Here is a 144179-nt window from a genome sequence, read left to right on the forward strand (position 1 = left end):
GGAAGGCAATTTCGAACGTTTTTCTGTTCTTGAATACGTATTTGCTCTAGTAACATGACAAAACCACAGTGTCGTCGCGAGGAAGTGTCACTGCCTTGAACTATGGGGGTATGACTGCGGTGAACCCAATGTTTTGAATAGTTAAGATGGCTTCAGGTCTGTAATGTAATGCCATCTCCCCACCTTTTTTTTCCCTTCATGATGAGCACTTGTTCATCTTCGCTCTTTCCATATTTTCAGAGGTGGTGGTTAGGACCACAACAAGAAAAGTATGTAAACATGGGCCCTAAAGTGCATACCTCAAGAGCTATGAGAACTTGCTCGGTAGAAGAGATATGTTTCACTGAAGAGAAGATAAAGCAGTGCTCGTGGCTTTTAAGTTACGCTATTTACAACCCATGTACGAATATACTGAACATTTCGTTCTGGTTCTGGTCCATATTACTTTCTATCGAAGTAGGGAAACCAGTTTGCAGTAGAAAATGAATGTCTCTGAGTACTATTGGACTTAACTTCTCAGGTCATCAGTCCCCTAGAACTTATAACTACTTAATCCTAACTAACCTAAGGACATCACACACATCCGTGCCCGAGGCAGGATTCGAACCTGCGACCGTAGTGGCAGTAGAAAAGATGTGTTTCACATTATTGAATCTCTTAAGGTATGAGTTTCAGAACGCACGTTTACTAGATCTCTTTTTCCTGTTTTTGTCGTCTGGAGGTTTGTCGGTGGATTCTGGTTGACTCACTGTATAGAAACTGCTGCGGCGCAGCTTTATCTGTAGTTCTATTAGAATCAAATTTACTACCCTTGTTGAGAACTTTAGAAGTACTGCCTGCTCTGAAGCGGCGTTTAACGGTTTTTAGCTGAGAAAAACTGTTAAAAGCCTTGTAATAGTATACGTGTCAACAAGGTGCATGAAATTAAGTGTCTCAACACTGTAAAAAGGATTTATTTTGTTACGTCTAGCTGTGAATACCAAATTAAAAAGGAAGAACACTGAATGAAATAGATGTGCTGTATTATCACTTCGAGTACTTTACTACCAATTCAGCCCTAGCTCACAGTTACAAGAAATGAACGCACGAAAACGATCACAGTTTGTCCTAATTCTTCCACATTTACAGCTCTTTCTATGTAGTAGGAATCTTGAGATTTCTGTTCTCGACCTGTTATTTAAGGAACCGCATTCCATGATTGTGCAGACATATACTTGGGGGATGACAGCATTTTGATCGTTATGGAATGTAGCTATTGATGATGCCATGTGAGGTTCGAAATCGATCGCACTGAATGAACGTCAACTGCCTGGAATTAATTTAGAAATAAAAAGAATAAAAAATTATTCTACGCAACAATAAATATGAGGGCTGACAAACGAAGACTGCGACTGGTTGTTTTTTACAAATTTTTACTACTCCTTTCAATGTTTACATGATCTTTTTCAGAGTACTGCCCTCTTACTTGAATTCACTTTCTAAGGCGTCTCTGCCAGTCCTCGAACACATGGTGCAGGCCTCTGTTGGTCGGGTCCTTGAGACTCACTTCACTTTTCTTGAGCACTGCTACAGAGCTCTCATGTCGAATACCCTGATCATTTGCCTTTAGCGAAGGGAAGAAAGAAAGAACACATGGTGCAAGATCGGGGCTCTTAGGAAGATGCGGTACGCAGGTAATGTTGAACTGAGTCAGAAAATGGAAGAGCTGATTTGCGACACGAGGCAGAGCATTGTCATGATGAAGTCACCATCACATTCCCTGCAGCGGTAACAACTTCCGCCAACATACTGTACTGGCTCGTTTTCCTTCAGGATCGTAATGACGCAGCCATGACTCATACCGGTGATAATCGATTCCATCAGCAAAGGGACTTAGCGCCTCATTGTCTCCATTCGCAAAACCTTTTGTTTGGGAGTCAACAGATGTGGCGTCTAACGGAGATGAACACAGGCCATATGGAGATAATCATGTATAATAGTAAAGACACTGAGACGTGGGACTTAGGGAAAGCAGGAAAGGTGTGGACGGGGCCTTTTAAGAATCTTAATAACTGTAACCCTACCCCCATGAACCATGGACCTTGCCGTTGGTGGGGAGCCTTGCGTGCCTCAACGATACAGATGGCCGTACCGTAGGTGCAACCACAACGGAGGGGTATCTGTTGAGAGGCCAGACAAACGTGTGGTTCCTGAAGAGGGGCAGCAGCCTTTTCAGTAGTTGCAGGGGCAACAGTCTGGATGATTGACTGATCTGGCCTTGCTGTGCTGGTACTGCGAAAGGCTGAAAGCAAGGGGAAATTACAGCCGTAATTTTTCCCGAGGGCATGCAGCTTTACAGTATGGTTAAATGATGACGGCGTCCTCTTGGGTAAAATATTCCGGAGGTAAAATAGTCCCCCATTCTGATCTCCGGGCGGGGACTACTCAGAAAACTGGCGTTCTACGGATCGGAGCGTGGAATGTCAGATCCCTTAATCGGGCAGGTAGGTTACAAAATTTAACAAGGGAAATGGACAGGTTGATGTTAGATATAGTGGGAATTAGTGAAGTTCGGTGGCAGGAGGAACAAGACTTTTGGTCAGGTGAATACAGGGTTATAAATACAAAGTGCGGGTAAGCTACTACAAACAGCATAGTCAACGCATTATTGTGGCCAAGTGAAAGGTGGCTACACTGAGCCACAGCGCCAGAGATCGCGCTAGAGAGTGTAAGGCGTATGTACTCGTTGGCAGCGATGACGAGGCATTGTAGAATCTTTGACCAGAGCAGTTGCGCTCGAGGCGCAGTTCAGTCAGTCTGGAGCAGTCTGTCAGTAGTAGTAGCGGAGTGCAGTCTGTCAGTAGTGGTAGCCCAGAGCAGTCGGCGGGCGTCGGCACCGCAATGGTCGAGATTCAGGACGAGGTATATTATTAAGCAGCATTGCGCTCAGCTAGTATTGTAAATTAACTGTAACTAATTTGTGCAAGAATCCCCCCAATAATAATTTGGTTTTCAAAGCAATTTTTAACAAAAGAATCATTTGATTCCCTTGCGTTTCCTTAAACAAAATTTTCAGTTAACTTCAAAAAAAATAATTATTGCGATGCATTTCCTCCAAGCTGTGGCGCAGAATAAGAGCAGAAATTTGACATGCAGTTATACTAAGGTAAGAAATTAATTCTGATTTTTGCACAGGGCCAAAGACCGACATTTCGGTTTAATTGAGTTTTGATTATCACTACAGTTTCATTGTCATGGGATTATCTTTCATTATTTAATGGGAACTTATACTTGGGTCAGATTGCTATTTTTATTTAATTGTCTTTGTCATTAAATTTCTCTGGGGAGCTTACACTTAGCACTTGGCCCCATTTCTAATAAATATTCTTCATTGAAATTTCCGTGGGGAGGTTACACTTGGCGACACCCGGTCCAGGATCGTATTTCGTAGAGAATCTTTTGAAAAACAGTCAGATATTTGCTCTTATTTATTTAATATAATTAGGGTTTGGCGCAACGCTTTTACTAATCTTGTGACTTTCTTTCCTCAGATCATCGGCAATTCTTTGCTCTGTTGTATTTGTGTGTTGTTTTTGCATTGTGCTTATTTCTTTTGTGAATAATTGTGACTGTAGCAAAAATGCCGCGAAAGACTGTGAATAGTGTATCGCGAGGTATTTTGAACGAAATTACCGAATTAAACAATGTGACAGATAGTAATTGTGACACGCAGTGTAATGATGACAATCCTGCGTTCACCGACAATCAGTGCGTTCCAACCACTCATGATGATTTTTGTCTTAATGAAGAACAAACGAACTCGGTTATGTCGTCTGTTGATTTGACGACAATCGATGACGCGGGACGCTCTATTGTAATGAGCGCTGCCCAGCCTAACACAGCCGGTTTACTAAATTCACGTGACGAACAGACAAATTTGTCTAATGAAAATGGACAGTGTACTGAAAGTACGACGGATCCATTTAATTCAGAAATAGTGACCGGCAGTGTACATTCGACTGGCAAACCTTTTTGTAAATCTCAGAATAACCAAATGGTTACAGAAGACGTGACAATTGCAGGTACGCCACTAGACATCACAAAGAATACAGTAGCGAATTCTGACATGGATCGGATCATAGCATTAATGATACAACTTAACGAGAACAATTCTAAAGAACAGAATGAAAATTTCAAACAGCTTAGTGAACAGGCCAGACAACAGAGAGAAGATTTCAGACAACTTAGTGAACAGGTCAAACAACAGAACGAAAAACAAGACAGTCTTAAAGAAGATCTCAAACAACAACTTAGTGAACAGAACGAACAGTTAAATGAAAAATTAGACAACAATTCTAGGCAGCTTAGTGAACAAATTAGAGCTGTTGCCGCGCAATGTCATGACACTGAAGTACAGTTACGCGAGGAAATTGAGGCGTGTTCAAGAAAAAGTAGCGAAGAAATTAGGTCTGTTGCTCTGGAATTAAAAGAAATGCAAACAGCCACAACAGAAACACTTAGAGCGGAAATCAGTACAGTCACTAAACAATGCTCTGAAAACGCTACACAATTACGCGACGAGTTTAAAGCAATGACTGTAGAACTTTCGCGCACAATGGACGCAAAGATAGACGCGAAATTCGAGCAACAGAACACTCAGATTAACGAACGTCTTAGTCTTCACATAGAAAACAGTGATACGCGTTTCCGCAAATTTATTGAGGATCAAAATAAAGTCAAACGGCAAGTCATGGAAACAATCACTGCACAGAGACAAGAAGACAAACGTAAGATGTTTGCGAAAGCAAAAACATACGTGGACAACAATATTGCTACAGTATCGGACAAAATTAATACCATTGAACAGTTGAACGCGGAATTACGTGATGAGATTTCTGACCTTAAATCAAAAACTGATACACACACAGCAGATATTCAGACAGTGACAGACAGATTCGAACAATTAGAACTAACACAGGATTCCGATGTCGTCAAAGCTGACGTTAGAAAACTGAACGAAACTACACGTAAATTGCAAAACCAGATTAATGCCACTGACACTAAAACCGATGATCAGGTAAAAATACTGACTGAAAAATATGATGAATTGGCCAGTCGTATTGACGTTATTGAAACTAATAATGATAGCAAATCAGACGATACTTCACCGGTTTCATTTAATCAAACACCTGAATTTCAAAATTTGCAGCAGACAATTAATGAGATCGATTCGTCTAATAACACGTTGTGTAGAAAGTTGTCAAGTTTACAACAAGAAGTAACAGAGATGAAAAGTATTTCAGTTAATAACACATCACAGCAGACGCCACTTTGCGAACATTTGTCAGACTCGCGCAACGCGTATCATTTGGGTAATCTACAGAGAGTACGTGACTTAGATTCCGAACAACCACAGTTCAACAGATTCTCTTACAATCCTGAACCTGTTCCATCACACAGAGAGGACAATTTCGATTACAAACATTTTCTGTCAGTAAGAAAATTTAAAGTGTTTAAAAATGATAGAACACAGATTCATCCGCTAGATTGGATACAACAATTTAGTTTTGCTTTTCCACCGACTTGGCCTGTAACGCACAAACTTGAATTTATTTGCAGCTTTTTGGAAGGCGAACCGGCAACTCGTATGAGGCCGATCGCGAGACAATGTTATTCAGTAGAAGAGTTTCAGAATGCCTTTCTATCTGCGTATTGGTCGAAGACGACACAGCGTGGAATTAAAGATCAGTTAATTAGCTTACCAAATTATGAGAACTCCAATTTTCCCAGTGTCACTCAATTCTTTGAGCACATGGTGCAACAAAATCAGTATTTAAGTGAACCCTATAGTGAATCTGCACTCATTCAATTATGTATCTCTAAATTGCCACGATCATTAAGAGTGTCACTTTTAACAGGTCAACAAAAAGAAAATATTTCGGCATTCAGGGATTTGCTGCAGCTTTTAGAAGTGCAGCAATCAGATTATTCTTTCGTAAACAAAAATTTTTCATATAACAACCAAGGCCAACAGACGTACAGCAATTATGATCAGACACGTAATTTTAATAGGAAAAGTAACAGACGTTTTAGGAATGACAACCACCAAAGCTTTAATAACAGACAAAATTATAATTATCAATATCGTCAAAATTTTGAGCAACAGGAATCACATTTTGGTAACAATAGACGTTTTCCACCGCAACAGCATGAAAGTCAACCGGTTAACATACCTAACCAACAATGGAATGCACAAGGTCAACCAGGCTTGAATGTTTCGCCGCGTGAACGTATAGTCCCTGGTACAACAAATATTAAAGCACGGCAGCAAGGAAATAACTACGTACACAGAAGACAGTATTTCAATTCCTATCGCAATGCACCGTATAGGGATGACTATCATGACAGACGTAAAAACGATGAGCACAATTATCAGCGTACGTACAATAACAGTCGATCTTACCAACAGCAAAATCATCCGCAAGAACACATTCTCATGAATGAACCCGACAGTAGGTATCATCCAGAGCGTAACACGTCTGGAAGAAGTAATAGAACAGTTCAAATAGTAGAAATGCCACGGAATCCTCCTGATAATAGTAACACGTCAGATAGAATTTGACTAGATACTGTAAAGATCACATCTTCCAATAACACAAGCAGTACTTTAGACACGCAGAATGTTGTTCACGTAAATGTAATTACTTTTGACGATATCAGAGACACTCTTTTGCAGGAAAGACCAGTTGTTCAGAAAACTATTTCACATCCTATCATCGAAATTAAAATTGGTTCATCGAAATTTTCAGCAGTAATCGATTCCGGATCACCTATGTCAGTTATAAATGAGGAGACTTTCAACGAGTGCAACAAAGAGAATACTTATCCCACATTACCATTAGGCAAAACGAAAGTAAAAGGAGCAGTATCGAGTAAAGGAGTGGATGTGAAATTACAGACGCATTTATCATTTTGTATTGGAGGTCATACTTTTCACTCAAATTTTTGGATTGTTCCTTTATTGACAACAGACGTAATGTTAGGTACTAATTTTCTCGTACAATACGATGCAGTGGTTGATTTTCAGAATTCTTATTTAATGTTAAAGGACGAAAATGTGCAATTGGCTTTAGAATTTCAGCATTCCTTATCTGCAGAAGAACAAACAATTAACTGCACAGAGGTCATTTCCGCAACAAGTAACATAGACTGTAGTTCCACATTGTTCACGGATACGTACGTACACAACTATAATACTCCAGACGAAGCTGACTACGACGTAATGGAGATGATTTCTGATAAAGTTAAACAAAGCAGTGCAAATACAGACGACGAACGAACGCAATTACACAAAATTCTTTTACAGCAAGCTCCAGTTTTTGACAACATTCCTGGTACTATGTCCGGATTTATGTATGAATTTCAAGTCAAACAGCACGACACATTTAAAGCAAAGCATTATCCCATTCCATATATCCACCGAGAACAAGTTAAAAAAGAGTTGCAGGATATGCTTGACCAAGGTATTATTGAACCAGCAGTTAGTCCGTACATAAACCCGCTACGTATTGTTAAGAAAAAAGATGGCTCACTTCGCCTCGTACTTGATTCACGTCACATTAATGATATTATTATTAATGAAACAGATCGACCACAGACATTAGAGGAACTTTTACAGAAATTTCACGATACAGCTATTTATTCCACATTAGATCTGAAATCGGGATTTTGGCAAATTCAACTTCATCCGAATTGCAGAAAGTCCACAGCTTTTCTCTGTTTCGGCGACTGTTATCAATTTTGCAAAGTACCATTCGGCTTAACCCTTTCTTCTGCAGCTTTTATTCGCGGTTTGAACACAATACTTCCGACAGAACTTAAAGACAGAATCACGACGTACGTAGATGACATTCTTATCGCAGAAGCTAACTGGACTGAACACAATATGAGTCTTGAACGACTCTTGCAAACTTTCCATGCACAAGGACTCACAGTTAATCTCAGTAAATCGCATTTTGGTAAAACTTCTATAAAATTTCTTGGACACGTAATTTCAGCAGAAGGCATTGCGCCTGATCCAGAAAAACTTCAAGCTCTACGTGACACTGTTCCTACGACGAAGAAACAATTACGCAGTTTTTTGGGCTTAATTAACTTTTTTCGCAAATTTATTCATCATTCTGCTTTAGACACGCCTAGATTATGCCAATTAACAGGTAAAAACACTATTTGGTCATGGGATAAGCAAGCACACTCTGAATTTATGAACCTGAAACATGCTTTGTTGAATGCTCCACTTTTATCGCACCCAGATCTTACTAGAAATTTTTACATTGCCACCGACAGTTCCAACACAGCTTTAGGCGTATACATTTTTCAGGAAATTGAAGAAGATGGTTGTACAGTAATCAAAAACATTGCATTTGCAAGCCGCATTTTGTCACCTGCTGAACGAAATTATTCTGTTACAGAACTGGAAACGTTATGTGTTGTATGGGCTTTTACCAGATTTAGGCATTTTCTTTATGGAAGACATACCACCGTATACACAGACCACAGAGCGATACAATTTTTTACTTTCAGCTAAATTTACTCACGACAGACTAAGCAGATGGAAGCTATATTTACAGGAATTTAATTTTACAATTGTCCACATTCCCGGCACACAAAATGTTATAGCAGACGCACTTTCGCGTTCTCTCAGCAACAATCAGCAAGACGTAGCAAATAACTTCTGCAAAGCAAATTTCAGCATTATGTACATTCAGCAAGTTGCATTTGAAAATTTTATTTCATCGTCATTACAGGACATAGCACGAGAGCAAAGCAAAGACAATGTGTGGAAAGAAATTAAACACCTTTGGCAGAATAAGAATAATGTTACGATTAGAAACCACTACACTGTACGCAATGACATTCTGTTTCGCCGCTCTCATCCTGACAGCAATAATAGGTTATTATGCATTCCTGACGAACTGGTTAATAAATTAATTTGGTACACGCATTTAAGCTACGCACATTACGGAGCCAGAAAATGTTTTCTTATACTGAGACAGAACTGTTATTTTACAAACATGGAAAAACGTATACGACGAGTTTTAGCGTCATGTAAAATTTGCCAGAAAGCTAAGTCTGACACCACTTCACATATTCCTCCATTATACCCCATTGTACCTGTTAAATTAAGACATATGGCTGCAGTAGACATTTTTGGTCAAATTCCGAGAACTAACAGAGGTTTTTGCTACATTTTTGTCGCTGTTGAACTCACTTCAAAATTTGTTACTTTCACTCCGTTACGCAAAGCTACTGCTAAAACTGTTTCGAAAGCATTTGTAAAACATTTTCTATTTCATGTAGGGCATGTGATGAAAGTAATTTCTGACAATGGACCACAATTTCGTTCTGCTATATGGACACGCATGTTACGAGCTAGAAACATTTCTCCGATTTATATATCCAAGTACCACGCTTCTTCGAACCCTTGTGAACGATTAATGAAAGAAATTGGTAAACTGTGTAGAATATACTGCCACAAAAGAAATGTTAATTGGGACACACACATACACTCATTCCAAGATGTAATTAATTCCATTCCAAATGAATCCACTATGCTATCTCCGTCTGTAATACTGAAAAACGTTGAACCACCAAACAAAATTAAAGAATTAGTAACATTTCCTACATCTCGTCGATTACGACACCTCGAAATAATTGACATTGCGCTGAACAACATCAAACGTGCCGCAGAGCGCCGGACAAGACAGCAAAAACAGGTTTGTAGACGCCGAGACTTTCACGTTGGACAGAAGATATTAGTACGTACACACTATTTATCCAGCAAATTAAAAGGTAAGTGCAGTAAATTTTGACTTCTATACGCAGGTCCATATCGGATTCGCAGCATTCCTCACCCTAATGTTGTACACGTCGAAACTCTGAGAACCAGGAAATCGAAAGGCAACCACCATTGGTCAAACATAAAACCCTTTATTGAGTGAACATACTTTATGATTTATCACGCCGTAATGCTATTTGATAAATTTTATGAACATTTCTGCAATTATATTCACATGACTAATTATTGATGATTATCGTATTTTTTTCTTGGCAAGTGCCCGGCAAGGTAAGGTTAGCAGGTCGCATTTCTTGTCGTTACACATCAGACTGTGCACATTTTTCATTTTTTTTTGTGTATGACTGTTTTCCTGTTTTGTTTGTATACATTATGAAATAGCTAAGGTATAACACACCAGTTGATTTTGACATTTTTGCCCTATGATATCTCAACATTATGACTATTTTATTTTTTTTTTGCTGCTGCATTGTGATATTTTCTGTACATTTTTGCCTTTGAACACTGTCTATGCTTTTGACATATTACGTTTGCTGTCATGTTATGCTGTATGCTTAATTGTGTCACCATTAACCAGTCATTATCTAATGGGTATATGATTTAAATACAAGACATTAATCTTTGTTCATCAGTTTCAGAAAGAAATGATGCGTAAAAGAAATAAATAAAACAGAAATGGGAATTTCACCTACGGAATAGATGAAAGAATATACAAAACCTTATGAGGACGAGTAAATGGATTAGGATTAACAAGCATTAACAAGAATATACTATACACATCGCAGAATAGCAGTCTTAACTAATTTTTTTCTTTCAGAATACAAGGCGATTGATGCAAGCTGTCAGACAGAACTACACATCTTAGTTTTAAGTGATGAAATATGCTAGAGATAAGGAATAGTTGTGTGATGAATAATGAAGTGATTTTTGCAGATGATAATGAATGCTGATGAAGAATAATGATGAAGAATATGCTAATATGAATAATGAAGTTTTTTTTCTTTACAGGTGATGATAATGAAGTTATGATAATATGGATAATGAAGTTTTTCTTTACAGATGAGGATAATGTTGAAGTTATGAATTTATGCTATGTAGTTGTTTAAGTATTTGTTGCAGTTTGCTTTGACAGCAGGTGTTATATTGCGTAGTAGGATGACTGAAGGTTTTGGAAAGGACAGCTATGGAACACATTTTTATACACATTTCACTTCCTGTTAATTCGAAGTTCACTACTTTTCAGCATTGCGTTTCTTCTTTCAGCTCAATAATCCATTTTGTATTTTTTCCAGGAGAAGCTTTTCATGATACTTACTAAACTTGTTACTTATTATACCTGTTCTAGTACTTGCATTTTATTTTTTTACCCATTTGTGTCTATCATTTATAAATGTGATCACATATACTGCTTTGTTGCATAACCTTGCTACAGCTGACTCATGACGAATGACGTTACACATTTTTCATTTATAGGAACAACCTAGAAGCAATTTTTTCTCTTATTTCTTCTTGCTTTCCCTTATAATTACCCAAAGCAATGCATTGCTAGCACAAAAACAAAATGTATTAACAGTCCCATATAATGTCACTAGTTTATGATAATTCTGAACAATACTGATCAGCTCTGAATAGTATGTCACTTGAATAATGACTTCTTAATGATACAAAAAAAATATATATATATAAAAAAGTATATAATGCTTTGTAACTGGCTAATAACTGCCACTGTTTATTGTAATGAGACTACTTATAATGCCCATGATTATTAATGCTATGATTGTAATTAACTGATTTTTTTAATAATGACTTCTTAATGATCTGAATAATACTGAATGATGAACAATGTTTAATACTATTCAATACTTGCTGGCCACTGAGTGCCAATAATTAGTGTCACTTAATGAAATATGTATTAATTATGCCATTAATTAGTTCTAGTTTTCAATAATGATTTTAGTAAATGGCCACTGAGTGCCAATAATTAATGTAATTAAGACTTCTGATGAACATTATACTGTCATACTAAACATGGTTTGTAACTGGACAAAGACTGTCGCTGTTTATTGTAATACGACTACTCATGATGGCAATAATTTAATGTTATGAACATTATTCTGTAATACTAAAATACATGGTACAGAAATATTCAATAGCTAGGCTATGGATGCCGCAAACTACTTATGTAATCATTAATCAAGACTTGTGTGTTAGTTAATGTCCTTCACCTTCTGACCTAACTACCTGAAATTATTGTAACATCCATTTGTCTTGTCCATCCTCATTATCATGGAGCACTATATTTGGTTTTTGCACTAATTCTACGTTGGTGTGCCTCTTAAGAGCGTGGTGTTGACACGACATGCTGTCCACCACCGTAAACGATGAAGACGTTATTACGGTCCCACTGTTTGGTGTACCTGGTGTACTGCCAAATGATAGCATGGAATATTACTACGACGTTTCAGTGTCTTGATACGTTGATAAATGCTTCTGAACTGCAGATTGTATCACTTGGTGTTGTGATTCTGTGGAAAGATGTGGACTTTCAGTGCAGCTGTGTGCAAACTAAAGTGCTACAACCATGATGCAATCCTTTCCTTTCCTATCCTAATAGTGAAAATCATTTTAGCTAACATCATTTATGTTCATGGCCTATACATTTCTTTTCGATTTGTTGAACTCCAGTACAAGTACACTTATGTCACCTGTCGACATGATTTTTTGCCATCATGTTTATTTATTGTGAAAATACTAAAGACTTTTTTCGATTTGTTCTGAAGTGCAGTATATGTGCACTCTTGTCATCTATATTGTATATACTTTTTGTGATTTGATGATTTTTTTACCCTTGCGTTTATTTGTTATGAAAATGTTCAAAAGTTTCCAGTGCATGTGCACTTATGTGTTAATATGTTTTCTACTGAACTTCAGTGCCTGTGCACTTTTCTCATTTTTCAATATGATTTGTGCTTATTCTGTATACCTTTTATGATTTCGTGATATGTTTTATGTCATTTGTTACTCATTGTATATACATTTCGCCATATGCTGATATGTTCTGAACTGCAGTGCATGTGCAATCATGTCACTTGTCAAAATGCTATTTTGCCGTTCTATTTATTTGGTCTGAAAATGCTACAGAATCTTACATTGCGTGTGCACTTTGTTATCTGTCAAATAATTTGTATATATATTTTTCTGATATGTTTTGTACTCACATTTTGTACTACAAGTGAATATTTTGTAAATTGTAAAAGTTAATTAGTTAAAAAAAATTGTTACGATGGCAAGTCCAAATGACTCACCATCGCTGCCAAATTTTTGCCCCCCCAGTGGAGGGTTATGTAAGGCGTATGTACTCGTTGGCAGCGATGACGAGGCATTGTAGAATCTTTGACCAGAGCAGTTGCGCTCGAGGCGCAGTTCAGTCAGTCTGGAGCAGTCCGTCAGTAGTAGTAGCGGAGTGCAGTCTGTCAGTAGTGGTAGCCCAGAGCAGTCGGCGGGCGTCGGCACCGCAGTGGTCGAGATTCAGGACGAGGTATATTATTAAGCAGCATTGCGCTCAGCTAGTATTGTAAATTAACTGTAACTAATTTGTGCAAGAATCCCCCCAATAATAATTTGGTTTTCAAAGCAATTTTTAACAAAAGAATCATTTGATTCCCTTGCGTTTCCTTAAACAAAATTTTCAGTTAACTTCAAAAAAAATAATTATTGCGATGCATTTCCTCCAAGCTGTGGCGCAGAATAAGAGCAGAAATTTGACATGCAGTTATACTAAGGTAAGAAATTAATTCTGATTTTTGCACAGGGCCAAAGAACGACATTTCGGTTTGATTGAGTTTTGATTATCACTATAGTTTCATTGTCATGGGATTATCTTTCATTATTTAATGGGAACTTATACTTGGGTCAGATTGCTATTTTTATTTAATTGTCTTTGTCATTAAATTTCTCTGGGGAGCTTACACTTAGCACTTGGCCCCATTTCTAATAAATATTGTCACTGAAATTCCCGTGGGGAGGTTACACTAGTATTGTTCCGCTGCCTCCACAGGCAGTGATTATTGAGATGTCGTAGTGGGCAGTGCTTGTCGAGGACTCGTAGTAGTCAGTTCGTGTTGAGATGTGCTAGTGGGCAAGGCTTATCGAGATGTTGTAGTAAGGAGTGCTTGTTCCACGTTTTATGCAGTTGTTTGATGGGATAGACAGCAGATGGTTCAAATGGAAATACTGTAATGATCAGAGTGCTTTTCGTCAATATATATGAAGGTAAAATATTCTGTGTTTTTTTTTCATTATTTCAGTGTCTTAAATAATGCGTCATTACAGGTTCAGTCAACAAAGCATCTGGCTTGTCTTCTTGTATTAGAGTGTAATTCTGGTTTTCTTGAGTAATTATGGTATTTCTATTTTCTTTAATTAATTCAGTATAAATGATATTTAAAATTTCTTGTGTTGTTGAAGAAGAACCGTGCCAGATGCATACGTTGAATCATACTTCCACACACAGAACAGTTATACTTGTGCTTTGGTTTCGTAGGTTTTATAGTTGCTGGGGACTTAATTAATTAATTGTGTTAATGAAAATTTTCATTTCAGTCTTTGTTGTAGTTCTATGCAGTCAGATTGCGTACAAATACTAGTCAGGGCCAACCGTTTACGAGACTTCGTAATCGGACAGACAGCTACTAAAGCAAAAAATTAAAATTATTTTCATTGTATTTTAATTAAGCCCCCATGCACGTGGCGACCGCTGCTTCGGATCGTCCCTTGGAATCTTCTGATTGTAAAAATAGTAGACAGTAGTATTGTTGTAGTAATTTGTAGTTTAGTAATTGTACTCTATTTGCATGAGTAGATTTGGTAATTGTCATTCTTTTAATGGTATATTGGCAGAATTTAATTTTCATTGTCTTGTCTACAGGTTTGACAATTAGTGCAATTATTTCAATTGTTCGATTAATCGTGTTTGAGGGAAACATTTCGTGTGAATGGTATTGTTGGAGATAGTGTCATTGTGTGTAATTTTCATATAGTGACGAGTTTTGTATGTTTTGTAAATGATTACGCGATCGATGAAAAAGGTAAAAATGATGGATAGTGAGAATGACGAAATTGTTGACATGGCGAACTCGCCAACACAGGACAACAGTATGATGGATAATGAAGTTGAAAACAATTTAAGAAGTCGGGAAAATAGTCCGGAACCATTTCAAAATTTTTCTCAATCAGGAAATTCACAGAATACGAGATTAACGATAGAAGATTCTGAAATAGTATCGAACACAGATAGCTTTACAGCTATGACGAAGGAAACTGGTTTTGCGGGAAATGTTAGGGGCGAAAGGAGTTTCGAATCAGTTACTATGGAGCAATTGATGAGTGCTATATTAAAAATGGAAACACGGTTTGGATCTGAATTAAAAACACAGATGGGAACAATGGAATCACTGGGATCACAAATAGGAACAATTAAAACAGAGATGGGAACTTTGAGATCTGAATTAAAAACAGATAGGGGAACAATGGAGCAGTTTCGATCTGAATTTAAAACAGAGATGGGAACTTTGGAAACATGGTTAGATTCACGAATAGGGACATGTTTCAAAAATATGAAAGATGAGTTAAAGAAAGAAATCAGAGAAAAAGTACAACCGATTTTGAATTCTCACAATAATAGATTAATTGCAGTAGAGATTAGACAAAGGGAACAAGATAGAGAACAGGAAGAAAGAGATCGCGTGATAGTACAAAAATTTTCAGAGTTAAATTTACAACATGCACACGATAAGGAAGAAATATTTGAGAGAATCGAGGAATTCGTACCAAATGACAGAATAAATAACTTAACGCAACAGTGTGAACAGTTAACTACTAAATGTGACAATACTGAAACCCGAGTCGCGACACTTACGGAAGACGTAAATAAACAGAAAGAAAAAATAGGTGACTTATCGGAAAGAGTTGAGGAGATTTCAGATAAATTGACAAGTCTTAGTTTAAATGGGGATAGAGATTCAGATGATACAGCTCCATTACCATTTGCAGAAACCGAAGAGTACCAGAACATAAATAAGCATGTTGAAAATCAGGGAAAATTTAATGAACGCGTTAAAAGGGAAGTTGAGGCATTACGAAAGCAAGTCAAACAAATTGAAGGCGAAATCATAGGAAAAGACAGCAGAAGAAATTTAGAATCACAGATAGCAGAGGGCTTTGAAGAAGATAATTTGTTTCATTTACGGGACGCAACAAGAGAGCGCAAGGCGCGCGAACTTGACAATAATCAACATTCAAACTGGGACAGACGCGGTAGGTCTTTGTCGCCACGAGGCGAAAACTTTGACTATAAACACTCTTTGACTGTTCGGAAATTTAAGATCTTCCGCAATTCTAAGAATGACATACATCCATGTGCATGGTTAGATCAATTTATGTATGCACTCTCACCAAATTGGCCACTAAGTCACAAACTGGAATTTATGTGTGAATATTTAGAAAACGAACCGGCGACGCGGATGCGTGCACTCATTAGAGATTGTAATAATCTGAATGATTTTTATCATGCATTTCTATCGGCATATTGGTCCGAAAACACACAAGACAGAGTCATAGTCTGATTATGCAGCGTAATTTTAAACAGTCTGAGTTCCGCACGCCGGCAGAATACTTTGAACACATGATTCGAAAGAATCAGTTCCTGTCCAACCCTTATAGCCCGACTGAATTAATTCGCATTTGTTTAACTAAGCTGCCACAATCCATAAGACAAATTGCTTTAGCTGGAAGATGTAAAGACGACATTGAGACTTTTAAGACTTTGTTACAAGAACTTGAGTATGACAACGACGACGGGACTTCTTGTAACTTTTTCAGTAACAGTAATTACGATAGATGTTCAGAGAAAAGGGATAGTGATCGGAACGGGCGTTATATGGGTAACTTTGAGAATGACAGACGTAACAGACAAGACAGTAGATACCAGCCTTAAGACAATAACAGACGTTCTAACAGAAATTACACAGACAATTATAATAACGGTAATTCGTACCGGAATGATCAATCATACGGAAACAGTAATCGGTATCATCAAGACAGAAATTATCCATACAGTAATAGAAATTCTTACTACAGAAATAACCAGGGTAGTAGGTCTAACAGTAATTTCAGAAGTGACGGTCGAAATTATACAAGAAGTAGTTATGCAGACAGACAGGAAAACAGAAATTTTAATAACAGACACAACCAAGAATTTGCATCTAACAGACAGGAAGGACCTAATTGGCATCCTCCGCGTGACAGAAATTCAGAGAGACAAGTGGAAATAGTAGAAATTGATCCGCGAAATGACGGGAATAATCAAAGACGTGACGCAAACAATCGACCATGACTTGCAGCTTCGGCTTCTGGCAGCGATATAGACGGTTCAAAAAGTAATGACACTTCGACTTTACACTACGTACGCCTGGAAGACATGAGAGACATTTTGCTAGACGAAAAGGAAAATAATGTAGACGCATTTTTACATCCTGTTGTTGAAGTATGTGTGGGTAAGATTAAGTTCACTGCAGTTTTAGATTCTGGGAGCCCATTGAACGTCATTAGTGAATCAGTTTTTCGTATATGTGAAAGAACTATTGCCTGTCCTGTGTTACCTATTTCTAAAACTACAATTCGAGGTGCGATTTCTGGAAAAGGTGTGGAAGTTAAACAACAGCCCAACCTAAATTTCATTTGTCAATGATACGAATTGTCTGCTAATTTTATTATTGTTCCATTACTCAGTACACAGATTATATTAGGTATGGAGTTTCTTAACACACATAAGGCAATTTTGAACTTTAAAGAAGGAAGTATGAATTTGACTGTTGCCGGAATGCCGAAATGTCTGAAATTTTTCGAGTGTTTAGCAAGATCTGAATCAGATACAAAATGTTTAAGGTTTCTTACTTCTGATGTTTTCGTTGAGCATTATGACGACAGTGTGTTTATTCACGACAATGACAATAGATACAGAGACACGATGGAGGATGTAATTAGTAGCGAAGGATTAATTAATGAAAAGGTTAAGAAAGCTTGAAACGTCCCCTTTGAATAATTTTACACGACTGTGCTTAACCTGACACACAATATTTTTTAGCGCAACGCAATCTGACTTTCAAAAATCCCTACAAAAGAATGGCCCTGACTAACATTAAACTATACCTTTCACAAATCACTATATCACTTACCTCACAAAAATCTTCGTTACTCCCACTACTGCAATACAGCAAGCGCCACTACTGCCAGCTAAATAAAAGATTCAAACTATGGAAGGCACTAACTACTGATAGGGATAGCAAATGAAAGATATTAATAGAGAACAAACAATGTATTTACCTTGATATCATCATATATAAATATAGCAGTTCATGACAAATTTCAAAACTCCGCCATCTCTCTCCCCACATCCACCACTGCTGGCGGCTCACCTCCAACTGCGCAACGCTACGCGCTGTTCACAGCCAGCTGCCTAACACTACAATGGCGAGTATTACAACAATGAAAAGCAGCCACAGACTGCACACAGCACAGCCAGTGATTTTCATACTGAGGTGGCGTTACCAATAAAAAAACCTAAACAGCCTACTTACATAGCCCCCATGCTACCCACAAAAAATTTTACAAATTTTGTTGGGCACTGGCCAATACATATTTGTTAAAAATTTTTTTTCACAATTACAATAACAAAGAAATCAAATGCACACACTTATTGATACAATGTTGGTCAAAAGCTAAAATTTTCTCACAGTCCATAAAGACAGTCCTGATCGTTGAATTGCAGTGTTTTTCTCAAAGACTGAGCAGTAAAAGACAATGCACACAGACGTAGTGGATTTCCATGCAGTCTTGAAGAAGTAGTGTTGTCCTTCCAACGGAAAGACAGTGCTGACTCTTGACATGCTGACAGGTAATGGGCCACAACAGAGAAAACCCACAATAGAGTCAGTCGAAGTTTTGAAGTGTTTTGGTGGGTCATCACAGAGCAGACCCACTGTAGTCCTGGTAGAGATTACGGTATTGGTGGGCCACCAGAGGCTCAGACCCACTGCAGTCCTTGTAGAGATAATGGTACTGGTGAGTCAGCAAAGGTGCAGCCCCAATGTAGTCCTTGTAGAGATGGCCAGCAGCCATCTGTTGCGACTGTGCAGGTGCACAATCACCATCAAAGAGTCTTGCGGAGAATATAGCAAGTCCATAACCACCACTTGTGCACTCACAAAGTTTTTGGAATTGTCCTTAGAACCAGCAATGCTGTTATCCAGTCCCTTGCTGAATTATTAACACACATACAAACACTAACAGTCCCTACTTCTCACATATTGTCCATATACTATGACCAACAGAAACGTGTGCAGTGAAATGTAACTTACAAGTTAATAATATGATGAACTGGTGACAAGTACAATTTTATAACATAAGAACACAATAACAAAGGTACAAAACACATCATTCAAGAACATAACAATACAGATAACATTTGTAGTACAGGCTTTGCAACAGAATAGAAATAAACATATACATCAATGTTACAGGAATTATGAGATAAGTAGATAAATAAAATAATGAGAATAGTTTTCGAAACATTAATTTCACACATGAGAAGTACCAGAAAAATTCTACAACATAAATCTTATCAGATAAACATATTAATACAGGAAAAACATAAATACACAAGGGAACACAAACACATAGTGGGATAACACAAGGAAAGGACAGGGTTCATTTTCAGTGAAACTTTTGGTACTGCAGTATTTTGCGAACAAAACCTTTTTTGTTCTTGGAGATCTCCCACCGTTCTTCATTATTTCCAAAAGTCCTATCTATACCTGCTTTCTGTACTTTACAAGTATAGCTTCTCAATGCATTGCTTCCAATTCATCATAGTTAGTTTCTTATATATTCTACCCCCTCTTAAGCTAACTTAAATCTACTGAGCTCAGATGCTAAACTAAGGGACGAGGCAATGCAGCAGCAGCAATTAACATAAACAGCAATGACAAAAAAGTGCAGATTTGCAAAGGAAGCAGCATTTTATAAATTAGCGAAGCAATTGCAATATTACAACTAATATAAGGCAATGTGCAGCAAACAAGAAAAATAAATCTGGCTTAGCAGAGTAACACAAATTAAAATTCAGTAGCACTATGCCTGGCAAACAGCAGCAGAAAATGAAATACCTAAACATGACATAGCTCAAGCAGAAAAAATAGTACACTAAAGATAACAATGCAGATAAGGGAAATGTATAATCACATCTTAATGTCTAAGTATTTAAAGTGGTGCACCACAAGAATTTATTCTACCAAAAAAAATTACCCAGTAGTTGAAAAGAAAATTCGGTATGCAATTCCTGTGAAGGGAAATATCTTTTTATGCTCCTTCGTTTTTTTGAATAGATCGTAAAATTATTTACTGGATCTGTAGGCATAAAATATTTATATTAGTACATCTATTAAATTTTATTTTAACCAATGCTGCAGTGCAGCTAGAAACTAGATATTAAACAAAATGAGTTAATAAATACACAAAGCAAGCCATATGGCATTTCTCTCAACTAGCACGACAAGACAATAGCCGTGAAATGTTGCGATGCTTTCTACAAAGGAACGTCAATAGTGAGGATAATGGCCTCCCCTTTTTTTTTCTACCACCTAATGGCTTTTTCTGAAGGCGGCTGGCACACCTGGCCGCTCTGCTGGGTGCCCACGACGCATTACGTGCAGGTGGTCACTGAACTTTCTTACCGAAATATTTACGACACCAGTTTCCGCTACAGTGACAGTCTCATATAAATATATTTCACAGGTCAAGAATTTGGGTTACAAATCTGTAGAAACAAAATCCTATAAATATAACAGCATCCAAAAAAATTTTCGTCAGCATTGTGATACATTCACGCATATACACAAATTTCATAACTCTTAAAGTACGATTCTTGGTTTCCAACATCCTTTTTCACAAGTCAAGAGTCCCTAACCGCTACTCATTACTCCTTAGCTTATTACACATATATATATTCGTCGACGCTTCTTTAATATTTCACCATAACATATAAGTAGCATAATCAAATTTCTCATATAGCATCAGCTTCTTGACCATAAACATACCTCAGCAGCATAATACACATCGTCGTCGTGATAATAACATCATAAAACCTCAGCCAAATCTCAAAATCGTCGTAGCTTCCTGAATATTTTAAAACCTAAAAAAAATTCTCTGCTCATTTCAAAAGTGTCATCTACCTCAAACGTACTTTAAAAATCATGATCCCATACCAAATACACCATTCAAAGCTCTCATAGTATCACAATGGTTCCGAAAATATATGAACAGTTCACAAAGTACAGACAAAATACAATTTCATAAGTGTGAAATTACCCAACTGTGAAATTGCGTGAACATGTGTCACTGATGTAGTAAAAAAAGTTTATCTCTCAGTTAAATGATCAGATAGCTGTGTAATTATGTGTTAGAGAAATATGGTACCGATGTGTAAAGTTGTATAAGCAAATACCATATTAGCTAGGGTTCCTTGTGGTTGCCACACACATGGTACACAAAGTAAGCGTGTACCCCCCTGAGGATAAATGAATAATACCCTCAGGTGTTACAGATTACAGCAATGGAATGAAATGTATCACGGAAAACCCTTGTATCATTGCACTTCAAATATCTTAAAAAAATAAATGTTTTAAGTGCGAAATTAATCACTCAAATACGTGTACTGTAGCGCTAAACTGTGCGTCTTGTCGCAACATAATCTCTGTGGAAGTGTCGTAGTTATCGTCCTCCGAAAGCTAAGTTCTGCAGAAGTCAATGCACTTGCCTCATGATAAACAAAAGTGAAATGCTTTGTGTATAGATATCGTAGTTATTATGCTTATTGTTGTGATGAAGAAAGTACTGTACAGTAACGTATTGTTGTGCCATGAAAAAGGCTGTCTCATTGTTGCTATACCACAAAAGTTACTACTAAAACATGTTTTACTTTCCAGAAGAATTCAGAAAAACTGTGCATATATAAAACAGATACACCGCAAAAGCAACAAGGTAAATTGTGTCACACATTAGTAGCGTCGTGATATAGTCGTGTAGCTGTCAAATAAACTAACCACTGTGTCACCTGGTATCTCTCAGAAAGCACCTTGAATCCATAATGTATTTGCAAGTAAACCAAAATGTTGCATTAAAATCTCATTAGCAGTACTGGTAAATGTTCTAAGTATGTGAGCCTTATAGTCGTTACGTAATCGTGCAACAAACAAGCAAGAATGTACACACACAATAACACTGTGTCGTCTGTTCGCTATAACAATGCATTCGTAATTTCTGCTTAAATAAGATCTCTTGGTTCTTGACTGGATATTTAACTTCAAACATTGTTGCTTGTTAACAGATTCTAAATCTGACATGCATACTAGTAATGTAAAGTGAAAAATTTTATGGCAAGGACTAAGTTAAAAAGCAGATCATCTCTCAATAAACGGTTTTACATGTGAAATGTGGTGTAAACCTTTACTCTTCGACTTTCAACTGAAAAGCAATTGTCATGTTTTATACATCGGTAAAGAATGCTAAAATTTTTCTCAAGGCTAGCGTCGTATGTTATTTTTCTCGGAGCCAGCGGGCGCACGCGGCTGCCTGCTGTGCGAGTCATTGTCTGTCCCTTTGTTGGCGCGCGTCGTTATTGGCATTAGGAGACCTAACTTCTACAAATTCACTCTGACGAGAATGCCCTGCCCTGTTTAAATCCCGCCAGTTCTGATGCAATTCAGGTCTGTTGTTACGAATATATCGTCTGTCGTCATGTCGGTAGGTTCCGTAGTTTCTTCCTTGTCCGTCACGTGGTGGAGAATTTCTCCCTGAATCGTAACTGTGCGCCGAACTGTTGCGTCTAAAGTTATTCTGTCTCTCGTAATAATAATTGTTTTGGTTCCCATATTGTCTGTTTATGTAGTTATCTCTGTCATATTCATTACTGCGGAAATGCGATCTTTCTCTGTAACTATTATTCTGCCAACGGTTGTCATACGGGGGATGTCTGTTTTGGTCACGATTTGCGTTGTAAGAATAGCCTTGTCGTGTCCAGTTATTGTTTCTGTCGTCACGGAATTGTGACGTATGTGACCTGTAGTGTTTGTTTTCCTGTTTTCGCATCCGGCGACTGTCTGTGTCAATTTCTAATTCTTGTAGGAGTCCCTGGAAAGCTTCAGTGTCGTCTTTGCAACGTCCTGCTAAAATAATATGTCGTAAATGTTCAGGCAATTTGAGTAAGCAAATGCGAATGAGTTCTGAGGGGCTGTATGGGTTTGAAAGATACTGATTCTTGTGCAACATGTCTTCAAAATATTTCACAAGACTGGAGAAATCAGATTGTTCGAAATGTTTCATCATTATGATGCCATGTTTTACTCGGTCTTGTGTGGCTTGAGACCAATATGCTGAGAGGAAGGCATGGTAAAATTCTCCTTCACTGTGGCAATCTTGAATGACCGATCGCATTCTTACAGCTGGTTCATTCTCTAAGTAGCCACACATAAATTCTAATCTGTGTTCTAACGACCAGTTGGGAGGAAAACAATGAGAGAATTGATGGAGCCATGCTTGTGGATGAATGTCATTGCCAGAATTCTTAAATGTTTTGAATTTACGTGTAGTAATGAACAGCTTATAGTCAAAGTCATCATGTCGGCGAGTCGCATATCGGTCATTGTTATGTTGTGTCGGCCGTTCCATCTCAAAATTCGATGCACATTGCCAATTTCTTTCATAACTTCCGATATGCCCTGTGTTATTATTTTGCGTCTTTTCCGTATTTCTAAGTCCCTCTTCCCGTGTTGGGGCGCGAGTGTCCTCTGAAATACGTAATTCTTGTATTACCTGTGTCAGCTGATCTTGTACTTCCCGGATTTCTCTTTGGTGTTGCGTATTAATTTGATTCTGATTTTGTTTGAATTTCCTAATTTGTTCATACTCTTCTGTGTCAGTGAAGGCTACGGGTCTTGTGTCATTCAGATCATCATCTACCTTTGTAGATAAGTTAGTGACCTGATCCGAAAGTTCGGATACTTTCTCCGATAGTGAACACATTTCCTCAGTGTGTATTTCTGAACCAAGTTTCAGAGTATCTACTGTGTCCTTTAAGTTTTCCTGAGTTTTTGCAAGTTGCGTAACCGAATCGGTAGATGCAACTGAGTCAAATTTTGCTTGCAAGGTCTCATGATTTTCATGAACAATAGTTTGCACTTCTTTTATGGCTGCTTCGTGATTCTGTAGTGCATTTTCATGCCGCGAAAAAATAGGTTGAAAATGCTCACAAATTTGTGTTTTTACGTCATTACATACTTTTTGACATTTAGATTCAATGTTATGTAACTCAGTAGTTAAATCTTCACGTGTTTGTTCAAGCGTGGTGTGAAGATTTTGTTCCATTGCGTCTAACTGTTTCTGTGTTTGTCTCTGGTATTGTTCCATTGAGTCTAACTGTTGCAGTGTTTGTCTCTGATTTTGTTCCATTGTGTCTAACTTTTGAAGATTTTGTCCCATTTGTCTCTGATTTTGTTCCATTTGTTGCATTAATTGCAATAATAATGTATTAGTGTCTGGAATCTGTTTCTCTATGCTTTTTGGCAGTGCATTTTCACCGTCAACATTCACATTTTGATAAGCAGAAAATGTGTCTTGACTCATTTGAGAAAACGGTGATGACCCAGAACCTGAATCTACAGTATTTGCGAAATTGTGTCCTGTCATTTCGGATTCCTGAGGCGAGCTGTTGCCGACCGACCGATCGATAATGCTTCCCTGCTCACTATTTGTTTCACTGTCTACGCCATTGTTTGCCGCCCGCTCTATTTCCCTATGCACAATTACCAAATTATTAATTTGAACATTAGTTAATTCATTACTCGGTGGCGCTAACACACTGCTTTCGTTTTCACTGTCATTTCGCAGTTTACTTTGGAGCCTAGTATTACGTTTTTCACACGCCATTATTGTCACAGTATTTCACACGACAACACAGAAAAACACAATTTGAAGAGCAAAAATAAGAGAACACATTAACATAACACTGAAAATAATATCTAGTTAATTGCAGCTGCGAAATACTTGGTGCAAATTTACATGCGTGCCACACCTGTTTTACTGTACAACAATGAAAGACTGCAACTACAAAGGAGATTCTCTCTACAATTACGCGCTAGCAATAAACAAAATCTACACTAATTACACAAACTACAAGAAAAAATCAGAAGATTCCAGTGAGGTATCCTCGGCTAAGGGTCGACATATGAAACGTCCCCTTTGAATAATTTTACACGACTGTGCTTAACCTGACACACAATATCTTTTAGCGCAACGCAATCTGACTTTCAAAAATCCCTACAAAAGAATGGCCCTGACTAACATTAAACTATACCTTTCACAAATCACTATATCACTTACCTCACAAAAATCTTCGTTACTCCCACTACTGCAATACAGCAAGCGCCACTACTGCCAGCTAAATAAAAGATTCAAACTATGGAAGGCACTAACTACTGATAGGGATAGCAAATGAAAGATATTAATAGAGAACAAACAATGTATTTACCTTGATATCATCATATATAAATATAGCAGTTCATGACAAATTTCAAAACTCCGCCATCTCTCTCCCCACATCCACCACTGCTGGCGGCTCACCTCCAACTGCGCAACGCTACGCGCTGTTCACAGCCAGCTGCCTAACACTACAATGGCGAGTATTACAACAATGAAAAGCAGCCACAGACTGCACACAGCACAGCCAGTGATTTTCATACTGAGGTGGCGTTACCAATAAAAAAACCTAAACAGCCTACTTACATAAGCTGAAGTGCCAGATGACGTTGCAAGAGAAGAGCTGCACCATATTTTGACTTCACATGCTACAGTGTTTAGTCATCACACAGGAACTATACAAGGCTTACAATATTTATTTAATGTTAAAGAACACACACCATTTCGCGGGAAAACGTACGCTATTCCTTTGGCTTACAGAGACAAGGTTAAGAAGGAACTTCAATACATGTTAGATCAGGGCATTATTGAGCCAGCAGTCAGCCCTTATACCAGCCCATTACATGTCGTTCTTAAAAAGGATGGGTCAATTCGTTTGGTTCTGGATTCCAGACAGATAAATAATATTATTATTCCTGAAACTGACCGTCCACAAAATTTAGATGAACTTCTTCAACATTTCCATGGAATTAAAGTTTTATCCACGATTGATATGCGCGCAAGTTTTTGGCAAATAGAACTCCACCCTGATTGTAGAAAATATACTGCCTTTTTAGCCTTTGGTAACTGTTACGAGTTTCGGAAATTACCGTTTGGACTTACTGTATCTTCAGCAGCATTCATTCGTAGCTTAAATGAAATTTTACCTGTTTATCTTCGTGACAATATTACTTCATATGTTGACGATATTCTTATTGCTAAACGTTCTTGGAGTGAGCATAACAAAATTGTGGATTCATTATTACGTATTTTTGCACGAGTTGGCATGACAGTGAACTTGGAAAAATCTTAATTTGGTCGTTCTCAGGTGAAATTTCTCGGTCACATTATTTCTACAGAAGGTATTCTTCCTGATCCAGAGAAACTAGACGCTATTCGTAATTATGCTGTTCCTACCACAAAACGTGATGTTCGTAGTTTCCTTGGTGTCTGTAATTTTCTTAGACGCTTTGTTAGATTGGACAATTTGGCCACACCTCGTTTATGTGAACTATCTGGAAAAAATTCTAATTGGTGTTGGGATGAGGAAGCTCAGTCAGAATTTGAACAACTTCGTGATGCTTTAGTTGCTGCTCCACTTCTTTCGCATCCGGATTTATCTAAAGATTTTTGTTTGGCGACGGACTCATCATACAAAGGCCTAGGTGCACATTTATTTCAAGAGATAGAAGAAAACGGTGTTGTAGTACAGAAGACTATTGCATTTGGAAGTCGTGTTCTCTCTACATCCGAAAAGAATTATTCGATTACGGAACTTGAAGCTTTGGCTGTTGTTTGGGCTTTCACAAAATTTCGCACATTTTTGTTCGGTAGACATACTAAGGTTTACACTGATCATCGTGCTTTGGAATTTCTTATGTCGACAAAATTAACTCATCGCAGATTGTCACTATGGGCGTTGTACCTACAGGAATTTGATTTTAGTATTGTTTACATACAGGGATCTTCAAATATTGTTGCTGATGCTTTATCACGTGCACCTATGGGTTTGAAACAAAGTGCTGAAGAGGACTGCAAAGAAAACCATTATTGTTTGATGTACATTCAAGGTGTTGCGTTTGAGAACTTTATTTCGTCTTCGCTCCAGGACATCGCTAAGGAGCAAAATAAGGATCCAATCTGGAAGGACATTAAGGAGAAGTGGAGGAGAAAGGAAAGCGTAGCGATCAGACAGTATTATTTAGTTCACAATGATATTCTTTTCAAACGAAAATCGGTCGACAACTCTGTTTGGTTAGTTTGTATTCCTGATGAGTGGGTCAATAAATTGATTTGGTACACACATTTCAGTTATGCGCACTTTGGTCCCAGAAAATGCTTTCCAAAATTACGAGAAAATTGCTACTTCAGTAATATGGAAAAACGTATTCGTTCTGTTCTTGCCAAATGCAAATTATGTCAAAAGGCTAAGCCGCCAACTGTTTCTCACAGAGCACCGTTGTTTCCTATCATTCCAGCGAAATTAAAGGACATGGCTGCAGTCGATTTGTTCGGTCCAGTGGTTCGTTCTACTAATGGTTTTGCGTACATTTTCGTAGCAGTGGAATTAACATCAAAATATGTGTGTTTTACACCTTTACGCAAAGCAACAGCTCGTTCAGTATCTAATGCTTTCATCAAACATTTTCTTAAAGAAGTTGGTCATGTTGATAAGGTTATATCAGATAATGGATCACAGTTTCGTTCTAAAATTTGGCTTCGTACTCTACGGCGTCGTAAGATTAAACCAATTTTCATTTCACTTTTTCACCCTCAATCTAATGCTTCAGAGAGATGGATGAAAGAAATCAATAAATTGTGTCGACTTTATTGTCATCAGAATCACAGTACGTGGGATCAGTACCTTCATATTTTTCAAAACATTCTGAATGAACTTCCTAATGACTCAACTTCTTTACCGCCTCTATTGATATTAAAAAATAAAGTACCAACAAATCGCATTTCTGAAATCGTTCCTTTTCCGCCTTCACGGAAACTGCGGCATTCTGAGGTTGTCAACCTGGCTCTGCAAAATATTGCATCTGCGGCTGCAAGAAGAGAGAAATCAGCTAAACGTCCTGGTCGTTTAAAAATTTTGTCAGTTGGTCAAAAGGTGTTAATTAAGTCTCATCGTTTGTCTCACAAAGGAAAAGGCTTGTGTCGCAAATTTTTTCTGCTTTATAACGGTCCATACAGAATTCGCAAAATTATTCATGATAACACTGTTGAAATAGAAACTCTTAAATCTCGGCGCTCTAAGGGAATACATCACATATCTAACGTTAAAATTTTTGTGGAATGACATACTTGTGAGAAACTAACAGCTACGTAAACACACGGAGAGTACAAGGATACCGCGCTGTGTTTTGGCGGCGGCACATACTCAAAGCAACGGTCAGTCTGCGCGCCGCACAAGGCAGTCGTTGACCGCAAACAATCACTTTCTACGTCACGCGTCGACAGCTGATCGAGCGCTCAGTGCGAATGCACTGACAGACGTAAACAAATACACAGTCTAATTTCTCCGACTAAATTCTGTATGAAGCTATGGTGACTTTATAAATTATGTTATTAACGTTCAGTATTCTTCAGGATACGGTTATGTAAAATATTTAAGACCTTCAGGTAAATTCTGTGTGGGTCCGATGTTAAGACGACTTGCTATGGAGAAAATTTCAAGAAGAATGTAATTTCAAAGAAAAAAGTAATAAACTAAAAAGGGTAACTATTAATTGAGTTTATTTTTCAGGTAACATATTTCCACTTAGGTACGTACTTTAGACGTAATTTGCTGCTTGCGATTACGTGACTCATACTTTGTGCTAAATTTCATGTTCTATGAATTTACTTGTGAAGCGACGTGCTTGTGTACATTTGTTGATTTTGACAATTATTGATTGATGAACAGTGTTGTTACTTATGTATATTATGCATCGCTTGGATGCTATGCCTTTTCACTGATGTCATATTTTTTTTATTATGTGCCTGCTGTGCTTATTTATTTAAATTGTAATTGTCAACTGATTAATTGTGCTGATTGTGGTTATGTATGTAGGTTATACTTTGTGATTTATCTGCTTGCGCCTTCATGTTTACTTATTAAGATTACGTATGAACATTTATTTGCTTATGCTGATATGATGCTAATGACTTGTTTATTACGTAAGATATATGTTTGCTGCTGTGCGTATGGATTGCATATTTACACACTTCTGTTTTGTTGTCATAAGTACTCTTCAGTTTAAAATATAGCAATGCTGATGTACTGTGTACGAACATAGAGTTTAGGTTACTCTGTGGTATTAATTATAGATTGTTCGCTTGGCAGAGCCTCGTTGTAGGGATTGTGCTACGTCGATTTGTTGACATTCTGTTCTCTACTGGTATATTTACTCGCTATTGCTTGTTTTGCTTATGCTCAGTGCCTTATATATTTAAGATAAGAAAATGAACTGCAGTAATTCGACGAACGACATTAGTACAAGAAACTGCATAGAAGTCACATGAGCTGGAGGTTTTATGGAAGCTGTATAAATTTATGCTAATAGGAAGGAAGCTAACGACATGACATACCAACACTAGGTTACACCATTGACAGTTATTACACTGCATTTTTCGTGAGTAATTGAAATAGGAAGTGACACTTGACACAAGAAATACTCCACATGTTTGCTTCTGTTTGCCATAATTTTTGAAGTGGTGTACACACTGTGAAATATTATGATCATTCACACTCCGTAATCGTACTTAATTACTGAGAGTTATTCGAACTAAGTCCGTTAGAGGTCATGTAGGCATTTCTTTTATTCAATGATGGACAAGGAACCAAAATGTATCTTATAATTTATAATGAGTAGAAAATTTGGGTCAGATGGATTACACAGAGGTTGTGTGTGGACACTGTGTCTTCGGATTGTATGGGATGCTGAATTGAAGTTTGCACTAGGATTTTGTCTGTACTTGTTCGAGAAGACTGACTAGAGGAAAGAGTTGTTGTGAAAGTGAAATGATATTGGCGATAAGGTTTATATGTGTCGACGTATTGAAGTGGTATTATTGAGGTATTGAGATTGTGTGAAGTTGAGATTGTGTGAAGTTGATGATTATTGGAGTTTTCGTGGACAAGAGGTAAGGTAAATGAGGTTTATATGTATCGACGTATTGAAGATGTATTATTGATGATATTGATGATAAGGTTTATATGTAGACGTAAAAGGTATTATTGAAGTATTGAGATTATGCGATGCTGATGATTATTGGAGTTTTGGTGGATAAGAGGTAAAGTAAGTGAGGAGCATATTTTTTTTTTGTTGGTCTATATGGAACAAGGAGGATGAAGATGGCAGACTACAACAATCAAGTAGAAAGAAGATTGTCTACACACACACTTTGTTAAATCACTAAGCAGTATATACTTTTTTTTTGGAGAGAGGAAGTAATTGCATATCTTGGCTCACTGACAGTTGTTCAGCAACCGTACATTTTGATCTGGCTTGGCAAACATTGGTCTTGACATGATGACTATGACGTTGACTAACTATTATTGACTGTTATACATTGCTGCCACTACTACTTGATACACATGATGAACATAAAATTTTGACAGAATTGCATTTACACGGTTAACACTATTCAATTACACAGTAGCACTAATGTGGATGAAAGATGAGTGAGTGTGTTTTGTGTGTTTTCTTTTCCCTATCCCAAATTGGTACCATGCTATCTCCTAAATATTATTTTACTTGTTGTTGTGGCTTGCACTGACACTCATAAACATTATAGGTTTACTGTTATTTGTGTACTGTAATAGTTAATATGACACCTACCTGATATCATTTGTGCGTTTATTATGATTTGTATGTTTAGTGTAAGAGCATTGATAATAATTTTGTTAATTGTGTGTGCGGTCAAACTATTGTTCATGACTGAACTGTCTCATTAGTGATAGTGAATATTATGGACTGTTACCTGCACTTGTTCAACATAATGGGTGCCACTTGGAAATGTTTAATTTGTGCTAATGAACTTTGATTAACTGACTGATTAGTGATAGGGAAATTATGGACTGTTATTTGCACTTTTTCTACATGATTGGTGCCACTAGGACATGTTTAATTTCTGCTGATGAACAGTGTGATTAGTGATAGTGAATATTATGGACTGCGGTCAGCACCTGTTCAACATTACTGGGTGCCACTGATGGACTGCTTCTACTGAAATGATGTCACTTGTTGATGTCTGCACCTGCTCAACATTGCTGGTGCCACTAATGGAACTGCTTATACTGAAATGGTGTTACTTGTTGATGTCTGCACCTGCTCAACATTGCTGGGTGCCACTGATGGACTGCTTCTACTGAAATGATGTCACCTGTTGATATCTGCACCGGTTCAACATTGCTGGTGCCACTGATGGAACTGCTTATACTGAAATGGTGTTACTTGTTGATGTCTGCACCTACTCAACATTGCTGGGTGCCACTGATGGACTGCTTCTACTGAAATGATGTCTCTTGTTGGTGTCTGCACCTGCTCAACATTGCTGGGTGCCACTGATGGACTGCTTCTACTGAAAAGATGTCACCTGTTGATGTCTGCACCTGCTCAACATTGCTGGGTGCCACTGATGGACTGTTTCTACTGAAAAAATGTCACTTGTTGGTTTTTGCACCTGTTTACCATTGCTGGGTGCTACTGCTGGAACTGTCAACTGCTTATTCTTGAGCTATGGAAAGCGTTTATGTGAATATTTGTATAAACTTATTTTTTGTGTATTACTGTTTGTGAAAAGTTATGAGACTCTTACCTGCACATATTCGTCATTGCTGACGCTATTGATTGAACTGTTTAACCACATAATACTTGTGTAAACTGTTATGTAAAGTCACATGTATGAAAGAATTTGTATTGCTTACTGTATTTTATATATTAGGTTATTGAAAGGTCAGTGCAAAGCCAAAATTTTATCTAGTTATATGATATTTACGCATTAATATTATCTTTTATTTTTGTCTGTATTTTTTTGACGAATTTGGTGGTATTTTCACCACCAATGCTGGCAAAAATACCATCAAATTCTAGCCCGTGGAGGAAGGGCATATGAAAGGTGGCTACACTGAGCCACAGCGCCAGAGATCGCGCTAGAGAGTATTGTTCCGCCGCCTCCACAGGCAGTGATTATTGAGATGTCGTAGTGGGCAGTGCTTGTCGAGGACTCGTAATAGTCAGTTCGTGTTGAGATGTGCTAGTGGGCAAGGCTTATCGAGATGTTGTAGTAAGGAGTGCTTGTTCCATGTTTTATGCAGTTGTTTGATGGGATAGACAGCAGATGGTTCAAATGGAAATACTGTAATGATCAGAGTGCTTTTCGTCAATATATATGAAGGTAAAATATTCTGTGTTTTTTTTTTCATTATTTCAGTGTCTTAAATAATGCGTCATTACAGGTTCAGTCAACAAAGCATCTGGCTTGTCTTCTTGTATTAGAGTGTAATTCTGGTTTTCTTGAGTAATTGTGGTATTTCTATTTTCTTTAATTAATTCAGTATAAATGATATTTAAAATTTCTTGTGTTATTGAAGAAGAACCGTGCCAGATGCATACGTTGAATCATACTTCCACACACAGAACAGTTATACTTGTGCTTTGGTTTCGTAGGTTTTATAGTTGCTGGGGACTTAATTAATTAATTGTGTTAATGAAAATTTTCATTTCAGTCTTTGTTGTAGTTCTATGCAGTCAGATTGCGTACAAATACTAGTCAGGGCCAACCGTTTACGAGACTTCGTAATTGGACAGACAGCTACTAAAGCAAAAAATTAAAATTATTTTCATTGTAATTTAATTAAGCCCCCATGCACAAGATAGACACGAAGATCATGCCTACTACAGTAGTGCAGGTTTATATGCCAACTAGCTTTGCAGATGATGAAGAAATTGATGAAATGTATGATGAGATAAAAGAAATTATTCAGGTAGTGAAGGGAGACGAAAATTTAATAGTCATGGGTGACGGGAATTCGAGAGTAGGAAAAGAGAGAGAAGGAAACATAGTGGGTGAATATGGATTGCGGGAGAGAAATGAAAGAGGAAGCCGCCTAGTAGAATTTTGCACAGAGCATAACTTAATCATAGCTAACACTTGGTTCAAGAATCATAAAAGAAGGTTGTATACATTGAAGAATCCTGGAGACACTAGAAGGTATCAAATAAATTTTATAATTGTAAGACAGAGATTTAGGAACCAGGTTTTAAATTGTAAGACATTTCCAGGGGCAGATGTGGACTCTGATCGCAATCTATTGGTTATGAACTGTAGATTAAAACTGAAGAAACTGCAAAAAGGTGGGGATTTAAGGAGATGGGAACTGGATAATCTGAAAGAACCAGAGGTTGTACAGAGTTTCAGGGAGAGCATTAGTGAACGATTGACAGGAAGGGGGAAAAATACAGTAGAAGAAGAATGGGTAGCTCTGAGGGATGAAGTAGTGACGGCAGCAGAGGATCAAGTAGGAAAAAAGACGAGGGCTAGTAGAAATCCTTGGGTAACAGAAGAAATATTGAATTTAATTGATGAAAGGAGAAAATATAAAAACGCAGTAAATGAAGCTAGCAAAAAGGAATACATACGTCTCAATAATGAGATCGACATGAAGTGCAAAATGGCTAAGCAGAGATGGCTAGAGGACAAATGTAAGGATGTAGAAGCTTATCTCACTAGGGGTGAGATAGATACTGCCTACAGGAAAATTAAAGACACCTTTGGAAAAAAGAGAGCCACTTGTATGAATATCAAGAGCTCAGATGGAAACCCAGTTCTCAGCAAAGAAGGGAAGCAGAAAGGTGGAAGGAGTATATAGAGGGTCTATACATGGGCGATGTACTTGAGGACAATATTATGGAAATGGAAGAGGATGTAGATGAAGATGAAATGGGAGATACGATACTGCGTGAAGAGTTTGACAGAGCACTGAAAGACCTAAGACGAAACAAGGCCCCGGGAGTAGACAATATTCCATTGGAACTACTGACGGTCTTGGGAGAGACAGTCCTGACAAAACTCTACCATCTGGTGAGCAAGATGTATGAAACAGGCGAAATACCCTCAGACTTCAAGAAGAATATAATAATTCCAATACCAAAGAAAGCAGGTGTTGACAGATGTGAAAATTACCGAACTATCAGTTTAATAAATCACAGCTGCAAAATACTAACTCGAATTATTTACAGGCGAATGGAATAACTGGTAGAAGCCGACCTCGGTGAAGGTCAGTTTGGATTCCGCAGAAATGTTGGAACACGTGAGGCAATACTGACCCTACGACTTATCTTAGAAAATAGATTAAGGAAAGGCAAACCTACATTTCTAGCATTTGTAGACTTAGATAAAGCTTTTGACAATGTTGACTGGAATACTCTCTTTCAAATTCTGAAGGTGGCAGGGGTAAAATACAGGGAGCGAAAGGCTATTTACAATTTGTGCAGAAACTGATGGCAGTTATAAGTGTCGAGAGGCATGAAAGGGAAGCAGCGGTTGGGAAGGGAGTGAGACAGAGTTGTAGCCTCTCCCTGATGTTATTAAATCTGTATATTGAGCAAGCAGTGAAGGAAACAAAAGAAAAATTCGGAGTAGGTATTAAAGTCCATGGAGAAGAAATAAAAACTTGAGGTTCGCCGACGACAATGTTATTCTGTCAGAGACAGCAAAGGACTTGGAAGAGCAGTTGAACGGAATGGGCAGTGTCTTGAAAGGAGGGTATAAGATGAACATCAACAAAATCAAAACGAGGATAATGGAATATACTCGAATTAAGTCAGGTGATGTTGAGGGAATTAGATTAGGAAATGAGACACTTGAAGTAGTAAATGAGTTTTGCTATTTGGGAAGCAAAATAGCTGATGATGGTCGAAGTAGAGAGGATATAAAATGTAGACTGGCAATGGCAAGGAAAGCGTTTCTGAAGAAGAGAAATTTGTTAACATCGAGTATAGATTTAAGTTTCAGGAAGTCCTTTCTGAAAGTATTTGTATGGATTGTAGCCATGTATGGAAGTGAAACATGGACAATAAATAGTTTATACAAGAAGAGGATAGAAGCTTTCGAAATGTGGTGCTACTGAAGAATGCAGAAGATTAGATGGGTAGATCATATAACTAATGAGGGGCTATTGAACAGAATGGGGAGAAGAGGTCTTTGTGGCACAACTGGACAAGAAGAAAGGACCGGTTGGTAGGACATGTTTTGCGGCATTAAGGGATGACAAATTTAGAATTGGAGGGCAGCGTGGAGGGTAAAAATCTTAGAGGGAGACCAAGAGATGAATACACTAAGCAGATTCAGAAGGATGTAGGTTGCAGTAAGTACTGGGAGATGAAGAAGCTTGCATAGGATAGAGTAGCATGGAGAGCTTCATCAAACCAGTCTCAGGACTGAAGACAACAACAACAACAACAACAACAACAATAACTGTAACAAGTTATAGTGACGGCTGAAGGCCTTATCAAGACAGAACTGAAGCTATTTGTCAGCTGAAAGCCACAAGTAATGTTACGAACAATTAACGGCTGAAGACCAGCAGCAATTTCAGAATACGCAATGGCTGAAGGCCTGAATTACAAGTGAGGAAGGCAGTTATACATTAACAAATACTAAGATATTTTCTTCTCAGCAATGAAAACGGTAATAAGCTGCAGTAACGGCTGAAGGCCTGATTAAGAAGGTTGAAAATTATTCGCGGGCTGAAGGCCACAAGCAATTTCAGAATACACAGGGGCTGAAGGTCTGAATTAGAAATAAGGTGGACAAGTGGTTCAAGTGGCTCTGAGCATTATGGGACTTAACTTCTGAGGTCATCAGTCCACTACAACTTAGAACTACTTAAACCTAAATAACCTAAGGACATCACATACATCCATGCCCGAGGCATGATTCGAACCTGCGACCGTAGCGGTGGGACAGTTCCAGACTGTAGCGCCTAGAACCGCTCGGCCACTCCGGCCGACTATGTCCTCCGGCTGTACTATATGCGGTTTAAGTTACTGATAAACTGTGCCGAATTCCTGATATACGATCGGTCTACATACAGTCGTAACAATGTTGTCAGTAACTGCGCACTAGAACAGGAGAGCGAACCAATAGCACTCGCTATAGGACTTAGAGGAACATGTTATTAGCGTACCCTCTGCAATCCATAAAGTCTTGGTGGCAGCGCAGCTGAATTGAACAGACTTTTCTGAACGCCGTTTTCGATAAGGACTTCTTTATCAACCGCGTAACAGTTCTACGCACTTCGTCAGTGGGGGTCTTCATTCAGTATCTTATACGCTTGCTGCTCAAGTAAGTCGTTAATTTCACTATGACAGTCGGTGACTTTAAAAACGACCATTGCATTTCCCTTGTCAACGGAGAGAATTTTATCACTATCGTCCACATTCAGGCGTTTTATGGCATTCATCTCACCCACAGCTAAATTAATTTTTGCAGCCTTTGAACGAGACAATACTCTTATAGCTGCAATAGGGATTTCTTCAGTTTAACCGTGTCCACACTACGAATGCATGCTTCTACACTTCCGCGGCCCCAACTCGCGTGCTAAAGGTAAAAGTTGGCAAACATAGATCTCTCATCGCCAGACATTTTATGATTAACGCAAGGCGACCTTCTGAAATCCCTGAACCACCAAAACACTGTTACACGGGGTAGTGTACCTTCACTGTACGTTTGCTACAGGTTTTCGTACGTTTCACTGCCTGTTTGGTTTAAACAAACACGGAATTTTACTGTGCCGCACTGCTCCTTTCGCGTCGCCTCCATCGTCCGAAGCAAAATGCAAAAAGTGTCTACAAAACAGAGAATTACTGTCAACATACTGGCACGAGAGTGCTGCTGCTTATGGTCATACGTTTTTAAACATTCATGGTATAGATAGGAAACTATCAAGGAAGCTGCAGGAAAAAATCTGTTTCGGTCTTTGTTGATCAGCCCTCGTACACTTTTTCGCTGACCTCTGTTTAACCTATGCTGGAACCGGTAGAATAAAGAAAAGGTCCAGACTGACGCCAGACAGCGCGTTCGAAACTTGTCATGTGGGCGGACGGTAAACGAGGGAAGGACGGGTGGTGACCGGATGTGGGCGGCGCCGGCCAGGCCACGTGACGGGGCAGCAGATGAGGCGCGAGCACCGCCCAGCCGCGGCGGACCCAGGGGGCGGCGTCTGGCTACCCTGATTTGTGGCGTGGGTGGACACACGTCGTGCCTCCGTATCCGCTCTCCCAGCTGCGGCTCGTTCCTTCCTCTGTTTCCCTTATTCTGTTTGGGAGCAGTTATTTATGTTGCAAGAAGGGCAACCGAACTAACCCCCACTTAACTACTCCATAAATTACTCACAGATACTGGAGGTGGAAGACCGGATCATTAGAACACGAACATGTTGTCTTCTTTATTGAAGCAATCAGTACGGATTCCGAAAACTCAGCAAAAGCACGTGGCTGTCACAGGTTGAGATAATCAAACTAATGAACTTATAAGTATCTACATCTACACCTATATCCACAAAAACACCACGAGCCACCGTGTGGTGCATTACGGAGGATGCTACATATCATTACCAGTCGTTTCCTGTTCCACTAGCTACTCGAGTTCTACTTTTATCTCTGTTGCCCTTAGGTGCAATGTATGTTTCTGGCAGCAGAATCGTCCTGCAGTCGGTTTCAAATACTGGTTCTCTAGATTTTCCCAATAACCCTTCGTGAGAACAACATCGTCTTCCCTCCATTTCATTTCACGAAGCATCTCTGCAGTACTTGCGTGCTGATCGAACCTACCAGTAACACAACTGTTTCCAAGCCTCTTCCTTTAATCCGACTTGGTGGAGGTACGATACCTCTAGCAGTACTCAAGAATGGGTCGCATTAATGCTCTATACGCGTTATCCTTTATAAATAACTTTCCTAGGATCACCTCAATAAACCTCACTTGCTCTTCCCATGTCACACCACTTTGTAACTTTACGCATAGAAACCTAATCGACATGACTGTGTCAAGCAGCTAACTACTAATGCTGTACTCTAATATAAGGAGATTGTTTTTCCTACTTTAACTTACGTTTTTCTACATTTAGAACGAACTGCCATTAATCACACCAACTAAAAACTTTGTTCAAGTCTTCTTCTATCCTCGTACAATCAGTCAACGGCGACACGTTTCCGTACAACACAGCAAACTGCCACAGACTGCTGCTCACCCCGACCGTCAAGTCATGCATGTACACGAGATAACAAAACGGTGATATCGCATTTTCAGACTGTGCCGTTGGCTCTGATGAACACACGCTGTCAAGGGCAACGCTGTGCAATCTCTTGCTTGAGACGTCTTCGAGGCACTCGCATGCATAGGAACCTAACCCGTGGTCTACAAGTAGCTTTCTCGATTAGTAATCAGAGCGTCTGCGGTCCCGGGTTTGAAACCCAGCACCACTTATACTTTGATTAATCATCAGCATTGGCGATGGCCGAAGACTTCCGGCATAAGAAGTCACCCTCGTTCTACCCACGGCCTTATCAAAGAGGAAGGAGGAGCGGACAGAGGGCCAGGGCACTCTCTTGACCTCAGGGTAGGAATCTGCCCCTAAAGGCAGAAGGATCAGCAATGGTCAACATGAGGAAGCAGAAGGCAATGGAAACTACAGGATTAAAGACACATATTGTGCATCCATGGGACGTGTGGCCTATAACTGAAAATGTGTCTCTATGATCTGTCCGTTATCAAAAGATTCCGGAATAGTCCCCCATTCGGATCGTCGAGAGGCGACTGGCAAGGGGGAGGTGACCATGAGAAAAAGATTGAATAAACATCGAAAGGATAACGTTCTACAAGTCGGGGCGTGAAATGTCCGTGTGCCACGATCACTAAACACACAATTTAGTCCCCGTGGTGATTTGGCGGCTGATGTTTTCCGGCTTCCCTTCAAACAGTAGAATGTCTTTCGAAACAACATACACTTCGGCTCCCTCAGTTGTGGAAGCTACCTCCAAACGAGCACCAAGAATTTTCCAACGTTCGTATTCACTGAGCTCCTTTCTGACCACGACTCGCACTTGCAGTGTATTGAGGACAATGCACAGGTGTCGTTCGTGGTCAGCCGATCAACCTGTAGGTTTGGTCAAGCATGCATCTCTCACCGTGTTCCCATATATTTCTCCAATCCATGTAAATGTTATATGCTGCGCTGTGGATAACAGTTGTGTCACAATGCCTGAAGCGGTGTGTGTAACGTTACGTCTATGTTGTTGTTGTGGTCTTCAGTCCAGAGACTGGTATGATGCAGTTCTCCATCTTACTCTATCCTGTGCAGATTTCTTCATCTGCAAGTATCTACTGCAGCCTACATCCTTCTGAATCTCCTTAGTGTATTTATGCCTTGGTCTCCCTCTACGATTCTTACCCTCCATGCTGCCCTCCAATACTAAATTGGTGATCCCTTGATGTCTTAGAATATGTCCTACCAACCGATCCCTTCTTCTAGTCAATTTGTGCCACAAATTTCTCTTCTCAATTCTATTCAATACCTCCTCATTAGTTATGTGATCTCCCCATCTAATCTTCAGCATTCTTCTATAGCACTACATTTCGAAAGCTTCTATCCTCTTCTTGTCTAAATTATTTATCGTCCACGTTTCACTTCCATACATGGCTACACTCCAAACACATACTTTTAGACAACACTTCCTCACACTTAAATCTATACTCGATGTAAACAAATTTCTCTTCTTCAGAAACGCTTTCCTTGTCATAGCCAATCTACATTTTATATCCTCTCTACTTCGACCATCATCAGTTATTTTTCTCCCCAAATAGCAAAACTCTTTTACTACTTAAAATGCCTCGTTTCCTAATCTAATTCCCTCAGCATCACCCGATTTAATTCCTTCTATTATCCTCGTTATGCTTTTGTTGATGTTCATCTTATATCCCCTTTCAACACACTGTCCATTTCGTTCAACTGCTCTTCCAGATCCTTTGCTGTGTCTGACAGAATTACAATGTCGTCGGCAAACCTCAAAATTTTTATTTCTTCTCCCTGAATTTTAATTCCTACTCCAAATTTTTCTTTTGTTTCCGTTAGTGCTTGCTCAGTATAGAGATTGAATAACATCGGAGATAGGCTAAAACGCTGTGTCACTCCCTCTTCAACCACTGTTTCCCTTTCGTGCCCCTCGACTCTTATAACAGACATCTGGTTTCTATACAAATTAGAGATAGCCTTTCACTCCCTAAATTTGACCCCTGCCACCTTCAGAAATTGAAAGAGAGTCAACATTGTCAAAACTTTCTCTAAGTCTACAAATGTTAGAAACGTAGTTTTGCCTTTCCTTAATCTATCATCTAAGATAAGTCGTTGCACCAGTATTGCCTCACGTGTTCGAACATTTCTACAGAATCCTAACTGATCTTGCCCGAGATCGGCTTCTACAAGAATTTCCATTCGTCTGTAAAGAATTCTCGTTAGCATTTTGCAGATGTGAATTATTCAACTTATAGTTATTTAATTTTCACAGCTGTAAACACTTGCTTTCTTTGGGATTGGAATTAATATATTCTTCTTGAAGTCTGAGGGTATTTCGCCTGTCTCATACATCTTGCTCACCAGATGGTAGAGTTTCGACAGGGCTGGCTCTACCAAAGCTGTCAGTAGTTTTAAGGGAATATTGTCTACTCCCGGGACCTTATTTCGACTTAGGTCTTTCAGTGCTGTCAAATTCTTCATGCAGCATCGTATCTCCCATCTCATCTTCATCTACGTCCTCTTCCATCTCACTAATATTGCCCTCAAGTACATCGCTCTTGTATAGACCCACTATATACTCCTTCCACCTTTCTGCCTTCACTTATTTGCTTGGAACTAGTTTTCCATCTGAGCTCTTGATATTCATACATGTGGTTCTCTTTTCTCCAAAGATCTGTTTAATTTTCCTATAGGCAGTATCTATCTTACCCCTAGTGATATATATGTCTCTTGATATATATGTCTCTACATCTTTACATTTGTCCTCTAGCTATTCCTGCTGAGCCATTTTGCAGTTCCTGTCGATCTCATTTTGTCTTCTTTTTGCCTGCTTCATTCACTGCATTTTTATATTTTCTCCTTTAATTAGTTAAATTCAATACCTCTTGCATCACCCAGGGATTTCGATTTGCTCTCGTCTTTTTACCTACTTGATCCTCTGCTGCCGTCACTATTTCATCTCTGAAAGCTACCCATTCTTTTTCTACTGTATTGTCTTTCCAGTTCTTGTCAATCGTTCCCTAATGCTCTCTCTGAAGCTCTCAACAGCCTTTGGTTCCTCCAGTTTATCCAGCTCAAATCACCTCAAATTTCCACCTTTTTGCAGTTTCTTCAGTTTTAATCTACAGTTCATAACCAATAATTTGTGGTCGGAGTCCACATTTGCCCCTGGAAATGTCTTACAGTTTAAAATCTGGTTCCTAAATCTCTGTCTTACCATTATATAATATATCTGAAACCTTTCAGTGTCTGCAGGCATCTTCAACGTATACATTCTTTCATGATTCTTCAACCAAGTGTTAGCTATGATTAAGCTGTGGTCTATGCAAAATTCTTCCAGGAGGCTTCCTCTTTCATTCCTTACCCGCATTCCATAATCAGCGACTACTTTTCCTTCCCTTCCTTTTCCTTCCCTTCCTTTTCCTTCTATCGAATTCCAGTCCGCCATGACTGTTAAATTTTCATCTCCGTTCACTATCTGAATAATTTCTTTTATCTCATCATACATTATTTCAATCTCTTCGTCATCTGCGGAGCTAGTTGGCATACAAACTCGTGCTACTGTGGCAGGCGTGGGCTTTGTGTCTATCTTGACGGCAATAATGCGATCACCATGCTGTTCGTAGTAGCTATGTAGGTGAGCTAATCGCCGCCTGCAATTGCTACGAGGTGAGGTGAATTTGACTGACGGCTGAATGCTAGTAGGTCCGGGGCTCAGGGCGAGCTGCAGCAGACGCCCCAGGCCAGCCAGGGGTGCGATAAGGAAACAGCAAAATCTCGGTATGGGGAATTTGAAAGACGCGTTGATTGCTGATAAGGGCCACCTATGCTCCCAGCAATGGCAGGCTTAGAGAGAAACCGACAGATGGTTTTTTACAGCTCTCCGAGAATCTATAATAATTTACAACCAAACATTAATGCAAATCTGAAAACATCAGCTATGCCAGAAAATAAGGGCATCTAATGACAACAGTATTTCAATATCTTTAAAACTACGAAAGCTAATATTTCACAGAGAATAAAAATTTACGGAACGAACCTCTGAATTAACAACTTTTAAACGCTTCATGCGATTTCAACAAACCATATCTCAGATGATAACACTGAACTATGCTATCATATCTGAAAGCCACGTATCTGTATCTATTCAATTTATTGATTTACGACGTCAGTTACATCTTTCTCATTATGCAAATGTTGGTCAGCACATCGTATTCACCACATTTCCACAACAAATGTATACATCATAATTACCTCAAAATTTTTCATACTTGTGTTTTTACTTAATCAACAGTTCACTATTTTGCCAGTAACTTTATTTAAATGTTGATTGAAAGTGCTATTAATAATCTGTGCCAATTGCATGTGATAGTGGACACCACAACTGAACAGAGAACAAAAAGACGCTTCGACAAGCAGACCTAAATAATTGTTTAAACAATATGTAAGAACAATCTGTAGTCATAAAGCGAGAGCACACTTGATAGAATACTGGCTTATATTTTTATGACCTAACTGTTACTTATGTTTATTGTAAACGATCTGAATGTAACCAAATGTTAATGACATTTATTTATTTAAATATTGTTGTGATATATTAGTTTAGTCCAGGAAGTGGTCAAGATGGGTGTGTAAAGTGTAGAGTGTAATAACTATGTACTTTTGGTGGTGATGGCCCTCAGACAATGGGAAAGGAAACAATAGGGGAACACTATGCGAGTCAAGTGGATACTGGACTTTTCGAATGAAGAGCTTAAGGGGAGCGATTCCTGACACCTAGTGGCAAGTTCTAGAAGAAGGCAGACCTGTATAGAGTAACGTTCATAATACAGTCATATAGTTGATCGTTTCTGGGTGGTAAACTGAGGCTACAGTGCTCTAACTTTTGAAGAGACTTTGTATTTCGAGGAGTCTGAAAATGCTCCAGAGCGGGCTTCTAACCTTCGCCGCTTGATTTACGGAACTGAGAATAGACAGAGTAAGAGTTACTATTCCTCATACTGCGTGTGTTGATTTGTGAATCATCATGTTCATCTGCGAACTATTTTGAGCTGGTGAATCTTCAGTGTATTGTGATCACGAAATCGACTTAGTTTTCGTGAGTCCTTGATGACTAGTTTGGGGATTTTTCTGTCATTCTCGTCACCTTCTTTCCGGGCACCTCTGCGCACGCCCCCATGGTGTGTGCCTCGCCCTTGCCTTCGGCTCGACTTGGCACAGGGCCCGAAGGACTCAGTCCTTCCAGAGGCCTTCTGCCGCCGCTTTTATTCCATCCTGGCCACGTATCAGGGCTCTGGAATTGTTTACACTGACGGTTCGATGGTTGCTGGTCGTGTCGGGTATGCGCTAACTCTAGGGGACCATTCCGAACAACGTTCCTTAGCGGCTGGCTGCAGCGTTTACACTGCTGAGCTGGTCGCCATCCTTCGTGCCCTAGAGTGTATCCGCTCCTGCTCAGGTGAGTCCTTCGTTATCTGTAGCGATTCCCTGAGCGGTTTACGAGCTCTCGACCAGTGTTTCCCCCGTTCTCGTCTGGTGATGGCTATCCATGAGTCCCTGCATACTCTTGCGCGTTGCGGCCGCTCTGTGGTCTTCGTGTGGACCCCAGGCCATGTTGGGATACCTGGCAATGAGAATGTTGACCGCCTGGCGAAAGAGGCCACTAGTAAATCATCTCTGGGGTTTGGCCTCCTGGAGACTGATTTGCGGGCAATCTTACGCCGCGAAGTCCTTTCGGTTTGGGACGCTGAATGGCGCAATCTGCCCACGCCCAACAAACTCCGTCCAATCAAGGCGACGACGACTGTGTGGCGGTCGTCCATGCGGGTCTCCCGCAAGGAGTCTGTTGTCCTCTGCCGGCTGCGCATTGGGCACACTCGTCTTACGCACGGCCACTTATTGCGCCGTGAGGACGCACCTTTCTGTCGCTGCGGCTCCGTTTTATCTGTGGTCCATATTTCATTGGAGTGTCCGCTTTTAGCTGTGCCCAGGCAGTCGTTCGCACTGCCTGACACGCTCCCTGCCCTTTTAACAGATCACTCTGCTACGGCTGACTTAGTTTTACGTTTTATTCGGGCAGGGGTTTTTTATCATTTAATCTAAGTGTTTATGTTTTATCTTATTGTTTTGTGTTGATTCTGGCCTTTGGGCTCCGGTTTTAAACTGATTTTTTAATGTGTTTTAAGTGGTGGGCTTTTCCTTTTTTTTATTTCTATGGTCGGCCAACCACCGTCACACTCTGTGTGATTTTAGTTCGTTTTGTCTGGTCTTTGTCTCAGTTTCTCTTGTTCTGTGTCGTCTGTGCTCTATTCTGTTAGTCTTTTTTCTTTTCTGTGAGTGTTTTTAGTACTTGGAAAAAGGGACCGATGACCGTAGCAGTCTGGTCCCTTTAATCCCACAAACCAACCAACCCATCTGGGAAATTGCTGCTCGTGCGCGACGAAGTGTTTCGGCAGTGCAACGGGTGTGTGCAGAATGGCTTACGTAACGCCGTAGAAAACGACGAGATGGGTCAGATGGCAGCACCCAGGCCATCCCCCCAGAAGATCGACACGTCATCCGAATGGCATTTGTGGACAGATCTGCGTCCCCCTCGGCTCTGGCAGAAGAGTGGACCAGTGTGACGCATCGTACACTATCAAGGGTGACGGTTCGTCGCCGTTTATTACGACACATGTTACGTGCGCAGAGTCCACTTCTTTGCCTGTGTTTGATAAATGTGCAGAAACGTGCTAGAAGCCAATGGTGCGTGGAACGACGTCATTGGGAACAGGAATGACATCAGACAGTGTTTCCTCACGAATCCAGGTTCTGTTTGTTTGAAGATGATGACCTTGTTTTGTTTCACGGCACACAGTTAGAGTGGCATCACAGTGACTCTATTCACACAAGACATACAGCGCCAACTCAAGGCATTATGGTGTGGGATGCTATTAGGTAAAACCACATATCACAGTTGGTGCGTGTCCAGGGCACTGTGACCAGTGTAACCATACACTTTCTGCACAACACCCCAGGAGCCATTTTCCAGCAAGACAATGCACGACCACACGTTTCTGCACGAACACTCACCTCTTTGGTGACACAGGACGTCATCCTTTTGTCCTGGCCCGCCAGATAACCAGACTGGTCGACAAATAAAACGTATGGGATATGGTGAATCCACATGTGCAATGCTACGACCCAGTGCCGACCACCACAGATGAACTTTAGAACCAGCTGAATGCAGCGTGGATGGCTATATCACAGAACGCCATTCTCTCCTTGTACTCCTTGCACATGCCGTCACGCATGGGACAAGTTATCAGGGCTCATGGTCGATCCTGTGCCTGCTAGGCAACAGGACACATGCCGAGCGGAGGTGACTAAAATGCTGATCATTTCTTCAGAACATACTCATGTACATGTCTTGTTTATACAACTGTCCTGTCGCTAGTGGTTCTAGTGGTTCAAGGTGTTCTAGTTGTTTTTTTTTTTTTTTTTTTTTTTTTTGAACATGAATGTATTTTCAATTGGCTTGGTTCTTGATATAAAAGAACTTCGTTTCAAAAGATGTCGACCTTACAAGATTTTTGTCTGATTTCGGATTACATTTGATAGCGTCGTTTGCATGCACATTTCCGAGATACGGCTGCGTTTGGCCTATATTCACACTGCATTGCGGCAGAACATACTTATCGACATAAAATATTGCTAATTATTGCGTCACTGATATATTTTGTGTCAAAAAATGTATAGCGCCTCAAGAGAAAACGAATATACGTAGACCACAACTGTTGGTGCAAAACGCAGGAATAACTGAAAATTGTGGAATCAAACTATAATCAAGCAATCTAACCCAATATCTCCTTATAAGGTGAAAGATAAGAACGTTTGGACACTGTATTGAAACGGAACATCGTCACGAGACAAAACGCTTAGGAATGCAGATAAACTGGCTGTATTTGGTTTTAGAAAGCCGTCTAAGCAGTATCAATTATAGGACCAGAGTTTGGTTCTGATACTCAAATCATGTCTGAGTTTGATAAGTGATTTATTTCATTCTACATTAAAATTGCGAAGAATAAGTTTCCAACGGATTAAACGTAATCTCTCGTAAATCTGACTGAGAAACTACTCCTGTTTGTTGGCTGGAAACAAAATAAGAAGTAACGTCGGCGTCCCAGCAAGAGCAGCGGTAAATGGCAATCCCTACACAGCAACGCATGTAGACCAGCTTGACTGACTGGTGCGTTAAATAATAGCTTTGTAGGGGAGCGTTCCGGGTCCTATCTATAACGTAACTGGCCATTAGCAGTGTAGTCAGCCCCAGCACTTTCTCAACCTGTAACCTGTTTGCCTTACCTGCAGTGCTCTCACTCATGCATTGTTCACCATGCTGCGAAATCTGTCTCTACTAAAGACAAATGTGTGGAAGTGAAGGTTTACCGTCCCAGGTTCGAATCCTGCCTCGGGCATGGATGTGTGTGATGTCCATAGGTTAGTTAGGTTTACGTAGTTTTATGTTCTATGCACTGATGACCTCAGAAGTTAAGTCCCATAGTGCTCAGAGCCATTTGAACCACTTGAAGGTTTGCCACTACTAAAGTAATAAAGTTCACGTAAAAATGAAATACATTCTTGAGCAATGTTGGCCTCTGTAAAACCCTATTGCGAAGATTCGCAAACACCACTACTCCCATACTGCGCTACTCAGAATCCACTAAGACGGTGACAGTGCAGTTATGTCCCTCTGTGTGCCGCTTAAGCCACTTGTGCAACTTTCCGGCTATTATCAATTTCTAATGAATCTTGGCACAGTTAGGCTAATCCGAACTGCTCTCTCACGAGGATAATGCTCATTATGGCCATACGGGTATTCTTGACATAATGCCAGCATTTTCTTGCAAGGGAATCCTGACCGAATAAATTCCCTCGATTCAATCTATTATCAGTAATAACCAACAGGTTATCATCGACCGCTGGGTGACCACAAGAGGGAAGTAACTAGCAGGAGCAAGTGAAGCAGAAGACTTACCATATCCGACGATGTTCGTGTCGTTGCGCAGAATAAGCTTTGCTTACTGAACTACTTTCGTATACACATTGCCATCGTCACAATCCAAATCAAACTTGAATTCATAGATACAGAATTGCACAACCTAAACTCTGGTCCTGTCTGAGTAAAATGCAGAGCTTATCAGCGAGATTTGAGCTAGCGACACTGACGCCCATCCGTCCCGTTCGCCACCCAGAACTCCAAGTGCTGACACTGGAGTTTCTGCCGCTCTTCCTTCTCTCCGCGCCTCTGTGACGTCAGCCACAATTTTCGCAGTGAAATTAAACGTGCTCGTGCTGAACTCGTTCTTATTGGTGCCCTAACAGTCGAATTGCGGAATTATAACTTTTACCGCAGTTCCCTGCTATATGTTAATTTACCAACAGAAATATTTTGTCCTGAACAGAGTTGATACTAATCCATCTCTCTCAATGTGGAGGAATGTCAGCCTATGCATACTTCCTTTTAATTTTTCTTCTCTACTAATGTGGCTGTGTTCCTTCACCTCCTTGTTGGTGGAAGTGTCAAATCTTATGGGACTTCGCTGCTAACGTCATCAGTCTACTGGTGGAAGTCACTGCGCCACTGAGCACCCGGCTCGGATCATTCGACAAGCATTCGGCACTGCGAACCACGCAGTCCGGGAATGCTCATATCACGCCCGATATCTAACTTCTGATTCGCACTCTTAATTATAACTGTTACAACTTCTATTTCGTTGCTCGTTCAGCTACTCCATTTGCGTCTATAGTGGAGCGCCAGAGAATGAGGTATAGGCATGTGTATTCAAATATAGAGATATGTAAACATGCAGAATAGGGAGCTGCGGTCGGCAACGCCTATATACGACAAGTGTCTGGCGCAGTTGCTAGAACGGCAACGGCAGCTATAATGGTAGCTTATCAAGTCTTATGTGAGTTTGAATGTGGTGTTATAGTCGACGCACGAGCGATGGGACGCAGCATCTCCGACGTACCGATGAGGTGGGGATTTTCCCATACGACCATTTCACGAGTGTACGGTGAATATCGGGAATCCGCAAAAAATTAAATCCCTGACGTCGCTGCGGCCGGAAAACGATCATGCAAGAACAGGAAGAACGACGACTGAAGAGAATCATTCAACGTGACAGAAGTGCAACCCTTCCGCAAATTGCTGCAGATGTCAGTGCTGGACCATTAACAAGTGTCAGTGTGCGAACCATTCAACGAAACATCACCGATATTGGCTCTCGGAGCCATAGGCCCACTCGTGTACCCTTGATGACTGCTCGACAGAAAGCTGTACGCCTCGCCTTGGGCTGTCAACACCGACATTGGACTTTTGATGACTGGGAACATGGTGCCTGGTCGGACGAGCCTCGTTTCAAATTGTATCGAACAGATGGACGCGTACGGGTATGCAGACAATTTCGTTACCGCGTGGACCCTGCATGTCAGCAGAGGACTGTTCAAGCTGATGGAGGCTCTGTAATGGTGTAGGGCGTATGCAGTTGGAGTGCTATAGGACTGCTGCTGCTGCTTGACAAGTGAGACGTACGTAAGCACCCCTTCTCATCACTTCCGTCCATTCATGTCCATTGTGCTGTCCGACGGACTTGGGCAATTCCAGCAGGACAATGCTACACCCCACAAGACCAGAATTGCTAAAGAGTGCCCCCAGGAATACTCTTCTGAGTTCCACTGGTCAATAATCTCCGCAGACATGAACATTATTGAGTATCTCTGGGATGCCTTGTAACGTGCTGCTCAGAAGAGATCTCCACCCTCTCGTACTCTTACGGATTTACGGACAGCAGTGCAGAATTCATAGTGTCAGTTCCCTCCAGCACTACTTCAGACAGTAGCCAAGCCCACGCCACATCGTGTTACGGCACTTCTGCCTGCTCGTTGAGGTCCTACACGATATTAAGCAGGTGTACCAGTCTCTTTGATTCTTCAGTGTATAGTAAGTGTTTACTCTTATTTCCATACGTTACAGATTAAAAGTAGTACTAAGCCAAAATATGTGTATTTATAAAAATTAAACTCCTCCCAAACAGGCCATGAAGGCCCAACGGTAATGGCCGGCCGCCACGTCATCCTCAGCTCATAGGCGTCATTGGATGCGGATATGGAGGGTCATGTTGCCAGCACGCCGCTCTCCCGGCTATATCAGTTTCCGAGGCCGGAGCCGCTACATCTCAATCAAGTAACTCCTCAGTTTGCCTCACAAAGACTGAGTGCATCCCGCTTGCCAACAGTCCTCGGCAGACCATATGGTCACCCAACCAAGAGCTAGCCCAGCGTGACAGCATTTAACTACGGTGATCTGACGGGAACCGGTGTTACCACTGCGGCAAGGCCGTTGGCATGTGTACTTATAGTCACCACAATTCCATGTTTCAGACGAGCATAAAATCAGCAAAAAACAGTGAAACACAAAACTCACTAGAAGGTCAGGATAATCAAGAATGTCCTACAAAACCTTTGGGGAGCTACCTCATTTAAGTGCAATATTGCTCGGGCAATGCCACAAATTTTCATAATGTGTGCAACTCGTAAAAGCGAATTAAAATAGTCCATGAACGATGAAAAAATGTAATTAATCAGACAACAGAAGTTGCGTAGCGAATGTCACAAATTTTGAACTGCTCAGAGAGTGGATCTGAGTAATGCAAGAAGCAACATATACTCCAAAGCCATCAAATGTGTGACCGATCGCCGCAATCGCCCCAGATGAAAAATCGTCTCAGTCTGCGTCAGCAGGTGTGCACCTGACTCAGCGCCAAGGCCATACGTCGCTCTTCCTCCACGGCACGACTGTAAGTGTTCGAAATTATTGTCCGCTAAACAGAACTTCCAACGTTATGAAAAATCCACATCGAAGACATAATGCTATTGTCAACGTAAGCCCCAAAATGTTGCGTTTATTTACATGAATACAAGGAAACTGTGGAAAAATTTCCACTATTGGCTTACTGAACACATCTTAGCATGCAAGAGGTTGGTATTGACTTCTAGTCGCGTTCCACTCAATGGTCGATGCCTTCACACCAAGGCACTGGCGTCTGGTACGACTCATGTAATTGTTTAACAAAATTTGGAGTGTAAGTCCACGTATTTTCTGAAGATGTATGGGTAGAGCCACCACGACCCATTCTTACATCTGCATACATGGAGGTGAATTCGTCCGCTCAGTGATACACTAGGAACTTTCAGTGCCTAAGTGGTAGACTGTTTTCAGAAGAGAAAACCGCATTGGCTGACAAAGTGCGGACCAGGGGCTTACGACACCCGACTTCCACAAACACCAGAACCTTGGAGATCCACGCGATTTCTCTAGAGTCTCTGTGGTTTACCTCGTGCAGTGAAGACACGCCATGTTACAAACACCTGATCCCCATTTTTCTAACAGGAAAGTGTGAAGACTTCGTTTTGAGTGAGTAAGCCATGTACTCTTCTCAAAAACAGCCAAGAAATAAGCAGAATAATAATCACATAAGTCACATGCTTTTTGAAATGAACTTGTTCTAAATTTACAACCAAAACTGTAATAATGTTTCAATTCAGACCATTAACGATGCATTAAAAGAATAAAAGAAAATATGTGTAGTAAGATAAATACTCATTTTTCAGGCTGAAAACGTCTATAATCATTATTAATGTATGAACGACCGTTGCAGAACAAGGCTGGGTAGAGCAGTTACAGAAGCAATGATGATGATATTAATTTATTTCTGACTGAGGCTTGTTTTACTGTCCAGTGATTTGTATTCTTGCTGTGTTTAATTCGACCCATCGAGCCATCCTGTAAAACTGAGATTTAAGAGTGCACTTACAGTCTTATTCCCAGCATCTAGTTGATGCCAACTAATGTTGTTTCTAGGCAGAGTCTTGCGGAGTCTGCTTAGAGTTGTATTTGGTTTTCAGGAACTTGCTTCCCGTTCATTCCTTCATGTCAGAGAGAAACAAACAGAAAAAAGACGGTTTCTGCAGAAGGGCACCACTACCTTAATGTCAGTTTATTTTATTGTAATTGCCTTTTAACAGTTTTAATCGAAGTGGATTGCACTCTTCTTATCATTGTGATAACACTTGCAAGTGCTTGCTGCCTGTATTTTTATTAAGAACACATGATTTACAAAATGTACCTGATTGTGAGTCTGCAATCCGTTTAGTATATATAAACATTTATGTACTTTAACATTTTATTTCGACACTTACTATAGAATTACTGAAAGTAAGCATAAGAAATCTACGTATATTTTTAATGATTTTAGTATATGGCAGTTGATGACATGTTCATAAGTTCTTAATTTTTGAAAGTAATTGTTAACCAGTGATTAGGAAATATTTAAAAAAATAAACTTTTATAACTTCAGTTATTTGGGCTCTTGTTTATGATTTTAAAATATCAGTTTTAATGATTCGGAGTACATTGCTATACACTCTATTCCTTCTAAGTTTTCACGCCTCCATTTTATGCGCTCCCCCACCCCCCGCCTTATTTTCCCGTAACCCTTTCTCCCATAGTCCTTATATAATAGCAGATGGAGATACTTCAATTTCAGTATTTTTTTATCATAAGATGATATAATACATATTCAGCGGAATATTTTAGTTGATCTCGTGATCTTCAAAGCGTCTAGTTGTATTTGTTGTACAATGACGAAAAGGAAATGCAGAACCAAGGAGTTGTGCAACATAAAGGAAAGTTACTAGGCATCTCGAAGATAATAAGTATTAAAATTTTATTCCAGTCGCTTAAGAGTGGCGCTAGTAGCGCCACTATGAGCAGCTAAATCGAATTTGGTTTAAATACACGGTTGTGAACGCCTGTGCCTTTGAGATTAGGCGTAGTGAGTTGTTAATAGTTGGCAACCAATGCTGTACAATGGCAATAAAGTCATGAGATGCTCAGTTGACCCTTTTATTAGAACATGTTACGCGTTTCGGGATTACACCCATCTTCAGACATCACAAACTTCAACTCCTTCCTAACCAACCAGGCTTGCAGCTTTGAGAACTCAAAGAAAGTGTCCAATAACATATGACTATAACTGCGACACAAGCAGTCTTGAAGCAGTTATAGTCATATGTTATTGGACACTTTCTTTGAGTTGTCAAGGCTGTATGCCTGGTTGGTTAGGAAGGAGTTGAAGTTTCTGATCTCTGAAGATGGATGTAATCCCGAAACGTGTAACATGTTCTAATAAAATCTCATGACTTTATTGCGATTGTACAGCATTGGCTGCCAATTATCAACATAAAATGATCACAGGCCTCGTAGTGAGTTTATTTTAGTCAAGAACGCTTCCAACGCTACATAAACGCCATTATCAGCACCTCTCTGGAAGGCGGCGTGTCGGTTGGATCAGAAAAAGGTAAAACACGTCGGTACTGCTGTATGAATATAAGTCCCCTTTACTCAAGCAATAAGAATATGTAACTTGGAATGAGGTAGTAGACCGACAACTCTAGCGTCATCCACAATCAGCATTAACCGCCCCTGTACTGGCCGACAATCTGCAAGAGGCACGGAACACCGTCCTACGAACTGACTTTCGGTACCTCTAATGCATACACATTTGCATGCATGCATTCAACATTTTTGTTGTTAAACAGGTAAATAACGTACCAGCATTTCACAATTGCAAAAGCCTCTATCGCGCTTACATTAATCTTACAATTTTCATCACTTAAATACGTTACCTTGATGATGATGTGGTTCCAGACACCGATGAGCGTAGGGGACGACGATGCGGGAGACTCGCACCGCTGACTAGGCAAGGTGGTTTGCCATTTCCTTCCTCCGACCGTAATGGTGATGAATGATGATGATGAAGACGACGCAACACCCAGTCATCTCGAGGTAGGGAAAATCCCTAACCTCGCCGGGAAATGAATCCGGGACCTCGTGCGCGGGAAGCGAGAACGCTACAGCAAGACCACTAGCCGCTTATGTTACCTTAAATATGTTAAATGTATTCCCGAATTTTCATTACCCTAAATTAATTATTTTTTTGTGATACTATTTTTCTCAGACAGTGTTTATTTGTATATTACTATGTAATGGATTCTGTCAGAAGATGGCAACTATTGGACGAAAACGGTAATGTGAATATATAAGCGAACGTGACGTAATACATTATTATAGAGACACTTACAAAAGTAGCATACGTCTAGTTCAGAATATGTTAAGTGTTTTAATAACGCTTATGTTTTGCCTGAGTAGCGAATGGATAGCAAGTGGAGAACTGGTGTGAATAGAGCAGCCAAACCGTTTGCACAAGGAGCGTGGTAGTCAGATTACATCTGAGAAGGTCGAATTATGATCCATGTTTCGTACTTGAATGAACATACCCTAAAATGGGTAGTTTCTCTCTATAAAGCAATGACATATTTATTCTCTACTAATTTTCAAACCTAGAATGTAACCTGTCTCTCGTGAGCTTATTTTGGACATTTCCCTTCATACTTACATCGTTTTCTGGGTATTCATCATGCAAATGTCATCACCTGCCATCTTTGCATGTTATGGCGCGCCAGAAATGTAACTTATTTACTATAGATGTTGAACCTACGACAGTAGCTAAATCACCGAATGCTGTATTGGTGCTGTCGCTACTCACTTTATAGTGCTTTTTTAATGTACTTTTATTCTTCGACTAGCCAGCTGTCGAGCCGCGTCAAGCTTATCCTCAGATGCTGGGTACTTACACGCGCTTTATATTTCACACCAGGCGCAGGTAGTAGGTGCTATCGTTGCGCTGGTGAAAATGCTTGGAATATACCGGTACATATATTCAGGCGTTTTATTTATTACATACATGTCATGTAATTCCTGAAGTTGTAAGCGTGATCGCCTTAAAGTGCCATGACTGCTACATCAGTAATTATACAAGGAGCAGTGCAGAACTTAAATTACTTGCGTGCATATTTCCACCAGTGCCACTAGCATAGCGAATAGCTACACCGGGTATCCACAACGAAGTTTTTATAGATACAAACCATCTGAGGATGAGGAAGCTGTGGCTCCAAAGACAGTTAAAGCAAGAATAAGTGTTACTGGCAGAAGTAAAGCTGTGAGGACCGGACGTGAGTCGTGCTTCGGTAGCTCAGATGGTAGAGCACTTGCCCGCGAAAGGAAAAGGTCCCGAGTTCGAGTCTCGGTCGGGCACACAGTTTTAATCTGCCAGGAAGTTTCATATCAGCGCACACTCCACTGCAGAGTGAAAATCTCGTTCAAGAATAACAGTGTTTTAAAAAGGTACTGAAAACGGGCGACACTAATAAAGCATTCGACACTTCAAATGGATAAAGGCACTTTAAAAACCTGGTGAGCATTTATGTTCTAGAACATGCCGGAAAAACATACATGTGACGGCTTTCCCGCAGATTTTAGAGCGCTTTTGTTATTGTTTTCGCTTTTAGTTTTTTACGTCTATTTGTCCTAACTTTTTCTTTTCCTTTCTTGATTTACGGCCGGTGGCGTATGTTTTGACGGCCGGAGTGATCGTACAGTATATTTTCTTATCATACATTCAAACTGTGAAACGAGTGATTCCTATCTTGGGATGGCAGGCAGCAACCACATCAGAAATTGCTTTCAAGTAACATGTTCCATGCGTCGTAACTGCGGAGGCGAGGCCGAAACATGGTATCATTTACATAAATGCACCCAAGCATCCAATCCCGCTAATACTGCTGCCTCGTTTAAAAACAGATATTTGGACTTTGATACATACCGACTTTCGAACGGCGTGTAGAATGGTAGATATGTAGAGATACGAGAAATATTACGAGAAGTAAAAATAATATCCTTGGGGCCTTTCGTTACATCATATTCCTGCTACTTCTTCTTCAGAAAGAACGCCTCCAGGTGATGTGTATTTACTTGTTCTCACTTCTTTTCCAGTGCCTCCTCCACCAGTCTTTCCCCCATTTTCTCCTGCCTTCTGTCAACCATCATTGTACCAACTACACACTATAAGTGGCAACGTTTTATTGAGTATCGATTTGGGTTGTTCAAAGGGCACACGAAACTAAACCTCTTTCTCAACGAAAACTTTAAGTCGTTCTCCATTGCTAAAATATTTGCATTTGTACCTACGGCACAGTGACTAATTTCTGGCGACACCTTTTAAAAATACAATGAGGATAAAAAATAAAATTGTTTATAGTAATTATTTATAACTACGCGACTGCAGAATGTGGAAAACAATTTATGATTTCTTATAACGACTTCCAATATTGTCTGCCAAGTCATAAACCTTTTATTGTTCCTGAAGTAAATCTGCGAGAAAATTCTGGTTAGTTCAGTGAGAGTACTAATATAACAATGTGAAACCTAATTCAGTGAAAAGTTTTGACTCTTATAACAACAAAGGACTGAATCACAATGTAGATTACACGTAAGGGCTCTGATGAAACAAAGACTTAAGGGACAGTGCTGACGAGAAAATGTAAATATTCCTCAGGTACGTTCCTGTATGCATGATGTACTCAGATTGTTTTGCATACATCTGTCGAGAAATGTAAACGTCGTCTGGCTGCATGAATTATTCAGCGACTACTGCATCCGGATAATCAGGGCTCGATGACTTAAGAGTATATAGTATTAAAACGAAAGACTAACCGAAAGTTTAAATACCGAGGGAATATATTTTAAAAGTGAATGTACAAGTGCGTGTTGAGAGGTAATACCTCTGAATGTTTTGGGAAAACTCTCCTAGATTTTCAAATAAAACAAACTCTATACACATTCTACATCTTTATTGGCAATATATTTATATATTTCTCAACATGGTCACCCTGACAACGAACACATTTCTCTCAACGAGGAACCAGTTTGTTGATATCGTCGCTGTAGAATGTCTGACTCTCCTGACTGGGTCAAACCTCAACTCTGCGTGCAGCGCTTCTTTACTATGAAAGTGAAGTCCTGGAAGGTTTTCTTTAAGTTCTGGAAACACTCCAAGCTCTGTTACACACGATGAGATTCATGCCACGGTTTCCTGCATTACGAGTACAAACAACGCGACGTTGCATCTTACTGAAGTCGATTGAACCATCACCGTACACGGCTTTCATCCTTCTATGGATTTCAGTTTGTTGCATGTTTTTCTGTGATTAGAAACTCGATTGCAGCACATGTTTCTCACGCACCGGCGTAGTCACGTTACACACCGCTATATTACACGCTGCAATTCGGAACCCTTTACCGGCACAGGACGGCAACTTGCGTCAGCGAAGCGGGAAACTCGACCGTAAAATATGCATAACATGTAATACATAAACTGATATAGAGCACAGAATAAAAAATTCGAAGCCATTACTTTTCAGTACGCTCTACTGCTTACATAAGTGGATCGGACTTGATGTTGGCGGCAACCAACCTTTTTCCTATTTTGTCTTCATTGCGACTGCATAATTGCTTGGAACAGGGACAGAACAATAATAAACATTCACAAGATATAACCCAATTTGATTTCAAGCTTACAAAAAATACGTCTTCGAAAATTCTTGACTCTGAAAGTCGATTATTATTAAACTCTGTTGAAATGAAAAACTCGTGGTGTAGAAAAACAACAATGAAGAAAAAAATGAGCTGGGAAAACACTTGTTAAAATATTTGGCCTAAGATTAATAGGAAATAAAACTTATCTTTAAAACCCCGTAACCCATACGAAAGGCATATTCATGCTGAGGCGTTGTATGTTGTGGTACTACAGCTCACACAAAATCTCTATAATTGGTTTCTATACCTTATATCACTTTGCAGCTCTGACTTTGCGTACGAGGTGTCAACCAGTGTGGCATGTGGCGTTATTTATTTGTGTTCCGTAGTTCCTCAGTATCTACATTCGGATTTTGGGTCCTCCTGATTGCTGTTGTTTCTTTGGAGTGTAAGAATTCTAATCTTCAGTGTATAACGCCTTAAAAGCAAGTCCCGTCAGAAAGCTCGGGTGCTTTTCGACGTTTCTACAAAACGAGCTCATAGACAAAACGTGAAGTGGCTTGAAAACCTGGTTCGTGGCAGTATAGTTACGTAACGGTGTTTATCAAGAGAAAGGAATTAACGACGGTTAATTAATGACACTTCGGGAGAAAAGTACATGTCTCTTGCACACCACAGATTGTGCCACGTGATCCTCAAATTCTTATGAAGCTGCTAGAATATATTTAAAAAATCGGATTTCTTAGACAGACAACGAGAGAAACATCAAAAATATTGACTTTATTCACAACGCATTTCAACGGCACAGTGAGGAAATTATCGCATCGAATTGAATGATGCACTAAAATATAAACCGGTATGTTGTCAACCTCACTATCATTATCATATGAATCGCCGTTGTAATACAATAAACTGACTAAATGTTCCTCAGCTCAGTATTAATCTATGAGTTTAGGTGTTCGCTTTCTTCTGATAAATATCTATGAAGTTAGAGCGGTCAGTCATTCGCCAGAAAGATGTATTAACCCATTTCTCTCTGTGTACTATACGCGAGAGATGGTTAAAAGTACACTGAAGAGCCAAAGAAACTGGTACGCCTGCCTAATATCGCGTAGGGCCCCCCGAGAGCAGACAGAACTGCCGCAACACGACGTGGGAAGGACTGGACTAATGTCAGAAGTAGTTTTGGACGGAATTGACACCATCAGTCCTCCAGGGCTGTCCATAAATATGTAAGAGTAGGAGAGGTTGGAGGTCTCTTCTGTACAGCAAGTTCCAAGGCATCTCAGATATGCTCAATAATGTTCGTGTCTGGGGAGTTTGTTGGCCAGCAGAAATGTTTAAACTCAAAAGAGTGCTCCTGGAACCACTCCGTAGCAATTCCGGACGTGTGGGGTGTGGTATTGTCCCGCTGGAATTGTCCAAGTCCGTCGGAATCCACAATGGACATTAATAGTTGCAGATGATCAGACATGATGCTTACGAACGTGTCACCTGTCAGAGTCTTATGTAGACGTATGAGGGGTCCCATATCTCTCCAACTTGACACGCCCGCCGCGCGAAGTGACCGCGTGGTTTCCGGTGCCATGCCACGGATTGCGCGGCCCCTCCAGCCGGAGGTTCGAGTCCTCCCTCAGCCATGAGTGTGTGTGTGTTGTTGTTAGCATAAGTTAGTTAAAATTAATTTAAGTGGTGTGTAAGTCTAGCACCGAAGACCTCAGCAGTCTGGTCCCTTACTAATTCACACACATTTGAACATTTTTGGACACGTCCCACGCCATTATAGAGCCTCCATCAGCTTGAATAGTCTCCTGCTGACACGCAGGGTCCATGGATTCATGGGGTTGTCTCCATCCGCTCGATGAAATTTGAAACGATACACGTCCAACCAGGTAACGTGTTTCCAGTCACCATCAGTCCAATGTCGGTGTTGACGGGCCCACGCGAGTGATAAAGCTTTCTGTAGTGCAGTGATCAAGGGTACACGGTTGGGCCTTCGGCCCTGAAAGCCCATATCGATGATGTTTCGTTGAATGGTGGGCTCACTAACACTTGTTGATGGCCTAGCATTGAAATCTGCAGTAATTTGCGGAAGAGTTGCACTTCTGTCGCGTTGAACAATTCTCTTCAGTCGTCGTTGGTTCCGTTCTTGCAGGATCTTTTTCCGGCAGCAGCTATGTTGAAGATTTGACGTTTTACCGGATACCTGATATTCAAGGTACACTCGTGTAACGCTCGTAGGGGAAGATTCCAATTTCAGAGCTACCTCGGACTCTGTGTCCTATGGCTCGTGCGCCGATTATAACACCACGTTCTGGCTCGCTTAAAACTTGATAACCTGCGACTGTAGCAGTAGTAACCGATCTAACAACTGCACCAGATACTTGTTGTCCAATACAGACGTTGCCGATCGGCAGGGCCGTATTCCGCCTGTTTACATATCTCTTTATTTGAATACGGATTCCTATACCAGATTCGTTGGCGCTTCAGTGTAAATCATACTGCTGCACCTATTCCTCGCAGCATCCACTAACAATTCTTTCGTTTCTGACATTGAAGGGGAACAGCATCTAATCCGTACGTACATTACGATGTGGACTGAGTAGTGTCTGAAAACAAGTAACAGTGTCTGAAAATAAGCAATATGAAGAAATGTGTATTCATACCAACTAGTAAAAAGATGCCAATAGTCTTACAAAGTACTAGATCGAATTTGTTTTGATGTGGTGCTCGCCTAGTTACCAGGCGGATTTTGGAAAAGCAAAAAGTATTGGAAATAGATTCATCAGTGTGGTCAGCTTCAGTATTAATACATAGCTTTTCGCAGCGTTACTCGCAATTTATACGGTCCATGTGGACAGGCCGGTCCATTCGCCGGATATCTTCTCGTTCCAACTGTTCCTCCACTTCTTCTGTTCAATTAGGTCACACTTCGTCATTCATAAAAACGAAGTCAGGCCCGAACGGACCCCTTAAAAGGCGCGGATGGTGAAGGAGTACAGCGTCACGTATGTTAAGACGTCAGGCAATAACCTCCATGATAGAGGGAGCTGTAGTAAATGAAAGTTGTGGGGGAACGCAGAGATTCGAATACATCCGATAAATAATTGAGGTCGTAGGGTACAGTTTCTGGTCTGACACGAAGAGGGGTTGACATAGGAGAGGAATTTGTGGCAGGCCGCATCAAATCAGACAGAATACTGATGGAAAAAGTTATATAGAAAACAATGCCCAGTTTAATAATTCAGTTTTAGCACAGGTTTGGGAATGCCCCAGCAAATAATTTCTATATTTACACTGATGGTTCCAAAACCACAGACGTTGTTGGAAGGGTGTTCTACGGTTCGCAGAAGGTTATTTACAATTAAGAAATCGTCTATTTGTATTAACATTTGCTGGTACTGTTAAGTTCACAGTGTAAAAGATAACTTCTGTAGTGTTACTCTTGCAATTTATCTTCCGATTGTAATATCTTTCCCGCTTCGATGACGCAAGTTGCCACCCTGTGCCATTGTCTTTGCGAATAACAGGTCAGTTTTCGCCCTGTAGGCCGAAATTAGGTTCACTACTTCAATTCCTATCGATAAACTCATCTTCGAGGCAGTTGTCAAAAGGGAGGACGGGAGTTGTATTAAGTTTCAGCGTGTCTGTGTCCCCACATCACAATGTCGTCGTTTGACCGCCGTCAGATGTGAATCCCGATATCGAATAACGCGAGGACTGAGTCGAAATCCGCGGTCCGTTCCCCCGCCCGCAGAACAATCGGATCTCTTCCGTCCCCCACGCTACAGAAATCCACTCACATGAGACGGAAAGCTCGTGCCGTGATAATCATCTCCCCCAGCTGAGCCTCGAAAAAATGTGGCCGGTGTGTGAAAGGAAACCCAACACTACCAGTTCACGTCTTCGATTCTGGATAATCTCCGCTTGGCTGCCTTTGTATGAACACCAGCTGTATCACGTCTCCAATTTACTTCATCGTCAACATTTAGAATTTTATTTCTGTATCTGAAATATTGATTTCCGCGCTATAAGGATTTGGTCCATTAATACAGTCAACAGTTATTAGTTACAAAAAAAAAAAAAATCTGACTGCTTAAAGTTATTAAGAACATCGAAGAAGAATAGGAAAAGAAAGGTTGACTCGCTGATTGTTTCAAAATATTAACTGATACCAGATATCAAGTCCCCCCCCATGAACCATGGACCTTGCCGTTGGTGGGGAGGCTTGCGTGCCTCAGCGATACAGATAGCCGTACCGTAGGTACAACCACAACGGAGGGGTATCTGTTGAGAGGCCAGACAAACGTGTGGTTCCTGAAGAGGGGCAGCAGCCTTTTCAGTAGTTGCAAGGGCAACAGTCTGGATGATTGACTGATCTGGCCTTGTAACAATAACCAAAACGGCCTTGCTGTGCTGGTACTGCGAACGGCTGAAAGCAAGGGGAAACTACGGCCGTAATTTTTCCCGAGGGCATGCAGCTTTACTGTATGATTAAATGATGATGGCGTCCTCTTGGGTAAAATATTCCGGAGGTAAAATAGTCCCCCATTCGGATCTCCGGGCGGGGACTACTCAAGAGGATGTCGTTATCAGGAGAAAGAAAACTGGCGTTCTACGGATCGGAGCGTGGAATGTCAGGTCCCTTAATCGGGCAGGTAGGTTAGAAAATTTGAAAAGGGAAATGGATAGGTTAAAGTTAGATATAGTGGGAATTAGTGAAGTTCGGTGGCAGGAGGAACAAGACTTCTGGTCAGGTGATTACAGGGTTATAAACACAAAGTCAAATAGGGGTAATGCAGGAGTAGGTTTAATAATGAATAGGAAAATAGGAACGCGGGTAAGCTACTACAAACAGCTTAGTGAACGCATTATTGTGGCCAAGATAGATACGAAGCCCACACCTACTACAGTAGTACAAGTTTATATGCCAACTAGCTCTGCAGATGACGAAGAAATTGAAGAAATGTATGATGAGATAAAAGAAATTATTCAGATAGTGAAGGGAGACGAAAATTTAATAGTCATGGGTGACTGGAATTCGAGTGTAGGGAAAGGGAGAGAAGGAAACGTAGTAGGTGAATATGGATTGGGGCTAAGAAATGAAAGAGGAAGCCGCCTGGTAGAATTTTGCACAGAGCACAACTTAATCATAGCTAATACTTGGTTTAAGAATCATGATAGAAGGTTGTATACATGGAAGAACCCTGGAGATACTAAAAGGTATCAGATAGATTATATAATGGTAAGACAGAGATTTAGGAACCAGGTTTTAAATTGTAAGACATTTCCAGGGGCAGATGTGGACTCTGACCACAATCTATTGGTTATGACCTGTAGATTAAAACTGAAGAAACTGCAAAAAGGTGGGAATTTAAGGAGATGGGACCTGGATAAACTGAAAGAACCAGAGGTTGTACAGAGTTTCAGGGAGAGCATAAGGGAACAATTGACGGGAATGGGGGAAAGAAATACAGTAGAAGAAGAATGGGTAGCTTTGAGGGATGAAGTAGTGAAGGCAGCAGAGGATCAAGTAGGTAAAAAGACGAGGGCTAGTAGAAATCCTTGGGTAACAGAAGAAATATTGAATTTAATTGATGAAAGGAGAAAATATAAAAATGCAGTAAATGAAGCAGGCAAAAAGGAATACAAACGTCTCAAAAATGAGATCGACAGGAAGTGCAAAATGGCTAAGCAGGCATGGCTAGAGGACAAATGTAAGGATGTAGAGGCTTATCTCACTAGGGGTAAGATAGATACTGCCTACAGGAAAATTAAAGAGACCTTTGGAGATAAGAGAACCACTTGTATGAACATCAAGAGTTCAGATGGAAACCCAGTTCTAAGCAAAGAAGGGAAAGCAGAAAGGTGGAAGGAGTATATAGAGGGTCTATACAAGGGCGATGTACTTGAGGACAATATTATGGAAATGGAAGAGGATGTAGATGAAGATGAAATGGGAGATACGATACTGCGTGAAGAATTTGACAGAGCACTGAAAGACCTGAGTCGAAACAAGGCCCCCGGAGTAGACAACATTCCATTGGAACTACTGACGGCTTTGGGAGAGCCAGCCCTGACGAAACTCTACCATCTGGTAAGCAAGATGTATGAAACAGGCGAAATACCCTCAGACTTCAAGAAGAATATAATAATTCCAATTCCAAAGAAAGCAGGTGTTGACAGATGTGAGAATTACCGGACAATCAGTTTAATAAGCCACAGCTGCAAAATACTAACACGAATTCTTTACAGACGAATGGAAAAACTAGTAGAAGCCGACCTCGGGGAAGATCAGTTTGGATTCCGTAGAAATACTGGAACACGTGAGGCAATACTGACCTTACGACTTATCTTAGAAGAAAGATTAAGGAAAGGCAAACCTACGTTTCTAGCATTTGTAGACTTAGAGAAAGCTTTCGACAATGTTGACTGGAATACTCTCTTTCAAATTCTAAAGGTGGCAGGGGTAAAATACAGGGAGCGAAAGGCTATTTACAATTTGTACAGAAACCAGATGGCGGTTATAAGAGTCGAGGGGCATGAAAGGGAAGCAGTGGTTGGGAAGGGAGTAAGACAGGGTTGTAGCCTCTCCCCGATGTTATTCAATCTGTATATTGAGCAAGCAGTAAAGGAAACAAAAGAAAAATTCGGAGTAGGTATTAAAATCCATGGAGAAGAAATAAAAACTTTGAGGTTCGCCGATGACATTGTAATTCTGTCAGAGACAGCAAAGGACTTGGAAGAGCAGTTGAACGGAATGGACAGTGTCTTGAAAGGAGGGTATAAGATGAACATCAACAAAAGCAAAACGAGGATAATGGAATGTAGTCGAATTAAGTCGGGTGATGTTGAAGGTATTAGATTAGGAAATGAGACACTTAAAGTAGTAAAGGAGTTTTGCTATTTGGGGAGCAAAATAACTGATGATGGTCGAAGTAGAGAGGATATAAAATGTAGACTGGCAATGGCAAGGAAAGCGTTTCTGAAGAAGAGAAATTTGTTAACATCGAGTATAGATTTCAATGTCAGGAAGTCTTTTCTGAAAGTATTTGTATGGAGTGTAGCCATGTATGGAAGTGAAACATGGACGATAAATAGTTTGGACAAGAAGAGAATAGAAGCTTTCGAAATGTGGTGCTACAGAAGAATGCTGAAGATTAGATGGGTAGATCACATAACTAATGAGGAGGTACTGAATAGGATTGGGGAGAAGAGGAGTTTGTGGCACAACTTGACGAGAAGAAGGGATCGGTTGGTAGGACATGTTCTGAGGCATCAAGGGATCACCAATTTAGTATTGGAGGGCAGCGTGGAGGGTAAAAATCGTAGGGGGAGACCAAGAGATGCATACACTAAGCAGATTCAGAAGGATGTAGGTTGCAGTAGGTACTGGGAGATGAAGAAGCTTGCACAGGATAGAGTAGCATGGAGAGCTGCATCAAACCAGTCTCAGGACTGAAGACCACAACAACAACAAGATATCAAGTACGCCACATTGGTTGCTATATTTACAATGGAAGGAAAAGGCAAACTGAGGAAGGTAGTAAGGACACGTCGGAGCAACTCGTGCTCCAATTCTGATCTAGGGAAAGATCGCTGCTAATGATGACGATGATGAGGATGTTAGATCGTTCGGTAATGTTTAAATTCTCTCCCTCTACACTCTGAAGCAGTATTTGGAACTTAACAAATATCACGCTCTTAATGTCCTTCTATCAGTGGTGTTCGACTTTCCGACACGAAGTTAACAGTTACGTTTTGACAAGAGAGGCAGATTAATTTCACCTTCTGACTTTTGTATCTGGAAAATGTCACCTTATTCTTAACTGCTAAAGATGTTGTTACGAGACAGTTGAAAAGCGTGAATTGGTAACTACCAATCATTACAACATTGAAGTATATGCTTTTTACTGAGAAATAAAATCTCTTGTTACTGTTGCTGAGATACATTTATTCTCACGTTTATAAGACCAGGAGTAGTGTAATCGAAGTTAGATCATCCAAAACGAGTAATAGTTCACATTTTTTGCTAGGATAGCTACCTGAAGCAAATTATCATCGCCTGTAGTGCTGATGAGGCACATAATACTTCAGAATAGTTCATAGCGACATGCTCCAGTAGCGACGGTAGTGAGAAGGTTTTTATACATATTACCAAAGTAACTGGTTCGGTCCCCGGTCCCCGTACGTATCATTAATTGTCAAAGAAAACAGTGGAAGATGTACAAATATGGTTATTGATGGTATTGTTCTTAGTGACAAAAGTTAACTCAGATTCTACTTCTACATCTACATGAGTACTCTGCAATTCAACTTAAATGGCTGGCAGAAGATTCATTGAAACACCCTCAGTCTACTTCTCTACTGTTCCATTCTCGAACAGCACACGGGAAACTCTTAAATCTTCCCGTGCGAACTCAGATTGCTCTTATTTTATTACGAAGATAATTTTCCCCTACGTAAGTGGACGTCAACACAATATTTTCTCGTTGGGAGGAGAATGCTGGAGCTCTCGCAGCAACGAAAATCGCCGTTATTGGAATGACTGCAAACCCAATCCCCATTTCATATCCGTGAAACTTTATTCTTTATTTCGCGATGATACAAAACGAGCTGACTTTCTTTGACTGTTCATATGTCCTCCGTCAATCCTTTTTGTTAGATAACCCTCACAGCAGTACTCTAGCAGACGACGGACAAAAGAAGTGGAGGCAGGCTCTTTACGGGATTTGTTGCATTTTCTAAGATGCCTATAAAACGCAGTCTTTGGTTTGTCTTCTCGATGACATTAGCTATGTGATCGTTCCAGTTCTGCGGGTTTGTTACATTTACAGTAGATACCTCTGTTACAGTGTTTGCATACTGCCAAGATTTCGGGGAGAATTGTAAATGGAAACTAAATGAAGCCTTGAAATGGTGATATCGGTAATTCTCACAATGTCTAGTGATTGGTATTCTCCCAGATTCTGGGCATAGTAACGAATAAAAGACACACAGTTATGCAGACATCCTTCCTTGTTACGTCTTTTAAAAGTTGAGATAGAAACAATATTTAAGTGCTCCTCCTAATTTGTATGTAATTTCCACTTTAATATCTTCCCCCTAATTTCAGTTCGCATGTCCTAAAACTCAGAAGCTGTGGTGTGTGACATCATTGATAGAGAAGGCTATGAATGGTGACCGGACGACGCAAAGCGTCCACAACACCGGGTGACCTCATGACCGCAGAGGATCAATCAGCTGTGTTCACAGTGTTGGTTCGGCGATGGTGCTCGGAAACGCCAATGGACATACCTGTACTGATGCTATGAAACCGTCTGAATGCCGCTGCGTCAGCTTGCCTTGTCCAGAAGCCACAAACTGGTCGTTGTGTAACCGGAAGGTAAGAGACTTCACAAGCGAACAGTCAGGCCATATATAATAGTATGGGTTCTGTTCTGCTTCACACTCTACTGTGGAGGCCATGAAGGTGTCAAACAATCACTACATCCTTGGACACGGCTTTGTTACGCTGCATATCGTGCTAAGTCGTATCCTCCGAGGCTGCAAAAATTAGCCCATTTCCATAGTTACACTATGACGTGTACTGCAGAATAATTACAACATGAACCGATACACACACGCACACACACACACACACACACACACACACACACACACACATACATCGTAGGCTGTATTAAAAAAATGATCAGCATACAGAAAGAAGTGGTACCACTTTCTGCAGAATCTGACCATTATTTTGCGGGACAATATTCAAGCACGTGCAGTGTAAGCTGTTACTGATTTTTTTGACTGTTGTGGCTGCTAAGTGCTATACCACCTACTGCACTCCCCTGACTTAAGTCCTCGTGAGTTCAACTCGATTTCTAAACTGAAGGAAACACTTCACGGCATTCGCTTCAGAACTGCTACAAATTCGTCGGGCAATAGACCGCGCCGCTCGAACTGTCAACACAACTGACACTGCTAAGAATATTCTACGACTTCCACATCTCTGGCAACGGGTTATACACAATGCTGGTGACTAATTTGAAGGTCAGTAAAACTTTGAAACACGTATCTATTTTGTATGAGTTGTAAATAAATAGTTGCCAATATTAAAGTACCAACCCACGTACATATATATTGTTTATTAATGTAATAACACAAATTATGAAGTAAGTTTCCGGACGTCAATGAAATAAATAAAAAGTCTAGATGTGTTGCGGTGTCCTTAGATATAAATAATATCGATTTCGATACGCTAATAAAATAAATAAAAAGTCTAGATGTGTTGCGGTGTCCTTCGATACAAACAATAGCGATTTCAATATACGTAAGCTAATCTGATCAACAAGCGCTTTTCAGGGGACTCCAGAGTCCGTCACACTGTCCCTACTTCAAGTACCTCCACGGGCCGTTTACAGCAAGTGTACACTCTGATGCGTGTAGTGAATACCAACTGCTGTCATCACTTGCCAGGTCTTTACAATCAGATGATACCTCATCCGACAAATATCTGTAAGATAAGGTTGTTCAACTGTTTCTTGAAGGCCCTTTGCAACGACAGCCATAAGTTTCTAAAGTTCTGAACATACATCTTTTATGCTAGCGTATTATGACTTATTTACAGAAGAATCGGAAAACTGGCAGGAGCTGACTTCGGGCAACATCTGTTTTGGTTCCGGAGAAATGAATAACTCCCTCATGACCCTACAGATTACCTCAGAAGATAGGTTGAAGAAAGGAAAACTTACATTTATAGTATTTGTAGATATAGAGAAAGCTTTGGGCAAATGTAGAATTGACTATACTTCTTAACTTTTGTGGGAAACAATGATGAAATAGTAAATGAGAAGTTATTTGCTACTTGCCGGACTGCAGTTATAGAAGTCCGAAAACAACAAAAAGAGGTTGAGGTTGAGAAGAGAGTAAGACATGGTTGTAGCCTGTCTTCGATGTAGCTCAATCTGCAAACCGAGAAAACTGTGAGGGGAAGTAGGGAGAAATTGGAAGGCGAATTGAAGTTCATGTAGAAGAAATTCCAGTTTTTAAGTTTTATGGTGATATTGAAATTTTTTCAGAGATGGGAAAGGGTTTGGAAGAGGAGATGAGTGGAGCAGATAGCGTCTTGAAAAGGGTAATAAGAAGAACATAAAAGTAATAAGAGGAAAGAGGGTAACGGCGTATAGTCGTATTATATCAGGCGTTACAGAAGGAATTGGATTAAGATATGATACATTGAAAGTAAGAGTATGAGTTTAATTATTTGTGTAGCAAAATAACAGACGATGGTCGAAATAGAGAAGACACAAAACACAGACACTGAATACCAAGAAAACCATTTCTGGAAACAAGGAAATCATAAATGTTTAATATAAATTGAAGTACTGGGAAGTCTTTTATCTAGGCAGTTGGGTAAAGATCTGTCTTGTACATAAGTGAAACGTGGACGATAAGTAGTTCAGACAAAAAAAGAACAAAAGCTTTTGAAATGTGGTGCTATAGAAGAATGCAGAAAATTAGATGATAGCTCGAATCACTAACGAGGAGGAAATGTCGCATCATGTAACTGTCAGTTTGTGGATGGACGAAGTGAGGAGGGTAAAAGTTGTAGTGAGAGTCATGAATACAATAAGAAGGTTAAGATTGGAATAGATTGCAGTAGGTATTCAAAGACGAACAGCGTCTCACGGGATAGACCAGCGTGGTGAGCTTCACTGTACTACTACGAGGAAACAATGTTGTGACCTTGGTAAATACCGAAAATGTACTCTGTAGGAGTCAACATGGATTTCGCAAACAACAAACGCGTGACGCGCAGTTCTCCCTGTTCTTCCACGACTCAGAAAAAAGTATATATTGGCGCCGAGATTAATGCCGTGTTTCTTGACTTTTGGAGGAGCTAAGACGAATTCCGTACTGCCGTCTAGTGACTAAAATGCGAGCCTTTAGAAAATTTGACTAGGATTGTGATTTTACTTACGAGGTTCTAGCAAGCGCAATTCAGGACGGCATTCTTAAGGGAGAGACATCTACTGGCGTCCAAATGGTTCTTGGAATAACCCTTGGTCGTTTTATACGACCATTACTCGCTATAATACATATTATTACATTGGTGGATAATGTCTAAATCTCGATAAGGCTATTTTAGGATAATGATATTGTACGTAGGGAAGTCCAGAGCCAGAAAGTTGAAGCGAAATGTAGGAAGACCTGCAAAGGAATAAAGCTTGGTGAAGGGATTGGCAGCTGACCTTCTACATAAAGAAATATAGTTTTCTACTCATAAAAGGGCTAAAGAACAACTATCGTTTGATTACACGTCTGCCGAAAAGTTACTGGAAACATTTATTAAATATAGAATGTTAGGGGTAGGTACAGTTATTATGATCACTGCTAGCTTAATACCACTTCAGTATGTCAGTTTTTTTGCTCCGCTTCTACTAGTCATCCCGCAAAGACGTCACATAATGTTTTCTGTACGGTCGTAGCTGCACCACAAACAAGGAGACGTTCCTAGGTGGAAGTAAACGGGCAGGCTAAGACTTTGCAGGAAAGCAGAGAGGTCAAACTAATGCAATACGTATTTTTTCGTTTTTGCCCAATTTCACTTTTCGAAAAAGTAATTTAGCGTAGTCAGCTAAGAGGAAATATCTTCGAAACCTTGATATACCAAAAAAGTCTTTTATTTAAAAGTTGAATAGGAATTAACGTTCTTGAAAACTTTGTGATCAACTTTTGTAATAATTCAAAGTTTTGCGAAACATCCCACCACCGTTATTCAAAATTTGAAAAATGAAAACCTTTGTTACAACATAAATTAAAGAAGCTTTCACGCCACATACATCCTTGTGTAATAAAGGTAGTTTCATAAATACTGCTTTTGGAAAGTAAGCTGTGCACTATGTACTGTCGGCGTATTTTCAACATACCTAACTAACATATCTGAACGTTCATTATTAGCCTAGTCATTTATTTTATTTATATTTGTTAAACTTGTATTTCACGTTTTAAATTCATGATTCACTTGGTGTTTTGTTAATTTAGCTTTTCATGTATATGTATTCTGTTAACTGAAACAGTAATGATTATCTGTAAAGAAATGCGAAAATATAACGTTTTTACGCCAGGCACATAAAATGACCAAATTCTTCACAGAATACACAAGATGGAGGACACAATACAAAAAAATCTGTAGGATTGCCAAATTGTGTGTGTGTGTGTGGGGGGGGGGGAGGTGGGCGGGGGGCGGGGGGGGGGGGGCAATTGCTTGTACCCATTGTTGGTGAGGTCTTCTTCTATCTCTTCTACCTTGACCGACTTCTAGTCTTTATGGGGAACCTGTCAACCTCCACTCTTTCTACGTGTTCTTTCCATTTTCTCCAATAATCTAGAATTTTATGTTTTAGGAAAAAAATTTTTAGTTCTTCTCTAATATCTTGATTCCTTAGTATGTCTTCCATTGTGCAGCCCTTTGCTTGTCTCTCATTTCTTGTGCCTGAATACGACTATCTTCCTTTTTGCTAATCCCCAGGTCTCGCTTCCATGAAGCACTGTGGGGACTGCAACTGTTTTGAAGAGTTTGTTTTTAAGGTATATGTTAACTGTTCAATCTACTGGCTGTATGTACTAAGCTAGAATCTTTGTGCGCCCCATGTCACCGCAGTCCTAAGTGAAGTGGTTTGTTTGTTTTAAAACCTTCTGATCTCCAAATATTTTGGTTCTAATGTTGAAAGGTAAGTGTCTAAATTTTCGTAGGAATTTTTTTTTGTTTTGGATGTCTGTAATCACTCTCATAAGGTTTGAATTGGTTCGAGATGCATGCGCAACAAAATGCAGAGAAGCTGTGCTGCAGAGAAATGAGTAACAAGTGATCTTTGCTCTGCGAAGATGGGCGCCAGAGTTGTCTGTTCATTGTGAGGACGGGAGAGGAGACAGACATTTGAGCTTTGGTGTTAGAAATGATCAGTCGAGTTTTGGTTTAGTAGCAGTAGGCAGCAAACAACAGAGATTTTGGCAATTATGTTGTGAAGAGAAAAAGAATTAAGTTTTACTTTGGTATGGTTATACTCTTTGTGAAGAATGGATTACATATAATGATTAAGTTTGTTTTATTTGTGGCAGGGGTTTGACAATGCGGAATTCTTAATCTGTCAGACATCCAGATCAGGAATTTGTTTGCTTTTCATCTTTTGCTTAGGATTTATCAATCATTGTGGGAGAAATGGATTTAAGAATTATATTTAGCAATTTTGCTTAAGAAAATATTATACTTGTGTACCTCCTGTAATTCTAGGGTTATAGTTACGTGAATTCAGTGAAAGCTTAACTATTATTGAAATTTCATTAAGCGTTATTAAGTCAAGTGATGTGAAATTGCTATTGAGTTCATTTAACGCAGAGTCTTTTCCACATTCCAAGAGACAATAACTTTTCAATTTTTTAAAAACCATTATCAGAAATTATGAACCAAGAACGACAGCAATCCTTTTAGAGAAAACGTAACACGTTTTAGAGAAAACGTAGAGAAAACGTATCTCAGTTGTTAGATTTTGCAGCTCAGTTATCAAGACGCGCTGTAGTTATGAGAGTAGTTTGTTGGGCGTTATCCAGTGTAACTCAGACAAGCGTAATAGTGTTGAAAACAGACTCTTCCTTTTATAAAATTTCACTAGGACCAATTTTAGTTTCAAGGTAATCAGTTTTTCAGCAAAGTTGCGATAACAGTAAATTTCAGTGAATTCAGTGAAAGCTTAACTATTATTGAAATTTCATTAAGCGTTATTAAGTCAAGTGATGTGAAATTGCTATTGAGTTCATTTAACGCAGAGTCTTTTCCACATTCCAAGAGTCAATAACTTTTCAATTTTTTTAAAACCATTATCAGAAATTATGAACCAAGAACGACAGCAATCCTTTTAGAGAAAACGTAGCACTTTTTAGAGAAAACGTATCTCAGTTGTTAGATTTTGCAGCTCAATTATCAAGACGCGCTGTAGTTATGAGAGCAGTTTGTTGGGCGTTATCCAGTGTAACTCAGACAAGCGTAATAGTGTTGAAAACAGACTCTTCCTTTTATAAAATTTCACTAGGACCAATTTTAGTTTCAAGGTAATCAGATTTTCAGCAAAGTTGCGATAACAGTAAATTTTAGGCAGGGCTTCATTATTTTAGAATTTTTGCAGTTAGATTCCTCTATGCAGTCTCGCAGTTGAATTTTGCCACCAATTTTGCTAACCTACAGTTAAAGTTATCCAAGCCATCAGCTTTAAGGTCAGTTATGTACACTATTAAAAACAGGAAGCCCAAAGTTTAGTATCTAACATTAAAAATGCTATCAACATTACGGGTCCACTTTCACTAAAATAATTCTAAGTTGATAACATTCGATGTGTACTCCACGTCAAATTTCGCACTTTTTTCATTAAGTAAATTCCGTTCTACAGGTCCCCTTATTTATCTGCTAGTGTCACTGCGTTGAATGTCTAGGTCTGTAATTTCTGAAATTCTGTTTTCCGTATCTGGAGGTAAATTTTAAACAAAGTTGGGGGCATACATCAGCCGTGTCGTACTTCTTTGTTAGTAGGTATCTCATTAGCCTTTTTCCATTGAGACGTAGAGTGATAGTCGTGTTCTGATGCAAAATCTTTGTGGCTTTTGTTAGATATTTTGGATATCTTGTATTCGTCATTATCTTCCAATGTTTCTTTCTACTGACATTGTAAATAAAAGTGTTTCTTTATTATATTGTCTCCATTTTTGTGCTATCTGTTGTAAAATAAAAGCTGCATATAACGTAGAGCGTCCTTTCCTAAAACCCATTTGTTCCTCATGAAGTATTACTTCCGTTAGTTCATCAGAACTAGATCTGAAGATGTTGTAACAAAGTTCTTCTAAGATCGAAGGCCATATACGTCCAACGGCTATACCTAACGCATCGAGCCATTGGATCACCAGATGAACAAGTTCCTAGACCTCAGTTACGACACTCAAAACAGTCCTTTCACTCTGACCACCCCAAGAGCCTAATTGTGGGATATTTCTCTCACACTGGGAAAGAAAACTTCCGTCAAATATCTTTTGATGTTGTCAAATGTTAGCTTAGCATATTTTGGTGTCATCACAAGAAAATTTGGGGCTTTTGTATGATTATGATGTCAGTCTCGACTTCGGCAAGATTTAACATCGCACTGAAGTATGCCTGTTACAATTCAGAATATTTAGAGGATTGCCCACCATAATTTGAGAATCCTGCAGAATTTTGTTTCGCGTATGTTGAAATTTGTGTGAGTTATGTGAAAAAAATTCGTTCATTTTATATGCAAGATGTAAAAAACGTTATGTTTTAAGCATTCCTTTACAGATAATAATAATTATAACGATTTTGTATCATAATGAGGAGGTTAACACAATACACATATATGTAAGCGATAAACTAAAAAAAAAAAACAAAAAAAACAAAAACTACACGTTGAAAATGTAAAGTAACAAAGCAAAACATAAAACAAATATAAATGAAACAAAAAATTATAATGATAATGAACTATTAAATATTTTTATCAGGTATGTTGAAAATACTCCTACAACACATTGTGTAGAGCTTGTTTTCGAAAAATGGTATTTCAGAAACCATCTTTATTGCACACAGATAGATGTGGCATGAAACACTCTTTCATTTATGTTGTAACAGATATTTTCATTTTTCAAAATTAATCAATGTTTGTGGGTATTTTACAAAATTTCAGTTTTTTGCAAATGTTGGTCAATCTGCTAATTATATTTCAACTTTTATATCAAACAGTTTTTGTATACCATGGTTTTGAAGGTATTCTCTCCAAACGTAATATGCCATATTACCTTTTAATGAGTGTCTTACCCCTTGAAAGTGAAATTATTCAAAATTAAAAATATATGTATTACATTAGTTTGACCTCTGTTCATACCCATCATATAAGCTCCACGAAGAACTTTTAGTTACACCTAGAGAAGTTCCCTTGTAAGTGGGTAAGTGGACAACGGCAACTGGTGGAATTGTGAAGACCGGTCGTAAGACGTGACTGGGTAGCTCAATCGGTAGAGCACTTGCCCGCGAAAAGCAGAGGTTTCGAGTTCGAGTCTCGGTCCGGCACATGGTTTTAATCGACCAGGAAGTTTCATATCAGCGCACACTCCGCTGTAGAGTGAAAATATCATTCAGGAAACATCCCCCAGGCTGTGGCTAAGCTAATTTTAACAAATTAAGATCACTGAGTATGTTTTCAAAAATTTCAAAAAAAAAATATCACAATAAAGTACCTGGCAGAGAGTTCAATGAACCACCTTCAAGCTGTCTCTCTACCGTTCCACTCTCGAACGGCACGCGGGAAAAGCGAGCACTTAAATTTTACTGTCTGAGCTCTGATTTCTCTTATTTTATCGTGATGATCATTTCTCCCTATGTAGGTGGGTGGCTACATCCTATCTTTCAGGACTGCTTGTTCTGCAAGTTTCGCAGGAGACCTTCTGTGGGGTTTGGAAGGTAGGAACTAAAGGTGTGAGGACGGGTCATGAGTCGTTCTTAGGTGGCTCAGACGGTAGATCACTTGCCTGAGAAAAGCAAAGGTCTCGAGTTCGAGTCTCGGTCCGGCACACAGTTTTAATCTGTCAGGAAGTTTCACCCATATGATGGGTTGCCAGAGTTCCTTCGTTGTAGTGCACACAAATCTTTGTTCTTCGGTATGTATTAAGCTGCAAGATTCACACGATGGCGAATGCGCTAGATGACTGGCGTGAAGTTTCGACTTCGTTGCCATGTACCATGAGGCTTTCACGATTGTTGGAAAGTGACGGACACAGATATTTTGCCAAATTACTTTCCAGTCATAACGAGGGTGCTCTTTTTAAATCACATTTCTATTTTTAGCTTGCAGTATTTTCTCTTATATGTCTTTAACTTGTCGTGAAGTTGCATGGCCTATGGTTTGAATACAGCTAATTTTTATTAAAGACTGTTTTAAAAAATAAAGTCCTTAAAAACGTACCGCTCATCTTTAGGTGAGTGTAAAGAAGCCAGGATTATTTCTTCTAGTAAATGGGACCGGTCTGTTTTCTTCTTCCACAGTTAGATGTCGCGCACACGAATAAAGCACATGACTTCATACAGGGTGTTTCAAAAATGACCGGTATATTTGAAACGGCAATAAAAACTAAACGAGCAGCGATAGAAATACACCGTTTGTTGCAATATGCTTGGGACAACAGTACATTTTCAGGCAGACAAACTTTCGAAATTACAGTAGTTACAATTTTCAACAATAGATGGCGCTGCGGTCTGGGAAACTCTATAGTACGATATTTTCCACATATCCACCATGCGTAGCAATAATATGGCGTAGTCTCTGAATGAAATTACCCGAAACCTTTGACAACGTGTCTGGCGGAATGGCTTCACATGCAGATGAGATGTACTGCTTCAGCTGTTCAATTGTTTCTGGATTCTGGCGGTACACCTGGTCTTTCAAGTGTCCCCACAGAAAGAAGTCACAGGGGTTCATGTCTGGCGAATAGGGAGGCCAATCCACGCCGCCTCCTGTATGTTTCGGATAGCCCAAAGCAATCACACGATCATCGAAATATTCATTCAGGAAATTAAAGACGTCGGCCGTGCGATGTGGCCGGGCACCATCTTGCATAAACCACGAGGTGTTCGCAGTGTCGTCTAAGGCAGTTTGTACCGCCACAAATTCACGAAGAATGTCCAGATAGCGTGATGCAGTAATCGTTTCGGATCTGAAAAATGGGCCAATGATTCCTTTGGAAGAAATGGCGGCCCAGACCAGTACTTTTTGAGGATGCAGGGACGATGGGACTGCAACATGGGGCTTTTCGGTTCCCCATATGCGCCAGTTCTGTTTATTGACGAAGCCGTCCAGGTAAAAATAAGCTTCGTCAGTAAACCAAATGCTGCCCACATGCATATCGCCGTCATCAATCCTGTGCACTATATCGTTAGCGAATGTCTCTCGTGCAGCAATGGTAGCGGCGCTGAGGGGTTGCCGCGTTTGAATTTTGTATGGATAGGGGTGTAAACTCTGGCGCATGAGGCGATACGTGGACGTTGGCGTCATTTGGACCGCAGCTGCAACACGGCGAACGGAAACCCGAGGCCGCTGTTGGATCACCTGCTGCACTAGCTGCGCGTTGCCCTCTGTGGTTGCCGTACGCGGTCGCCCTACCTTTCCAGCACGTTCAACCGTCACGTTCCCAGTCCGTTGAAATTTTTCAAACAGATCCTTTATTGTATCGCTTTTCTGTCCTTTGGTTACATTAAACCTCCGTTGAAAACTTCGTCTTGTTGCAACAACACTGTGTTCTAGGCGGTGGAATTCCAACACCAGAAAAATCCTCTGTTCTAAGGAATAAACCATGTTGTCTACAGCACACTTGCACGTTGTGAACAGCACACGCTTACAGCAGAAAGACGACGTACAGAATGGCGCACCCACAGACTGCGTTGTCTTCTAATTCTTTCACATCACTTGCAGCGCCATCTGTTGTTGAAAATTGTAACTACTGTAATTTCGAAAGTTTGTCCGCCTGAAAATGTACTGTTGTCCCAAGCATATTGCAACAAACGGTGTATTTCTATCGCTGCTCGTTTAGTTTTTATTGCCGTTTCAAATATACCGGTCATTTTTGAAACACCCTGTAGCAACGTCAGTTAGTTTTAGCCCGCCATTTCCGGAGGGAAAGGTCAACTTATTAAACTTGATTCTGGTAATAATACCACAATTCACGAAGTGACTCGAAGCCGACAGACGCCTTGCAGCTGTTTCAAGTGGTATGGGTAAAACTTGTGTCACGTACTTCATTTTAGAAATCGTGTATATATTTGCTAAGGCTGCCTTTTGGATTTCATCACATTGTCTCACGTGTGTTCTTTGATAGTAGTTCGCACACTTCCAAGAAATTTTCTGGCGTTTGAATATGTGATATGGTTTATATGAGACTTATAATCGATACCTATAATTTGCATACGGATGACCACATTTAATTGCTACACCTTAGTCAGAGATATACCACGCCCTATAGCCATACTTCTTGATTTAGTCTTGTTTAACTTTGCACATGGGGCGAGTTCGTATTTACCGATGACCTACAATGACTTCTCAACGTCACTAGCACTTGTAATACCGAGGCCTACATATTCAGGCCGAGTATGCACTGCCCTAGGAGTTGTTTCTCCAGAGTGGCTACCAGGGGTTCAGTGACTAAGGCGAACGAAGCCATCGAACATTGGACAACGCTGCCGCACAGAACTCGTGAAATCGAGATTACTTGTTAGCTGACCAGTGGATGTTAGATAGGTTGTTCTGTAGAATGGCTGACTCTATAGAAAGCCTTTTCGAAGTCCAGTGGCATTATAGCACACAGTTTGAGTAACTCGTCTGTCCGTACCAGCATTAGTTTGATATAAGCTGCTTACTTCATGGATGGTCATTTTTAGTGGTCGAGCAAGAATGTGCGTCATAATATTATAGTCACCATTGAGCAAAGTAATAGGTCGCAGAACTTCACTGACGCGTTGCAGTGGTGCTAGCGGATTAATATGACTATGCCTTCTAGCAATTGCTTCGGCATTTCAGCACCAGGCTTCATTAATTCTTTACATATGGGGAGCAATGTAGGCTTCATTTTCCCCTGGAAAGCCCGGTAGAAGTCTGTCGCAATGTTATCTGTACCTGGCGACTTATCTTTGGGACTTTGCGCTATGGCAGCTACAGATCGTCATCAGTATTCCGTGCTATAAGACACCAAGATGCTGCAGTGCTGTGTCTTCTTTTTTTTCTCTTATGGGACCAAACTGCTGAGGTCATCGGTCCCGCTGTGTCTTCCTAGAAGATTTTGTGGCAGGTCATCTTGAACTTCATAATTAACAGCACTGCTGGACATAAGGGTAGAAAAAGGGCCATAATATTTCTTTTTAATGCCGTTCTTCATTGTAAAATCTGTGATTTTTATGTGTCCTCCATTTCTTTCCGTGTGACATGAAATATCAAGTTCTTCGCGGAAAACAGCACCCTGCATTATAGCACAAATTTGGAAACCTTCAGCTATTTCGCTTCAAAGTCAAAATTGAGGATTTCGTTCTCTTAACTGGAACATGATATTTAATATTAGGCCTCACCATAATAGTCCCAGGAGTAAGATCCCAAAGTAAACAATGTTTCTGCATTAACTTCTGTATGGTTGCAGATGACAAACTGAAAGAAAACAGCTGCAATAAAAACATAAAAAACCAGGAAAAGTACAGCATTTGATATCAAGGTACACATACAAAAAGTCTGCTCCAATTTTGTAAGTACTGTCTCAAAAACTCAAATTTATATGCGTACAAGTAGTAAAGAGCGTTTTGCTGCTTAATAGAAAGGAAATAAAAGCCCACTGATGATGTTAAAATTCAGTAAACAGTTCTGGGAAATGGATGAAAAAGTAAAACTGTTTTCTGCTCAAGGTGGAAACTCTCCAAAGACAAATGTATTAATAATAACGATATTGGTGCGAGAGCTGTTTCATTGCATTGGAAGCTAATGGTGGGAGAGTACACAGAACACTTCTGCATATGTGTCTATTGGTTTCGCCAGCAGCGAATATCCCAGATTGTAGTGCGTTACGTAGGACAGATTTCACTCTGAGAGTGAATGAACGGACAGTGGCACGTACCTGACTCCTACACAGAAAGCTTCTGGCGACGTGCAACATACAGGGCTTCACGGCGTTCGGTTTTCGCGGAAACACTGAAACAGGCGAATGCAAAGCACTCGCCCACGCGTCACTTACTTCACACAGGAATACTCGCTGGACGGTTCTATCGGAAAGGCGGTCCCGCACCCGCCTGTGTGGCGCTTCGCCCGATCGGAACTCAGATTTGTAACTCATGCACCTGTGTAACACAAGACTTCTCCTAATCCCCATACAAAACAGCCATAACGCTTTGAAAGGGGGCAGCGCACTCAGTCATACATACCATTACAGGTTGTCCCACTGGAACATTCCAGAAGATCAGTTATGCATTTGCGCTCTTGTGAATGCAGCAAGAAGTAATATTCAGCTAGCTGCTGATGGCATCCCTTAAAAGTTAATACCTAAAATAAAATCCTACAGACTAATAACGTACGAAAAACATCTTTGTAGTGGATGTCGACAACGTGCTTGATGATGTGAGACGTATTAATCGCAATAATTAACGCGACAAAGTAGTGAATATCGTGATCAGAGTCAGTTTCCAGGAATACTCCCAAATCCGCCAGCACAGTCTCAGTCATTGAAAAATAAATTAATTACGATCTTCGTCGGCTCTGTGGGCAGCTTACGGCCTTTCAACACGTGAAGCCGTGCATCGAAATACCGAGAGCGGAAGTGATTCGCCTTACATTCAGCATTACGCGTTGTTTTATGCGAAAGGGGCATGCCTTCATATTTCGTTCAATGTAGCCATCAGGAAGCCTGTCAAGAATATAGCCGTTATTATTTTTACCCAGGAGTAAACAGGACCCTTCACATGGAAGACAATGAGCATACTTTGTACGTGATGTTCCTATTGGGTACACCTTCGATGCACAACGTGAACGAAGCAACGCTATTGTTTCTGATTAGTGCTCACTGTTTAGCCGGCCGGTGTGGCCGAGCGGTTCTAGGCGCTTCAGTCTGGAACCGCGCCACCGCTACGGTCTCAGGTTTGAATCCTGCCTCGGGCATGGATGTGTGTGATGTCCTTAGGTTAGTTAGGTTTAAGTAGTTCTAAGTTCTAGGGGACTGATGACCTCAGATGTTAAGTCCCATAGTGCTCAGAGCCATTTGAACCATTTTTCGATTTTGAGGATCGACGGACAACATAGTGTTCAAAATGGCTCTGACCACTATGAGACTTAACTTCTGAGGTCATCAGTCCCCTAGAACTTAGAACTACTTAAACCTAACTAACTTAAGGAAATCACACACATCCATGCCCGAGGCAGGATTCTAACCTGCGACCGTAGCGGTCGCGCGGTTCCAGACGGTAGCGCCTAGAACCGCTCGGCACCCCGGCCGACGGACAACATAGTGTAACCTCGGTGAAGTTTTGCGATTTTTATATAGCAGTGTCTTTACGATTATGCATGATTTGAACCATTTTTGCTGACTGTTTATTACTAGTAATTCCTTTTTGTCGTCAAACTTGTAACTGGCTTGATGCGGCCTGCCGCGATTTGCTTTGTTGTGCCAACTTTTTCACTTCAGAGTAGCACTTCCATAACTCAATTATATATTGTATGCATTCCAATCTCTGCCTTCCACTGCGTTTGTACCCTCTAAAGCTCCATCTATAACCGTCGAAGTCATTCAAGTAATCTTGACATGAGTCCTGCCTTCATGCCTCCTCTTAATGTGAATGTTCTTCATACATTCCTGTCCTTGGAGATTCTGTGGACAACCCTCCCATTCTTTATCTCTCAGTACACCTAATTTTTTATATCCTAGTGTGTTACCGCATGTGAAACGTTGCGTTTTTATTCTTTTCTGGTTGTGACATAGTATATTCTCAGACATTTCTTCCTCAAATTAAGGCTGATATTTGATAATAGTAAACTCCTTTTGGTCAGAAATGCTCACGTCACCTGCAATAATCTCTTTGTTGTGTCCTCCTTTTTCCGTCCGTCATGTGTTATTTCCATCACTAGATACATTTTTTATTCACCAATTTTTATGTTAAGTTTATCGGTATATTCATCTCTGCTACTCGTCATTAGTCTTTCTCTGTTTTACTGTGAACCCACATTTTGTAATCATTAGAATCGCCATTTTTTCAACTAGTCATTTAATTCATTATCACTTTCACTGATTATAGCAACATCATTAGTGAATCTCATCATTCATACTCTCTCGCCATTTGTATCTCACTCCTGAAATTATCTTTTATTCCTGTCTGTTGTATCCGCGGACCCAACCGAATAGCGCGCGCGCCCTGCCGTCGCATCGCTTGCCACAGTTTCCCGTCGCGACCGCCGGCGGCGCATGGCGTTGCAGCCGACCGAAGACGTCGCGCCATTGCTGAGCTGGGGCCTACAGCGCCCTCTGGCTACACGATATAACAGCAGCGCTGGCCCCGAGTCAGGGGGTCTTGCAAACAGCCTGTTGCAGTCGTCAGTGCCGTCGTTCGTTGTCTGGTTAGCTAGCTCACTGTGAGATTCAGTATTGTATAACGAATCAGGAATATTCTTTGGACACTAATTCGAACTGTATCTACAGTACACTCTTCGCTGTCAATAAAGCTAAGTAACTGTTTTATACTACCTGGCGCTTATTTGTCACTAATGGTTTTCCTGACACCAGATTTTAGTCACAACCTGGTCACGTCCTACTCCTTATCCAAATTATGGTTGCCATGTCGGGCAGCAATGAAACTGTCAATGCTCCTTTGATGTGTGAACAGAATAGTAGCTACAATGGAATACAGGTATGATCTGCAAGTGTGGCATTGGACAGCTTTATGGACCTAATTTCCATGGCAGCCTGTACGACAGAGGCAAACACATGAATTTCAAGCCCTTGATGTGTAGCCTGCCCTGCATGACAGGCATGCTGTGGGAGTAGTATCAGCCTGCTATATTGAACTGCACTGCAGGGGTACACGTGCCAGTCAGTATGGCTGGGGACGGTTGAGATTAACAGAGGAGAGGCTGGACAGAGGGAGGGGTAGGAGAAAACAAGTAGGTAGATAGCAGAATGAGATTTTCACTCAGCAGCGGAGTGTGCGCTGATAAGAAACTTCCTGGCAGATTAAAAAAGTGTGTCGGACCGAGACTTGCCTTTCGCAGGCAAGTGCTCTATCAACTGAGCTACCCAAGAACGATTCACGCCCCGTCCTCACAGCTTTACTTATGGCAGTACCTCGTCTCCTACCTTCCAAATTTTACAGAAGCTCTCCTCCGAACCTTGCAGACCTTGCGTTCCTGAAAGAAGAAATATTGCGGAGACATGGCTTTGCCACAGCCTGGGGGATGTTTCCAGAATGAGATTTTCACTGCAGCGGAGTGTGCGCTGATATGAAACTTCCTGCAGATTAAAACTGTGTGCCGGACCGAGACTCGAACTCGGGAACTTTACCTTTCGCGGGCAAGTGCTCTATTAACTGAGCTACCCAAGCACGACTCACGCCCCTTCCTCACAGCTTTACTTATGGCAGTACCTCGTCTCCTACCTTCCAAACTTTACAGAAGCTCTCCTGCGAACCTTGCAGTACCAGCTCTCTTGAAAGAAAGGATATTGCGGAGACATGGCTTACCCACAGCCTGGGGGATGTTTCCATATTGAGATTTTCACTTTGCAGCGGATTGTGCGCTGATATGAAACTTCCTAGCAGATTAAAATTGTGTGTGTCCGACCGAGACTCGATCTCGGTACCTTTGCCTTTTGCGGGCAAGTGCTCTACCAACTGAGCTACCCAAGCACAATTCACGCCCCGTCCTCACAGCTTTACTTCAGCCTGTACCTCGTCTCCTACCTTCCATGCTTTACAGAAGCTCTCCTGCGAACCTTGCAGAACTAGCACTCCTGAAAGAAGGGATATAGCGGAGACATGGCTTACCCACAGCCTGGGGGATGTTTCCAGACTGAGATTTTCACTCTGCAGCGGATTGTGCGCTGATATGAAACTTCCTGGCAGATTGAAACTGTGTTTGCCCGTCCGAGACTCGAACTCGGTACCTTTGCCGTTTGCGGGCAAGTGCTCTACCAACTGAGCTACCCAAGCACGATTCACGCCCCGTCCTCACAGTTTTACTTCTGCCAGTACCTCGTCTCCTACCTTCCAAACTTTACAGAAGCTCTCCTGCGAACCTTGCAGAACTAGCATTCCTGAAAGAAGAAATATTGCGGAGACGTGGCTTAGCCACAGCCTGGGGGATGTTTCCAGAATGAGATTTTCACTGCAGCGGAGTGTGCGCTGATATGAAACTTCCTGCAGATTGAAACTGTGTGCCGGACCGAGACTCGAACTCGGGACCTTTGCCTTTTACGGGCAAGTGCTCTACCCGAAGAGAGGGACACCCATGATGCAAGTGAAGAGTGTAGTGCGGTAATGGGCAGGTGGAATAGAGAGATGGAGCGGCTGAGATGGAAAGAGAGACAAATGGATCAAATGTCTCTGAGCACTATGGGACTTAGCAACTGAGGTCGTAAGTCCCCTAGAACTTAGAACTACTTAAACCTAACTAACCTAAGGACATCACGCACATACATTCCTGAGACAGGATGCGAACCTGCGACTGTAGCAGTCGCGTGGTTCCGGTCTGAAGCGCCTAGAACGACTGGCAAAAGACAGACAGAAGGAGGCTATGTTCAAAGGGTGGTGAGAGGAAAACATGGTTAGTGTGACAGCATGGACAAAGAGAGAGGGATTAGGAGATAAAGAGACAGACAGAGTGGGGAGGTGGATAGATAGAGATGTGAAAATGACGTGGACTGACAGAGGGAGGAAGAGGTGGATGCAGTGAGATGGTGGAGGAGGTATGTTCAGTATATATGTCAAACGCGTATGTAGATGAAGCTACAGGAAAAAGGCTAGTAAATAAATAAATATGGCAAAAGAGTATGGAAGAGGCATACATTATTTCAGTGCATCTCACTTACATCTAAGATTGTTATTGACAATGTTCGTATTCGAATTACTATACATGTAAGTAAGTAGTAATTAAAAGATGGTACGCTCTTCTGTGGACGTTTGAAAGAAATGTATTTCGTATTTCATTTATAGCAGAAATGCTGTGTAATAAAAACTAAAATTTTGCTGTGCAAAACTACACTTGTATGCTCCACGTTTTTCAGAATCATTTCAGGCTGATACCTACAGAGGCTAGCAAACACGCCCGAGAAAGATGGAACTCTGAAAATTCCGTTGCTTAGTGTTGTTAGAATTTGTGTGGGGCTGTTGGTAGAGAATGATGAAAGATAGAACGAAGTACAGAAAGAGCTGAGAAATTCTGAGAGATTATGTTTTAACGGAATTTTGTCAGACAGGCTGAGTGATATAAATAATTCGCGTGAAGACTTATTCGTCAGAAGTTACTATCAGTGTGCCGTCTTTAAAAAATATATGTATTTAGTTTACCAGCATAAAATCATCGTGTAACTGAGCTAAACATCTAGATAACAGATTAATTCCTCATTTGTCTTGTAATGATCACACCTGTCAGCGTACCACACTTATCGAGACGCAGCTATTAATTAATAAGAGAAATTAATGTAATCCTCTCGTGTGTAGGAAACATGTTGCGTTATGGAAATGTGTATTACAACAGGTGTTGACTAGATGCGACAAAAGGATTATATCTATCTCTGTTCCATTATGTTTGTTTGAAATTCCTCTGTATTTACTGAGCTTGACGCACCGCAAAATTTCCCCTTTTATGCGACAGTGGAATGTCACTGGTAACAGCATATTGATCTTCTGATAAGAAGCTTAGGAGAAAGCTGGAATTATTGCGTTGGAACCACCACGGAAAGTATTTGGGGAGAAAATGAAGTCGGGGGCCGGCCGGCAGAGGAAAAAGGAACAGCATCTTCAAGAAGACGTAAAGTTAAATGCAGAACGTCGCCGTCTGTCTTAGAATTGTGTATGTTATTCGCCAAGTTTGTCTGTGCTCCACTCTCTTATTCTGTTGCCATACCGAAATACAAAATAATAATTTAATTAATAACTTAGGGTGAACAACGCATTCGAAAATTCAGCACATCATTTTTAAAGAAGTTCATGTTTTACAGTTGATTATAGGAGCAGGTTTCTCAAACTGCGCCAGTACAATATCGTGGTATATACAGGGTGTCCCTTCTAAACTTTTCACCGTGAATATCTATGGAACCACAACAGATCTCGACAAACGACTTTCAGGGTGTGAACGTATGGCAGGGGCTCACGAAAATAAATACTATGAGACAAATATTGGTTTCAAAGTTACGCCTTTTTTTATTGATACACCACTGCCATTCCACACGCGGTCAATATCATGAGAAATCACAATTTACAATGGCATTGGTTGCATCGCAATACGTCAATTACATCCCGAGAAATTGGTAAACGAAGTTGACGCGTGAAATGACGGAACACACCGCTACCGCACTTCCCGCCTAGCTAGCGTGACCCGAACGTTGCACGTATTCGCTATATGATTGACATACTTTCACTGTTATCACAAGAGCCAAAAGTAATAATAGGGATTCCTGCCACAAACATTGACATGTGCATAACGTTGTCCCTCGTGTGTTGTGTTTATCTGCGTGCACACTACGGAACAGTATCGGTCGGTGTACGCCGCCCGGTTACACCGCCCCGGTCAACCTTTGGGCTCTGCAGTTGTGTGCAGGAACGAACCGAAACTGGCGCTGTGTGTGGGAACTGTAACGTGCGCGTGGGGCACACAATACTCATAAAAGCCTGTACTATGGTAAGTGAGCGGGGTTCACCTTACGACACAGGATTTCCGTATAGATATTGACCGCGTGTACCTGAATGGTGGCAAATCAGACTTACACCCACTCTGTACTAACAATGATCCGTCAAGTAAGTTCAAAATGCAATTACACGTCAGTGTTTACCAAAAGAAACACTGAAGATGCTACCAATTTGATAATAATACGGTCGCCAGCCTAATTAGGCATTAACTGAGTTTCTTCCCTGTACAAGTTGATGTATATTCATGCAAAACAACAAGTAGTAACACTGCATAATATAGTAGAATTTTAGAACCAGAAAATCTATTGAACTGATAGTTTCACGTTCTGTACTGATATGAAAAAAATCATGAATACATAACACTGCACTATAATGTATACTACAAGGATCTATACTGTCTATTGATCTGATTAAAATAGGGCATAGGTTACCCTAGGAATAGCACTTTCGAGCCACACACAAAATGTCAACTTTGATAAAGATAAAACACTGATAAATTTTGACTTATATATTGACTTTAACTTTTGCTGGTCAAACCAATGTGGAACACTTCAGAATTCAAATGAATAAAAAGGGGGGGGGGGGGGACCCTGAAACTGTTATGATTACTATATTAAAAAAATTGATTACTTTAACTATCATTCGTTCAAGATTTCCGATATATGAGTTACTACTCTTTTTATCTTACTTACTTCTCATTTAAGTATCTTTATATCTGTCCCGAAATAATTAAACTTCATTACTATATCAATATTGAAGTTATCTTTCATCTTCATTAGACTTCATTAACAAAACAGTTCTTTAAACACCATTCTAACATAACTAGGTCTGCAAGTAATTATTATTAAGACAAATTTTAATTTTTCATTTCGGGACACTCGGATTGCACAACATTTGGAAAGGACCCTGCCTAGGTTAGTTGTGAGGATAATTAAATGAGGGGAAAGTTCTGGTAAAATTTAGGTTATTATTGAACAGTTCACTCTATGGTCCATACGCATACAGTACAAAAAGTTTCAACCTGACTTTATCGATGCAGCGATTGGCGGGCGGCGAGATGGCGAGGTACAGAGCACCCATACAACCACAGCTATGGCTCTTGACGTATCGGCACTTTAATTCTTCTTAGCGTTGCAATAATTTTCCATTTAGTGCCTACGGAATATTGCCATGCTGTGTGGGCGTTGGAACAGCATACCCGAGGCTCAGTGAAACTACGTCTTCCAGGAGAGCCTCCTCGCTCCAGAAGGTGTTGCTCAGACCAATGCCAAACTCCAACTACTACTGCTGAGCCCGTTGTGCCCTACAGTGCCGTACGCATTTTCCCGCACTCGCCCGCCATCCACCTTTTACCGCTCCCTTACAGACAGGGTATTCACCCGAGGTTTTGCATTCCACATATCCTAACACATTGCCTACGTATGGACCAGACGCACAGTTACAATTTTAAACATCTTACAACAGTTTCAACGTTTCTTACATTTCAATTCTGTTACAATATTGCTTGACATTTGACATAAACATTAATATTCACATTGAAACTCGTTTACAGTTTTCCTAACACAATGACACGAAACAAAAAAGAAATGAAATCAGGACATCAATTACACTAGTTTATCGAAAAATCTGATGGAAAAAAAATTACTTATATGTACAATAGTACAGCGTCGTTGTTGTTACACATGCCCCTGTTTCCAGTAAATTTCACTAAGTGCAAATTTGATGGGAACACTGAACTTTATATTTATACAGGGGTTCTGAATCTTTGCGTGAATGTGCCATCATAAAATGTTATATCACAAAACTTTCTTTGCCGGCCGAAGTGGCCGTGCGCTTACAGGCGCTGCAGTCTGGAACCGTAAGACCGCTACAGTCGCAGGTTGGAATCCTGCCTCGGGCATGGATGTTTGTGATGTCGTTAGGTTAGTTAGGTTTAACTAGTTCTAAGTTCTAGGGGACTAATGACCTCAGTAGTTGAGTCCCCTAGTGCACAGAGCCATTTGAACCATTTGAGCCACCAAAACCTGCTTTCACTCACATCATATAGGTTTATACTTTTTAATATATCGAGAACATTTACCTATCATTTACTTAAGTGCCTTTGGCACAGTCCAACCTCCTATCACAACATGATTTAAATAGCAAATTACTTATTATTAAATTTCTCAGAGAAATAAATTCAAAATCTGAAGCACAAACACTTAACTACAAAGCATATACAAATTCCTTTATACACTATAAGACAATTTGTTGCTGTTTGCATTGAGTGGCAGTCCATTTCCTTATTTACTAATAAACACACAATACTATTTAGAAAAATTACTACATATATTTGCTGCCTATTATTCAGATTTGGTCAGTCCATTTCACATCATTTTATCACACCTGTACCACACTTACAATTCTCCTTTGACTATTTATCTGCCTAATTTGGTGTTTGGCAGTCCTTTATATTATGCCTCACATACTGCTCTCTTTGGTTTTTGGCAGTTCCATCTTTTATTTGGCTTGCAGCATTTCCCTTTCTTTTCAGCCCTTTTTTCCATACATCTTTACATTTATAGTACATTTGGTAATCTGAAACTTACATAAGTACATTAGCACACTGACATTAGTATACATACATTTACAAAGATTTGTTACATTTGGAATAAAATAGTTTCAGTATAAGATACAGCATTTTTACTGCAAATTGCTTTCTGATTGCGCTTAGGTCACTCACATCTAGGAACATACAGTTTCAGGTCCACAACAATTCTTACACCTAAAGGACTTTTGGATTTTGGGTAGATCACGAAGTAAGCATTATTCTGTGGAATGTTCTGTATTGTATACGGTCCATTATAAATATATTTAAATTTGGAAATTTCATGGTTCAGTTCACTAGATTTTTCGTGGGTTTTTAAAAGAACATAATCCCCAATTTTAAATTTTGAAACTTTCAGGTTTTTATCATGCCTTTTAGACCTAGAGTCAGCTTTTTGCTTTGCCCTTTTTCTGACTATTTCTTTCTTTTGACTCAACCCAAAGCTTGTACAAGGTGGAAACTCTAGTTTTTCCTCAATTAAACATTTACTTCTGCTGCCTAACAAAATTTCTTCCGGTGGGTACCCAGTAGTTTCATGATGTAATGTGTTCATGACATTCTCAAAGTCTGGTATAAATCTGCCCCAGACTCTAAATCATGTCCCTTCCTGTTTTTTCCACCACACACCTTGGTCGAATGTGACATCGTCCCAAGATACGTTACTGACCTGTGAACCATTTATATCTGGTGGATTTCTAGGTTTCTGGAGTTCAAAGTCTTTGCTTACTTGAACTCTTTGCAAAATAGACACTGAGTCGTCAGGTGGCTCTTTTTTCTGTGTTCAGTCTCAACACCTGGGTTTTGTTTTGAAACTACGTCATCAATAGGTACAATATCGCAGTTAACTGTATTCCCATTATTTTCACTAGTACTGAAATACTCGTCATCTGAACTATCGTCAGAATCCGACCATTCTGGATCGCTTTCAGGTTCTAACATAAAAGCTTTTCTGAGACAGGCACTAAGTTCTTCCTCTGGATTTTCGTCAGGCTTTAATTTTAAGTCAATATCCTCTTTAGGCAAAACTACCTCATTATCAGGTTTACTCACATCCACGGTTACTTCATATTTAGTGTAATCCTCGTGAACTTCAGTTACTCTTACGTAATTACCTGCCCCTTCCCCACGGTGCCTTTCGGTAACAGCTTGTACTGTTGGCGGATCGTTAACAGAAGTTACTTCCTCGTCAATGCTTAGGATTTCATCCTCCAATTCCTTCCTATCTGTAACCATCGTCCTATCGGAAGCACGCTCACTTTGCGCGGCGCTATTTACTCTCTCCTCTTCAAATTCGGGCCACGTCACCTTATCGACGTCCCTACTATTTCCTTTTTCACTAATTAATCTCCTTGCCTCATACTCCTTCTTAAAATCCTCCCACTCACATTGCTTGAGGCCCTTGTACAGATCGTCGATCTGCACACGCCAATCAGTTACTTCTGCTAATTCATTCTCGCCATTTACTTCATTGCTAACACTGCTAACCGCACCTCTCTGTGTATCTACTATTCCATCTACTATTTCCTTCGCCACAGAATTACCACTTGTAATGTATTCACCAGCTCTTACGGCAATGTTTGTACCTAATTCTGCCGCCTTGCTAGCGGATTCTCTCTGAACAGCTGTTCTGCTAGGCTGGGCCTTTGCCCTCTGATGCTCCACTCGCCTGTTAACATGTATCGCTCTGCGTGGCGAAGATGACTCATCTGTGCACGCACCTGACGCTTGCTTCGCCACAACACGCAGCGTCGTTCCACGCCTGTCCCTAACCTGTCTCATAACATCACTGTCAGTCCGGTAACATTTCTTAAATCGGGGCTGGTATGTTCTGTCCACTTCCGTTAGGCCCGCAACGTTCGCGGAAATCAGTTTCCCGTGTCGTTATTATTTTGCGCGGTGTACCCTCTACCGCGACCTGGATAACCCCCTCTTCCTCTTCCTCTTCCTATTCCTCTGCCTCTACCTCTCTGTATCATGTTGACGCGAAAACCATCGCCGTCATTCCTCTCGTCATTATTACGATTATTCCTGTTACTAAAATTCTGATAATTGACACGACTTTCGCGCCTGTGATCTTCGTCTTCGACCCTTTCGAGAAACGCTTGGAAGCTGCGATGATTGCTTCCCAAATATCTCTTCGAATCTTCTGGAAGCTTTTTATATAGCTCCCATACGATTTCAGAATCGGATCTTCTCCCTCTTAAATGTGTCAACTTTCGGTACCAATATTCGCAGAAATCTTTCAAAGAATTTCTGCCCCTGTTATCATGAAGTTTGGCCATGAAAAACTCGCGCCACAAATGATCCTGTTTTTGGTCGGACCAGTATTCTTCCGTAAACTTTTGTTTAAACTCTTCGAACGTCATTAGTTCGGTATTCAAGTTAATTCCCCAGCGCTTAGCGTCACCTGCTGAGGCGCTAATTACTACGTTTATCTTCTCCTAACCAGACAAGTGTTCAGGAAACATCCTCTCGCAATTTTTGATGAAGTCCAACGGATGCCATCCGTTATGTTTTTTGGCGGGATCGAAGCGTTCCTCACCTTCCAACAGCTTCGTAAGTGGCGTGCCATCACAGACCACGCCAGGCCTATTTTTGATTTTACTCTCGAGATCGTACATTTTGCCTTGAATTTTCGATGTATTTTGTTCACCCTTTAGCACACATCCGATAACTTTTTCGACTAAATTTCTTTCAGTATCTGAAACTGCCTTTTTCAACTGTGAGATTCCATGTTGGCATTCGTTTACGATCTCAGTTTTAAGACCGAAAACTTTTTCGTCTACTTTTGTTTCAACTAGAGGCTCTACTTTCTCTTGGATGTTGAGAATTTCAACATCAAACCTACTGTTAATGTTGTCAATTTCCCCCTGCATAGTATTCATATTTTTATTAATTGTGTCAATTTCAGACTTCATAGTATTTACTACAGAGCTTAAATTACCCACTTTTTGTTCTACCTGTTCTATTTGTTTACTAATTTTAATTCCTTGTTCTTCGACCTATGCTTTAAGCTGACCAACTTGTGTTTTAAGCTGCTCGTCAGCGTGTGTTTTAAGCTGATCATTCTGTGTTTTAAGCTGCTCGTCAACGTGTGTTTTAAGTTGATCATTCTGTGTTTTGAGCTGCACACTCTGTCCTGCAATTTGTTTGGTTAATCGTTCAAATAAGTCGTTCATGCTTAAAATTTTCACACTATTTTGTTCTACGGAATCGGTGTATTCCGATCCTATTTCAAAATTTTCTTTCGGTTCTTTCTTTATCTGTGGTGAATCAAACATGTCAGTGGATTCGTTCACGTACCCACTATCATCTACAAAGTCATCCTCTACTTCTTGTTTTATTCATTGCTGTGTTCGAGGCGATCTCGATATTTCAATCTGTTCGTTAACATGTTCGTGGTATTGTATGTACGCCAATTGTCTACCGCTAACGCCATCTGTTATCTGGTCGCGTTACCTCCTTTCATTGCCAACCGCATCTTTCATTATGCTCGGCACATGTACTGTGTCTACGTTCTTGTCCATACTGAACGCAAATTACACCTCACTACCGTACTTGACGTTCACTGCTATTTACTTTACTGAATAATATTGCAATTCGTGCCACTGAATATCCACTGTTCGGTATTCACATTAATTTGTGACCGACAACAACTGGATGTCCTGTCACCGGGAGCCACTTGTAACGTGCGCGTGGGGCACACAATACTCATAAAAGCCTGTACTATGGTAAGTGAGCGGGGTTCACCTTACGAGACAGGGTTTTCGTATAGATATTGACCGCGTGTACATGAATGGTGGCAAATCAGACTTAGACCCACTCTGTACTAACAATGATCTATCAAGTAAGTTCAAAATGCAATTACACGTCAGTATTTAGCAAAAGCAACACTGAAGATGCTACCAATTTGATAATAATACGGTCGCCAGCCTAATTAGGCATTAACTGAGTTTCTTCCCTGTACAAGTTGATGTATATTCATGCAAAACAACAAGTAGTAACACTGCATAATATAGTAGAAATTTAGAACCAGAAAATCTATTGAACTGATAGTTTCACGTTCTGTACTGATATGAAAAAAATCATGAATACATAACACTGCACTATAATGTATACTACAAGGATCTATACTGTCTATTGATCTGATTAAAGTAGGGGCATAGGTTACCCTAGGAATAGCACTTTCGAGCCACACACAAAATGTCAACTTTGATAAAGATAAAAAACTGATCAATTTTGACTTATATATTGACTTTAACTTTTGCTGGTCAGACCAATGTGGAACACTTCAGAATTCAAATGAATAAAAAGGGGGGGGACCCTGAAACTGTTATGATTACTATATTAAAAAAATTGATTACTGTAATTATCATTCGTTCAAGATTTCCAATATATGAGTTACTACTTTTTTATCTTACTTACTTCTCATTTAAGTACCTTTATATCTGTCCCGAAATAATTAAACTTCATTACTATATCAATATTGAAGTTATCTTTCAACTTCATTAGACCTTCGTTATTCATTTACTGGTTCATTAACAAAACAGTTCTTTAAACACCATTCTAACGTAACTAGGTCTGCAAGTAATTATTATTAAGACAAATTTTAATTTTTCATTTTGGGACACTCGGATTGCACAACATTTGGAAAGGACCCTGCCTAGGTTAGTTGTGAGGATAATTAAATGAGGGGAAAGTTCTGGTAAAATTTAGGTTATTATTGAACAGTTCACTCTATGGTCCATACGCATACAGTACTAAAAGTTTCAACCTGACTTTATCGATGCAGCGATTGGCGGGCGGCGAGATGGCGAGGTACAGAGCACCCATACAACCACAGCTATGGCTCTTGACGTATCGGCACTTTAATTCTTCTTAGCGTTGCAATAATTTTTCATTTAGTGCCTACGGAATATTGCCATGCTGTGTGGGCGTTGGAACAGCATACCCGAGGCTCAGTGAAACTACGTCTTCCGGGAGAGCCTCCTCGCTCCAGAAGGTGTTGCTCAGACCAATGCCAAACTCCAACTACTACTGCTGAGCCCGTTGTGCCGTGCAGTGCCCGTGCGCATTTTCCCGCGCTCGCCCGCCATCCACCTTTTACCGCTCCCTTACAGACAGGGTATTCACCCGAGGTTTTGCATTCTACATATCCTAACACATTGCCTACGTATGGACCAGACGCACAGTTACAATTTTAAACATCTTACAACAGTTTCAACGTTTCTTACATTTCAATTCTGTACAATATTGCTGGACATTTGACATAAACATTAATATTCACATTGAAACTCGTTTACAGTTTTCCTAACACAATGACATGAAACAAAAAAGAAATGAAATCAGGACATCAATTACACTAGTTTATCGAAAAATCTGATGGAAAAAAAATTTACTTATATGTACAATAGTACAGCGTCGTTGTTGTTACAGAACGGCTCACCACGAAGCAGGTTATTCCGTGCAGGAGTACGTGCTGGTACATGTACGCTGTAATTGGTGTCACTGTTATAAAAGTTATATTAGTTTATCTGTCCATGCGTTCTAGGCATTCGACATGCTATTCACAAATGAGGAAACGGTTGACTTGTTATTACTGTAGGAAGAATGTCACCAAAATGGCACACGTGCGACACAGGTGTACCCCCAGCGGTCCCTAATAGACATCATCCGACCCGCCCTCTCTTCATGAATATTGTTAGAAGGCTTCGTGGGACAGGGCGGTTGTCTCCACGAACGCGGATCCGGAGCAGAGACATAACAAATTAAACAGCACAGGCAGGTGTTGTGGCAGCCGCTGCGATGAACCCTCATGCCATTATTCGTCAAATGGAGAGACAGATGGGAATACGAGGCTAATCCCAAATGTAAGGTCTCCTGTTTTTTTATAAGTACAGAACTCTGTTTGTGTGGCAGTTGGTCACACTGTTATGAAGAGTGATTCACTCGCTGTGAGCAAACACGCACACACCGGGCTGAGGCGCTCAGTCTTGGTTTGACAGCCTTTGAGAATGGAGCTCCCGTTGGATGTTGCAGCCAAGTGCGAATTGTTAAAAAAACTAAAAACCCGCCTCGATTGCGAAAAAAGCACCTAGTGTTAAGTGTTAACCCAGGTTTCGGCGTAGATAACTACACCTTCTTCAGAACAACAATAAAACCCACAAGTTCCTAAGAAGACCTTTGTCAATGATTAAAAGAAGACTATAGCTACACATTTATAAACGAAAAAGAAAAGGAAAACACAAACAGTACATATGTACAAAGTCAAAACCACTACTTAACTTAATGTTGTACGCTCCACCTCACACCGGCCTATGTTCGATGGGCCATGAACCGCCATAAACTGCAGCTACAAATGGTCTCTCACTTATAAGCCTGACCCGCTATCTATGCACATGCACAAGACAAGGGAAGTTACTTGAATGCGCATGCGCGTACGAATACGAGAAAGTTCATACATGGACCGGGGCTAAACAGTTCATATACACTCCTGGAAATTGAAATAAGAACACCGTGAATTCATTGTCCCAGGAAGGGGAAACTTTATTTACACATTCCTGGGGTCAGATACATCACAAGATCACACTGACAGAACCACAGGCACATAGACACAGGCAACAGAGCATGCACAATGTCGGCACTAGTACAGTGTACATCCACCTTTCGCAGCAATGCAGGCTGCTATTCTCCCATGGAGACGATCGTAGAGATGCTGGATGTAGTCCTGTGGAACGGCTTGCCATGCCATTTCCACCTGGCGCCTCAGTTGGACCAGCGTTCGTGCTGGACGTGCAGACCGCGTGAGACGACGCTTCATCCAGTCCCAAACATGCTCAATGGGGGACAGATCCGGAGATCTTGCTGGCCAGGGTAGTTGACTTACACCTTCTAGAGCACGTTGGGTGGCACAGGATACATGCGGACGTGCATTGTCCTGTTGGAACAGCAAGTTCCCTTGCCGGTCTAGGAATGGTAGAACGATGGGTTCGATGACGGTTTGGATGTACCGTGCACTGTTCAGTGTCCCCTCGACGATCACCAGTGGTGTACGGCCAGTGTAGGAGATCGCTCCCCACACCATGATGCCGGGTGTTGGCCCTGTGTGCCTCGGTCGTATGCAGTCCTGATTGTGGCGCTCACCTGCACGGCGCCAAACACGCATACGACCATCATTGGCACCAAGGCAGAAGCGACTCTCATCGCTGAAGACGACACGTCTCCATTCGTCCCTCCATTCACGCCTGTCGCGACACCACTGGCGGCGGGCTGCACGATGTTGGGGCGTGAGCGGAAGACGGCCTAACGGTGTGCGGGACCGTAGCCCAGCTTCATGGAGACGGTTGCGAATGGTCCTCGCCGATACCCCAGGAGCAACAGTGTCCCTAATTTGCTGGGAAGTGGCGGTGCGGTCCCCTACGGCACTGCGTAGGATCCTACGGTCTTGGCGTGCATCCGTGCGTCGCTGCGGTCCGGTCCCAGGTCGACGGGCACGTGCACCTTCCGCCGACCACTGGCGACAACATCGATGTACTGTGGAGGCCTCACGCCCCACGTGTTGAGCAATTCGGCGGTACGTCCACCCGGCCTCCCGCATGCCCACTATACGCCCTCGCTCAAAGTCCATCAACTGCACATACGGTTCACGTCCACGCTGTCGCGGCATGCTACCAGTGTTAAAGACTGCGATGGAGCTCCTTATGCCACGGCAAACTGGCTGACACTGACGGCGGCGGTGCACAAATGCTGCGCAGCTAGCGCCATTCGACGGCCAACACCGCGGTTCCTGGTGTGTCCGCTGTGCCGTGCGTGTGATCATTGCTTGTACAGCCCTCTCGCAGTGTCCGGAGCAAGTATGGTGGGTCTGACACACCGGTGTCAATGTGTTCTTTTTTCCATTTCCAGGAGTGTATTTCCAACCGTGGATCAGCGTATATAAAAAATGGAATGGATAGAACAAGAGACGAGCTAAATAGGAGATGAAACCTAATAATAACAGCACACGGTTGCTTATGCTAGTAAAGAAACTTACATATGAAGCTACCTATGACAACAGGAGGAACTTTTAAAAACTGTACCTAAGGGGAGTAGTTAGCTTGGGGGGGGGGGGGGGGGGACACGTAATCTAAAGACGTCGTGGTAATAAAGATATAGGGATAAAACGTGAGGTGTTCAATGGGCTAAAATCACCGTCATCATAAAAGGTAAATCAGGATAAAAAGAAAGAAGATGAACAGCTTGACCAACCGCGCTCGCCAATCAGCGCGCGCATGTGGTAGTCCCCAGATCATTTACAAGTATGAAGAACAAAGTAAAAGCGCAAAACCTTCAAAAAAATTTCTGTTTCTTAGTAGGAGTTGGTCGTTAAGGATATTGTCTTTAACATGTTGCAGATGCTTAAAGATCTGCATTTCTTCCAAAACATCCATTTTTAAGCCCTTAACCTCGGCATGAAGTAACTCGGCTTATGCGCCGAGTCCTCCAGTTAATATCGAGTGCACTTCGAGTGCAGGGCAACAGAACTATGCGAAAAATTAATTTTGAACGGAAGGAGGTGGATATCATGGTACGCGGTGTGAAATCCAGACTAGCCGGTACCGGTATATCAAATAACTGGTCTGCTAGAGAGCAATCCATTATCAATGAAATTTACAAAAGCCATCTGACTGCAAAACAAAATGATTCAGACAAAAAATGTTTGGCCTGAACACAGCTAATCTTTATCTTTGGTCTCGCTAGCAATCACTGTACCAGAACTGTCACTGTAATTACACAGCAAACAAACATAAAAATTAATTCGTAGGAGTATCTGATAAAACTGCCTGAAAATTCACAAGGCAGTACTCTACTGAAAAGTTTTGCTGATATTAAGGCTGAGAACTGATACTGATATTATTTTCAGAGATACACTCTGACAATAAAGAAAATGGCTCTGAGCAGTATGCGACTTAACTTCTGAGGTCATCAGTCGCCTAGAACTTAGAACTAACTAAACCTAACTAACCTAAGGACATCACACAAATCCATGCCCGAGGCAGGATTCGAACCTGCGACCGTTGCGTCGCTCGGCTCCAGACTGTAGCTCCCAGAACCGCACGGCCACTCTGGCCGGCCTCTGACAATCACTGTGCCTGACAGTGGACATGAATTTTGATGGTAATTAAATTCATTGGCATACCTGTGTGTACGGAACGCTCATCTGCTCTGCAACTTGTCACTATCAAGAATATTGATCTGACTGTCAAAAACCAAATTTCATTTGCCGTACTTGCGACCTGGAACGCAAAACGGTTTGTAACCAATTTACATAAATTGCTCCTCAGTAAATAGCTCACGGTGTGCGATGTAGTATGCAAACAAGGACATGAAAGTAAATGAAAATGGGTAACTAATATTAACGACTGATAAAAGACAACAGGAACTCCAATTATAACTGTGCATCGTTAAGCCGTAACAACGATACACCTTTTCATATACTTCTCAGACCTAGACAATACAGCAAAAATATTTCTAAATGACTTTCTTGTGTACAACTGCTTTCGTTGATACTTGTTTCAACTATCAGGCAAATCTATGTGCTTCACCACAAAACTTCTATCGTAAACTTTAACCATACAAAATGCTCTAACAATAGAAAACTACACAACTGCAAATCTAAAAGGAAAGAAGTACCTGGCTTACCTTATAAATTTCCGTTTCGACATTTTTGCGTTCGTGTCATTTAATTTCGTAAAAATTTTTCTTCGAAACATGTTATTACAAAATCTTTTTCTCATAATGCTGCATCCACTACACGGCAAGCTCGCTTCTATCCTTTTCAAACCAAGTACATAGCCAGACTGTCCAACAGACACTGCCTGCTACTCACTGAAAAAGATTTAAACTCTCTGACATATCTGTGGTCTCAAAAACAGATTTGGAAAGAATACTGTTATATCCGTACTACTGAGGTTGAGTTCACTTATCAAATTCCAACCTCCTTTACGTTTACAGTCAAAACTATCTGAAGATCGTCATAGTAAATAGGATAGTCCCCTTTCAGTACCATTGGGATTGACGTGAGGTGCGAAGTTAATGAGGAATAATTATGTGCTTTTGAAGTTACCTAAAGCATTAAATACTGTGGCAGTTAATACTACTGTAGGCAGTTCAGTTGAAAACGAATGAACATTGTAAAAAAGGAAGTTGGTCAGAGAAAAAATAGGTACAAGGAAGATAACTGCTAAGAAATCTTGAGAAATGGAGGAAATTCTTGAATTAAGAGACAGACGATTGAAATACAAAATTGTTCAGGAAAAGAAAGAAATAGAGCAATATTTGTCACTTGGGAATGAAATAAATGAGAAATAGAGGGAAGGCAAGACAAAATAACTGCTGCAAAATGTGAAGAAATAGAAAAATAAATGGTCGCCTGGATATACAAAAGTAAAAAGAAAACCAAAATTTATGCGGAAAATGTATGTCAAGATCCAATATAGTGAAGAGGCTTTGTTTCAAATGCCAAATGAGATGCTTTTCCAGTACAGTTGGAGAGCTTCTGCAATGCTGTTAGAATTATGGGAATACCAAGTCGGCTGTGTCGTGAATGGAAATCTGGACTGAGCAGGGAGGCATGCTAGGGTAGTACGTGCAGTTGTGCACAGATTCTGTGCAGTGTGGCTTAATTGTTAGGAGCAGAAGACCTGGGGTCGAATCCCAGCCTTTGTACAAAATTTCATTCGTCGCTTCAGTCTGCAATATACTCAGAGGTGCTTGATACCTGAAAAGATCTCTAGAATCCTATAGTTTCATTTGAAAAAAGAAGAAAAAAATTGATCCGTTAGAACACGATCATTGGTTAGACTCCTCTGGTGTAAGAAACAAGCTTGTAGATGGGAACAGCTGTAAAAGTAACCAATGGCCACCAACTTAGAAAGTGTAAATTAGGGTTAGTGAGAGATTGTACGCAGAGAGCTACGATAATAAGAAGCTATAATTCGTGTACCTCACCAGTTTTTACTCTGTGCAGCCATTGAAGTTATTTCCTGATGCCCGAACAGTTGTTCTATCATTATATCCCTTCTTATTGTGAGTCTTTTCCATATATTCCTCCCAGATTCTGCGGAGAACCTCCTTTTCAGTCTAACTCATTTTCAACATTCTTCTGTGGCAGCATACCTCAGATGCTTCTATTCTCTTCTGCTCCGGTACTCTCACAGTCCATGTCTCACTGCCATACAATGCTGTGCTCAAAACGTACATTCTTAGAAATTTCTTCTTTAATACTAGTACATTTATTCCCTTTTTTCCAGGGCTAGTCTGCTTTTGATGTCCTAGTTTCTCCATCTCTCATTGGTTATTTTGCTGACCACATAGCAGAATTCCTTAACTTTATTTATTTCGTGATCAGCAATTATGATGTTATGTTTCACACTACTTCCCATTTCTTTCGCCTTTCGTCAATTTACTGTGAATCCTTTTTCTATATTCATTGGATTGTTCATTCCATTCAACAGATCTTTAATTCTTCTTCATTCTTAGTCATCAGTGAATCTTCTGAAACTGACATCCTTTCACCTTGAATTTTAATCCCACTCAAAACATTTCTTATATCTGTCATTGCATCTTGGATTTACTGACTGAACAGCAGGGGCGAAAGACTACGTCCAGGCCTGACATCCTTTTTAACCCGTGCATTCGTTTCTTGGTCTCCATTCTTATTTTTTCCTCTTGATTCTTGTACGTATTGTATAATTCACGTGTTCCCTTAGCGCCTACCCCTATTTATCTCAGGATTTCGAACATCTTGTAGCATTTTAAACTGTCGAACCCTTATTCCAGGTCGACAAGTCCTATAAACGTGTCTTGCTTTTTCTTCAGTTTTGCTTCCATTATCAACGGCAACAGCAGAACGTCCTCTCTGGTGCCTTTACCTTTCCTAAAGAAAACTGATTGCCATCTAACAGATCGTCAAAATATTATGGACTAAAATTTCATGTGATGAAGAAAGACTGAAGGAAACAGCATGACTCTAAATGTGTTTAATTCCAGTAAGAAATAATAGACTATGCCAGGAATTTTCTTCCGAATATCTCAAGCATGAATATTGTAGTAGGATCACAATATCAGCAGTACTTGAAGCAGAAAGGCAGCACTAAAAAGGGTGCAAGTTTAATGAGAGACTTGGGCGAGGGCCGCATAACTGAGTTACACAGTGAGCAGACGGTGCTACGAGCTGCAGAGTTTCCGTATGATGTGAAACAGTATCACTCTAAAATAAGGATTCCGTAACAACACGCAGCTGCAAAATCGGTTTATTTCAATAACTGTTGTATTTACAGATGTTGGGAACAAAAAAGTTGTACTGGATGAAATTTTCACGAAACCACATTCGTTTCAATTTAATTCATTTGTCTTTATTTCTCATCGCTTCATCAGAAAAGCATTCTACAAATCGGACTCCTGTTCGAACAGGGACGAGAGGATGATGAAAGAAATCAATGTTGAAACCAGTATGTGTTGGCTTTGCGCACAATGTGAATAGCTTACTCGCTGCTTGCTCGTACTCCTCCTGCTCTGGTTTTACAATTTCAGTGCCCATATCTCTATTTCTAGGGGTAGTTGTTATAAGAAAATGCAAACAACTCAATAGGGATCTTCGTAAGTTTCTATGTTCCATGTAAGTTTGCAACGAAATGAAGCACTCGCGCGGTGCCCTCTATATCGTGTACGAGGGAATGATTTACTTAAAAAAAACTTTCACACACAGTATTCCCCCTTAGTTGTTGAATTCCCAAAAATTCTGAAACACTTATTTTTTTACATCCGAATGAGGAACCAAATATCAGATTTCGTAAATTTGTCTTCAAAACTGTCTAATAGCAATTTATTTTCTAATAACCTGTCATCCCCTATCACACCAGCTTAGGAGTGAAATTTCGAACAGTCCTTTCTTAAACGGCGTCTACAGTACAAGATCCTCTCCAAATTTCAAATTTCTAACCTTAGCAATTTGGGCTGATCCATGATGAGTCGATGAATCATTCAGATACTATTTTACCCTCTTTCATGTTGATTTCCCCGAAACAGTGAAAGCTTCATTGGTTCCGGGTTACAATCTCACCACTGCTTATATTATGAGTAGAAACCGCCAACAATTATGGCCGAAGTGCAGTGAAATTAAAAGCTTGGGCCGTAACACTAAGGATGAAGTGGGAATTCCACTGTAAAATGCAGAGGAGAGAGTGAATGGGTGGAAAGAGTACATTGAACGGCTATGTGGGAGGAAAGACTTACCCGATGACGTTATAGTCGACAGGGAAGAGATAGGGGATCTAGTATTTGCATCAGAAATTAAGAGAGCTTTGGAAGACTTAAGGTCAAATAAGGCAGAAGTGATGGATGACAATCTATCCGAATTTCTAAAACTGTAGAGCGTACTGTAGAGGATAAAGGCTGTAGAGGAAGACAGAGTTTGGAATACGAATTTCCATAGCACTAAAACAACTAACTTTTCTTTTTAACCGAGAACGCAAATAACAATTTTAAACGAAGTAGCTTTTCAAATTATTATGCAGTTCTCTGATAACGATTTATTAAAAAAAGGACTTTAACACACTATTTCACACCCATAAGGGTTAAATTTCAAAAAATTCTGAAACACGTATTTTTTGATTCTTCATCGAGAAATAAAATACTAATTGTCGTAGTTCTGGCCCCAAAATTGCCTTAACAGCAACATAGTTTCAAAAAACCTTTGATCCCCTGACTTTAAGCTGCTACGGGTGGAATTTAGAAAAATACTTTCTTAAACGATTCTTACACTATAAGATCAACATCCTCTTTAAATTTCTAGTTTATGTCTTTATCGGCTTCGGTTGGGCGATGACGAGTCAGTCTGTTAGTCAGAACATTTCCTTTTATGTTATAGAGATTACAACGGAAAAATTTAGACAACTGTGGAGACTATGTGATTAAAGTTACAAGTCTGAGCTACTGGGCTAGAGGTTCTACGTGGATTGGGACCAATGTTACATTAATGCTTGTCAGCACAGTTTAGCGGTGTGTAGATGACTTAAGCCCGCATGTTGTAATTTGAACACACTGCAAGAAGCACAGGCTTGGATAACTTACCAAAATGCTGACGGTTCCTGGAAGCTTGAAATATTACAGTGACGACAGACTTATTGGAATTAAACTTCAAAGGGCTTAATGAAGAACTCTGTTTGATGTTTTAAGCGAGCCTTATGGAACTAGAGGATACGAAAAGCACCACTCTTAACTGAGTTTCATTACCGGCGCTTCATGTTAGATCATCTGACCATTGATTAAAATAAAAACAAAATGCTTTTGGTGAGTTAACAAAGGCCTATGAAGAAAATAAATTAGTTGGAAAAGTGGAGCTAAATACGTATTAAATAAAATACATATCAGTGTTTCTTTTTCTTTCTTTTGTAGCTTAAGCCACTTAGAATTTCTTGCTTTGAATCATTGGTTTCTCATCCATGAGACACTTTCCTGTTGACATAAAATTCTTTTCCAACAAATTGGCTGGAGAGAAACTTCACTGAGTCTGGGAGAAAGTCCAAATTACAGCAGTACCAGAAATTTTATCTCGTTACTTGGGAATATCTAAACTTGATGGCACTGTCTCGTATTTCGTTGTAGACAAGTGTGCCCTCGGTAGTCGTAGTGCAGGTCAAAGGGAGAAAACCTGGTCGGTGTTAATACATGACAGTAAAATGTATTGGGATTGCCCAGAAAAAGACAAAAGTAATGACACGTAGCAGAAATTGAGAATAGTGAGAAACTTAACATCAATATTTGTAATCACTAAGTAGACGAAGTTGTGAAGTTCTCCTGTCTTAGAAGCAGAATAACCCATGACGAAGGAGAACAGATAATACAGGCAAAGAAAGCATTTCCGGACAAGAGAAACGTGCTGCTATCAAACATAGACCTCAATGTCAGTGATAAGTTTCTGAGAATGCACAGGCGGAGCACAGCACTGTATGGGAGTGAATCATTAACAGAAGAGTATCTAAGCATTTGAGATGTGGTGCTACAGAAGAATGGTGACTGCTATGCGGGCGATAAGGTAAGGAATGTCAGTGATAAGTTTCTGAGAATGCACAGGCGGAGCACAGCACTGTATGGGAGTGAATCATTAACAGAAGAGTATCTAAGCATTTGAGATGTGGTGCTACAGAAGAATGGTGACTGTTATGCGGGCGATAAGGTAAGGAATGAGGAAGCTCTCCCCAAATCGGCATGAAAGGAACATATATGGAGCCGTGCGGTTAAAGGCGCTGCAGTCTGGAACCGCAAGACCGCTACGGTCGCAGGTTCGAATCCTGCCTCGGGCATGGATGTTTGTGATGTCCTTAGGTTAGTTAGGTTTAACTAGTTCTAAGTTCTAGGGGATTAATGACCTCAGCAGTTGAGTCCCATAGTGCTCAGAGCCATTTGAACATATATGGATAATAATACATGTGTTAAGACATCAGGGAATAACATCCATGGTACTAGAGGGAACTGTAGTGAGGAAGAAAACCAGAAAATGAAAACAGAGATTGGGATGCATCTAACAAATAATTGAAGAAGTAGGGTGCAAGTGCTACTATGCTACTCTGACATGAAGATGTTAGCACAGAAGAAGAATTGGTGGCTGGCTTCAAACCAAAACCGATGGGAAGACTGCCCGTGACGGTAGATGGTAGATAGTGCATCCGACGGTTTATATCAATGAATCTGCATGTATCAATATATGCAACAGAAATGGCCGCAACTTTTGGTTGCATTGACTTGGAAACTTAAATATTTTTCACCGTCATGAGTCCATAGACCTTAGTGTGTGACATAAATTTCAAGTTAGTACGTCCACCTCTATTTGAGAAAAAAGCTTCTGAACAATCGAACAGCTAGACAGACGACTGCAAAGTGATCCCGTTAGGGGACCGTTTTTATCGACTGAGCAATAGAACAATCATAAACCACAGCCAAATAGTCGTGTCATCTACCAACAGAAAATCCTCTTAGCCATAACGCCATGAGGAAGCCCACGTTGGTAGGAACAGTAACGTTAGGAAAGCATGTATTCGCTTTTGGCTTATTTATGGCTACTTGTATTGACTAATTTTGAATAGACGTTTTTAAATTATTTTCCTTTTCTTAACTTTTAAAGAGTGGAATTCCTATTTTAATATATGAAATATATTCGCAGTTGCGAATATGGACAATCATCAGCTGTATAATGGAGCCGCCCCTGGTGGCCGAGCGGTTCTAGGCGCTAAAGTCTGGAACCACGCGACCGCTACGGTCGTAGGTTCGAATCCTGCCTCGGGCATGGATGTGTGTGCTGTCCTTAGGTTAGTTAGGTTTAAGTAGTTCTACGTTCTAGGGGACTGATGATCTCAGAAGTTAAGTCCCATAGTGCTCAGAGCTATTTGAACCATTTTTGTGTAATGGAATTACAACATGGTGCTGGACTGGGACTCGAAGCCGGATTCCCCCTTATCGCAAGCGGTCGCCTTAACATTAGGCTATCCGAGAACGCCCCACGGCCAGACCCATGTGTTGTCAACCATGTGTCTACAACCTGCACTCCTATATCCATTATGTATGTTTCCATACAAAGGGGGCACGTTAATTTAAAGTCGCTTGACCGATGTCGGCTGAGAAATACGACATTGCAATGCCTGTGCTGTTCAGCAGTACGATGCTATGTTCTTTTGGACATTCATGTACGTCATTAAGCGCACTGCATCGTATTTCTGAACAACACAGGCACTGCATTAGCACATCTTATTTTAATAGCTCTCTTTGTTTTTCCTTTGTTCTGTATCTACTTTGCTTTAAGTTAAACGGAAATAATAGTCACCTCTAGAATGAGATTTTCACTCTTCAGCGGAGTGTGCTTCCTGGCAGATTAAGTTTGGAAGGTAGGAGGTGAGGTACTGACGGAAGTAAAGCTGCGAGGACGGGGCGTGAGTCGTGCTTGGGTAGCTCAGTTGGTAGAGCACTTGCCCGCGAAAGGCAAAGGTCCCGAGTTGGAGTCTCGGTCCGGCACACAGTTTTAATCTGCCAGGAAGTCTCAACAGTCACCTCGAGTTGTAGGGATGACCTATATTATACGCGATAAGAAATTAGTAGGTGCATTCATTAGAAAATTTAGTGAGTGTATAAACGTGGAAATCAGAAGTTGAGCTCCCGAGGAGAATTCACAGAGCACGACCAGAAAAATTGTCGTAATAGCACCTAGCTGATTTCATGAGAATGCTGATGTTACGTTTAGAGCCTAGATTCAAGACTGATGATACGATAAGGCCTTAGAAAGATCACATAATTTACAGACTATTAATGTCAACTCTCTCGTTACGCATAATTTGGCTCTTGGTTCAAATAGCTGTGAGCACTATGGGACTTTGAGGTCATCAGTCCCCTAGAACTTAGAACTACTTAAACGTAACTAACCTAAGGACATCACACACATCCATGCCCGAGGCAGGACTCGAAACTGGGACCGTAGCGGTCGTGCGGTTCCAGACTGAAGCGCCTAGAACCGCTCGGCTACACCGGCCGGACATTTCCTATTATTGTTTAAACGTCCGCCGCTCGTGATGTTGCGGTAGCGTTCTCGCTTCCCGCGCACGGGATTCCGGGTTCGATTCCCGGCGGGGTCAGGGATTTTCTCTGCCTCGTGATGACTGGGTGTTGTGTTGTTCTTCATCATTATTTCATCATCATTGACTCGCAAGTCGCCGAAGTGGCGTCAACTAAAAAGGGCATGCAATACGGCGGCCGAACTTCACCGCATGGGGCCTCCCGGGCAACAATACTATTCGATCATTTCATTTCATTGTTTAAACGTAATCAAGGAAGCAGTCATTATAACCTCGTTTATGTAAAAAAAACTATTGTATTGCTATCCTGAATCTACCCAGGTAAATGTCATATTGTCCTTTCATTGATTTAGCTGCTGATTTCCTCCAAAGTTGAAAGCTACCTGTTACTCTTTCTCAGTCGCTATGTTACTGTTGTGGTCTTCAGTCCGAAGATGATCTTCAAAGTCCGAAGACCGGTTTCATACACTCTCCGTATTACTCCAACCTGTGCGAGCCTCTTCATCTTCAAATAACTACTGCAACCTATATTCTTCTGAATCTGCTTACTGTCTTCATCTCTTGGTCTCCCTCTAAGATTCCCCCCCCCCCCCCTCCTCACACTTCCCTCCAGTATCACATTGGTGACCCCATGATGTCTCAGAATGTGACCTATAAACCGATTCCTCCTTTTCGCAAATTGTGCCACAAATTTCTTGTCGCCCAGATTATGTTCAGTACCTCCTGATTAGTTACGTGATGGACCCATCCAATTAAACGCCTTTGTAGCACTACATTTCGAAAGCTTCTCCTTTTGTCTGCACAGTGTATCATCCATGTATCACTTACTTACATGGTCTCATTCCAGACAAGTACCTTCAGAAAAGACTTCTTAACACTTACATCTATATTCGATGTTAACAAATTTCTCTTCTCAAGAAATGCTTTTGTTGCCATTTCAAGTCTACATCTTCTATAGTCTTTACTTCAGTCATCATCAGTTATTTTGCTGCACAACCAGTAACAGTAACTTAGTACTTTAAGTGTCTCGTTTCCTAACCTAATTCCCCTAGCGTCACCTGATTTAATTCAACCATATTCCATTATTGCTATTTTGCTTTTGTCGATGTTCACCTTATACCCTCCTTTCACGATACTGTTCATTCTGTTTAACTGTTCTTCCGAGTCCTTTGCTGTCTCTGACAGAGTTACAATGTCTTCGGCAAACATTAACTTCAATTCCTACACCAAATTTTTTTTTTTTAGTTCGCTTTACTGTTTGTTCAATGTACAGATTGGATAACATCGGGGAAAGTCTACAACCGTATCTCACCCACTCCTCAACCACTGCTTCCTGTTCATGCCCCTCGACTCTTATAACTGTTGTCTGGCTTCTAAAAAAGTTGTAAATAGCCTTTCGATCCTGTCCTTTACCCCTGATACCTTCAGAATTCCGAAGAGTGTATCCCAATCAATATTGTCAAAAGCTTTCTCTGTAATGCGGGTGTTCCCACATTCCTCGCCGAGATCCTCTTCTACCACTTATTTCATTCTTCTGTGAAGCACACGTGTTAGTATTTCGAACCATGACTTATTAAACTGATAGTTCGGTAACATTCATACCTGTGTGTATGTGCTTCCTTTGGAACTGGATTTACTGTATTCTTCTTGAAGTCTGAGATTATTTCGCCTGTCTCATACAACTTGCACACCAGTTGGAAGGATTCTGTCATGGTTGGCTCTGCCAAGGCTGTCAGTAGTGTTGGCGGAATATCGTCTGCTCCTGGCGACTCGTTTCGACTAAGGTCTCTCACTGGTCTGTAAAAGTCTTCTCGCAATATTACATCACCCATCTCATCTTCGTCTATGTTGCCTCCATCTTCCTTGAATAGACCCTCTATATACACCCCACGCTTTTCAGCTTTCCCTTCTTTGTTTAAGACCGGTTTTCCATCTGAGTTCGTGACATTCATAAAGTTGCTTCTCTTTTTCTCAAAGGCCTCTTTAATTTTCCTGTAAGCGGCATCTATCATTACCTAAGCGAAATATGCTTCTAAGTCCATTGCTGTAGCGATTTTGCACTTCCTATCACTCATATTTTAAAATCATTTGTATTCCCTTTCGCGTACTTCATTTACTCCATTTGTACATGTTCTACATTAATCAGTTAAATTCAATATCTCTTGTGTTACTCAAGGATGTGTACTAGGCCTTACCTTTTTACCTATTTGATCCTTTGCCGTCTTCACTATTTCATATCTTAAAGCTACTGATTCGTTTTCTGCTGTATTCCTTTCTCCTGTTCTAGTCAGTCGTTGCCAAATGCTCTCTCTGAAACTGTCAACAACCTATAATTCTTTCAACGTATCCAGATCGCATATCCTCAATTCCCTACCCTTTTGCAATGTCTTTGATTTTAATCTACAGTTCATAACCAATAAATTGTGCTCAGAGTACGCATCTGCCATTGGAAATGTCCTACAGTTTAAATCTCTTTCCGAAATCTCTGTCTTACTATTACATAATCAGTCTAAAATCCTACAGTGTCTCCAGGCCTCTTCCACGTATACTACTCCTTTCATGATTCTTTAATGATTCTGAAACCTTCCTCTGCCTCCAGGTCTCTTCCAAATAAACAGTTCCTTTCATGATTCTTAAACCACGTGTGAGTAAAGTTTAAACTGTGCTCTGAGCAAAATCCAAGCAAGTGGCTTCTTCTTTCAGTCCATATCCACCTGCTGTTTTTTCTTCTATTCCTTTTCTAACTATCGAATTCCAGTCCCCCATCACAATAAAATTTTCATCTTCTTTCCGAATAATTTCTTTTAGCTTATAGTACATTAGAGTACATCTCTTCTTCATCTGTGGACCTAGTTAGCATATAAACTTGTATTGCTATGGTAGGCGTGTGCTTTGTGTCATTTTTGGCTACGATAATGCGTTCACTATGATGTTGATAATATTGTACCCTCATTCACATTTTCGTACTCATTTTTAAACCCACTCCTTCATTACTTACATTTGGTGTTGTATTTATAAATCCGTATTCAGATGACCAGACGTCCTGTGGCTCCTGCCACCGAACTTCATGAATTGCCACTATGCCTTTCAATCTATCGATTTCCCTTTTTCAGTTTTCTAGTATGCCTGGCCGATTAAGGGATCTAACATTTGACTCTCCCATACGTAGAACGCCGGTTTATTTCTCCTGATGATGACAACCTCCTGAGTAGTCCCCGTCCGGAGATGTGAATGGGGAGCTATTTTAGTTCCGCATTATTTCCCACAAGATGAGGCGATCACCATTTAACCATCCAGTAGAACTAAACGCTCACAGGAAACATTACGACTGTAGTTTCCCATTTTTTTCAGCCCTTTTGGCTGATGTTACAAGGCCAGATCAGTGAATTATGCAGACTGTTGGCCCTGCTGCTACTGAAAAAGCTGCTGCCTCTCTTCAGAAACCACACGTTTGTTGGGCCTCTCAACAGACACCCGTCCGTCGTGGTAGCACCCACGGTACGGCTACCTTTATCGCTGAGGTACGCCAGCCACACCACCGACGGCAAGGTCCATGGTTCATGGTGCTTAATAGACTGGAAATTAGAAAGGTGCATGGGTGAAGTCACTCGTGGGGTCAGTGTGATGTGCACTGAGCGCTTAATCACGAATACATGTTCAGAGAAACAAGCGTGCTTTGAGGAGTTCATTCAACTGTATTAAAGTGTGCACGAAATTTCATATAGTTAAACATGTAGGTATTTGAAGAAAACAGAATGGATCTAGAGCCTCCCTATTGGCCGAGCCCTATTCTTGTAGCCATGAAAGCGAGTTCATTTCCTGTTAACTGAAGGTGGAGGATTGAGAAAGGAAAGGAAATGGAAGGTATTCATGATGCCAGCTGCATCGAGTCTTAATGCAAAGTCAGCGGCAACGCTTAAATATGTGTGGCGGACGGGGTTCGAACCCGGGATCTCCTGGTTACTAGGAACTTCGTTAACCACTGTGCCACCCAGAAACAGTGTTTACCTGGGTACCCCTCGGACGACCCTCACACCTACCCAGCGCCACCTACCCACAATCCCCATTGATGTCCCTTTCGTTCACTGCTAAGGTCGAATGTGATTATGGATTCGCACTGAGGGTGGTGGATTCATAACCCGTCGGGAGGACTCAATTATAAGAATGCATGTTGTCTGTTCTTTAGGACATGTCCGAAAGAACAGACACCAAGCAGAATCCGCATAAAGTCCTAATGCAACTGACGTCATGGAATCCTTTTCATTGCTTTATTTCTCCCCCTTCAACTTCAGTTTACCTAATACGAATCACAGCTGCGGATTCCTCGTGTTGTCAATTCTTTAGGAAGTATCCAAGAGAACAGGCATTACGCATTCACATGAATTCATTTGGTTTCTAATCAACAGGTATATTTGTGGAAAACCAAATGTATATCAAAAGAGCTTATTTCCTTTTCCTTAGCGCATATTTATTCACGTGCACACAAACGTATCGCTTTACCCCTGACTTGCTACAACCAGCTATCACTACTTGCCTCTGTCTGTCGTTCACCCGCTATCTACACTCCTGGAAATGGAAAAAAGAACACATTGACACCGGTGTGTCAGACCCACCATACTTGCTCCGGACACTGCGAGAGGGCTGTACAAGCAATGATCACACGCACGGCACGGCGGACACACCAGGAACCGCGGTGTTGGCCGTCGAATGGCGCTAGCTGCGCAGCATTTGTGCACCGCCGCCGTCAGTGTCAGCCAGTTTGCCGTGGCATACGGAGCTCCATCGCAGTCTTTAACACTGGTAGCATGCCGCGACAGCGTGGACATGAACCGTATGTGCAGTTGACGGACTTTGAGCGAGGGCGTATAGTGGGCATGCGGGAGGCCGGGTGGACGTACCGCCGAATTGCTCAACACGTGGGGCGTGAGGTCTCCACAGTACATCGATGTTGTCGCCAGTGGTCGGCGGAAGGTGCACGTGCCCGTCGACCTGGGACCGGACCGCAGCGACGCACGGATGCACGCCAAGACCGTAGGATCCTACGCAGTGCCGTAGGGGACCGCACCGCCACTTCCCAGCAAATTAGGGACACTGTTGCTCCTGGGGTATCGGCGAGGACCATTCGCAACCGTCTCCATGAAGCTGGGCTACGGTCCCGCACACCGTTAGGCCGTCTTCCGCTCACGCCCCAACATCGTGCAGCCCGCCTCCAGTGGTGTCGCGACAGGCGTGAATGGAGGGACGAATGGAGACGTGTCGTCTTCAGCGATGAGAGTCGCTTCTGCCTTGGTGCCAATGATGGTCGTATGCGTGTTTGGCGCCGTGCAGGTGAGCGCCACAATCAGGACTGCATACGACCGAGGCACACAGGGCCAACACCCGGCATCATGGTGTGGGGAGCGATCTCCTACACTGGCCGTACACCACTGGTGATCGTCGAGGGGACACTGAATAGTGCACGGTACATCCAAACCGTCATCGAACCCATCGTTCTACCATTCCTAGACCGGCAAGGGAACTTGCTGTTCCAACAGGACAATGCACGTCCGCCTGTATCCCGTGCCACCCAACGTGCTCTAGAAGGTGTAAGTCAACTACCCTGGCCAGCAAGATCTCCGGATCTGTCCCCCATTGAGCATGTTTGGGACTGGATGAAGCGTCGTCTCACGCGGTCTGCACGTCCAGCACGAACGCTGGTCCAACTGAGGCGCCAGGTGGAAATGGCATGGCAAGCCGTTCCACAGGACTACATCCAGCATCTCTACGATCGTCTCCATGGGAGAATAGCAGCCTGCATTGCTGCGAAAGGTGGATATACACTGTACTAGTGCCGACATTGTGCATGCTCTGTTGCCTGTGTCTATGTGCCTGTGGTTCTGTCAGTGTGATCATGTGATGTATCTGACCCCAGGAATGTGTCAATAAAGTTTCCCCTTCCTGGGACAATGAATTCAAGGTGTTCTTATTTCAATTTCCAGGAGTGTATATGTGCAAAGATTTCTTCATCCTCGGTCAAACGAAGGGAACGTAAAATTTCTTTGTTGTGCTGTTGATGCATCACGCAACGTCAGGCGATTTCTGTCCCAGTTGGAGGAATGAATAGAAAACACTGGCCTGAGGAACCCTGGTGTGGATTTCTGTCGCGGCTGGATGCAATTGGCAGCATACAGGCAGTACCACGTCGAGGCAGCACTTTCGTCTTCGCTAAGCACGCAAGTTGTCTGTAGGACAAACACCACTGGTATCTCATAGCAATTACACGGTTCACAACACCGTGATCATGAGAAATGCAGCGAATTGTAACAGTTGCAAAAAGTCACATGTGGGCATGGTCTACGCTTTTAAATCAAATTTTCAGATTCAAAGCAACACATTGACAGCAATACATTTACAGCAACTAAAATAATGCCATGCATTTGGAGAACTTTATTTGCCGTCAGATAACAGGAAATGATATCAATTTAATTCCAGTGCAAAGTTAGTCAAACGCCTCTCAGAAAGATCACAATATCTAATCATATTAGATTACCAATCCTGCAGCCACGTAGCGCTATCTGTATGCTTATATCTGCGACTTTCCTTGACGGAAACCCACACCAACTGGCCTCCGACCAGCGCATAACACTGAAGCGCCAAAGAAACTGGTATAAGCATGCGTATTCAGATCCAGAGATTTGTAAACAGGCACAATATGGTGCTGCGGTCGGCAACACCTACATAAGATACGCGTCTGGGGCAGTTATTAGATCGGTTACAGCTTCTACAATGGAAGGTTATCAAGATTTAAGTGAGTTTGAACGTGGCGTTATAGTCGGCGCACGGGCGATGGGACACAGCATCTCTGAGGTAGCGGTGAAGTGGGGATTTTCCCGTACGTCCATTACACTAGGGTACCGTGAATATCAGGAATCCGGTAAAACATCAAATGTCCGACATCACTGTGGCCGGATACAGATCCCGCAAGAACGGGACCAACGACGACTGAATAGAATTGTTCAACGTGATAGAAGTTCAACCTTTCAGCAAATTATTGTAGATTTCAATGCTGAGCCATCAACAACCGTCAGCGAAACATCATCAACATGGGATTTCGAAGGTCCACTTATGTACCCTTGATGACTGGACAACACAAAGCTGGGCCCGTCAACATCGTCATTGGACTGTTGACAATTGGAAACATGTTGTCTGGTCGGGCGAGTCTCGTTTCAAATTGTATCGAGTGGATGGACGTGCACAAGTATGGAGACAACCTCATGAATGGAATCTGCATGTCAGCAGGGGACTGTTCAATGTAGTGGAGGCTCTGTAATGGTTTGGGGAGTGTGCAATTGGAGCGACACGGGACCCCTGATACGTCTAGATACGATTCTGAAAGGTGACACGTGCGTAAGCATCCTGTGTAATCACCTGCATCCATTCATGTCCATTGTGCATTCCAACGGACTTGTGCAATTCCAGCTGGACAATACGACACCTACACGTCCAGAATTGCTAGAGAGTGGCTCCAAGAACTCTCTTCTGAGTTTAAACACTTCGGTTGGCCACCGTACTCCCTATAAATGAGCATTATTGTGCGTATCTGGGATGCCTTGCACAGTGCTGTTCGTAAGAGATCTCCACCCCTCGTACTCTTTACGGGTTTATGGACAGCCCTGCAGGATTCATGGAGTCAGTTCCCTCCAGCACAACTTCCGAAATTAGTCGATTCCATACCACGTCGCCGGCCTGTGTGGTCATGCGGTTCTAGGCGCTACAGTCTGGAACCGCGCGGCCGCTACGGTCGCAGGTTCGATTCCTGCCTCGGGCATGGATGTGTGTGATGTCCTTAGATTAGTTAGATTTAAGTAGTTCTAAGTTCTAGGGGACTGATCACCTAAGATGTTGAGTCCCATAGTGCTCAGAGCCATTTGAACCATTTGAACCATACCACGTCATATTGTGGCACTTCTGCGTTTTCGCGGGGGCCCTACACGAGTTTTGGCAGGAGTACCAGTTTCTTTCCCTCTTCAGTGTATATTCAAGCCCTCTGTAATATCACAATGTGTAACCAATTACAGTGCAGTGGATTTCTACCAAAGTGTTTGGCATTAAAAAACCTACCCGTGCCGGCGCAGAAGGCAACAAACTTTTCAAAAGCAGAATCTACGAGAGACCCAAAGGCAGAGGTGCAGCTATTACTTCCTGCTGCAAGATGATTGTATGTATGTAGTCACCGTAGACTTTCTGAAGATGAAAGTTGCTGAAGTGACACCAACCTATCGGCGTTGTTATTCGTCTCTAATGATCTTGAAGTCGACAGACGCATTAGTATTCACTCTTTTGTGTCGCACTTTTCCTGCATTTGTGTTAATGCGCTTCTATGCAGTGATCTGCTCACCTCTACCACCGCCCCTCGAGGTGATCGGAGCGGAGGCAGCGGAGGGGCCGTGATTCTGGAGATGGGCGAGAGACCACGCGCTGCCCCGTCGGCCAACGGCCGGCGTCCGCCGTAAATACGGGACCTCGCATCGATCACCGCCCTGTCGATACCCGCCACCAGCCGCCAGCCGCCAGCCGCCACCCACCAGCCGGCGCGCCGGCATCGGGATGCGCTGCTGACTCAGCGTCACCACCGAGCTCACCCGCGGGGACGGCGCGACCGCACCCACAGCGTTACTTCTGCCGTCTCAGTCCGATAAACTACTTCTCTCAGCGATTGAACAAGTTGTATCTCCAAGTACACGTACGCCATTTCATTTTCGCCTGATGCAGCAACAGTCATTCAATGTTCTAAAAATAGAGCACTTTGCTTCCAATGTTGTATTACCAATGCGTTTACTGCATCTTCAGATTATCTGTAATAAGTAATTACAATCTTGTTACAAAACGGTTTCTTCGCGAACCTATCCACCACCGACCAATAGGACGGCTGAGCTAAGGATGAGAAGTAAACTGAAGAGCCAAAGAAACTGGCACACCTGCCTACGATCGTATAGCGGCCTCTCGAGCAGGCAGAAGTGCCGCAACATGACGTGGCATGGACTCGACTAACGTCGAATCGACATCCGTAAGAGTACGAGGGGATAGAAATGTCTCCTGAACAGCACGTTGCGCAAAAATGTTCACGTCTGGGGAGTTTGGTGGCCAGCAGAGTCTTTAAACTCAAAAGAGTGTTCCTTGAACCTCTATGTAGCATATCTGGTCGTGTGGGGCTACGCATTGTCCTGCTGGAATTGCCCAAGATCGTCAGAATGCCAAATGGACACGAATGGATGCAGGTGATCAGACAGGATGCTTAGGTTCGTGTCACCTGTCAGAGTCGTTTCTAGACATATCAGTGGCCCCATATCACTCCAACCACACCATTACAGAGCCTCCACCATCGTGAACAGTCCCCTGATGACAAGCAGGTCCATGGATTCATGAGGCTGTCTCCATTCTCGTACGCGTACAACCACTCGATAAAATTTAAAACGAGACTCCTCCGACCAGACAACATGTTTCCAGTCATCAACAGTCCAGTGTCGGTGTTTATGGGCCGAGGCAAGGCGTTAAGCTTTGTGTGGAGCAGTCACCAAGGATACAAGCCCATATCGATGACGTTTCTTTGAATGTTCGCACTGTCACACTTGTTGATTGCCCAGCATTGAAATCTGCAGCAATTTGAAGAAAGATTTCACTTCTGTCACGTTGAAAGATTCTCTGCAGTCGTGGTAGGTCTCCTTCTTGGAGGATCTTTTCCGGCCGCAGCGATTTCGGAGATTTCATGTTTTACCGGATTCCTGATGGTCACGGTACACTCATGAAATGGTCGTACGGAAAATCAACACTTTGTCACAACCCCAGAGATGCTGTGTCCCATCGCTCGTGCGCCAACTGTAATATCACGTTCAAACTCACTTAAAAATTTGATAAGCTGCCATTGTAGTAGGAGTAACCCATCTAACAACTGTGTCAGGCACTTGTTGTCTTACATAGGCCGTATTCTGCCTGTTTACATATATCTGTATTTGAATACGCATGCTTATACCACTTCCTTTGGCGCTTCAGTGCATATTGATTCACTTGCCTGGAACAGCTGGGACAGCATTAGTCATATTAAAGCCCTTTGATGTGACGGCGCTAAAGCGAGGACTGCAGTTGTCAAATATATACAGGGTTATTACAAATGATTGAAGCGATTTCACAGCTCTACAACAACTTTATTATTTGAGATATTTTCACAATGCTTTGCACAAACATACAAAAACTCAGAAAGTTTTTTTAGGCATTCACAAACGTTCGATATGTGCCCCTTTAGTGATTCGGCAGACATCAAGCCGATAATCAAGTTCCTCCCACACTCGGCGCAGCGTATCCCCATCAATGAGTTCGAAAGCACCGTTGATGCTAGCTCGCAGTTCTGGCACGTTTCTTGGTAGAGGAGGTTTATACACTGAATCTTTCACATAACCCCACAGAAATAAATCGCATGGGGTTAAGTCGTGAGAGCGTGGAGGCCATGACATGAATTGCTGATCATGATCTCCACCACGACCGATCCATCGGTTTTCCAATCTCCTGTTTAAGAAATGCCGAACATCATGATGGAAGTGCGGTGGAGCACCATACTGTTGAAAGATGAAGTCGGCGCTGTCGGTCTCCAGTTGTGGCATGAGCCAATTTTCCAGCATGTCCAGATACACGTGTCCTGTAACGTTTTTTCCACAGAAGAAAAAGACGCCGTAAACTTTAAACCGTGAGATTGCACAAAACACGTTAACTTTTGGTGAATTGCGAATTTGCTGCACGAATACGTGAGGATTCTCTACCGCCCAGATTCGCACATTGTGTCTGTTCACTTCACCATTAAGAAAAAATGTTGCTTCCTCACTGAAAACAAGTTTCACACTGAACGCATCCTCTTCCATGAGCAGTTGCAACCGCGCCGAAAATTCAAAGCGTTTGACTTTGTCATGGGTGTCAGGGCTTGTAGCAATTGTAAACGGTAAGGCTTCTGCATTAGCCTTTTCCGTATGATTTTCCAAACCGTCGGCTGTGGTACGTTTAGCTCCCTTCTTGCTTTATTCGTCAACTTCCGCGGGCTACGCGTGAAACTTGCCCGCACGCGTTCAACCGTTTCTTCGCTCACTGCGGGCCGACCCGTCGATTTCCCCTTACAGACGCATCCAGAAGCTTTAAACTGCGCTTACCATCGCCGAATGGAGTTATCAGTTGGTGGATCTTTGTTGAAATTCGTCCTGAAGTGTCGTTGCACTGTTATGACTGACTGATGTGAGTGCATTTCAAGCACGACGTACGCTTTCTCGGCTCCTGTCGCTAATTTGTCTCACTGCGCTCTCGAGCGCTCTGGCGGCAGAAACCTGAAGTGCGGCTTCAGCCGAACAAAACTTTATGAGTTTTTCTACGTATCTGTAGTGTGTCGTGACCATATGTCAATGAATGGAGCTACAGTGAATTTATGAAATCGCTTCAATCATTTGTAATAGCCCTGTACATAGGGAAGCTTGAAATGTATAGCGAAAGCCTCTAAGTCATAGGCGTAAAATGACACCATTAGTAACAAAAAACGACTGATTACGAACCAACAAAGAAACTCTCCAAACCAGGGCAAGATGCGGCGCTAAGATAGGTTAACGATTACAGCTGTGGAACATATTGCTAAACAAAACCTGCTCTAGACAATGTACTCGTACATGCTGAAGTGAGTGGGCCCCACAGCAAATTGACGCGAGACCGCAGCTTAATGAAAACGCCGAGTGGCGGAGCTGATACTAAACAGGAACTGAAATTAAATAAATGCTGAATAGAACCTATTAAAAATGATGTGATGGAATAAAAATTTAAAAATTTTAAAGTAGACGAATTGGCGGTAAAATGTGAAATTGGCGGATAAATGTGAAAAAAACAACAAATGCTTAAAAAGTTACTTAGATAATGAGAAAACTAAACATGAAACTGCGCTGATACGAGACAAAAGGCAGAAAAAGTCAGAATCAGTCCCAACAGTCACAAATAAAGAAGGAAAAAAGTACTTAAATTTTGACGAAACTGGAAAAGCGATCAGAATTTAGGTACTTTTCCTTCTTTTTTTTTCGTGACTATTGCGACTGCTCCTGGGTTTTTCTTCCTTTTGCTCCTATCACCGTTGCTTCTTGCCAGTTTTACCTTTATCCTAATAACTTTTTAAGCCTTCTGTGGCTTTTACTTTTTTCCTCTGCTACCTCACTTCGTATGTTTCCCATCTCCTATTCTTTGGCCTCTCATCCACCACTCCCCTCCTCCTTCGCCCAATTCATTTGGATTGACATCTCGGTCCATCTTAAAACCTGCCAGTTCACTGAAATAGTTATTTTCTATATTACCGCTAGTTCGTATCCCATCATTTCTAGTTGCATTTGTTTACATTCATTTCAATCCCTGCTTACAATCAGTGCCACCACTCGGCGCTTTCATTAAGATTCGGTGTCACGTCCATCTGCTGTGCGGCCCTCTCTCCTCTGCTTAGACGAGAACGTTAACCGTATTTGTTTGCCACAATGTTACACGGCTGTGATCACTAACATATCTACGCGCCGCATATTGTCCTGGTTTCGTGAATTTCTTTTTTGGTTCCTCATCGTGCGTTTACGCGGATTTACTTTGTTATTAATGTTGTCTTTTTACGCCTTTAACTTAGGGGTTTTCAGGTGCCATTTGAGGCTTCCCCACGTGCATATTGACGATTGCGGTTTTCGCTTTGGCGTCATCATGTCAGTGGCTTTTATATATGACTAATTCTGGCTCCACTGTTCATAATCATTTCATTTTTCACCTTTAGCTTAGCTTTCCTATTGACTGTTACCATATAAGTTTGCGAATAAATTGTTACGTAACAAGATTGTTGGCACTTATTACACATAATCTCAAGATGTGCTGACCACTCGAAACGCGTCGTAATTAATAAAAAATTTGTGAAAGACACTATTTTCTATTTCTGGGACATCGTTTATTCGGTATCTGGCATTCTCTGCTAATGCTCACGGATGAATAAACGTGAGCTTTAGAACGGCACTATCTCTTATCTCCTTTTTTCTTTTTTTAATTTTTTCTTTTTATTCATAGGCAAGGATACACCCAGCAAGAGGTAGATGATGGCAAATGAAACTCTCCTCCCTCCTATCCCTATGAATAATACCGACTTTGGTAACTGAGCATGAACCGTCCTCCACAACCCCGAAGACAGCTAAGGAACGTCGTGGATATCGGCTACTATCAAATGTACCCAGAACTACATCTCGTGGAAACCAAATCATCCCGCCGTTCACCGCAATTCTTCTTGCCAGTTCACTGAAATAGTTATTTTCTATGTTACCGCTAGTTCGTATCCCATCATTTCTAGTTGCATTTGTTTACATTCATTTCAATCCCTGCTTACAATCAGTGCCGCCACTCGGCGCTTTCATTAATGGTTTTAAAAACTTCTTGTAGCTTTGTTGCTTCAATGTGTGCTGTTCTTCTCATGTCGCCAGCCCTTGTCAACAAATATTGGGAACTGGGAAGTAGAAAGATACCTAACTGAATAGAAACATAATACGTAACTAAGAATGTTATACCTGGAGGGTAGCGTACCTAGGAACACATGATGTTTCTAAGTTGGTGTTTCACTCCAGAATCGCTTTAGAATCACATTAAGCAATGCACACTAAAATCCATCATAAGACGTTTCCGACATTTTCCGCTGATTTTCTTGTTGTGAGACCTGAGATTGTGTTCTGTGCACTGTCTGTAAATAAAACAAGTCTAAATATTGCATCATATATTCCAAATTCTGATAAAAACAGGAGTAAGTTATAGAGGAAGACGGGTAATATACAGTATTTATAACAATCAATAGTGAACATTAAGACTGGAAGACCAAGAACGAAGTGCTCGGATTAAAAAGGCGTACGAGCGGGATGTATTCTTTCACCCCCTACTGTGCAGTCTATACACTGAACAATCAATGACAGAAATAAAAGTAAGATTTAACAGCGGGATTAAAATTTAAGACGAAATCACATCAGTGATAACATTCGTTGATGACAATGCTATCCTCAGTGAAAAAGAAGAGTTACGCGATATTTTGAATGAAATGAACAGCCTTATGAGTACAGAATATGGATTGAGAATAAACCGAAAAAGAAAAAAAGTAATGAGACGTAGCAGAAATGAGAGTAGCGAGAAGTTTTTAACATCATAATTGGTTATCACGAAGATAGACAATTCTGCTACCTTGGAAACAAAGTAACCAATGAGAACGGAGCAAGGACATAAAAATCAGAGTATCACAGGTAAAGCGGGCGTTCCTGGTAAAGAGAAGTCAACTAGTGTCGAACATAAAACTAAATTTGAGGAAGAAATTTCCGAGAATTGTTGGGGAACAGCTTTGTATGGTAGTTAAACATGACCTGTGAGAAAACTGGAACAGAAGGGAATCGAAGCATTTGAGACTTGGTGCTACAGAAGAATACTGAAAATCAGATGGACTGATAAGGTAAGTACTGAAGCGATCTTCCGCAGAATCGGCGAGGAGAAGAATATATGGGAAACACTGACAAGAAGAAGGAACGGGCTGATAGAACATCTGTCAAGACATCACGGAATATCTTGCAAGGTATTACAGGAAGCTGTAGTGGTAAAAACTGTAGAGAAAGACAGAGATTTGAAAACATTCAGCAAATAACTGAGGACATAGGTTGGAAGTACTAATCTGAGATAAGCAAGGAAAGTGGAAATTCATGTTAGGTGTGAATAGCTTCTATTTCTAGAATGAGATTTCACTCTGCAGCGGAGTGTGCGCTGATATGAAACTTCCTGGCAGATTAAAACTGTGTGCCCGACCGAGACTCGAACTCGGGACCTTTGCCTTTCGCGGGCAAGTGCTCTACCATCTGAGCTACCGAAGCACGACTCACGCCCGGTCCTCACAGCTTTACTTCTGCCAGTATCTCGTCTCCTACCTTCCAAACTTTACAGAAGCTCTCCTGCGAACCTTGCAGAACTAGCACTCCTGAAAGAAAGGATATTGCGGAGACATGGCTTAGCCACAGCCTGGGGGATGTTTCCAGAATGAGATTTTCACTCTGCAGCGGATTGTGCGCTGATATGAAACTTCCTGGCAGATTAAAACTGTGTGCCCGACCGAGACTCGAACTCGGGACCTTTGCCTTTCCGGGCAAGTGCTCTACCATCTGAGCTACCGAAGCACGACTCACGCCCGGTCCTCACAGCTTTACTTCTGCCAGTATCTCGTCTCATACCTTCCAAACTTTACAGAAGCTCTCCTGCGAACCTTGCAGAACTAGCACTCCTGAAAGAAAGGATATTGCGGAGACATGGCTTAGCCACAGTCTGGGGGATGTTTTCATAATGCTTCTTTTTTATTGGATTTTACTTACTGATTACTGGTGTGTGTAATAAAGTGACACTATAATACACAGTCTATTGAATACAGTATTCACAAGATTTTGTCGATTACAATGTTCCTAAATATGATTAACACATTTTTCTAGGTACATAACCGTGTTCTTCCTCGGAATCGTTTTTTGGCATTTGGAAAAAAAATTAATTTCCGGAATAATGTTTGCATTATAAGAAAAGGTTGTAACACACATAAAGCAAATTTTATCGTTTCAAAAAGAAATAGGAAAGCGCATTAATGTTCTGTTACAGAGATGGCTAGAGGCGAAAGTCTGAAAAGTGTTCCAGGATGTAACACTCTTCCCTACAAGTTTCGTATTGACTTTACTCTCTTACATAGTATACATTGCAGCTAGTGAACATGTATAACGCACGGTCAAAAAGTTTCCATTTGAGGGTATTGCTACAGTATACGTGCAACGCAGCGTGATCTCGATGAGAGTACAGAAGCACAGAAATGTAGGCAAGGCATTCGTGTCTTCCCGACGTGCGTGCGCTAAACGTGAACTATGGTGACGTTGTTACCAAATGCGTCCATACTGGACCGAAGTGTTGTTATTCTTTCCTTGGCTACCAAAGGACAAACAACTCTAGACATCCACTGGAGAATGATTAATGTTTGTCGAAAACCACCGTTGTGGAATGGTGCCTCAGCGGGTGCTCCTGCTTCATAATAACCGACGTCCCCATATTGTCAATGTCTTAAAGCAGAAGTTGCCACAACTCACGTGGAAGACACTCGAGCATCTGCCCTATAGTCCTGATCTACCATCACGCAATTTTGACGCCTTGCTTCCTTAAAAAAGGCCTTGAAGGGTCGACGATTCCTCTCGGTCGTGGATTTGCAGCAGATAATTACGGACTTCTTCTCGTAGCAATATACGGTATATTACGAAACGTGCATCTTCAATCTAATGCATCGGTAGGATGGCTGCCTCAATGCTCAAATGCTCATGGCTATGTTGCCTGATTGGTATACCGATTCTTGACTGTACGGCCTTGGAACTGAAACTTTATGTCCGTTCCTTATAAGCTAGTAGCATTTGTATGTTGGGTGATGTATAAACAGTTTTTCAACGCTGTGATATTCTCAGAAAATGTTCTACATATCCTCCATTCCTACTCCTTTCAGGAAACAAAAATTTTAGATTCTTGGGACACTCAGGTCGGCGGAAGCTGGAATTTGCTCGGCATTGAGCATAATTACAACGCAGGAGCGATATGGCTGCTGTACTGTCGTTATTGCCGTGTTGTCTGCCTTTTGATATTGCTAATTCTCTACATATATCTCGAGTGAAACTGAAAGGTGAAATAGTTGCTGTTCCATCCTAGATATCGCCTGCAAATTCTCTCTGGAAAACGAGCAGCCGCGATAGAGAGCAAAGGCATAAAAGTTATTCGATATGTTGAACTTGTGATATTTTGGAACAAGTTCAAGAACTGCATATTATACGTGAGAAAATATTGCTACTGTACAATCCATATAAAAAATTCTGCAATAGAACGAAGCAAGTCTAGGATGAGTTCTGCCTGCACCCTGACCCCATTGCAGGTTCTGGACATGCACGTCTCCCCAAATCAGTATCGGCAAAAGTTGGAGGTCGCCAGGTGCTGGACTATCTTATAATACTTCCAAGTGAAAATTGCGTTTTCATACCTTAAATGCCCCGTTCTGACACCCCATCAAAAGAACTACATCACTAACAGAAATTATCGGAAAATTCTTGCGTAAATGTTGGCGAAATATTGCTGCATATAGTAACAACGCTTGCTGTGCGTCAGCAATTTCAGTTAATTATTTTTGTGTATTTGATAATATGAAGCTGTGATAAGTAGTTGTCTCAACATTTTTAGTTACAACGATAAGTGGCGAGAATATGAATGGCGACGAGCAGTGTTGCATAATATCCCTAATAAACACACTCCAATGCAATTTATATCTCGCTTGCATTCTAACGTTTCTTTAATAATTTTTATCGCTAAGATAACAAAATTTAGATTAATTTTATTGGGAAAGCGTGCCTCAACAAGTGTCGACATCGATAGGAAATGACGTAGAAGTCCATAAGAAATGTGTAGCGCGATATTGGAGTTGAATTATATTCTAGCGTTGTAAGGTTATACAGCGTCTATAGGCTATAAGTTTAGATATTTTTATATGTGTTGCTTTAATATGTACTCACATCAATGTGATGATTGCTTGTTCTCTGCGTCGAACAGTCTTCCCACAATCACATCGCAAACTTTACGACCTGTTTTTCCGTTTTTCTTTTAAGAACTCTTGTTACTATTTTGCAACTTTGACTCATTAAACTTATTGTTCGATAATTTTCACATCTTTCAGCAACTGCTTTGTTTGGAATAGGAATTACTACATTTTTTTTCTTGAAGTCTGAGGGTATTTCTTCAAATCTTGCACACCAGATGGAAGAGTTTTGTCATGGCTCTCCCAAGGCTACCAGTAGTTCTGACGGTACATAGCCTACTCCCGAGCCCTTGTTTGGACTTACTTTATTCCTTCACAGTCGGATAACAGGAAAATAGTTATCGTGATTTAAAGTTTTACAATGAACTGTCTTATCTGTTTGGTTGAACACTACGTGTCTGTCTGTTCGTCAGTCTGAGCACTTTAATCTTCGAAACTACTTGATAAATTTTCATCGGCTTTAGTATTTCATTACGTAGTATTATAAATACGAATGTTTCGTCGGTTACGTTTTCACGACCGAACCACTGAACCGATGTCGATGTAATTTGGTATGGCGGTAGCCTGAAACTTGAGGAACAATACAGGTTATTTAAGAAACGTGAAAAAAGGTCAATCTAAGATGATGACATAGGGAGTGGAACATCTTTTTTTACATCAGGAAAATAAACCACGTTAAAAATTATTAAAGATTTTCATAATTAACACATTGTGTAATGTATAGCTTCTTCAATAGTATAACCCATCGATGTGTGCTCCTGCCCATGTCCCCACACACGCACCACTCGGAAGCGATGCGAAGCATTGCGTGTGTTGGGGATGTTGGGGTGAGGGGGAAAGGGGGAGGCGCACGTCCAGTGCTATGCTTACCCAGACAAGTGACGGCAACTGATGTTATTCCACATACAACAGCTTATTTGCTCACCGTCAATCGGCATAGCAAAACTAATGGCACGCAACAACATCCATAAGTAGCATTTAGTTTTAAATAAAACGATTATTACACTACTCGTATTCACTGTATGTGAACTTACACCACTCAGTCTAGCCACAACTTAGTTTTGTTTAAGAATTTTCTCATATAACTTTCATAGTATCTGATTTTGATGGGGATGAAGTTTGTATTAAAATCTATGTCGCGTCGTTCGAAAAAGAAATTTTAAGAGTAATTTCGTATGAGTCTTGTAAATATAAGTTTCTCAGGTCGAGAATGCTGACTGAACACAAATAAGAAGCGGAGAATCTCTGGCTAAGAACTTAATGTTTTTAGTGCTGATGGCAAAGGCTGCGGAGCTCGGCCTGCCGTATCGTCGACTACCTGGGGGTCTTAGACGTTGCCTCTGTGGTCCCCTTCCCCTACCTGTGGGCAGGGCGCCATTTAGATGCACGCAGACGCGCACCGGCCGCTCGCCAGATAGCGCGCCAGTTAATAGAAGTCGTACGTCTGCGGGCGATATTGGTCTTCCTGCCTGCTTGCCGATGAATATTCAATAGCGCCAGCCCCGCGCACCAGCCTCCACCGCTCCCAAATTGCCCCCGTTACCAACTTTAACACCACATACTGGCGACAAGGCCGCAGGCGCCAGAAAACTGCCGCAAAGAAGAGGACGGAGATGTTTGCGCTCCAGATGGTGACGAAAGTTCTTCAATTTTACTACCAAAAGTGACTCACAGCACTCTTTGATTTTATTTCGAGTGCAAGTTATTCTGGCGGTGTATTCCACACCACTAAGAACTCATCTGAAACTTAAATTCGCAGAATTTGATAGAAACGTCTAGCACTTCGTAGCAAACTTATCCGTCGCTTCTTTACAGCCTTGGCATGCATGAAAACAGGAAAACTTTCAACAATACACCATTGACTCTAAAGACACATTAGGCAGGCCTGCTAACATCATCGAGCATCGACAAGTGTCACACATATACAGTCTCCATCTCTTTTTCCCCCTCCCCGCCCCCCAGAGCCCCCCTCATCTCTCTCTCCTTCTCTCTCTCTCTCTCTTTGTCAAAGACGCAAACACATTCACCACAAATAAATACACACACACACACACACACACACACACACACACACACTACTGCCCGGTGAGGTGATGATCTTGATTTGATACTGGACGCCCAATCTGAAGGATCTCCTTCTAGAAATCCACTTTTGGGTTTCTATAGAATGACGCAAACGCTGAAACTGTTCAGTTGAAATCGAAACTCCCGGCTTTGTTCCCATCTTTCCTAAACGCACATTCTAACTTTTGATCCGTCTTTAGCCATCTCGTCGACAACGACGCGTAAAACCCTTCTCCCTCTCTCTCACTCATATCGCACATTCTCTATGTTCTACGATTCTGTCCCTTCTCCTTGTCAGTGTCTTCCGTATACTCCTTTCCTTGCCGAATCTCCGAAGAACCTCCTCGTTCCTTACCTTCACAGTGCGCCTAATTTTCAACTTTCTTCTGTAGCACCATATCTCAAATGCTTCCGTTCTCTTCCATTCTGCTTTTTCCCATAGTCCATGTTTAACTACCATACAATGCTTTGCTGTGCTCTAGACGTATATTTGCAGAAATTACTTCCTCATATTAACGCCTATTTTTGACACTGGTAGACTTCTCTTAGCCGGGAATACCCTTTTTGCCAGTGATAATTTGCTTTTGATGTCCTCCTTGCTCCGTACCTCATGGGTTATTTTGCTGCTTATGTAGCAGAATTCCTCAACTTCATATACTTCGTGACCATCTAACATCGTCAATTTTCTCTTCAATTCGTTTTTACAGTATTCTTGTGAGCAAGTTGGATGCATGAGCTGTTAAGATGATAGCGTGATAATTCTCGTTCTTGTCGGCCGCCGCTCGGGGTAGCCGCATGGTCTTTGGCGCCTTGCCACGGTTCGTGCTTCTCTCCCCATTGGAGGTTCGAGTCCTCCATCGGGCATGGGTGTGTGTGTTGTCCTTAGCGTTAGTTAGGTTAAGTCAGATTAAGTAGTGTGTAAGCCTAGGGACCAATGACTTCAGCAGTTTGGCCCCGTAGGAACTTAGCACCAACACCTTTTTGACTGTTGCTGAGTTCGGAATTGTGTGAGTGATGTTTTTGCGAAAGTCTGATGGCATGTCGCCTCTCACATACGTTTTACATACGAACGCGAGGAGTGATATTACAAATTCCGATGGAATATTATCTGTTCTTTATGCTTTATTTGATCTTCTTGAGTCATTTCATCAGACAAGTCCTCCCCCTCAACGAGTCCTTCAGCTCCTTACACCTACCCCTCTGCATTTAACACTGACATTACCATTTCTCTCAACGTTACCGGCCTGGCTTTTAATATTATCGAAGATTGTTTTAATTTTCTATATGCTGCATCAGTCCTTCCAACAATCATTTCTTTTTGGATTTCTTCACATTTGTCATACAACCATTTCACCCTCGCTTCCCTGCACCTACTATTTATTTCGTTCCTATGTGACTTATATTTCTGTAGTCCCGAATTTGGCTTATCATTCTTGTACTTCCAACTGAAGTGTTTCTTCTGTTACCTATCGTTTCTTCACAGTTACCTTCCTTGTACCTACGTTTTTGTTTCCAACATCCGCGATTGCTCTTTTTAGAGACATCCATTCCTCTTCAACTGAATTGCCTACTGTCATATTCACTATCGCAGTATTTATAGCCTAAAAGAACTTAAAACGTATCTCTTCATTCCTTGTGCTTTCGAGTCCATTTCTTTGCCAATGATTCTTTCTGACTTGTCTCTTAAACTTCAGCCTACTCTTCAGTAGTAGATTGTGATCTGAGTCTATAGCTGCTCCTGGGTAAGCCTTAAAATCCAATATCTGATTTCGTAATCTTTGCCTCACCATGATGTAATCTAACTGAAATCTTCCTTTATCTCCCGATCTTTATCAAACATACCTCCTCTTCTTGTTATACTTGAGCAGAGTACTCGCTATTACAAGCTGAAATTTGATGCAGAGCTAAATTTTTCTGCTCTCCCGTACCTACTAATAAGCCCAAATTCTCCCGTAACTCTTTCTTATACTCCTCCTATAACTGCATTCCATTCTCCCAAGACTATTAGATTCTTACCCTACCTACGTACTGAATTACCATTTCAGTAACTTCATATACTTTCCCTACCTCTTCATCTTCTGATTGCGACGTCGGCGTATGTACCTCAAATTATGTTGTCGGTACTGATTTGTTGCCGATTCTGATGAGAACAACACCATCACTGAACTGTTCACAGTAACTCTTTGCCATACCTTCCCTTTCGTATCGAATCCAGCTCATGGTATACCATTTTATGCTGCTATTTATACTACTCAGTACTTGTCTGACCAAAAAAATCCCTGTCTTCTTTCCATTTCACTTCATTCACCCAAGTACCCTACTATATCTAGAGTGAGCCTTAGCATTTTCCTTTTCAGACTTTTAGCTCCCCCGACTAGTAGACAGGTTATCCTTTCGCTGGTTATTCGATCCTTTTCTTGTGATCAGTTCACCTCTGGCCATTCCGTCTCAGAGGAGTGGGGGCTACTTTTCCCAATGGTGAGATCATCATCAGACTTTTCGATTACAGGGCACATGCCCTTTGGATAAACATTAGGTGCTGTTGATGCACGCCGTTGATCATTACTAATTCTTCTGCCTGTTAGGGACAGTTACATATTCCAAAGGGCAAACAGTGTCCTGAATCTCTGCCCGCTTCTCCGCTCTGTTTAAGAAGGCCGTTGGCAGTACGGGGATGAACTTATTCTTCAAATATTCGGACGCAATTGCTGATGATTTTTATTCAAATTTTTGGCAGTGCTGAAATCTGACGTTGGAAACTTGGGAATTTTAATCAGTATTCAAAGACGCTACCCCTTACTTTTTTTATTTTGTTGGTTGTTCTCGTCATCCGGTCCTGGCGGATGCCACCCGATCCCACCTTCAAGTTCATCGTTGAAAACGTAACCCAAGTTTTTTTTTTTTTTTTTTTTTTAATTACAGGAGGCAGCTAGCCCTCTGACCGAACACGCTCTGCTATCTTGCTGATGCCGCAAGACCACGGGTCACCATTCCACTCACGTAGACTAACACATATAAAAGCAGGGATGAATATTTTCAGTCTTACGCCCATAATGCGAATCTTTGTGGACCGGCAATAAAGGTAGAAGTCTTGAAATCTAATCTTTGAGTGCTTACTAAATCAGAAGGAAACAGAAAATAGCAAAGCAGGTAATTTTTACGATTCTTTAGTCTCCGTTGCTTATGTTTTATTTTTACACCCGTTTCGGAACATTCTGTTTATGAGCAGCAGTACAATGAAAATAAAGCTCTCTGTGGAAATATACGTAGTTATGTGTATACCATGTTGAAGTGTATGATGAAACGGTCAGTTGTATAGGGTGGGGCAAATAAGAGTGGCCAGGAGAACAGAGTTCCAGGGTAGAAGGAGACACAACAGAGGAAAGGAAATCTAACTCGACTAAAGCAGATGTTGAATGTGACCATCCTCCAACGGATGGAGCGACTGCCCATACAGCCGGCCGAAGCCTGGCGCACATTTACACAGTCATCAAGCCGCGCGGGGTAACCGCGCGGTCTAGGTCGACTTACCAGAGCTCGAGGGACTTCCGCCGTCGGAAGTTCGAGTCCTCCCTCGGGCATGGGCATGTGTGTTGTCCTTAGAGTTAAGTTAGCTTAATTTAGAGTAAGTAGTGTGTAAGCCTAGGGACCGATGACCTGAGCAGTTTGGTCCCATAGAAAGTTAACATAAATTTCCAATTACCACACAGTCTTCACGCCTGACAGAGTGGTTCGCTGAAGTCATTCTGGTCGCTGCCCTATCTGGCTGTCCAGGTCACCCGATCTGTCAGTGTGCGTGTACTCTGTGCGGGGAGCCCTCAAGTCTAAGGTCTATCGCAACGAGAACCGCAGCGGAACATTTCGGATGAGACTGCAGTAATTCCAGCAGGCCAGCTTCGATCCGACATCAGCAACTTGCTGACTAGGGTCCAAAGGCACGAAGAGATAAATGGTTGGTTGGTTGTTTGAGGTTTAAGGGACCAAACAGCAAGGTCATCAGTCCCTTGTTTCAAATGTGGTCCATTCCGCTAATGTGACATCTCAGGAAAGTCAGAACAATAAAAGGGAAAAGGCTAAAAACGTAAAGGGGCAGTCATGTTGTCAATGGTAAAAACAAAACGAGGGAAGTCAGCCAGAGAACGAACCAAACGCTATGCTGAAACAGCATAGGCAAGACCACCTGTGACTTAAAAGGTACAACCGCTAGAATGTAGAAGTACGTATGGGAAAAGGAGACTAACCAATCCTTAAAAATAGGGCAAAACAGAGTAAAAGGGGAAGAAAAGAGGATTTCGGTCAGGGAGGTGAATCGGGAATCTCGGAACACTGCTTACAGTGGGAGACACCCAAACACTCACCGTCCTGCCCCAATACCAGAGAGAGATTAAAAACCTTAAAACTGAGAATAAAAACCGCTTTCCCGGAGGAAACCGAGAACCAGAGAGACCATCCGGGAATCGTCAGCCAACATCAAAGGTAAAGTGTGGGGGAGTCTGTACTTAGCACGCAGAGCCAAAAGAAGGGGGCATTCAACCAAAATGTAGGCTACTGACTGGAAGGCTCCACAACCACAAAGTGGGGGTGGCTCATCACGCAAAAGAAAACCATGGGTCAGCCTGGTATGGCCAATGCGGAGACGACACAGTGTGGTCGAGTCCGTTCGGGAGAGGCGAAAGGAAGAACGCCACGGGCCTAGTGTCACCTTAATCGCACGAAGTTTATTAGACAGGGGAGTAGCCTCCCAAGAATTGGCCCATGACTGTGCGAAGTGGGATTTGATGTGAAGCCGTAAATCCGCTGTAGGAGGGGTTACAGAAAACGGGGGGTGAGTGACTGCTCCCCCAGCCAAACGATCAGCGAGCTCATTACCCGGGATACCCACATGGCCAGGGACCCAAAGGAAGTCAATGGAACAAGCAGTACGGTGAATATCAGCGAGATGGTCATGAATGGCAGAGACCAAGGGATGGCGCGAATAACACCGGTCAATAGCAAGAAGGCCACTCATCGAGTCCCTACATAACAAAACGCGGTTGTGTTGGGACTGTTTAATAAAGGTAAGGGCCTGGGAAATTGCCATTAATTCCGCAGTAAACACCCCACATGTTGGTGGCAGCAGATGATTTTCCGTTCCGACAGAGGACGTGAAGGCATACCCCACATGATCAGCAGATTTAGAGCCATCAGTGTAAAAAACAACAGCATCCCGAAACTCCCACAAAATTTGACGGAAAAAGGAAGGGAACACCACCGGGGGGATGGAATCTTTTGGACCTCGGCGGAGATCCATCCGAATTCGAGGCCGAGGAACTAACCAAGAGGGGGGGGGGGGGGGGTGGAGTGGAGGGAGCGAGGAAGACAGGTCAAAGAAGGAAGCTGAAAATCACGCCAAAGAGACACAAGGCGGAGCCCAACCGGTAAACCCGCCCAAGGGCGGGAGTCGGGTGGGCGACGTCCATGGTCTGGGAACAAGATAGAATAGGAAGGATGAGTGGGAGAGGAACGGATAGCGAGTGCATAAGACACCAGAAGCTGGGACCGCCGAACAGAAAGAGGGGGGGGGGGGAGATCCCAGCTTCAACCAGGGCTAGTAGGGAAGGTACCGGTGGCCAAACGGATACCATGATGGTGGACTGGATCCAGCACGTGCAGTGTGGAATGAGCAGCTGAACCATAAGCTTGACAACTATAGTCCAAGCGAGACAGAACTAGAGCACAATAAAGGAGAAGGAGGGAACGGTCCGCACCCCAAGAGGAGTGGACAAGGAAGCGAAGGAAATTGAGTTTACGGAAACGTCCTACCTTCAGATGTATGATATGGGGCAGCCAAGTGAGCTTGTTGTCAAAAAGAAGACCCAGGAAGCGAAACTGTGGGACCACAGGCAAGCGTTGTGCATCGAGATAGCGCTCTGGATCAGGGTGGATCGTAGTACGGCGACAGAAGTGGACCACCAGCGATTTTAGAGGAGAGAATTGAAACCCATGTGAGAGGGTCCATGCAGAGGCACGCCGTATAGCTCCCTGGAGCTGCCGCTCTGCAGATGCCATCGAAGAGGAACTAACCCAAATGCAGAAATCACCCACATACAGGGCAGGGGCGACCAAAGGACCGACAGAGGCGACAAGTCCATCGATAGCAATGAGGAAAAGAAGGACACTCAAGACAGAACCCTGTGGGATGCCCATCTCCTGTGTCTGTGGAGAACTAAAAACAGTACCAACTCAAACTCTGAATGTACGATGGAACAGGAACTGGTGGATAAAAATTGGGAGTGGGCCCCGAAGACCCCACTGATGAAGGGTAAGTAAGATGTGGTGGCGCCAGGCCGTGTCATAGGCCTTGCAAATGTCAAAAAACACTGCAACCAAATGGCGGCGCTGGGAAAAAGCCTGCTGAACTGCGGATTCCAAGCGAAGTAAATCGAGCCGACGGGCTACCATCTGTTCAAGTAACTTACAAACAACATTGGTCAAACTAATTGGCCGATAGCTGTCAATAGATAGGGGGTTCTTACCAGGCTTAAGGACAGGAACCACGATGCTATCCCTCCACTGAGAAGGGAAGTCACCCTGGAGCCAGATACGGTTAAACACCCGAAGAAGATGTTGCCGTTGTGGATCACTGAGTTGTTGAAGCAGTTGGTTATGAATGGAATCTGGGCCAGGGGCCGTATCATGAGAAGAAGATAGAGCAGAAAGAAATTCCCATTCAGTAAAAGGTTCGTTGTAAGATTCTGACTCACAAGGGGTAAAACATAAGGTGGAAGCTTCAGCCCGCTGTTTCTGGTGAGGGAAAGCAGCTGGATAGGAGGCTGATGCTGATGCCACTGCAAAATGGGTCGCAAGATGTTCTGCACCGACAAGGAGGGGGCGACATCCATGAACGACAGATCAGAATCCGGTTGTGAAGTCGGGGAACGGACCTCTGCTGACACCAGAGGCTCTTTGTCCCGGAACTTATGTTTCTTCTTCATTACAGGCTGAGATCGAGGAGGGCTGTGTGACATAAACGTACCAGCTGCAGCAAGATCAGGACCAGAAAGAGATCGGTCGACCTGGGGGCCGACAGACCGGGAAGGTGGGAGGTGAAGGCCTGGGAGGATGGACTGCCGATGGCAACCTTGGAGAGAGCGAAGTATAGCCCATACCCGTGACAGAGGGTCAGTAGAACCAAGGGAAGAAACGAATCGTTTCCAACATATCCGCTTGCTCTGTTTGATTAAATAACGGGCTTTAGCGCAGAGGCGTTTAAAGGTAGTAAGGCTGGCTACGGATGGGTGTTGCAAAGTGTTGCAAAGCTCGACGGCGATCACGGATGGCAATGGCAATGGCCGTACTCCACCACGGGACTTGCTGGCGACGAAATGGTCCAGATGAGCGCGGGACAGAAAGGTTAGCAGCGCGAACAATCGCGTCAGACACGTCACGTAGGACTTCATCAATACAACCATACAAAGAGGGAGAAAACACGACCTGTGCAGTGTATAGAGGCCAATCGGCGCGTTGGAAAGACCAACGAGGTAACTTGTCCATCGGGGAGTGGGAAGGGAGCGAGATAATCAACAGGAAATGGTCGTTATCACAAAGGTCGTCGTGTCGCGACCAGTGCAATGAAGGGAGGAGAAAGGGAGAAGAAAGAGAAAGGTCAATGGCAGAAAAGGTACCATGACCGGCACTGAAATGAGTAGGGGGGGCCATCATTAAGAAGGCACAAGTCGTGGTCTGCAATAAACTGGTCTATAAGAAGACCGCGTCTAGATGGAAAGGCACTGCCCCACAAGGGATGATGAGCATTAAAATTCCCAAGGAGGAGAAAGGGAGGAGGAAGTTGCTGAAGAAGGGCAGTTAAGGCAGCAGGTGTAAGAGTCCTGTCAGGAGGGAGATAAAGATTGGAAACTGTGACCAAAGAGTCTAGGTGGACCCTAATAGCAACCGCTTCCAGTGTAGTTTGAACAGGAATCCACGTGCTAGCAATGCCTGTACGGACCAACGTACAAACGCCACCAGAAGCCCGCAGGGATCCGACCCGATTTCGACAGAAAACACGAAACCCACGGCGGGTCGGTGAGTGAGCATCAGTAAAATGAGATTCCTGGAGAACCACACAAGCTGCAGAGTAAGACGAAAGAAGGGATTTCAATTCCGGAAGGTGACGATAGTTTCCATTACAGTTCCATTGGAGAACCACAGAACGATGATTTAAATGGGGGCTGAACACACTAAAGCCAGTCATACCGCCGGGTCCCCACCCGTCACCGACAAGGAGGGGGCGACATCCATGAACGACAGATCAGAATCCGGTTGTGAAGTCGGGGAACGGACCTCTGCTGACACCAGAGGCTCTTTGTCCCGGAACTTATGTTTCTTCTTCATTACAGGCTGAGATCGAGGAGGGCTGTGTGACATAAAGGTACCAGCTGCAGCAAGATCAGGAACAGAAAGAGACCGGGCGACCTGGGGGCCGACAGACCGCGGCTCTCGCGGTCGTCGCGCGGCAGCAGACCTTTGGCCTGGAAGGTGCCGGGAAGGGGCATCGCGGGAGAGGCGCCCTTGACCGGCAGACGCGGAAGGAGTGGGACACTTCTCCGGCTGGGGAGGGGGAACAGCGCCCAGAAGAGAAGGCGTGGGAGCCGCAGGGGAGGGGGGAGGAGAGGGGTCCGGGATGGGGGTAAGGAAGGGGGAGGAAGGGGTGAGGATGTAACCAAGGCGTAACTAGATGTCATGGGCACAGGGTGAAGACGTGTATATTTCTTACGGGCCTCTGTGTAGGTTAAACGATTGAGGGACTTATACTCCTGTATCTTCTTTTCCTTCTTATATACTGGGCAATCTGGTGAACGTGGAGAATGACTACCATGACAATTTACACACACAGGAGGGGGAACACAGGGACTCCCCTCATGGAGTGGGCGTCGACTGTCACCACAGAGAGGGGCCTGTGAACAGCGAGAAGACGTGTCCAAAACGCAAGCACTTAAAACACCTCATAGGAGGTGGAATGTACGGCTTCACATCACATCGATAAACCATAATCTTAACTTTCTCAGGGAGGGTATCCCCTTCAAAGGCCAGGATAAAGGCACCAGTATCAATGTGATTGTCTTTAGGGCCCTTCTGAACACGCCGAACAAAGTGAACACCCCGCCGTCTGAGATTGTCCCAAAGTTCCTCATCAGTTTGAAGAATGAGGTCCCTGTGAAAAATCACACCTTGTACCATATTTAGAGACTGGTGGGGTAATGGACAGAGGAATTGTGCCAATATGGGTACAGGCACGAAGGGCCGCAGATTGGGCAGCTGAAGCAGTTTTGATCAGCAACGAACCCGACCGCATCTTGCTCAGGGAGTCCACTTCGCCAAACTTGTCTTCAATGTGTTTCACAAAGATTAAAGGTTTGATATTGGTGAAAGTATCTCTATCAGTCCTGGTGCAAACTAGATAATGGGGGAAAGGTTTCGCCCCTAGCCAACGGGCCTGACCCTCTTCCCAGGGGGTAGCCATGGAAGGGAAGGCCGAAGGGGCAAGAGAAGCAGCACTTGAAGAATCAGTTCCACGCAGAGAGACGGCCGCAGAAGAAAGGCCAGAGTTCTGGACCCGTATGCGTTTCATTTGCATAGCGTCCACCCTGATACCACCCACTCCGATCAGGGGCTCTCCTCATGGGCGCCACCCAGCCACAGCAAGGGCCTTCTGGCACGGCGGCCATTGCCGGGAGTTCCGATGCTCCAGGATGACGAGCAACCACTCCAAGGCATGCATGAGGAGGTCACAGCTCAGGTATCAGAAGTGTGATCCCTGTGTGTTCAAGGGGCTCAACCAAAAGGGTACATAGCGACCTCACCACATGGGCTGGCTACCGTGCTGGATATGCACCCTAGCATCAGACAACGACGTGAAAGAAAAGGTGGAATGTACTAGGAGGGCGCACGTCGGAGACACTAGGTAAGGTGCTCTTCTCCAAATGGCTCACACTACGGGGGAGAAATTTAGTAATGGAGCTCAAACCCCAGAGGGGGACCAAGGAATGCCAAAAGGAGGAGATGATTACGCAACAAAGCCGAATTGTAAAACCAACAGAACCAGGAGGATAGTGGGGGCCAACATAAGCAAGGACACCAAGAGCGGGAGAGGAGAGGGCGACGGGAAAGGAGCAAGGAGGGGAAAGGAGGGGAAGGGGAAGGAAATGCAGCCCTAGAGAGAAAGAAGGCTGCACTAGCTCGGGGCCCCGTGCTCGCCACGCACGTATTCACAAAAGAGTTGTGGACCCCCTGGGGGGGGGAAGAGATAAATGATGGTCACTTTCAACACCTGCTGTAGTCTGGTTAGTACTGTATTTATTATGCTAAGTTAGTGGTGGTGTTATCTGGAAACTCGCGTTGCAACTTACTTATGAGATTACTCAAGGAAGAGTACAGCTAAGGCAAAATTCTTCAAAGTGAGAAGGTGTTTCTTCTTCTCACTGAGTAGCACCGTTCTATCACGAAGTGAGACAGTGTAGCCTATCTGACGTATGAAGGTTCCTACAATGAGTATGTGAGATGTTTTAATGTTGTGTTTGTGGTAATGATGCCGACGACAGAGGAGGAAGAGAGCGAAACTTGGTGCTGGCGTACAGCCTGCTTCTCGTAAATGAGGCAAATTTCTGGAAACCCTTATCACAATGGTTATAATGAATGAGCAGATATGGTCTACATCACTATTTCTTTTTTCGATCAGCCCAGCTTGTCCTCTTTACTGGCGCCGAAAGGTCCAGTTAATACTGGTGTGAATGACATAAAACCCACATGTTTATGTAATTCATACCAGTGTTGACAATCTGCATCTTGCGGCGCCAATTCTAAAGTTGATATGCTGTTCAGATCGAAACCAGTAATGAATAGCAGAAGAAATAGTAGGGTAGACGGTCTTTGCTCGTTCAATATAACCTACTTCTCTTGATGAGTATCATGAGTATTTAAAATTTAGATCACCATCCGATGAACGAATCTCCATCGAAGTATCACGTGCTCCCGTTCTATTATACTGGGCAGGTTTGGAATTTAATTCCGGCAGTCTGGTGATCGGGGAATTTGCGTCTAAATCTCTTCTCGCCTTGCAAGTTACACACTGGTGTTGAAATTTTTTCCCTAAATTAATTCGAACTGGCTACACCACAATCAAGGAGCATCGGACAAGAGTACATTTGCAATCTCATCAAAGGAGGGACAATACTGTGTTTTAACGGTAGGGAGAATTACTTTAAAGTTTTGGTTTTACCAAATTGGAGTAATACGGCAGTAATAGTAACAGTGGTAGTAATAACTATAAACACAGACTAAAATTCAAGGCCGGCCGGAGTGGCCGAGCGATTCTAGGCGCTACAGTCTGGAACTGCGCGAACGCTACGGTCGCAGGTTCGAATTCTGCCTCGGGCATGGAGGTGTGTGATTTCCTTAGGTTGGTTAGGTTTAAGTAGTTCTAAGTTCTAGGGGACTGATGTCCTCAGCAGTTAAGTCCCATAGTGCTAAGAGCCATTTGAACCATTTTTTAAAATTCACGAAGGGTGAGGGTGCAGTCACAGAAAATAAGAACAAGGAAAGTGAAAAGATATCAGAAGAGAGGACTAAACAAAAAATATTCGAGAAGAAAAGGAAAACATAGGGCAGTTAGAGGGACACATCAGAAAGAACAACAGGACATAGACACTTTCTGACAAGATGGAGATCCTCTTATACAGGTGGACGACTTATAGACTTCATCGAGCAGTTTTACTTTTATTCATTGGGAAATATTACCGAAAAGACGTGGAAAGAATTTGTTAAGAAGATACCATATATGATGGTTACGTTTTCTCGTTATCCTATCTAACATTTCGTCTGCGTAAGGAACAGGGTGTGGATCAAATAAACCAATGTTATACTGTCATATAAACATTGCCTGTAGCACTTCGGCCAACACGAGGTGAAGGCAGTACTGAAGTCTGTCACGTGCCTCTTCCGACATAGATGTTACATCTTAACTTACCACGATGAAATACTCTTGCCGTACACGGAAATCGCATTGGCATGGTGGTAAGATAGGCATTTGTGATATGGGTCGATAGGAGGTATGAACACGCCAAATCGATAGATGGAGAATGTACCTCGTGTACATGGGGTGCATTATAATACGCTGTATCTATACTCTCCATTCACATAAATATGACCAATGCCTATGGTCGGCGTGAACGTGCAGTAACCACTCATAGCCGGCAAGTGACGACACTAATAGTGGAGCTTAGATAAAGAGTGCCATGGCGACGCGAAAACAGTACAGTCGTTTTCGTAATGCGGAAACGGAGTGATGTATCTGACGTCCAAAAGGGCTTGATCATTAACTTTCGTGCCAAGGGTGGACGCATTTCCGAAACGACTGTAAAAAGTTCACATGCCGCTCTGATGGGCATGGAGGAATGGCGCTATCGGAAATAGGCCCAGAGGCAACTGTGGTGTAACACGGGCCGTAGATGACAGGAGTGAACGTTGATGGCGCCCTCATGAACCAAAGTGCTACCAACAGTGACTCTTCAAAGACCGTTCAGCGAACGTCTCTTCAGTAACGATGCGCCCGTGATGACTGCTGTTAATCGGTGACGAAGGCTGGAATTTGTACGCCAATACCGCAACTGGAAGTCCGCTGAGTGGTGACACATGGTCTTTCCAGATTGTAATCTACCCACTGGAAAATTACCCTCTATCACGCAATAATTAATAATGGTCAATCAAATCATCCACATTGATTTACGTTTGAAAAGTATCTGATCTGATTTCCTAGTAATATATGCGCCGACAGCTCGTCGACGCCAAGGTATTTTTCTAGTACGTTTATTCCTTGGAACAACAGAGGTACGAAAATGTATGCTCCATGGTTATTATAGTTATAGAGAGAGAGAGGAACAGCTTCGGAAGTATTCGTTTGAAGATTATCGGATTGCTAAAAGAGTTTTATTTATTCTTCTTCGCGCTAAAGCGAGCTAGGAAAGAGGATAGTTTGTGCCGCTAGCGCGATAGTAAAGAGAAAGATAAAACTGTACAAGCACATTGCAAGAGACTTGGAACCAACACCAAACGGAACATGTATGGAAATGAATCAATATAATTTTGCCTCAGAAATAAGGTTTGTGACCATTTTATTCTAGAGTGAATGATGAATGAGTTCTCTGTCTGAATCATTAATGATTGTCTGGGCCCTGTAATTAATTGGGAAGTTTCAGCTGTGACGAAGAGAGCCTGCAATCTCTGAGTTTATAAATCGTCCAAAAAGGCTTCGTCCACATCTGAAATTTTAGATCTGTCGTAAACTGAACGAATGGTTCAAACGATCGATTTTCCCAACTGAATGCAGCGCTTAATAATAATAACCAATGCAAAGATCTTTTCTAGCCAGCCAGCCGCTGAATATTAAGACGAAGGGCTCCACCAGAGATTCTACTAGGCTGATTTCAAGTAATTAATATAGTTTAAACTGTATACAGATAAAGAACATTTCTGTGTGAGAGTGAAAGAGCGATAAAGGCGACAGATACACTTCTGTACAGACAAAACATTACACCAAGTTAGCGGCAAGCTGCATTCACCACATATAGACTTTCATCATTTACAAAAAAGTAATCAAAGAAATTCATTATAATGGCCAATCCGTGACAGGACACGTTTTTGGACGTTGTTAAAATAATTTTGTTCTCTGTTTCATGTGAACTACGACGAGACAACTTAACTTGGAAAAGAGAAGAGATACTCGCAGGCGAATTAGTTGGATCTTCAAAGAAAAGCAGCACGCTGGGCGCAGAGCAAAGGCCAGATCTATAACTTTTTATTAAAGCTTGCTAGTATTGAGGAAGTAGACGTAGATTTGAACATTTACGAATTGTGTTCATGCTACATGTAGATTGGTTGACCTGCCCTAGTTGCATTTTCCTGAATAAGTACTATAAGAAAGTAGCCACAGAAGTATTATTGTGTGAAAGGAGATATATACATATTGACTGTAGAATATTTATATGGTTTTAACTAGGGCAATGTTTAAGATGAGTCAAGCAGAGCAACACGCAACAGCCTTCAGCTGTGAGCACGGATGATAGTGATGTAGTAAGAAGTGTGGTAGAACCGATCGCTACAGATAGCGTAATAGCACGCCCTGTAGACACGGCTGGAGGGGTAACAGCAGGTATGCAACATGGATTAGATCCATTAGTAATTATCATGAGACAGATGCAGATGATAACCGAGAGCATGAATAATATGAAAATCGATATTAACGCGAAATTAGCCTCAGTTACTGAAGGGCAAAACCATTTGAATACAAAATTAGCCTCAGTTACTGAAGGGCAGGAAAATTTGAAAACCGACATTAACGCGAAACTAGCCTCAGTTACTGAAGGGCAAGAAAATCTGAAAATCGACATTAACGCGAAGTTCGCCTCAGTTAATGAGGGGCAGGAAAACCTGAAAGCTGAGATTAAGCAGCAGTTACACGACAGTTTTTTCCGAATTAGAGCAGCGGATAGAGGCGAAGACAAAGGAACTTAAAGATCAGGCCGAAGAGACGGAACGAAAATTAACTGCACAAATAGAATTGGTTAAAGCTCAATGTGAGGAATCTACTCACCGCGTACGTGTAGAAATGATGGAGTATGTGGCTATTAAGATAGACACCGTACGGGAACAGGTGGAAATGGTTCCGCAATTAGTACAGAAGCAAGATGCCATGTCATGTGCAATTGCGCAACTTCCTGAATTGGCACGTACGCAGACGAACTTAAAGGAAAGTGTGGAACATCTGACAGAACGTCAGGACGTTATAGACCACCAAATTAATGTATTAACGGGTAAACTATCCGAAATCACATTAGAAAACAAAAGGCTAATGTGTGAAAACGTTGAGCAAAATGTTAAAGCAGCATTCCAGAGTCTATGCGGCAAACAGGAAGAGAATTTGTTTGCGAAAGGACTTGAGGAAGTGCGACAGCAGTTAGGTGCTGATTTTGAGCAATGGAAACAAACGATAGCAGAGTCGATACGCGTTTCACAACAAGGCTCAGAACAAATGAATACCGGCCAGCAGCAGAAGTTGCCAGCGACTATAGAGCCAGTTACTGCACATTCGCACACGATACCGACTTCTGTGAGTAACTCGAATATTAAATTGCCACGAGCTAGTTGTTCGCGCGAAGTTTTATCGGACGGAGATTACGAAAGCCTGTGCCATGCCGAAGAAAAAATGATAAAGCATCGGCAATTTCAGATTTTTAACACTGACAAAAGGGGGGTCCATCCGATTGTTTTTATCAGGAGTTTTAGAGGAGTGCTACCCAGAAATTGGTCGGAGTGGCAGAAGATCAGTTTCGTTACTGGGTATATACAAGGTTCGGGGGCGATCTGGGCCTCGGACATGACGTCTGTTTGCTCGACCTATGACGATTTTGAGAAAGCGTTTTTAGCAAAATTCTGGTCAGAAGGGGTACAGGAACGCCTAAGGCAGGAGGTGCTCTACCCAGAGCCTTTCTCTTTTTCGAAAGGAAGCCTTAGGAAGTATTTTGAGAAATATATAAATAAAACTAGATATTGGGACAGACCTATGCCTTTGCCAGATATAATAAACATACTTAAGGCAAGACTACCAACTAGTATACGGAATCAATTAATTTACGGCAATGATAAAGACTTGGAGTCGTTCCTCACGACGTTAGATCATATAGACATTATAGAAGAGAACAACCAGAAAGCCCGCAACAATATATTCCAATATAGGGAGATAGAATCTCCGCCAAATGGTAGGCAAGGGAACGCACAGAGATCGATAAATAGTGGAGAAACCCCTCAAAATATCAACAATAATACCGGCAATAGTCTTGCGAGGGGCTATCCAAGAAACAACAGGAATGGGAAACGATACAATCCCGTATGGGGGAACGAAAGGAATTTCAGACCGCAAGCATGGAACAATAACGGTAATAGAAAGTGGAACCAACCGGGGGGAATAAACTCAAATAGCCAAAATCAGTGGGGACGGACATCTACGAATCAACCGGTGATTACCGAAGTGACGGATGATGTCAACCACCAGGCGAATCAAAATCCAACAAACCAGTAAGGACCCACTCGTGCCCCGGAGGAGCGGTCAACAATAGGTTGAGGGGCAACAGGATATGTGTACCAATGCTAACGTACAATGATGGACGATTACTGGCAGATGAATTGACCGAGGACTTAGAACCCAAAGATGAGGATAAGGAACAGGTGGCAGTAGCCGAAGTGCAAGTCATTTTGGAGACTGTACCTATAACGGCGGTTTTAGACACAGCTGCCACCACGAATGTTATTTCGGAGGCTCTATTCAACAAGATCAGAAATATAAGACGAGTACCAATTTTTCCAGTTCAAAATTGTAGAATAATAGGCGCCGTTGGGGCCAGATCGGCTAATGTAAAAGTGCAGTCACTACTTAGTGTAGAAGTAGGAAATGTAGCAATATTAAGCACATTCCTTGTTGTGAAAAATTTGGTGGTAGACTGCATTATCGGAGTCGACAGCCTACGTCAATACGGATGCAGAATAGATTTTAAAACAGGAAAAATTTGGTTAAATGTAAATAAACAAGAAATTGAGTTGGACTTGTTGAAAAAGGAAAGCCTTACCAGAAAATATGATAGTGGGATCAGCGTGCAAGTAATCAGGACTGCACAGAATTCTAAACAGCACGTAAATAATGAGGTCCAAGTCAAAGGGGATTTCGGTCAATTAGTGTATGAGAAATTAAATGAATCCGACTGCATTATTGAAGATCAGAAGCAGCAGCTCAAAGAATTATTATTAGCGTATGAAAACGTGTTTGATGAGAGGCCAGGAGTTATTAAGGGATACATATGCCATCTCTACGTTAAGCCGCATGAAACATATTGTAGAACTTTCTATCCTGTTCCCTGGAGGCTAAAGGCTCAAGTCCAAAAAGAAATAGATCGCATGTTGAAATGGGGTTTGATCGAACCCTCCACAAGCCCATACTGCTCCCCACTGTTGGTCGTGCCAAAAGCAAATGGAACTGTGAGACTGGTACTTGACGCCAGGGAAATAAATAAAATCATAATTCCAGTGAGAACACATCCGGAAAACATAGACGAACTGATACAACGGTTCCAGGATGTCCAATATTTGACGAGCATCGATTTGCGGAGTTCTTATTGGCAGGTCAAGCTGGATGAGGTATCAAGGAAATATACAGCTTTCATTTATGCCGGAAGAAGTTACCAATTTACTGTCGTTCCTTTCGGACTCAACATTAGTGCTGGAATCTTTATAGCAGCTCTAGATTATGCACTAGGCCCAGAACTAAGAAGCAGGATAACAGTATTTGTTGATGATATGCTTATTGCATCGAAGACCTGGGAGGAGCATATTACTTTACTGAGTCGGGTGTTGGACGTGTTCAAAACCATGGGAATAACTGCTAACCTACAGAAATCCCATTTTGCACTAAACAGAATCAAGTTCCTGGGGCATATAATTGACGCAAAGGGAATTTTACCAACCAAGGAGAAGCTAATTGCGATTAGTAAGTTTCCAACACCGAGAAATAGGAGGCAATTAAAAGGGTTTATGGGTCTTGCCTCATTTTTTAGAAGATTTATAACGAATCAGGCCATGAATGCAGCAGCTCTGAATAGTTTGCTAAAGAAGGATGTGCCCTGGCTCTGGACATTAGAGTGTCAAGAAGCATTTGAAGAGATAAAGAAGCAATTAGGAAATGCACCGCTTTTATACCATCCCGACATGCAAGAGGAATTCTATTTGTCAACAGATTCGTCAAATGTGGGTCTTGGAGTGTGCCTTTTCCAAGTAAGCAAGATAAATGGACAGCTTACCTTTTGTCCTATTGCGTTTGCTAGTCGTGTTTTGTCCAACTGTGAACGAACGTACACGACGACGGAATTAGAGGCTCTTGCGGTCGTCTGGGGATTTAAAAAATTTCATTATTATTTATATGGGTCGAAGACTATCGTATATTGCGATCACCAATCATTAACGTTTTTGCAAACGTGTAAACTGTTACACCCCAGACTGGCTAGATGGACGCTCGCTCTGCAACAATACCAGTTTAAGATCGTACATGTCTCAGGGCAGCAAAACATTATTGCTGACGCTCTATCAAGGTCACCGTTGGGTTTAACAAAAGAGATTGATGTGAATACTACCTCGGAATTCCCTGTATTGCTGCTGCAGGAAAATCCATTTAAGACATACTACGTCAATTTGTGTGTGCATATGGCCCAGTTACAGAAAAAGGATGCTCAATGGGGAAGTGTCATTCAAAGGTTACAACAGCAACCTTCAGATCGGATGGCAAACTATTACCAGCTGGTAAATGGCGTATTATTTTTCCGCTGTGGAAGGCCAAACAAAATCCGTTGGTGTGTTTGTATACCCGAGGCACAAATAGAGAAACTTGTATGGTTCACTCATTTAACCTGGGGACATTTCGGTGCGACAAAATGTGCAGACAAAATAAGTGGGTACTGTTATTTTCCCAACATAAAGCGCAGAGTGCATGAGATCTTAAAGAGGTGCATAATCTGTCAAAAAACAAAGCCGGACTCAAAAGGGACTAAGCATCCATTATGCTCTATATTAGTACAAAAACCAAAAGAATTAATTTCGTGCCATCTGTGTGGACCGTTACCTACTTCAAGAGGTGGTGTTAAATATGTGTTGGCATTTCTCGATGTGTGTACGAAATATGTGAAGCTATACCCGATAAAGGCGGCTACAGCCAAAGTAATTGTATTAAGATTGATAAGGGATTATCTTCCACATGTTGGCACACCTAAGGCGATCATAACTGACAATGCTAAAATATTCACGGGACTCCGATGGAAGCAGACTTTGTCTCGAATCGGTGTAAAACACATACTAACATCATTTTACCACCCACAAGGCAATTTGGTTGAG

Source organism: Schistocerca nitens, chromosome 2, assembly GCF_023898315.1.
Source record: "Schistocerca nitens isolate TAMUIC-IGC-003100 chromosome 2, iqSchNite1.1, whole genome shotgun sequence".
NCBI classification, from domain to species: domain Eukaryota; kingdom Metazoa; phylum Arthropoda; class Insecta; order Orthoptera; family Acrididae; genus Schistocerca; species Schistocerca nitens.